The 144,179-nt window shown below is 45.1% G+C and overlaps 1 protein-coding gene across 1 annotated transcript; it reads left to right on the forward strand.

Annotated features, from left to right (window-relative positions):
• The first annotated feature begins 51,486 nt into the window (after positions 1-51,486).
• LOC109764261 (uncharacterized) lies at positions 51,487-92,975 on the forward strand. Its single transcript, XM_020323104.4, has 5 exons — positions 51,487-51,501; positions 91,811-91,844; positions 91,951-92,134; positions 92,486-92,664; positions 92,739-92,975. The coding sequence occupies exons 3-5, from the start codon at positions 91,961-91,963 to the stop codon at positions 92,914-92,916; spliced, it is 531 nt and encodes a 176-aa protein (XP_020178693.1). The 5' UTR covers positions 51,487-51,501; positions 91,811-91,844; positions 91,951-91,960; the 3' UTR covers positions 92,917-92,975.
• Positions 92,976-144,179: the final 51,204 nt, after the last annotated feature.

The following is a 144,179-nucleotide window of genomic DNA, read 5'->3' on the forward strand; positions in this document are numbered from 1 at the left end:
GGACCAGCGTTGTCATCCGCAAATTCCGCATTGGGCTCCAATGGCTGGAGAGAGCCGCACCACCTCCACCCGTCCCCATGCTCCACACAGCCGCGCTCGGCTCCATCATGGCTGGTGCCTGCCCACACTCGTACAACGCGGCAGCATTGTTGGCTTTGGAGACCACGGCACAGCGGCTGAGACGCGGGCATGCTTGGCGCTGGCTGGAAGAGGACCTGCACGGACGCCCAGCTCCTCCCGGCAGAGCTCCTTCACGGCACCGGCGGTACGACGGGTGCCTACTTGGCCGCTGGGTTGAAGGGGACGCACAGATGTTCTATTTCTCCCGGTGAATCTCACCCTGGACGCATGTGCTGCGACCCAGACCTGCTTGGCCACCGGCTGTATGTGCTGAATCGCAGTGTACATTCTTGATTGGACAGTTTGGCTACATGTTTCCCTGAAGAAAACGACTGTACCATTGGGTGAATTGAGTTGTTGGTTGTTACTGTAGATTAAAATTTATGTACTGTAACAAGATTCGTGGCTGGGGGTCATCCTCCTTAAAAAAAGAATTCGTGACCAAATATGTCTTTCTCATTGTAATAATTTTAGTCTGCTACTTCGTTCATAAATTTTTCTGGCATATATACTTACTTTTCATTTCAAAGCTAGCTCATACTGAGCTCTCTACAAGTTAGAATTGTCAAAAACAGTTTCTGTAACATTGTATATCATGTGTTTGCTCTTTATTCACAACAAAGAAAATAAATAAGTAAAGGACTAGCACATATGCCCGTGCGTTGCAACGGGAGAATTATTTTTTCAAGAAGCAACGAGATAAATAAATTATGTGTTCACCAAAAAGGTATCAACGGTATCCACAATGATGGGGCGACAGAGCGAGGAGCTGTGGTCTTTTCGCGAGTCATGTTTGTCCCGCGAGATATTGATAGTGGTGATATTAGTCGGCATGGCGGCGACCAGCCAACTTGTGTTTTTTTCCTTCAGGTTCACCTCCGTGTTAGGGCAGTGGCTGTCTCCTCATTTGGTAGCTGCGCAGCGACCCTCGGGGCACGGTAGCTTCGACCATTCTCTCCGAGGATAACGTAACCAGATGGATTACGCATAAATCCCGTTTTATTAGCATAATCCATGCATAACCAGCCAATGCCTTCTTTATCAGGGTTTATCCTCTTTTTCAACGCTCACGTGCCCACAGTTCTTCAAAATTAGAGCCAAACCTACATATTCTCTTTCATTGACACGTACCCACAATATATTTCAATTATAACAAACAAACATAATCTCTTTTATCGTCAAATAGCGTGAGGGACGCCCAACAGTTCATATCTGGGCCGGCCCATTGACAGGCACCAAAACGACCTATGTTTGTAAGGCATAATATAAATTTAAAAAATGACGTGTTGAAGGATCGAACTCGTGACCTCAAAAAGTCATCCACGGGCTGCTAACCCACCAATTAATATTTAACAATATGTTGCAGCGTCAGATTAAAAAATATTATGTTTTTTTTTCTGATTTTTCCGAAAATAAATTAATAATTACGAATGCCAAATATTTTTGAAAACATGAACAATTTTTGTAACCCCGAACAATTTTCAAAAATGCGAAGCATGTTTAAAAATGCCGTTCATTTTTGGAAAAATATGAACATTATTTGAAACAGGTAGATTTTTCTTTAAAATTCTTACACATTTTTTGACAACATGAACCTTTTGAAAAAACACGAACATTTGTTGAATGTGTGAACATGTTTTGAATATTTAGAACAAGTTTAGAAAATGTGTTTTTTTAACCATGAACGTTATTTTGAATTTGCAAATATTTCACGAAAACAATTTTAAAAATCTGTAATATTTGTAAATGGAACTTATTTTGAAAATCTTAATTTGTAATACACAAACATTTTATGAAAAAGTGAAAACATTTTTTAAATTTAGAACACATTTTGGAACTGGAATTGTTTTTAAAAATTTGAACATTTTTCAAGAGAGGAACAAAAGAATTAAATTCTGATTTTTTTCTTCTAAAATATGGAAGAAAATTGAAACTTTGAACGATTTTTTCAATATTTTAATTTACGAGAGAAGGGAAATTAACCTAAACTTGGTACGAAAAAAGAATCATGATAGAAAAAGAGAAAAGAACAGGAAATTTTCAAAAAAAGGAACACAGAGAAAAAGGAAATGGGCCGGCCCAGTGTTGGGCGTGCTGTGTGAACTTCCAACTATTTGGCGCTGCATGCGGAAAATAGGCCTTCTCTAAATTAAAAAAAAGGACGTGTTGAAAGGTCGAACTCGCGACCTCAAAAACTCGATCATCGACTGCTAGTCACTCGAACAAATGAGTCCTGCTAACTAATTAATATTTATGAATTTGTTGTAGCATCAGATTCAAGTTTTTTGTTTTTATGAATTTTTTCGAATTTAAATTAATATTTATGAATTTCCGAATATTTTTGGAAACACGAATAATTTTTGAAACCCCGAACAGTTTAAAAAAATACGAACCATTTTGTAAAATTTGATTCATTTTTGGAAAAAGGCGAACATCACTTGAAATAGGTAGAGTTTTTAAAAAATTCTTAAACATTTTTTGACAACATGATCCTTTTGAAAAAAGACGAACATTTGTTGAATGTGTGAAGATGTTTTGAACATTTAGGAAAAGTTCAGAACATATGTTTTTGAACCACAAACATTATTTTGAATTTGTGAATATTTCACTAAAATATGAATGTTTTATAAATCTGGAATACTTTTTAAAATGCAACTTATTTTGAAATTTTTTATTTTTTATTGTCATTCACAAGTTTTTCTAAAAAATGTGAACATTTTTAATTTCGAACACATTTTGGAATGGGAACAAATCTAATTAAAGTTTTGAACATTTTACAAGATAGGAACAAAAAAAATTATATTCCGACTTTTTGTCTAAATATGGCAAAATTGAAATTTTGGACGATTTTTTCAAGATTTTAATATCCGTGAAAAGGGAAAATAATGTAAAATTGGTAGGAAAAAAGAATCATGAAAGAAAAAGAGAAAGGAATAGGAAAAAATAGAAACAGAACACATAGAAAAAGAAAATGGGCTGGCCCAGTCTTTGGCGTCCTGTGGGAAGCTCCAACTATTTGACGCCGCGGGCGGTAAATAGGCTTTCGCACCTGTCTGGGCAGATAAATATTTGGGCTGGCTTCGCTGGGCCATTGCGCGTGCGGCCCATGTACGAAAATTATTTTATCTTTTCGAGCAGACGGATGCACAAAAATTTAGTACCACCTCGGATAAAAAAAACTTTACGTCGGCGAACGGATGAAAAAATCGAAGAAACACACCTTGCTTTATTAGTAGCTATAGATGGATTTCAGGTTTTACAGAGAAAAATAGAAAAAAATAGGGAAGTGGGAAATCGTCTCAATAAGAAGGAAAGAGAGAAAAATAGAGAGCCCGTGTGTAGTTTCCCCCCTGCCTGCGCGTCCTAGTCCATGAATGCAAGGAGATAGAGGATTAGTAAAAAACAAGGAGCTTAACACCTATGTGCATGCTCTCTAAATCACAATAAAAAATATTTATTTGTTGTTGGTCATGTACAATATTTTTCTGAGAATAAAAATGAAAAAGGGAGCCCCGTTTAAAAATGGGTGTTGTATTGCTGCTTTAAAACAACTGATTTCTAAAATGCGCACATTGGAACGGGGCTGTAGACTCGCATGCAACGATTGATTTATAACATGAGGGCAATACTTCTCTCTAATAATATATGTACATCAATTCTTTCTCCCGATGTAAACATGTTCTCCAAGTTTGACAAAAGTTTTCTTTATACTTGAAGCAAATTCTATATCTTCGTGTCATAGGAGCCGTAGTTTTCAGATCATCAACACACCTGACACAAGTAACATTACCTTGCAAAAAGCAAGAAAACCTAATAATTTTTGCAAGTTTGACAAAGTTTTCTTGCAGAAAAAAAACAAGAATCTAGACATTTGCATTCTTACTTTTAGTGAAACAACTTAATTTCACAATGTTACTCGGGATGAGAGACACCTTATTTGTGACCTCTGTCGGAATTGTATATAGGTGGCGCATAGTGGCATGAGCTGCAGGTTTTGTATATATTTTTTCGCATGTCACCAAAGTACAAAGAGTCGGCTCGGAGTCCCTCTTGTGTGTGACACAAACTCCATATTTTCTCTATTATATTAGTTAGGGATAAAGGAGTTTTGTACATAGCTCCTATTATCATTGGACACAAATAGTGCTACGCTACACAATCCCTAAACAAAGCTAACACAAGTTCATATGGAAATTTGTGTTGCCTCTGTAGTGAAAAAAATACATTGTACTAAAAAGGAATTAACATTGTGAAAGATGTGAAGATATACTCACAACTAGGAAGATATTTCTGTGAGTCACCCTCAGTACACTTAAAAAATATTTTCACGTTTATGTTTTCGCAACATATCTTTTCATGGCAGCGCGGATGATTTCGAAGAGTTTTGTTGATGTTATAATGTCTTGCAGTGGGTGGTGAGAGGAGGCGGGGGGGGGGGGGGGGGGGGGTCTTGAGCCATTGCATTAGGGAAGTTTGATTTTTTTGTCTCTCCCGTTGCAACGCACGGGCATTTGTGCTAGTTAATATAATGTTTCAACTATGAACATAGGAAATGTCTGACGATGAAAGGGAATTCGTTATGTGTGAATACTGCGAAGACGAGCGCGACCTGTGCGACATGCCTCACCTAGTTGGTGGTAGGCGCTTCAGCATCGTGCTGGATGAGACCTTCGAAGTGGATACAGTAAGTCACAACGACAAGTCTTTTTTCGTAATTAAGCATGACTTCTGCTTCTTTTGCTTCAACTTATAATTTTAATTTTTTACAATTCTACTAGCGTATCCCCTGCCATGCAAGAATGTATGTCTTGGATAAGACTAGTTTCAGTACTATGGAAAGTATGGAGGTAAAGAGAGTTCACTTGAGGACCGAGCATGGTTATACTTTTGCCGTAAAATTATACAATGCAGGCACCTACTCCTATTTTGAATGCAAAAATTGGAGAGCACTATGCAAGGCTTATGCATTTGAGCCTAATATGGTTATCACCTTTGATATTCATCCGGAAGATGAAATTGAAGGTAATATCGACATCTGGATCGATGTGCAGACGCCTCCAGTTCTACCATTATGTGAGTTTCTCAACCATATTTATTAAGTAATTTATATTGTTTATTTAAAAATAGTTGACAACTAATTTCTATTGACATCTTATTTCCATCCAAGCAAACGTGTCCAACGCTTGGTAGACAGGACCTACTACTGTCCCGGGGCTGAACTAAACTGGGAGGAGATATGTCATTATATTTCATGGCTTGAGGATCTTGATACTGTCAAGACAGGTTATTTTCCTTGACTTCGAGGTATTAGTACTCAAAACGTGCGATCACTAGTGTGCGTATTGAACTACGGTCACATCTATTTAGGAAATATGGTAAGTGAAAGATCGTGGATGTCGCCTAGAGGGGGGGGGGGGGTGAATAGGCGCTTTAAAATAATTACGGTTGAGGCTTGAACAAATGCGGAATAAACCTAGCGGTTAATTTGTCAAGCACAAAACCTACAACAACTAGGCTCACCTATGTGCACCAACAACTTATGCTAAGCAAGAAAAACTACTTAGGTGATAGCAAGATATATGACAAAAAACAATATGGCTATCACAAAGTAAAGTGCATAAGTAAAGGGCTCGGGTAAGAGATAACCGAGGCACGCGGAGACGACGATGTATCCCGAAGTTCACACCCTTGCGGATGCTAATCTCCGTTTGGAGCGGTGTGGAGGCACAATGCTCCCCAAGAAGCCACTAGGGCCACCGTAATCTCCTCACGCCCTCGCACAACAAGATGTCGTGATTCCACTAAGGGACCCTTGAGGGCGGTCACCGAACCCGTACAAATGGCAACCCTTGGGGGCGGTCACCGAACCCGTACACTTTGGCAACCCTTGGGGGCGGTCACCGGAACCCGTCAAATTGCTCGGAGCGATCTCCACAACCTAATTGGAGACCCCAACGCTTGCCCGGAGCTTTACACCACAATGATTGAGCTCCGAACACCACCAACCGTCTAGGGCGCCCAAGCACCCAAGAGGAACAAGCTCAAGGGTACCAAGCACCCAAGAGTAATAAGCTTCTCAACTTGTAACTTCCACGTATCACCGTGGAGAACTCAAACCGATGCACCAAATGCAATGGCAAGGGCACACGGAGTGCCCAAGTCCTTCTCTCTCAAATCCCACCGAAGCAACTAATGCTAGGGAGGAAAATGAGAGGAAGAACAAGAAGGAGAACACCAAGAACTCCAAGATCTAGATCCAAGGGGTTCCCCTCACATAGGGGAGAAAGTGATTGGTGGAAATGTGGATCTAGATCTCCTCTCTCTTTTCCCTCAAAAACTAGCAAGAATCCATGGAGGGATTGAGAGTTAGCAAGCTCGAAGAAGGTCAACAATGGGGGAAGAACACGAGCTCAAAGGATAAGGTTCAATGGGGAAGAAGACCCCCTTTTATAGGTGGGGAAAAATCCAACCGTTATGCTCACAGCCCGCACAGAGCGGTACTACCGCTCCAAGGAGCGGTACTACCGCTAGGGCGGTAGTACCCCTTTGAAAAACAACAGCGAGGAGGCAAAAGGCCAGTTGAACCGCCGGAGCGGTACTATCGCTCGTCCCCACGGTACTACCGCTCGACCTCACGGTACTACCGCTAGGGATAGCGGTACTACCGCAAGTGGTAGCGGTACTACTGCTTGCGAGCGGTACAAAAAAAAATACTTCCGTGCCTACTTCCGCTGAGCAAAACACGAGATTTTGGTCCAGAGCGGTACTACCGCTCAGGAGCTGCGGTAGTACCGCTCCCAAGAGCGGTATTAAAAAATTACATCCGCAGCAGCCCCTTTAAAGGACACCAAAAATGACACAACTTTTGCAAACGGACTCCGAATTCGACGAAACCAAGTTTATTGGAAAGCTAGCGACAAGGGCTAACACAATCTTGATAGAAATACCAATAAGAAGCAAATGAGAAAAGGCCCAAAAGAAAATGGTGAGAACCCTTCCTCGGATAAGACCGGTAAAACCTCCAACATCGAAAACATCATAGAAGACGCATGCAAACTCCGTTTTCGATGAACTCAAGCTTGTCATCAAGATGACCATAAGATCTAAGACTCACAAAGAGAACCAAACAAGAACCAAGAAACATGATGTAAGGATGCAATGGTTTGAGCTCTCGACGAACGATACGATCAAGCTACTCACTTGAGAGCCCCCCTTGATAGTACGGCTATCGATCCTATAACCCGGTCTCCCAACTACCACCATGAGACCGGTAAAATACAAAACCTATCAAGGGCAAACCTTTGCCTTGCACATGGTCCACTTGAGCTAGATGATGACGATCTTGACACCCTCAAGTTGGACCACCTTTCTTGATTGCGTTGGCTCGATGAAGACTAGATGATTACTCCCCCATAGTCCACTATGGGTGAGCCACTCTTCGGCACATCTTCACAAGTCCATTGTCACCACAATGGACGGCAAGCTTCAAGCACTTGATCTCTTCGTGCTGCTTCACTTGAACTTGCACACGGCAATCTTGATGACGATCACCACTTGATGTCATCCTCTCCATGGGTTGAGTGATTTCTTCCTCTTGACGCAAGCCCATGAACACGTACCTAACCCCACATAGAATTCTCACATAGACCATGTGTTAGTACACAAAGCACAATGGACAATGCTTACCATACCATGGGATCACTTGATCCCTCTCGGTACATCTTCTACGCTTTGTGAGTTGATCAACTTGATTCACTCTTGACTTAGTCTTGATCAACCTAGAATCTTTCCAACTCTCTTCATTTGGATGATGTCTTGAAGGTAAACATGACTGATCACACAATCTTCTTCTTCAAGACATGCTTGCAATAAGCTCAACTCTCACATGACCAATCTTTGGATAATTCCTTAATAGCACCTTGGTCAATACAAACTCTCCTTGAAACCAACACATGTACTCCAAGAAAAGCCTATGGACAAAACCTTCAAATATAACTCAAGGCAACCATTAGTCCATAGAGATTGTCGTCAATTACCAAAACCAAACATGGGGGCACCACATCTTCTTTCAATCTCCCCCATTTTGGTAATTGATGACAATCACTTTCAAGAGAGTTTATATAAGGAATTATGCATCACCATGCAATGCAACAACCAATGATGCATGAGTAAGAGATGCAAATGCTTAGGAACAAAACCAAAGCAAGAGGAGAGAATTCTCTAAACTTCTCCACAAAACTCTCTGAAACTTCTCCCCCATTGGCATCGATTACCAAAATGGGAGAAAAGCTTAGAAGGCCAATATAAATTGTGTTCCTCCATAATTTGTGTATTTCTCAACAAGAGAGTGGAATGCAATACACAAGTTTGACGGTAAATACTAGGAGGAAAACAAACTATATTTAGGCCCAAAGTTTACAAAAGAAAGATATGCCACAAAGACATAAGAAAGAGAGAAACAAGCAAACAAGCAATCAAAAGATACCAATTGAAGCAAGCAATCAACAGATATCAATTGAGCCAACTAGACCAATGATCCTACGTGCCACATGAATGAAATAAATTATGATATGAGCAAAGGAGTGTTCTAGAGAAACTAGAGAAGCTCCCCATGATTTGTGCACAATTTAGTTTTGTAACTGGATACAACGAGCACAAAATAGGATCGTTACTCCCCCAAGATCAATAGAACCTCACGACAAGTGCAAGCGAGCAACAGAGTGTTCTAAAGACACTAGTGAAGCTCTCCATGATTTGTGCACTTCTTACAATATTTGCATTAGGATACCGAGTGCACAAAATAGGATCATCACTCCCCGAAAATCAATAGAAACTCACAACAAGTGCAAGTGAGCATATAGGAAACAAAGCCTAGCACTTGCAACAAACAAAATGGTTGAGCAACATATAAAAGAGGCAACTTAAGAGTAGGCTCAACCAAAATGATGTGCGTGAGTCATGGCAAAGCACTTGAGAAGACTAATGTACGAATGAGCATTAAGCATCAACATAGTCTTGGATAGTGGAGATACAAGGTGCATGACATGTCCTCCACACACACACCAAGCAAAAAGGGTTCACAAGCACACTAAAAATGCAAAATGAATAACCAACACTTGTGACAACCCATGGTGAAGATAGAAGATGAAAGCCTCATCAAGACGAGGGATACCAATTAAGATGGCAAAAGCCTCGTAGAGATAAGCATGAGGAAAATAATCTTCACCACACAGGAGTGCATCAAGATGCAACGAGATAAGACATGCACTCAAGGCAAAAGCTTTCACAGAGCCACCAAAGAAATAACAAGAAAGACAAAGTGGACGTGAAAGAAAGGATATCATCTAGAGATGTAATTTCTCTCAAGTGTATAAGGCTCTAGGTAGACGAGATCATGATGATATATATCTACAAAGAAGGATGTACACCCGAAATAGTTACAACACGAAGGAACAAGATATCCAAAAGGAAGTCATAGATATACCAATAAGATATTTGCTTGGAAGCATAGCACATGGCTAGATATGGTCTTATTGTACATAAATGAATTCCTACCACACAACCATCAAAGACATCACAACTAGCAACAAGAGATCATTGTTGGGATGCTTTGAGAAAGGAAACAAGTATCACAAGAGAGAATGAATAACATGCCATGATACAACCTACACAAGGTTGATGCAAGAAATGTGTGCATGAAGTATATGAAGATACTTGTTATCGAGTTAACATTGGAAGGATGTAGTAGATACCAATTGAAGGTACAAAGTAGTTCATTGATCATCCTAGCTTGACTCCAAAAAGGACATGGTGACAACACCTTCCTTGTGAGTGAGCCGAGCATCCAATGCATCTCCAATTGTTCCTAGAACAACAACACAAACAAAATGGTACCCAAACTCATTGGGACCAAAGAGTTAGAAACATCAACAATACATAGGACAAACTCCACATAAATATGTGCATATAGATATGGAAATGAAATTCATGCACATCTCATCCAATTTGAGACTTGGTGGAGTTTCCCCTATATATTGGGTCAAAGAGAGAAAGCATGCCACGGAAACTACATGAAGTTAATATGCATGCTCAAGACTTTCAAGAACCGATACCAAAATACAAGGAAATGCCAAGTGAAAAGAATACCAAATGGAGAAATCATCACTTGGAAGATATCATTAAAAGATACATCAAGGAATGAGATCTCCATTGGAACCCACACAATGATATCAAACTCCCAAAAGAGAGGATGGTTCCAAACAAACCAAGCTCTCTACAAAGTTTCATGATGGCACAAGTACCAAAAAGAAACGGCTTGCCGTCCACCAACACACACTTGATAAGGATCGCAAGATGAGTGTTTTATAGAAAATAGGATAGCTCCCCCAAGACTAGTGCATTATAGAGAATTTGCATTTGAATACAAAATGCACAAGGTGGGATCACCACTTTCACTATATCTAGAAAACACTAGACAAGATCAAGAAAATAACAAGATCCACAAGTGGTATGGAAGACAAAGGGAGTTGATACATTCCTAGGCAAGAGAAAAAGCAAATAAGAGCAAAGGCCAATGTAAAGATGATCAATAATTTCTACCACACATAAGTGAGTACCAATTGTCAAAAGACAAGAAGTATTTGGAAATAATTCCCGGTGGTAGATAGCAAGGATATCCGACATCATCTTCACACCAAACAAAAAACAAATTGCAACTTGTAGAGCTAACATGCCACCTAGGAACAAGATAATTTACAATATCAATTCTAGGTGACAATATCTCAAATGTACACATTTTCTAGGCTAGTAATATACACATAGCATATTACTCCCCCATAATGTGATACCAATTAAAGATAAACAAGAGGCAAAATAACGATCCAACAAGAGATAATTAATGGACAATTTAGAATTTGAATTTCTCATGAGAAGACATACCACATAGTGACTAGATAATCTTGAAATATCAATACTAGATGGTATTACTCATGTACACACATATATAGGATTGTGAGGTGCACAAAGCACATCACTGTCCCATAATGGGATATTCCATTAATCTCTCACAAGAGCCAACTAAGAAATAAACAAGATGCAAAAAGGCTCAACGCATGACACACACGTACATGATGTGCAAACCAACACACACATACTTGATTGCTCAAGATAATCAAGTTGGAAGCACAACATATACAAACACATGCAAGGAACGAAACCAAACATGCAAAGGGGTGAGTAGCTATCAATGTAAACACTTTAAGCACGAGTTACTGCAAGGAGGAACATTGGATATAAGATAGAAACTTGATAGTCCGAATGACTTGGCTTGAGACAATTAGAATGATGAAGTCCCCTTAATTCTTCATAAAGTAGCCAAGTCTCCAATGCCCTCCAACAACACCTATTGATCAAGTTTGAGCTAGTTGGTCCCCAACCAAGTTGGGTCCTAAGAGGTTAGTCACAATAGGCTTGGCTACCCAAATGGTTCTTTGCTTCAAACCACTTTGAGTACCAATAAACTTGGCAACCACATTGCCAACCTTATCCTTCCCAAGAGAATAGACATCATCAATAATAATTGGGTTGGATAAGTTACCACTAGTGCATGAAGAAGCGAGGTGACCTTTCTCACGACATAGGTAGCAACGTCTACTCTTCACTTTCTTCTCACTTGATTTATCAACTTGAGAAGCATTAGCTTGAGTCTTCTTGGGAAGAGGCCTTTTTTCAACTTGAGGTTGAGTATGAGAATGCACTTGTAGCCGCTTCCCTTGTTGCTTGTCACTATTGGCCTTCTTCTTCAATGGGCAAGATCTAACATGGTGCCCTTCAATTTTGCACTTGAAGCAAATAATCTTGGCTGAACTCTTGACTTGTTTTTGGCCCTTCTTGTTGTTGCTCTTGGAATTCTTCTTGTTATTGGAGTTGAATCCAAGTCCACCTTTGTCATTGGGGGATTTTTGTACACTCAAGATATTGTTGAGTGTGGCATTCCCTTCATGACACTTTTCCAAATCTTTCTTCAAAGAAGTGACTTGGGCCTTGAGCTCTTTGATTTCCTCTACATGGTTAGTCTCAACACAAGCACTAGAGGAAGTATAAGCTTCATCTTTAGAGCAACAAGGCAAGGAAAGCAATTCATCACAATATGTACCAATGTTATGCATGGATGAATCGCAAGGACTAGCACAAGGCAATATAGCATTTTGAATAAAAGTAGTGCTAGTATCCACATGAGGCTCACTAGATGTTACCTTAGCAATCATGGCCTCATGAGCTAACTTTAGCACATTATGGGATACTAGAAGATCATCATAAGAGCTTGTGAGCTTTACATGATTTTCTTCCAACATCCCATAATTGCTAGATAGCAACTCAAGTTGAGCCCTTAGCTCAACATTATCCTTCAGTATGGATGCTTCACAAGAGATAGAGTTAGTAGCACAAGCATCATCATTAGCAACAAGAGGAGAAGACAACTTCGCAAGCTCTTTTGAATATGAAGCTTTAAGTTGAGCATGAGACTCGGTGAGTTTGATGAGCTCACTCTTAATGACCCTTGAGCCATTTTCGAGGTGCTCAAAGTCCTCAAGGAGTTTAGCATGCGCAACTTCAAGCCCCTCATTTTTAGTTTCAAAATCATTGGCCACCTCAAGAGCTCTATCACGAGATTCCCTCACTCTAGAAAATTCTAGAACAAAAGTCTCCTCAAGAGATTCCTTGGTGGTTTGTTCAAGTTCAAGAGCTTGAGAGAGGTCCGCAATCTCATTAGCATAATCACGCTCATGACCTTTCATTTTCTCAATGGTGACCTCATGCTCCTCGAGATGAGATTCCAACTCCTCAATATAATTCTTGCCCTCAATGGCAATGGACATAATTTCCATGAAGTTGGAACGAGCAATTTTATTTTTATGAAGAGCTTTAAAAACCATTTCCCCTTTCATTTTTAAGGAGGCAACATTATCATTCTCTTCATCATAATCAACATCATCATCATTCCTGCCATCATCAACATCATCACAAGATATATTGGGATTCAAAGTGGGAGATACCTTTGAAGACTTAGCCATAAGGCAAAGAGCAATCGATGATGATGTAGGATCCCTTGAAGCACCGTTCAAGACCACATCTTGTTCCATGGAGTGTTGGGTTTCCTCTACATTGTTAGCACAACAACTCGAGGAAATAGATACATTTTTATCATGGCAACAAGACATAGCAAGCATATCATCATGAGATTTGAGCAAGCAATTTCTACATGATATGCAAGGACTACCAACACGAGCATGTGAAACATGTAAGGTGCTCGAAGTGTTAAAGTCCAAAGAAGGACCATTGCAATAAGATAGAGATGAAGAATCACCAAGAACAAGCACACTATCATCATTGCAATGACCACCACCACTCACCCTAGCATTACCTTGTGGCAATCCACATGTAGGTGAAGTAGAAGAAGTTGAGAAGGCAACACGGCCGGAGGTGGAGGGAGAACAATCATCCCCACAAATCTTGGACACACAATATTTATCTTGAAGCTTTGTCCACAACTCATGAGCATCCCGGAACGGCATGAGTTGAAATATAACTACATTGCTCAAAGCATCGAAAAGCACATTAGAAGCTTGAGCATTGAGATAAGAGTTTTTCTCATCCTCTAAAGATAATCTTTGGGGATCCTTTGGAGGAGAAAAACCCATATCTACAATTCGCTCTAAATTTGGGTCCATGACCCTAAAGAGATTAAGCATGCGAATTACCCAAACATCAAAATTTGTGCCATCGAAACTAAGAGTGTCAGAGAATCCTAATCCCCTAGTCGACATCTTTACTCTCTAGGCGGTTAAACCTAACAAAGAGAGACGAGGCTCTGATACCAATTGAAAGATCGTGGATGTTGCCTAGAGGGGGGGGGGTGAATAGGCGCTTTAAAATAATTACGGTTGAGGCTTGAACAAATGCGGAATAAACCTAGCGGTTAATTTGTCAAGCACAAAACCTACAACAACTAGGCTTACCTATGTGCACCAACAACTTATGCTAAGCAAGAAAAACTACTTAGGTGATAGCAAGATATATGACAAGAAACAATATGTCTATCACAAAGTAAAGTGCATAAGTAAAGGGCTCGGGTAAGAGATAACCGAGGCACGCGGAGACGACGATGTATCCCGAAGTTCACACCCTTGCGGATGCTAATCTCCGTTTGGAGCGGTGTGGAGGCACAATGCTCCCCAAGAAGCCACTAGGGCCACCGTAATCTCCTCACGCCCTCGCACAATGCAAGATGCCGTGATTCCACTAAGGGACCCTTGAGGGCGGTCACCGAACCCGTACAAATGGCAACCCTTGGGGGCGGTCACCGAACCTGTACACTTTGGCAACCCTTGGGGGCGGTCACCGGAACCCGTCAAATTGCTCGGGGCGATCTCCACAACCTAATTGGAGACCCCGACGCTTGCCCGGAGCTTTACACCACAATGATTGAGCTCCGAACACCACCAACCGTCTAGGGCGCCCAAGCACCCAAGAGGAACAAGCTCAAGGGTACCAAGCACCCAAGAGTAATAAGCTTCTCAACTTGTAACTTCCACGTATCACCGTGGAGAACTCAAACCGATGCACCAAATGCAATGGCAAGGGCACACGGAGTGCCCAAGTCCTTCTCTCTCAAATCCCACCGAAGCAACTAATGCTAGGGAGGAAAATGAGAGGAAGAACAAGAAGGAGAACACCAAGAACTCCAAGATCTAGATCCAAGGGGTTCCCCTCACATAGAGGAGAAAGTGATTAGTGGAAATGTGGATCTAGATCTCCTCTCTCTTTTCCCTCAAAAACTAGCAAGAATCCATGGAGGGATTGAGAGTTATCAAGCTCGAAGAAGGTCAACAATAGGGGAAGAACACGAGCTCAAAGGATAAGGTTCAATGGGGAAGAAGACCCCCTTTTATAGGTGGGGAAAAAATCCAACCGTTATGCTCACAGCCCGCACAGAGCGGTACTACCGCTCCAAGGAGCGGTACTACCGCTAGGGCGGTAGTACCCCTTTGAAAAACAATAGCGAGGAGGCAAAAGGCCAGTAGAACCGCCGGAGCGGTACTACCGCTCGACCTCACGGTACTACCGCTAGGGATAGCGGTACTACGCAAGTGGTAGCGGTACTACTGCTTGCGAGCGGTACAAAAAAAAATACTTCCGTGCCTACTTCCGCTGAGCAAAACACGAGGTTTTGGTCCGGAGCGGTACTACCGCTCAGGAGCCGCGGTAGTACCACTCCAAGCGGTAGTACCGTTCCCAAGAGCGGTACTAAAAAATTACATCCGCAGCAGCCCCTTTAAAGGACACCAAAACTGACACAACTTTTGCAAACGGACTCCGAATTCGACGAAACCAAGTTTGTTGGAAAGCTAGCGACAAGGGCTAACACAATCTTGATAGAAATACCAATAAGAAGCAAATGAGAAAAGGCCCAAAAGAAAATGGTGAGAACCCTTCCTCGGATAAGACCGGTAAAACCTCCAACATCGAAAACATCATAGAAGACGCATGCAAACTCCGTTTTCGATGAACTCAAGCTTGTCATCAAGATGACCATATGATCTAAGACTCACAAAGAGAACCAAACAAGAACCAAGAAACATGATGCAAGGATGCAATGGTTTGAGCTCTCGACGAACGATATGATCAAGCTACTTACTTGAGAGCCCCCCTTGATAGTACGGCTATCGATCCTATAACCCGGTCTCCCAACTACCACCATGAGACCGGTAAAATAGAAAACCTATCAAGGGCAAACCTTTGCCTTGCACATGGTCCACTTGAGCTAGATGATGACGATCTTGACACCCTCAAGTTGGACCACCTTTCTTGATTGCGTTGGCTCGATGAAGACTAGATGATTACTCCCCCATAGTCCACTACGGGTGAGCCACTCTTCGGCACATCTTCACAAGTCCATTGTCACCACAATGGACGGCAAGTTTCAAGCACTTGATCTCTTCGTGATGCTTCACTTGAACTTGCACACGGCAATCTTGATGACGATCACCACTTGATGTCATCCTCTCCATGGGTTGAGTGATATCTTCCTCTTGACGCAAGCCCATGAACACGTACCTAACCCCACATAGAATTCTCACATAGACCATGTGTTAGTACACAAAGCACAATGGACAATGCTTACCATACCATGGGATCACTTGATCCCTCTCGGTACATCTTCTACGCTTTGTGAGTTGATCAACTTGATTCACTCTTGACTTAGTCTTGATCAACCTAGAATCTTTCCAACTCTCTTCATTTGGATGATGTCTTGAAGGTAAACATGACTGATCACACAATCTTCTTCTTCAAGACATGCTTGCAATAAGCTCAACTCTCACATGACCAATCTTTGGATAATTCCTTAATAGCACCTTGGTCAATACAAACTCTCCTTGAAACCAACACATGTACTCCAAGAAAAGCCTATGGACAAAACCTTCAAATATAACTCAAGGCAACCATTAGTCCATAGAGATTGTCGTCAATTACCAAAACCAAACATGGGGGCACCACATGTTCTTTCAATTTTTACTACTTGTCCTCATCAGTGCATCTTTTGCATATTTTTTTAAAGCTAAACTTCATTGCTAAGTATGTTACTACGATGTTCTTCAACAGGGACTCCCGATAAGTGTTGTGCCTCGTTGGATCAAACCTAAAGGTCGCATGACAATGGTTAGCTTACGACCAAGACATCCTACATTGCACATGAGTGCATTCAAGATTTCTCGAAGTGAGCAAGTCATAGTAGTCAAAGGCTGGAGCAAAATTGTGAAGGATCGCAACAGAGAAGTACTAGGGGGCAGCAATCAAAAGCGCGACCCACAATTAGGAGACAGGTTCATCTGCATTCTCTAATATGATTAAGCAGGAGTGCTACACATGTTCTATGCTATTTTACCTGAGAGAGAGAGCAGCAGGAGTGATTAGCTAGCTAGAATGAGTTTGAAGATGATGGTGTGTTACACTATGACTGTGATGATTAAATAGCTAGTGTTGGTGGTAATGCCTATGATGATTATTATTAGTTAGTGTTGGTGGTGATTAGCTATCTAAATTGAGTTTGAAGATGATGATGTGCTACACTATGACTATGATGATTAAATAGATAGTGTTGGTGGTAATGACTATGATGATGGTTAAATAGCTTGTTGGTGGATTAGATTCAAGTGGAGGCAACATGTGGTGCACCACATGTTGTCTCCACTTGAACCTAATCCACCTTCATTTCACACACTGTTGTATATACTAATTAATCATGGTCATAAAATCATATGATGAAAGTACTGTATATAAAACCTGTACAAATACAGCGAAAATAAGCTGCAATTTCAAAAATACAGGAAAATAAGTAGTAGCGCTTTTCAGAAAAAACACTACTGCTACTTACCACTATCAGCAGCGCTTTTCCAACATGGGCGCTACTGCTAACTAGGTGTAGCAGTAGCGTTGGGGAACCAGCGCTACTGCTACCAGTTAGTTGTAGCGCCTTACTGGTAGCGCTTGTACAAGCGCTACTAGTAGCTCTAAAACGAGCGCTACTACTAAGGTTTTCCCTAGTAGTGACATATTATAACTGACTTGTATAATTGGGCATTAACCATTACTAATCCAAGGAAGCTTAAGTAGCACTATCCAGTACTAACTCAACTGGGGGGGTGGGGGGGGGGGGGGGGGTGGGGGAAGCCAATTCGCTAAGCTTAAAACCATTTGCTATACATCTTATTAAAATAATGAATGAGTTAAGACAACTTGTAGTACTGAATCCACCATTACAGACGTTCTGCTTTTGTCAGTGGAGAAAACAAGGTGAAATTTCTTGGTTGGATAATGCCTGATCATCATGAACAATAGCAGCAACGAAAGACATGGATGTCAATTGTGCCAGTCACGGTTTTATGCATTCCTCCAGAGATTTCTCACTGTAGGCAACTGTTTTGCATTCAGAGCAAAACAACAATTTCCTTCCATGATCAGAAGCACATTGCTTGGAAGCAAACAATTCAGTTGGTGCAACAGCAAGGGAGTTCCTCGGCAGGTGTGATGCAAACTGGTTAGGACTGCTTTCATAAGCAACTCCGATGTTTCATTCGTCTTTGCAACTGCTAGTCTAGCTAGTTCTGGTTTGCATCAGACTACCACTAAACTCTCCTGACAGATACACCACCTATGGAATTATTTCAGGTTAGATCAACAGTAACTTCACGCCGTACACACTTTGCATGCAAGAAAACTGCTTGACCAACCTGAAACTGAAAAGCTACAATGTTTGCACGTATACAGATCGACAACTTCTTGGTTAGCTATTCCTTTTGTCTACCTTTCAGCAGGCATCACATTCCTTTCAGTAACACACTTACACATAGAAATACAAAGAGGATGGGCTCATGGAAAAAATCTACAAAAAATATATTAGATTGACCCAGCTCATGTATATAGAGTATAGACACGCAGATCACCCATATGCATCGCCCAGCATGAGAGGAAGTTATCTTCCACTATCTGTTGAATATTTCTGTTTCCACCTGTTTCTTATCCCAACAGTTGGTTTCCCTGCTAAAAACTAGTCCCCGTAGGAAATGACATCAAACATCATATGCTATAAGTTGTTGCTCAAACGGCAGCAAATAACCAAGAACTAAAGTCTGAAATTTGGATAAAACACATGCTTGTCAATTTCATTCGGGGGACAAACAAAAGTAGTGAAGATCGGCCGTCCTCTGTGTAAGAGCACGTAGCTCAAGCGCCGGCTGCATCCACAACCCCCATCACCACGCCTCCACAGCTCGTCCTCGGTCGCCCCGGCCATGACGTACGGCTCCTCCGTCCTCGACACTTGCATCTGGACTGCCTTCCACCCTGGATGGAGATTGGATGGGCACCGAGGGCGGCCTATAGGCAGCGGCAGCGTGACCCGGCAATCGATGTTGAGTGCCGAGAAGAGAGACGGATTGCCGAGAGCGTGTTGGTGAGGGGAGTTAGATGGCACGGTTTTTGCGCGGTAGTGATCGAGATGGCGTCGGTGGCACCAGGGAGGATGAGACTATGACGATGACGTTGGGCTCACGGTCGAGACGGAGATAGCGACAAACGTCCTGGCTCTCTGGCCCCCCTTCCGGCGAGCTCGGCGGACTCAAGAACCTGGACACGTTGGCCATCTAGCTACACTGCCCTGCTCTTCGGCCTGATCGCGCTGAAGGTCGGCGAGCCCTTGGGTTGCAGCAGGCCGTAGCTTCCCTAAACGACGACGCAGCCGCCTACTACCGGTTCCTCACGGCCACCATGCGCATGCCCTAACCGTTGTGGTGCCGCGAGCTCTGCCTGGCTTCACACCGCCGCAAGCGCACTAAGCTCCGCCGACGCCCACCACATACGGTTGACCAGTGAGCCATCCACACCGCCACAACGCGTTGCGTGAAGCCCTCCATGTCTTCGTCCTCGCCGCCGCAGAGTCGCGCGTGTGATGTGTCCCGCGCTGGCCGTCACCCTGGACGTGGAGTGCGAGCTCCACGGCGCGCTGTTGGGACCTCGCCGACCGCACCACCGCATTCCCCCTCACTTGCCGGAAGCCTCCCGAAGCCGCCGCCGTGCCTCTTGCCTCAGATCAACGCCTAGATGGAGAAGAGACACACACGTGAAAAGGAGTTAATTGCGTAGTACCACTATTCGATTTTTTTGCATGTCAATACCATGTCTGGGGCTAATTGTTGCAAAACGGTCTAAGCACAGTATAACACCGTATTAACGGTGTATTGACTGTTGGGGCCCAGTTGGCAGGAGCTGACGTGACATGTTCTTTTGCGAAAACCCCTTACTTTCTATTTAATCACGCATAAAAAGGGTCATGCAAGATATTTTTTTCAAAAAACATATATGCGCGATCTATTGCGCACGCGACCAGCCACTAGACCACGCGGTGTCCATTGTTCAAGTCAAATACTGGAGACTTATATTTGACAAGAAAACAGGCTGCAGGCCCTTATGTGTTTTTTTGACCTTGAAAACAGTAGGAGAGGCTCCTACTGTGCTGAATTAAAACATAACAGAGTTACATAATATGTACATGCTCTTGAGGGAGGACCCTCAAGGAAGAAAGAACAAAGTGAAAACTAGAAGAAACTAGATCAAATAAAGTGAGGGGCTGTAAAGACCAGTGGAGGGAACTCAATTACAAAGAGAGGGCAAATAAAGTTATGTAATCCCAATGAGCTTTGTCCACTCTAAATTTGAGCCAAAGAAGATCTGCTTTGGTTCTCTCTCTCCTTCCAGATATTCCAGGCCACAATACCCACAAATTCCAAGAAGAGATATATGTTAAACGACCTTTTGGCAGCTTGGATGGCTTCTATTCTGGAAAGGTTCAAGTTCCAAGCATTACCCACTTTCGTCCAGCAAGACGAGCTGAAAGGACATGCGGAAATTAAGTGATCAATAGTTTCTTCCACACCAGAATCACAAAGGACGCAGCTAAAGCCATCGTTGGTGTTAAAGTGTCGTCTCCTGAGCATATTCCTAGTATTCAGCCTGTCTGCCAGCAAAAACCACATAAAGACTTTAAGTTTCATGTGCAACTTTGACTTCCTTAGCCATGCAAACGGAGGCGGTGCAACAATATCTTTATGACAATGCTCATCATTTTTTTGGGGAAATATGCTTGCCCCAATCATAAGCCCAAGAATCAACTGCACCAGAGCGATTAAGCCCTTTCGGTTTAAATGAAAGCACTGATTGAAGTTCCTTGAACACTTCTGGTGAGAGAGGTATATGGAACATGTCTGACCAATCAGCGGCTGGATAGAATTCTGCCACCAAGCAATCCTCATTGATGGCAAAATAAAAGAGGCATGCAAAACGAGCTGAGAAAGGAGTCTCATGCCATTTGTCATGCCACATGGCAATATCCTGACCATTACCAACCAACGGAGAGGATATACCTCTGTATATCGGCATTAACTTACATATTTGCTTCCACCAAAAAGAGCCACATAAAGGAGACGCGTGTGGAATTGACTGCGAGTAATATGAGTCCCAAATGAGTCTTACCCATGGAAAATCGGGCCTATTGGAGAATTTATCAAGAAATGTGAGCAGAAGACCTTGGTTCTGAACTTTGATATTGATTACACCAAGACCGCCATTCGCCTTGGGACAACACACTCTTTGCCAAGCTACCAAAGAGTTACAGCACTCTCATTGTTCATTTTTTTAGTCCAAACAAATCTTCGCCTCACCTTGTCAAAGTATTGGATAAAGCTTGTATTTAACTGCAGCGTGCACATAGCAAAGTTGATCATAGAAGTAGCAACAGAGTTGACCAAAGTTATCCTGGAAGCATGTCAAAGGATAGAACACGTGTTGGACAACTTTCTCTCAACTTGATCCACAAGAGGCAGTAAATCAGTCATAGTGGACTTTGTGGTGCCAAGAGGGAGACCTAGGTAAGTAAATGACATTTTACCTACTTTACATCCAAACTCAGAAGCTAGATCAGAAGCAGCTGTTGGGTTTACATTAATAGGCACCAAAATAGACTTTTGGAAATTAATTTTCAAACCCGAAGAAAGAGCAAAATCTTGTAGGATTTGCTTGAGGTGTAGAAGCTGCTCTTTACAAGCTGGGAGGATAATGATCGTGTCGTTGACGTATTTAATAATGGGGAATTACCATGTCTCGGGATTGGAAGGCTCAGATTACCCTTAGCAAATTCATCATTAATCACATATTGCAGTAATTCCACCGCCAAGACAAACAATAGAGGAGACACAGGGTCACCTTGACAGACACCTTGTTTGCACTGAAATGATTTACCTTGTACGGTGTTTAGCAAAACCGAGGAATGGACTGATCCCAACAAAATCTTGATCCAGTGTATCCATCTGTTATCGAACCCCAACTTCTCCATCATAAAGAAAACGAGTTCACGCTCCACCAAATCAAATGCTTTTTCGAAGTCTAGTTTAAGGAGAACAATTTCTCTGCCCGAGTGCTCACATTGATGAATATACTCGAAAGCCCAAGCTAGACAATCCTGAATGGATTTACCTTTAATAAATCCGTACTGATTCTCATGAATGATTTTGAGGATAACTTTCTGTAAACAATCGGCTAGCAACTTTGTCAACAACTTTAGACAACAGTTGAGCAGCGAAATGGGACGAAAATCATTCACCATGGAGGGGTTTAACTTTTTAGGTATGAGGTTGATTAAGGACGAGTTGAGACAGTCCAAAGAGATTTTACACTACAAAAAAAAAGACACATCCGTGACATTTTGGGCCGAACGAATTTTTTTTTCTATCATGCTTATGACACTTCTATGACGATAATTGTGACAAAACCCGGTATCATCATAGATATGGTGGGCTCCTACTTCTATGACAAAAAATCATGACAGAAAATGGGCTTTTCGTCCTGGGCGGGCCGGAGACGCAGCTGCATGACATTCTTTGGGCCGTCCATGACGGGAAAAAACGATGGTAGAAGCGAGGGCGAAGAAAATATCGGGGAGTTCCCGATTACGGTGGGTGGTCGGGGCCGAGCAATGCACGTTCCCGTTCATGTTTCTCTGTAAATTGCTGCAGACAACGACTTTAAACTTGCAGAGATGTCTCTATGTTTACATTCTTAATTTCAGTTTTCAGCTACCCAATTGGTTTCCTTGCTACATTTGTCAGTAGTATAGTAGTTAACATTTGTGAGTTGGTCAGGTTGGAGTAGTTTGGTGTTATACATGATGGTGGTACTCTGAAAATGTCTGGTATGCAACAATTGGACTGAAAATGGCGGCGACATTATCAAGGTCGAGCTGTGGTGTGATCGCGCAAATTGGTAAGCTTAATTATCGACAACAATTTGAGAGGTCGAACTCATGTAGGGTCGTACAATTATTTGTAGATTATTCTTCAGCTTATCTGTGGGGTGGTGTATGCTCCTAGAAGTAGAACATTCGCCAACCAAAGATTGGACTTGGCGATAAACATTCTCTCATGGGCAGATAGCATGTGGCATATGTTATGCACGTCGGGTTTGGATTTTGGAGAGGGTAAATGCGTGTTAGAGAATTAATCCGAGTGATTTCAACATGATACTGCTCCAGTTAAGAGCCGACGTTGAACGGTTACCTGTTAGCAACAAACAGTAAACATTACTAGATTTCCATTCAAATTTGAATGGCAGAATGTATCTTCATGTACATGCTTTCCTGGTTTTTATTTTAACTACAAACAAGCATGTTCATCTCCTATTGTTTCATGAGGTTCTTAGGCACCCAAAGAAGCAAACACTAAACAAGCTGGATGGATAAACTTATGTCCACTCAAAAGCTGGATGATCTGGGAGCAATTCATCTTCTGTAGAAAAATGCCTACCAAACAGAATGTTCAACTTAGCAAGTTTTTCATAGTATATGGTTCTGTGTTTTTATGTGAACCATGAACTTGTTGTAGCTGACTGTATGATCTGGAAGCAATTCATCTTCTGTGTTGTCTTACTGTAGTTTGCTACTTTGCATACTCTGGGAGCAAGTACCGGTGAAGTTCGGTATTTTGTTATGGGAATTGTTAAACTGACAAAGATTGGATTTTTAACTGTACTGTTGCTATTTTGTATCATCACAGTTATTATAGCAAACCCTGTCAACCAAACAAGTTTTTATGGAAGGGGATTGAAGACTTGGGGGATGTGAGGGGAATTGAGAGGATTGGGTGAAAGAAAGGGATTCACCAAATCCCCTGAAGTCCCCTTCTTCCCAAACCTCCCCAATCCACTTCTACCAAACAAAGCCTAACGGTGCTAACTGTACCAACAACCCTTTCCACGTTTCACCAGTCCAAATCATACCTTTGTCGCGCCGCAGCGCACCCGCTCCCACCGGCAACGGCAAGCCTAGCTTGTAGCGCCGCCGCCGGCAAGCAGCTGGGCCGCGCCAACACCGCCGCCGCCCTTCTCTTGAGGCGCGCCAACGCCGCCCCGCGCCCGCCGCAAACTGCTGGGCTGCGCCATCACCGCCACCTGCTCCTGGCTGAGCCACCCGATGTCGTGGAGTTCCGGCTAGCCCAGCCCACCGCTGGCGCGCCAGGAGCGGTCGGACGCGGCGTGCCCCTCCTCGCCCGCGATCGAATCCTCGGCCCTGGGGCAGGACGGCGCTACAGCAGGTCGTCCGGCTCGTCATTCGCGTGACCATGCACGGCCAGATCCAACGGAGAGTGCAGCGAGAACATAGTCTCACTGTCCCGACGGTCCTCCTCAACGCCGCGGCGGCGAAGACGGTCTCGTCCCCGTTCCAAGTCCGGGACAAGCTCCTCCAAGTCTGTGACGAACTCTGCCGCCCTCTCGTCGTCCGGACCGTGCTCTACTTCGTGCGAGCAGCTCCTTACACACCCTCGTCGGCTACAGGAAGAACACGTGCAGGCGACAATGCGCGTACTCCCCGAAGGCGGGCGGCGCACCGAGTCGCGTGACCGCCGGTCCCAGTCCATCCTGTAGCGAGCCACCTCGACACCGGAGAGGAGGGGAGGGGAGGGGCGGCATCCTGCACACTATCGTCGGCGTGGATGCACGCGGCGTGCGCTCGAGCTGTCGGGGTGCACTGGACTCGCCACTCTGGTGCGCCTATGACGTGTTTGGCGAAATCCCCGTTTCTTCCGTCCGTCACTTTACGTGCTGACAATGGGACCCGTCGGTCAGATTTAGAGTCAAACGCTGCTTATCGAGCAAGCAGTGCTTTTCGCAAACAGTGACGGTTTTCTGAAAGAATGAAAAACACGAAAGGTGATGTTGTTTAGAAATAGGGTCCTCAATTATGATTTTTTTTGCAATTTACTCGTGAGCGGAACCAGTAGCAGCACAAGAAGCCTGTGAATTAAGGCCAACTCCAGTGCTTGGGAGAAACTTGATCCAACGTATAGCTGGCCAAATGGGCCGGGCCAACCAGGCTGGCCCGCGAGCACGCCGACATGGCCCGTCATGGGCCAGGCAAGACACTGACTAAACGGGCCGGGCCCGGCACGCCCTGGGCCGTGCTTGGGCTGCTAGGCGAAGCACGCGGGCCGGCACGGCACAACCAGATTTTTTTTACTTTTTATATATCTTTATATGGCCCAATAGGTAAAAATAGGATAAAAAATCGCCCAGTGCGCTAAATAGCAGGCAGACTAGTGGGCCTGGCGTGCCGGTGGGCGGCCCGATTAGAAGCTGGGCCGTGCCTGGGATGCACGCTGCAGCACGCGGGCCGACACGGCACGACCCGTATAATAATCGTGCCTCGACGGGCCCGGCCGTGCCAGGCACGATTAGGATGGGCCGGGTTGGCCCGTTTGGCCAGCTATGGTCCAACGAGAGTACCAAAACGAACAAGTTGTCCGCTAGTGTCTATTTTTGCCCGGTCCGACTCTAAACCTAGACCAAATTTGGGTCACAAATGCGTCTGGAATGAACAAAAACGGACGCTCTCATCGTCCACTTGTGTCCGCTCCTGACCCACATATCAGCGAATCCACTCCACACACGGAGTGCTTCGAGCTCCCGTGCCCGCCGCCCGTTGCGCCTGTCGACGCAACCGGAAATTGCCACGGCCGTGGTGGGCGGCGCTGCTGCTCCTTCTCGTCGCCACTTCATCGTGCGCGCGTTCGAGGCCAAGACTAGCGAGCAGGTCCAGCATGATGCGCTGCGTGTGCTCCTCAACCTCTCCATCGCGTCGGCGAATGCGTTGTCCCTCATCGCCGCCATCGAAGACATGTCGGCATGGGACTGCGCTCTCACCGCACTCTGCAACATCGTGTCCGCCTGTCCTGGCGGCCTCCATGCGGTGAGCCGCACCCCGGACGCGGTGCCGGTCCTCGTGGGCGTGCGCAACTGGTCCGACGACGCCGGGTGCCAGGAGAAGGCCGCGTACATGCTCATGGTCCTGGCACACTAGAGCTACGGCGACTGCGCAGCCATGGCTGAGGCTGGCGCCACAGCGACGTTCCTGGAGCTAACGCTCATGGGCACGGCGAAGCGCGGGTCGAGGATCATGGAGATCCTGCGCGCGGACAAGGGCAAGCAGGTGGCCGACGCGGCTCCCCCGGGGAGTCGCAGATATGGTGTACGAGGCCATCGCCATGGCATTCGGACACGCGAGCAACAACAACTACACCGCCTATAGGCTAGCTGCACACTTCTTCGCGCCCAGGACACTCGTACGTGTCGAGTGCGGATGCTCCCAACGACCGCCCGCCCCCCCGGACGGCCCGTCTCGCGACCCAAACGGACAAATGTCCGCGTCCATTTGGGATGTAGCATTGGAGTTGCCTAAATAAAGTGGCTCGGTAGTGACCTGGACAGAAGAGAGGTGGCAGGGCTGGCTCTAATGCGGCCCAGGCATCGCACACCCAATCTACTTTTCAAAACTGATGCTTTGTACATGCTTCCTGTGCTTGTTCTGTTCCTATTGCTGAAGAACTTTGGTTCCCACATTTATTTTCCAATGGAAAACACAAACGAGGGATAATAGCAGGCCAATCAACTCGAATTAGGTGGCAAGCTGGACTGTGAACTAGTAGTAAGCTCAGCTTATGCGTGCGAACGGCTGGCAATTGATTGCGCTCCATAGTTCGAATGAGTAAATCTGAAGCATCGACCACCAATATATAATAAAATCGTCGTTGTCATTGACAATAAATAGCAAGATTATATCAATGGCATGTAGCTAACGAACGGATACAATCATAAGCCAGAATGACAGATACAATCATAAGCCAGAATGCCCAAATGTCATAGCTCATAACACATAATGCGCACAAGTCATAAGCCAGAAGGATGTTTAAGAAACTGGCAGTTAAATGTCTCTGGCTAAATCCAACGACATATACCACACACCCAGGGATGGATGGCTGGGTCACTCGCCCTTGGGTCCAACTCCTGCTGGAGCTCCTGGCGCACCACGAGCAACAGTCACCGAGTTGGCACCACAAGCACCGGTTGTAGAGTCCGCTCCAGTCACGCCACCAGCACCAACCACTGCACTTGCAGAGTCAGCTGCTCCAGGTGCTGGAACACCAACAGCTACAACTACAGAGTCAACAGCTCCAGGTGCTGTAACACCAACAGCTCCACTTGCTGGGTCAACAGCTCCAGGTGCTGGAACACCAATAGCTCCACTTGCAGGTGCAGCAGCTCCAGGTCCAGCTCCTAAGTTCTTGGCTCCATTCCCCAACGCATTCTGCACGGAGTTCACCTTGACCGGGGTTGCTCCATCCCCCACCCCATTCTCGACCTTAGGAACCAGGCCACCGCACTTTCCTTCGTTCAAGGTGCCATTGGATCACCCCCACCCCATTCTGTTCCTATTGCTGAAGAACTTTGGTTCCCATATTTATTTTCCAATGGAAAACACAAACGAGGGAGAATAGAAGGCCAATCAACTCGAATTAGGCAGCAAGCTGGACTGTGAACTAGTAGTAAGCTCAGCTTCTACGTGGGAACTAATGGTAATTGATTGCGCTCCATAGTTCGAACGAGTAAATCTGAAGCATCGACCACCAATGTCTAATAAAATCGTCGTTGTCTTTGACAATCAATAGCAAGACTACATCGATGGCATGTAGCTAACGAACATATACAATCATAAGCCAGAAGGCAGATACAATCATAAGCCAGAATGCCCAAAAGTCATAGCTCATAACACATAATGCCCAAAAGTCATAAGCCAGAAGGATGTTTAAGAAACTGGCAGTTAAATGTCTCTGGCTAAATCCAAAGACATATACCACACACCCAGGGATGGATGGTTGGGTCACTCGCCCTTGGGTCCAACTCCTGCTGGAGCTCCTGGCGCACCACGAGCAACAGTCACCGAGTTGGCACCACAAGCACCGGTTGCAGAGTCCGCTCCAATCACGCCACCAGCACCAACCGCTGCACTTGCAGAGTCAGCTGCTCCAGGTGCTGGAACACCAACAGCTACAACTGCAGAGTCAACAGCTCCAGGTGCTGTAACACCAACAGCTCCACTTGCTGTGTCAACAGCTCCAGGCGCTGGAACACCAACAGCTCCACTTGCAGGTGCAACAGCTCCAGGTCCAGCTCCTAAGTTCTTGGCTCCATTCCCCAACGCATTCTGCACGGAGTTCACCTTGACCGGGGTTGCTCCATCCCCCACCCCATTCTCGACCTTAGGAACCAGGCCACCGCACTTTCCTTCGTTCAAGGTGCCATTGGATCACCCCCCCCCCCGCCGATAGAGACTTCTGAAGAACCCCCACCTCGTAGCCAAGTGAACTCCTTGATTTCTTCTTTAAAGAAGATCACCACACCAGTCCCCAAGGTACGAACGATCTTTTTCACTTTATGATAAGTATCCATAGTTTCAAGCTTCTTGTTCACGACTTGAGTATTCTCCTGTATTGTTTTCACCATCTGCTCTGCTTTAGTCGGGGCATTGATCACCATCTCAAAAAGCTGAAACAAGAATGCAAGCTCATTAAGAACTAAGTTGCAACAGCATAGCAATCCAAGAAAGCAATGGAGTGGTTGCAACAACATAGCAATTCAAGAAAGCAATGGAGTAAACTAAGTAATAGTCTTGCATGATTTGCTATCCCTGATGAGAACCTAACATGTCATGGTTACCAAACATGTATCTGATACGTCCATTTTGCATCATGCTTTTATATCGATATTTATTGCATTATGGGTTGTTATTACACGTTATGTCACAACACTTATGCCTATTCTCTCTTATTTTACAAGGTTTACATGAAGAGGGAGAATGCCGGCAGCTGGAATTCTGGGCTGGAAAAGGAGCAAATATTAGAGACCTATTCTGCACAGCTCCAAAAGTCCTGAAAACTTCACGGAAGTCATTTTTGGAATTAATAAAAAAATACTGAGTGAAGAAAGTACCAGAGGGGGCCCACACCCTGGCCACGAGGGTTGGGGACGCGCCCTACCCCCCTGGGCGCGCACCTGCCTCGTGGGCCCCCTGGCAGGCCTCCTATGCCCATCTTCTGCTATATGAAGTCTTTCGTCCGAGAAAAAAATCATAAGCCAGCTTTCGGGAAGAAACTCCGCCGCCATGAGGCGGAACCTTGGCGGAACCAATCTAGGGCTCCGGCAGAGCTGTTCTGCCGGGGAAACTTCCCTCTGGGAGGGGGAAATCATCACCATCGTCATCACCAACGATCCTCTCACCGGGAGGGGGTCGATCTCCATCGACATCTTCACCAGCACCATCTCCTCTCAAACCCTAGTTCATCTCTTGTATCCAATCTTTGTCCCCAAGCCTCAGATTGGTACCCGTGGGTTGCTAGTAGTGTTGATTACTCCTTGTAGTTGATGCTAGTTGGTTTATTTGGTGGAAAATCATATGTTCAGATCCATTATGCATATTAATACCCCTCTAATTATGAACATGAATATGATTTGTGAGTAGTTACGTTTGTTCCTGAGGACATGGGAGAAGTCTTGCTATAAGTAGTCATGTGAATTTGGTATTCGTTCGATATTTTGATAAGATGTATGTTGTCTTTCCTCTAGTGGTGTCATGTGAACATCGACTACATGACACTTCACCATTATTTGGGCCTAGAGGAAGGCATTGGGAAGTAATAAGTAGATGATGGGTTGCTAGAGTGACAGAAGCTTAAACCCTAGTTTATGAGTTGCTTCGTAAGGGGCTGATTTGGATCCATATGTTTCATGCTATGGTTAGGTTTACCTTAATACTTCTTTTGTAGTTGTGGATGCTTGCAATAGGAGTTAATCATAAGTGGGATGCTTGTCCAAGAAAGGGCAGCACCCAAGCACCGGTCCACCCACACACCAAATTAACAAAGTAACGAACGCGAATCATATGAACGTGATGAAAACTATCTTGACGATAATTCCCATGTGTCCTCGGGAGCGCTTTTCTCTATATAAGAGTTTGTCCAGGCTTGTCCTTTGCTACAAAAAGGATTGGGCTATCTTGCTGCACTTTATTTACATTTGTTACTTGTTACCCGTTGCAAATTACCTTATCACAAAACTATCTGTTACCGATAATTTCAGTGCTTGCAGAGAATACCTTGCTGAAAACTGCTTATCATTTCCTTCTGCTCCTCGTTGGGTTCGACACTCTTACTTATCGAAAGGACTACTATAGATCCCCTATACTTGTGGGTCATCAAGACTCTTTTCTGGCACCGTTGCCGGGGAATGAAGCGCCTTTGGTAGGTGGAATTTGGTAAGGAAAATTTTATATAGTGTGCTGAAATTTACTGTCACTTGTTACTATGGAACATAATCCTTTGAGGGGCTTGTTCGGGGTATCTTCACCCCGACCAGTAGAGCAAATAGTTGCTCCTCAACCTACTGAACCTACTGAAAATGTTTACTTTGAAATTCCTTCGGGTATGATAGAGAAACTGCTAGCTAATCCTTTTGCAGGAGATGGAACATTGCATCCCGATTTACACTTAATCTATGTCGATGAAGTTTGTGGATTATTTAAGCTTGCAGGTATGCCCGATGATGTTATCAAGAAGAAGGTCTTCCCTTTATCTTTGAAGGGAGAGGCATTGACATGGTATAGGCTATGTGATGATATGGGATCATGGAACTACAAACGATTGAAATTGGAATTTCATCAGAAGTTTTACCCTATGCACCTTGTTCACCGTGATCATAATTATATATATAATTTTTGGCCTCGCGAAGGAGAAAGCATCGCTCAAGCTTGGGGGAAGCTTAAGTCAATGTTATATTCATGCCCCAATCATGAGCTCTCAAGAGAAATTATTATTCAAAATTTTTATGCTCGGATTTCTCTCAATAATCGCTCCATGCTCGATACTTCTTGTACTGGCTCTTTTATGATGAAGACTATTGAATTCAAATGGGATTTATTGGAAAGAATTAAACGCAACTCTGAAGACTGGGACCTCAACGAATGTAAAGAGTCAGGTATAACACCTAAGTTTGATTGTGTTAAATCTTTTATGGATACCGATGCTTTCCGTGAATTTAGCACTAAATATGGACTTGACTTTGAGATAGTTGCTTCTTTCTGTGAATCCTTTGCTACTCATGTTGATCTCCCTAAGGAGAAGTGCTTTAAATATAATCCTCCCATTGAAGTAAAAGTAGTTGCACCTATTAAAATTGAAGAAAATACTATCACTTACAATGATCCTATTGTTCCCACTGCTTATGTTGAGAAACCACCTTTCCCTGTTAGAATAAAGGATCATGCTAAAGCTTCAACTGTAGTCAACAAAAGTAATATTAGGACACATAAACCCCCTGAGCAAGTTAAAGTTGAACCTAATATTGCTATGGTTAAAGATCTCTTGGCTGATAATATCGATGGGCATGTTATTTATTTCTGTGAGGAAACTGCTAGAATTGCTAAACCTGGTGCTAAAGATAAACATAGACCTGTGGTAGGCATGCCTGTTATTTCTGTTAAAATAGGAGATCATTGTTATCATGGCTTGTGTGATATGGGTGCTAGTGCTAGTGCAATACCTCATTCTTTATACAAAGAAATTATGCATGATATTGCACCTGCTGAGATAGAAGAAATTGATGTTACAATTAAGCTTGCCAATAGAGATACTATTTCACCTATTGGGATTATTAGAGATGTTGAAGTCTTGTGTGGGAAGGTTAAATATCCTACTGATTTTCTTGTTCTTGGTTCCCCACAAGATAGCTTTTGTCCCATTATATTTGGTAGACCCTTCTTGAACACGGTTAATGCTAGGATAGACTGTGAAAAGGATGTTGTTACTATTGGTTTGGGTGATATGTCTCATGAGTTTAATTTTGCTAAATTTAGTAGACAACCCCGTGATAAGGAATTGCCTAGTAAAGATGAAACTATTGGCCTTGCTTCTATTGCCGTGCCTCCTAATGATCCTTTAGAACAATATTTGCTCGACCATGAGAATGATATGTTTATGAATGAAAGATGGGAAATAGATGAAGTATTCTTTAAACAGGGACCTATTCTGAAACACAACTTGCTTGTTCAAATCCTAGGGGATCCGCCTTCACCCAAGGGTGATCCCGTGTTTGAGCTTAAACCATTACCTGATACTCTTAAATATGCTTATCTCGATGAAAAGAAGATATATCCTGTTATTATTAGTGCTAACCTTTCAGAGCATGAAGAAGAGAAATTATTGAAAACTCTGAAGAAGCACCGTGCTCCTATTGGATATACTCTTGATGATCTTAAGGGCATTAGTCCCACTCTATGTCAACACAAAATAAATTTGGAGAAAGACGCCAAACCAGTTATTGATCACCAACGACGGCTAAATCCTAAGATGAAAGAAGTGGTAAGAAAGGAAATATTAAAGCTCCTTGAAGCAGGTATAATTTATCCCGTTGCTGATAGTCAGTGGGTAAGTCCTGTCCATTGTGTCCCTAAGAAGGGAGGTATTACTGTCGTTCCTAATGATAAAGATGAATTGATTCCGCAAAGAATTATTACAGTTTATAGGATGGTAATTGATTTCCGCAAATTAAATAAAGCTACTAAAAAAGATCATTACCCTTTGCCTTTCATTGATCAAATGCTAGAAAGATTATCCAAACATACACATTTTTGCTTTCTAGATGGTTACTCTGGTTTCTCTCAAATACCTGTGTCAGCTGATGATCAAGAAAGGACCACTTTTACTTGTCCTTTCGACACCTTTGCTTATAGACGTATGCCTTTTGGTTTATGTAATGCACCTGCTACCTTTCAAAGATGCATGATGGCTATATTCACTGACTTTTGTGAAAAGATTTGTGAGGTTTTCATGGATGTTTTCTCTGTTTATGGATCCTCTTTCGATGATTGCTTGAGCAACCTTGATCGAGTTTTGTAGAGATGTGAAGAAACTAATCTTGTCTTGAATTGGGAAAAGTGCCACTTTATGGTTAATGAAGGTATTGTCTTGGGGCATAAAATTTCTGAAAGAGGTATTGAAGTTGACAAAGCTAAAGTTGATGCTATTGAAAAGATGCCGTGTCCCAAGGACATTAAAGGTATATGAAGTTTCCTTGGTCATGCTGGTTTTTATAGGAGGTTCATTAAGGACTTCTCAAAAATTTCTCGGCCTCTGACTTATTTATTACAAAAAGATATACCTTTTGTCTTTGATGATGATTGTGTAGAAGCATTCGAAATACTTAAGAAAGCATTGATTTCTGCACCTATTGTTCAGCCACCTGATTGGAATTTACCCTTTGAAATTATGTGTGATGCTAGCGATTATGCTGCAGGTGCTATTCTAGGACAAAGAGTTGATAAGAAATTAAATGTTATTCAATATGCTAGTAAAACTCTAGACAGTGCCTAGAGAAATTATGCTACTACTGAAAAAGAATTCTTAGCAGTTGTATTTGCTTGTGATAAGTTTAGACCTTATATTGTTGATTCTAAAGTAACTATTCACACTGATCATGTTGCTATTAAATATCTTATGGAAAAGAAAGATGCTAAACCTGGACTTATTAGATGGGTTCTCCTACTACAAGAATTTGATTTGCATATTATTGATAGAAAGGGAGCTGAGAACCCCGTTGCAGACAACTTGTCTAGGTTAGAGAATGGTCTTGATGACCCACTACCTATTGATGATAGCTTTCCTGATGAACAATTAGCTGTCATAAATGCCTCTCGTACTGCTCCATGGTATGCTGATTATGCTAATTACATTGTTGCTAAATTTATACCACCTAGTTTCACATACCAGCAAAAGAAAAAGTTTTTCTATGATTTGAGACATTACTTCTGGGATGACCCACATCTTTATAAAGAAGGAGTAGATGGTGTTATTAGGCGTTGTATACCTGAGCATGAACAGGAACAGATCCTACGCAAGTGTCACTCCGAAGCTTATGGAGGACACCACGCTGGAGATAGAACTGCACATAAGGTATTGCAATCCGGTTTTTATTGGCCTACTCTCTTCAAGGATGCCCGTAAGTTTGTCTTATCTTGTGATGAATGTCAAAGAATTGGTAATATCAGTAGATGTCAAGAAATGCCTATGAACTATTCGCTTGTTATTGAACCATTTGATGTTTGGGGCTTCGATTATATGGGACCGTTTCCTTCCTCTAATGGGTATACACATATTTTTGTTGCTGTTGATTACGTTACTAAGTGGGTAGAAGCTATTCCAACTAGTAGTGCTGATCATAACACCTCTATTAAGATGCTTAAAGAAGTTATTTTTCCGAGGTTTGGAGTCCCTAGATATTTAATGACTGATGGTGGTTCACATTTTATTCATGGTGCTTTCCGTAAAATGCTTGCTAAGTATGATGTTAATCATAGGATTACATCTCCATATCACCCACAGTCTAGTGGTTAAGTAGAATTGAGCAATAGAGAGCTTAAATTAATTTTGCAAAAGACTGTTAATAGATCTAGAAAGAATTGGTCCAAGAAACTTGATGATGCATTATGGGCCTATAGAACTGCATATAAAAATCCTATGGGAATGTCTCCGTAAAAAATGGTTTATGGAAAAGCATGTCACTTACCTCTCGAACTAGAACATAAAGCATATTGGGCCATTAAAGAGCTCAATTATGATTTCAAGCTTGCTGGTGAGAAGAGGCTTTTTGACATTAGCTCACTTGATGAATGGAGAACCTAGGCCTATGAGAATGCCAAACTATTTAAAGAAAAATTTAAAAGATGGCATGACAAAAGGATACAAAAGCGTGAGTTTAATGTAGGTGATTATGTGTTGCTATTAAACTCTCATTTAAGATTTTTTTGCAGGAAAAATTCTCTCTAAATGGGAAGGTCCTTACGTTATCAAGGAGGTCTATCGTTCCGGTGCCATAAAAATCAACAACTTCGAAGGCACAAATCCGAAGGTGGTGAACGGTCAGAGAATCAAACATTGTATCTCAGGTAATCCCATAAATGTTGAAACTAATACTATTGAAACCGTAACCCCGGAGGAATACATAAGAGACACTTTCCAGAACGGTTCAGACTCCGAAAAGGAATAGGTATGCGGTACGGTAAGTAAACCGACTCCAAAACAGTTCTAATGGCAATTTTTCTCCGTTTTGGAATATTTAAAAAAATAGGAAAATAAGAAGTAGTCCGGGAAGGACACGAGGCTTCCACGAGGGTGGAGGCCGCGCCCTACCCCCCTGGGCGCGCCCCCTGCCTCGTGGGCACCTCGTGCGCTCTCCGGACTCCGTTTTCTTTCACGATACTTCTTTTGGTCGGTAGAAATTCATTATATAATCTCCCGAAGGTTTTGACTCTTGTATCACGCAAATATCCTCTGTTTTTGTTTCGAGCTGTTCTCTGTTAGGGTTGTCAAGGCCAGGCATCATGTCATCCCCTTCCTCCAACAATGGTGACAACGATGCTTGGCTAATGAGGATAGAGTTGAAGAGGGAAGAACCCATGGAGATCAACAAGGATGATGGGATCAAGAAGGCCACGGAGGACCAAGTTCCGGCAGCAGAAGACATCCTTCAACTTGATCACAATCTTCTTACCCCAACTGAGATCGTAGCTTTCAAGATGATTGAGTTAGATCGTATACAAAACAAGTATCTCACACGTGAAAATATTTTGTTGAAGGAGCATATCATCGCACTCAAGGGCATTATACGAAAATTGGAGGATCTCCTACGCTCGATGTGCGACTATCCATCATCACCACCATCTTCTTCACCAGCAAAAGAGAGATAATCACATGGGTATGGGCACTCCCCTTGGCAACTGCGAAGCTTGGGGGAGGTGCCCCGGTATCGTATCACCATCACACTCCTATCTTTATCGTTTTTCTTAGTTCGATCCTTTTGGTAATATCTTGATCTAGTAGAATAAAATTTTAGTATGATTTAGTTTTGAGTTTTGCCTTATGATCCCTCTATGTAATCGAGTCCGTGAACTATATATAATAAAGATTAGTGTTGAGTCAAGATCTTGATTATCTTGCTATGATCGTAAGGGAATTAAAGAAAAAGAAAGAATAAAAAGAATAAAAGAGATCATATTGATCTTATGGAGAGTATTGACTTCACATATAAAGAGTATGATGATTAAAAGTTGTTGAGAGTTGACAAACATAGTTTTGGTCATCGTTGCAATTAATAGGAAGTAATAAAGAAAGAGAGGTTTTCACATATAAATATGCTATCTTGGACATCTTTTATGATTGTGAGCACTCATTAAAGTATGACATGCTAAAGAGTTGATGTTGGACAAGGAAGACAACGTAATGGGTTATGTTTTCTTATATCCGAAATAAAGTATATTGTCATGGATCATCCAACATGTTGAGCTTGCCTTTCCCTCTCATGCTAGCCAAATTCTTTGCACCAAGTAGAGATACTACTTGTGCTTCCGAATATCCTTAAAACCAGTTTTGCCATGAGAGTCCACCATATCTACCTATGGATTGAGTAAGATCCTTCAAGTAAGTTGTCATCGTTGCATGCAATAAAAATTGCTCTCTAAATATGTATGACATATTAGTGTGGAGAAAATAAGCTTTATACGATCTTGTGATGTGGAAGAAATAAAAGTGACGGACTGCATAATAAAGGTCCACATCACAAGTGGCAATATAAAGTGACATTCTTTTGCATTAAGATTTCGTGCATCCAACCATAAAAGCACATGACAACCGCTGTTTCCCTCTGCGAAGGGCCTATCTTTTACTTTTACCTTATGCAAGAGTCATGGTGATCTTCACCTTTCCTTTTTACATTTTATCCTTTGGCAAGCACATTGTGTTGGAAAGATCCTGATATATATATCCAATTGGATGTAAGTTGGCATGAACTATTATTGTTGACGTTACCCTCAAGGTAAAAGGTTGGGAGGCGAAACTATAAGCCCCTATCTTTCTCTGTGTTCGATTAGAACTCCATAACCACAAGTATTGCGTGAATGTTGGCAATTATAAAAGACTAAATGATAGTTGAGTATGTGGACTTGCTGAAAAGCTCTTATATTGACTCTTTCTGATGTTATGATAAATTGCAATTGCCTCAATGACTGAGAGTATAGTTTGTTAGTTCTCAATGAAGTTTCTGATTCATACTTGACATTGTGAAAAGATTATTACTTGATAATAAGAAATCATATGACAATATCCATATATGTTGTTGTTATAAGAATGATCATGATGCCCTCATGTCCGTATTTTATTTTATCGACACCTCTATCTCTAAACATGTGGACATATTTATCATTATTGGCTTCCGCTTGAGGACAAGCGAGGTCTAAGCTTGGGGGAGTTGATACGTCCATTTTGCATCATGCTTTTATATCGATATTTATTGCATTATGGGCTGTTATTACATGTTATGTCACAATACTTATGCCTATTCTCTCTTATTTTACAAGGTTTAGATGAAGAGGGAGAATGCCGGCAGCTGGAATTCTGGGCTGGAAAAGGAGCAAATATTAGAGACCTATTCTGCACAGCTCCAAAAATCCTGAAACTTCACGGAAGTCATTTTTGGAATTAATAAAAAATATTGAGCGAAGAAAGTACCAGAGGGGGCCCACACCCTGGCCACGAGGGTGGGGGCACGCCCTACCCCCCGGGCGCGCCCCTGCCTCGTGGGCCCCCTGGCAGGCCTCCGGTGCCCATCTTCTGCTATATGAAGTCTTTCGTCCGAGAAAAAATCATAAGCCAGCTTTCGGGAAGAAACTCCGCCGCCACGAGGCGGAACCTTGGCGGAACCAATCTAGGGATCCGGCAGAGCTATTTTGCCGGGGAAACTTCCCTCCGGGAGGGGGAAATCATCGCCATTGTCATCACCAACGATCCTCTCATCAGGTGGGGGTCAATCTCCATCAACATCTTCACCAGCACCATCTCCTCTCAAGCCCTAGTTCATCTCTTGTATCCAATCTTTGTCCCCAAGCCTCAGATTGGTACCTGTGGGTTGCTAGTAGTGTTGATTACTCCTTGTAGTTGATGCTAGTTGGTTTATTTGGTGGAAGATCATATGTTCAGATCCATTATGCATATTAATACCCCTCTGATTATGAACATGAATATGATTTGTGAGTAGTTACATTTGTTCCAGAGGACATGTGAGAAGTCTTGCTATAAGTAGTCATGTGAATTTGGTATTCGTTTGATATTTTGATAAGATGTATGTTGTCTTTCCTCTAGTGGTGTCATGTAAACGTCGACTACATGACACTTCACCATTATTTGGGCCTAGAGGAAGGCATTGGGAAGTAATAAGTAGATGATGGGTTGCTAGAGTGACAGAAGCTGAAACCCTAGTTTATGAGTTGCTTCGTAAGGGGCTGATTTGGATCCATATGTTTCATGCTATGGTTAGGTTTACCTTAATACTTCTTTTGTAGTTGCGGATGCTTGCAATAGGAGTTAATCATAAGTGGGATGCTTGTCCAAGAAAGGGCAGCACCCAAGCACCGGTCCACCCACACACCAAATTATCAAAGTAACGAAGGCGAATCATATGAACGTGATGAAAACTATCTTGACGATAATTCCCATGTGTCCTCGGGAGCGCTTTTCTCTATATAAGAGTTTGTCCAGGCTTGTCCTTTGCTACAAAAAGGATTGGGCCATCTTGCTGCACTTTATTTACATTTGTTACATGTTACCCGTTGCAAATTACCTTATCACAAAACTATCTGTTACCGATAATTTCAGTGCTTGCAGAGAATACCTTGCTGAAAACCGCTTATCATTTCCTTCTGCTCGTCGTTGGGTTCGACACTCTTACTTATCGAAAGGACTACGATAGATCCCCTATACTTGTGGGTCATCAGTATCTATATAACTATGTACTGCCATTTAAAGAACCAAACTGTGCTGATGCAACCTAATAAAGACAAGTTCAAAAGGCCACGATATACAAAAATGGTGGGAGTATAAAACACTTACAGTGATGTGCTTTTCAGCTGTATCTATTTTGTTTGCAATCAAAGCTGGCATCGTTTGCTTCTTTTCTGCTTCCATGACAACTGGTATCTGGGGAAACTGCTTTTTGTACTGCTCAAACAACAACTTCTCTTACTCAAATTTCTTCTTCTCCTTCTCTAATTTCAGTCGTTCGTCTTCCAGCTTCTTTTTCTCTGCACGGTCTTCAAGCCTGTCGAGTAGCGCAATAAGTTTCTCCTCCCCCATTACTCAGGCCCTCCTCATGTAGTTTTGAAATAGGCCGACGATTCGACGCTCGCGAGGAGATTAAAGCACAACAGGGAATCGCAAAGTCCTGAGTATGAAACAGTAACACATCAGGGCAAAATAAAAGCAAAAATTTCAAACATACGAATGTAACTACATCATCACAAAATCAGTGGCCACTGCAACCAACTACAATCTGAGTCGAATAAAAAGTTGACTATGAGGAAAGATGAACTAAACTGCAAGTAATTTATGAAAATCAGAACAAATTGAAACAAATATCAATCAAAACAATTTGTTATCAATCATAAAAGTAATTGGATGACAATAAGAACAAATTGAAACAAATATCAATCAAATAAATTTGTTATCAATCATAAATAGGAAGGTCAGCAAGGCAACTAGGTAGGAGCCAATTACAAACAACCAAGAACACACATCATAACTGACCTAACTTCATAGTGAGTGATGGAGACCCAATGTTAACAAGAACCCAAGCACCAAAATTTGAGTGTTATAAGAGTGTTGAGATCATTATAAAGTAATGATCTAAACCGTCTTAATTTTTTACGGAGGGAGCGGGTCATAAAACAGTTAACAAAAGAATGTTTCAGGAATATAAGCTGTCAAGCATATAGATGCAATCTGAAAGCTAGACCTAAGACAACATGAGGAGCACTGACTCTTTATCAAAATATAAAAACATTTTTCGATCTACGTTGAGTAATCTAGACCAAAAGTCATATTATATGGAGTAGAAATTATATGTCAGTTGGATCATAGTACAACAGGATAAAGCCAAGTAGGTAGATACCAATTACAAAGAAACAGAAAACATATCAATCCTTGACCAGTAAATAATAGTAACATGACATCAACACCATTACAGAATAACCACATTAGTTAGTGATACATAACTTCACAGTGAGCAATGGTAACCCACTGTTAACCCGAGGAGCACTAAACATACATATTTTATCCTAATTACTGATTATGTTCACACATATTACTGATTATGTGAACACTGGACAAGGTAAAGAACTATCACAGTTTATCCTAATAACTGATTATGTTCACACATATTCATGATGTTTAAGCAATTCTATGGATCCAATGGATTTCATCACATATCGAAGAAAATTAATATTAGCTTTGTCTTTGTATGTATATTAAACATTGGATATTTTCATATATATAAAAGTTTGGAGTGTTCACACCTATTTATGTTGAACATTTTTACTTTGGGATGACTAATATTGTCATTAAAATAGGCTATTTTATTTACATACATCATCCAATATACTATTGTGAATAATAAGTTTAGGTATGATATGCACAATGAACAATGTAAACAACATCATGTATATTAGTTGTATATTTATTATATTGTTCCACTATTTACATTTACAAATTATTTTATTGAGCACAAAGATGAAATTTAACTTTGTCATAGCATATTTGTTTCATCCAGTTCGTGATGTTTAAGCAATTATATGGATCTAATGGATTATATCACATACAAAAGTTTTGAGTGTTCTACATTATATGCATCGTGGAAATAAACTGCTAGGGCCTTCTAGAATACAAGACTATCAATCTTAGGTGTATATAAAAAGATACTTCTAGGTTCCAAGAAATGTAATTCCATTTTCCACTCTAGCCTTGCTAGACACTAGTTGCTAATTAATCTGGCCCACGTGAATTTTGAACATTCCTATCTCAAGTAGTGTCCCTTGATACTTTTGAACATTCCTTTCTCAAGATGTGTCACAAAGGGTTTGATACCCCTTGAAAATTTTGAACATTCACGTCTCAAGCAGTGTCTTCAACATGGAATTGTCATTAATATTTTCTGTGGTTTCCTCGGATGAGGGGTTAGTTACCATGCTTGCATTTGAAGAATTTGAGATAGAAGATGAGAAACATTTGATGATTTTGAGGTGATCAATTAGCACTATAATGTTCCAAGTATTTTACGCAAGGAGGAACAAACTCTTCTTGACTAGCACTAATTAGTTGTGCGAGTAAGGAGTCACTCTCGGTGATTAAATAATCATGAGCCACTTTCTGTTTCTCAAGATTTTGCTTCCTTTTGAGTAATTCAAAAGTAAGCTTCTCATGATGAGATGAAAGAGCCTAATGACGAGAAGTGAGTTCCTCAAACTTTGATTGAAGAAACTTATGTTCATTAGTCAAAGTCTGGTTTGTCTCCATTTCTTCGATCAGTAATTCTTCTTGCTTATCAAGAGTCTTTTATTGATTAAGATCATCATCACTAGAGTCATATGAAGGACTCCGTTGAGTGGATTTTGTGCCATTTTTAGAGCTTATTTGTTGCATATTTTCATGTCAAACCCTCATAGCATATCCATCTTGCCATTTTCATGCCCATTTTGCATTGTTTCTATTTCCATGAACTTTATTAAGGTCATTGCTTAATCTTTAGTTTTTATTAGTTTCTTTGATTTTGTTGTCTTTTTAGGCGTATTAGAGATCCCATGGACTTAGCATGCTAAAAGGACCAAGTTGGGGCAAAACCGAAAGAATCGCAAGCATCAAATTCAGGCCCTTTGGAGAGTTTCCTCAAATGATGTTTTCTGAAATAGCCAAAATTGAAGATCCAACACCTGCAGGTTCTTGCACTACTAGGGAAAAGCCTAGCAGCAGCGCGTGTTTTTGGCCTACCAGTAGCGCGGGTGACAGTTACGACGCTACAGCTAAAGGTTAGCAGTAGCGTGGGTTTACCCGCGCTACTGCTATATCCACTTAGTAGCAGCGCTTCCTGGAAAGGGCGCTACTGGTAATTACTAGTAGCGCTTCTCGCAGCCCGCACTACTACTATTATTCCGTATTCTTTTTCTTTTTTATTTCATGTTGTATTCATACACCTTTATACAAGTTTTCATACATTAGCAATTTAGAGATTGTTTTTCATCATAATGAGTTATTACATCATTGGGTGAAAGAAACGTGGACTAGTTTCAAGTGGATGGACATATGGACATCCACTTGAAACTAATCCGCAGTTCTTTCACCCAATGATATAATAAATATCATCATCATCATCTATATCATTAACAACTTATCATCATAATACATCATTGTCATATAACACCTCCTCGTGATCATCATTTTCATCAATGAGACATCAGATAGCAAGTTGGTCACTAGTCATAATCACAACTCCTCCTCATCATCATCAACTCTAACACATTGTACCACATAATAACACATTGTACCTAGGACCTACTTCTCTCTCATAGGACCTACTACCTTCTCTTAGGTAAAATAGCAAAAAACAAGATAGGCCCTGACTCCAATTCTTGCCCTTCGCACAATGTTGCTTCCAATTAGCTCCCTATGATTAACCATACATTTTTCCAATCTTTGATTGTCATGTCTTCATCGGTTTTAGAAATCCGATACGAACAAGAGTGATTCATAGGATGACCTGACCGTATGTTCAAAACATCAAGGCGATCTTTCTAAAACATCAGATTAGGCACACAATCCTTCGGGATTTTTTGTTGAAAAACATAGTAATAACTTCGTAGTTAGCAATGTAGTTTAGTTTTAGAAGAATTTATGCAAAAGATGCACGGATGTCGTAATAGCAAAAAATCTTACCATGACATCTCCATGGATGTTACCATAGTTCAACACGTGCACTAGTGGCACGTATCGACCATAATGTGGAGGAGTTTGATAATAGATATTGTAATTCTCAAGATCAGTAATAAATGAGATCAGATGATTTTTCTCCTGATAAGTTAATTCTGAGCCATCGGTGTAGTAGGTTCTGTCTACCATCTTCAGCACATTCTTTGAAGAATGAAAATAAGCTATCAATGGAAATGCGTTGTCAAATATTTTGAAATAAACAATATAAATTACTTAATAACTTTGTTTGAGAAACTCACATAGCGGTAGAATTGGAAGCGTATCAACAAGGACCCAAATGTCCATATTGTCTTGGTCGATGTCAGGATCACCAAGATCCATGGTGACAAGCATACCCTCATGAAAATCATACATCTTGCAAAGTGCTTCCCAGTTCGTGCAACCAAAATGGGTTACGCTCTTAGAATTGTATAGATTTACATCAAAATCCATACCATGATGGGTCCTTAGGTGAATTTCTTTGTTTCCATACTTTAATGATCTTCAAAATCCATCCTGTCCAACACATGGCGTCTTGCATGGCATGGGATAAGCTAGTCGAATTGTAAAAGACGAAAATTACACGTTGAAATAGTAGAAGTCGTGCTTAATTACAAAAAAAACACTTGTCGTCGTTGCGTATAGTTTCTGTTGGGGATCGTTGCAGAAATTAAAAAATTTCTATGCATCACCAAGATCAATCTATGGAGTTTACTAGCAACGAGAGGGGAGTGCATATTCATACCTTTGAAGATCGCGATGCGGAAGCGTTGCAAGAACGCGATTGGAGGAGTCGTACACGTACCGATTCAGATCGCGGCAGAATCCGATCCAAGCACCGAACAACGGTGCCTCCGTGTTCAACACACGTGCAGCCCGGTGACGTCTCCCGCGCCTTGATCCAGCAAGGAGGAGGGAGAGGTTGAGGAAGAAGGCTCCAACAGCAGCACGACGGCGTGGTGGTGGTGGAGTGTCAGTTCTCCGGCAGGGCTTCGCCAAGCTCACGCGGAGGAGGAGAGGTGTTGGGGAGGGGACGGGTTGCGCCTTGGATGTGGTGCTGCAGCCCTCCCTCCACCCCTCTATTTATAGGGAGAAGGGGGAAGGGGGCCGGCCCTTCTAGATGAGATCTAGAGGGGGGGCGGCGGCCAAGGGGGAGGGGGCTTGCCCCCCAAGCAAGGGGGCGCCCCTTTAGGGTTCCCCCAACCCTAGGCGCATGCGCCCTAGGGGAGATGGCGCCCAGCCCACTTAGGGGCTGGTTCCCTTCCACCTACAGCCCATAAGGACCTTCGGGGCAGGTGGACCCTCCCGGTGGACCCCCGGAACCCCTCCGGTGGTCCCGGTACAATACCAGTATACCCCCGAATATTTCCGGTGACCATATGATGACTTCCCGTATATAAATCTTCACCTCCGGACCAATCCGGAAATCCTCGTGACGTCCGGGATCTCATCCGAGACTCCGAACAACATCCGGTAATCACATACAAACCTTCCTTATAACCCTAGCGTCATCGAACCTTAAGTGTGTAGACCCTACGGGTTCGGGAATCATCCAGACATGACCGAGACACCTCTCTAGCCAATAACCAACAGCGGGATCTGGATACCCATGTTGGCTCCCACACGTTCCACGATGATCTCATCGGATGAACCACGATGTCGAGGATTCAAGCAATCCCGTATACAATTCCCTTTGTCAATCGGTACGTTACTTGCCCGAGATTCGATCGTCGGTATCCCAATACCTCGTTCAATCTCGTTACCGGCAAGTTACTTTACTCGTTCCGTAATGCATGATCCCGTGACCAACTACTTGGTCACATCGAGCTCATTATGATGATGCATTACCGAGTGGGCCCAGAGATACCTCTCCGTCATACGGAGTGACAAATCCCAGTCTCGATCCGTGCCAACCCAAAGACACTTTCGGAGATACCTGTAGTGCACCTTTATAGTCACCCAGTTACGTTGTGACGTTTGGTACACCCAAAGCATTCCTACGGCATCCGGGAGTTGCACGATCTCATGGTCTAAGGAAATGATACTTGACATTAGAAAAGCTTTAGCAAACGAACTACATGATCTAGTGCTATGCTTAGGATTGGGTCTTGTCCATCGCATCATTCTCCTAATGATGTGATCCCGTTATCAATGACATCCAATGTCCATGGTCAGGAAACCGTAACCATCTATTGATCAACGAGCTAGTCAACTAGAGGCTCACTAGGGACATGTTGTGGTCTATGTATTCACACATGTATTACGATTTCCGGATAACACAATTATAGCATGAACAATAGACAATTATCATGAACAAGGAAATATAATAATAACCATTTTATTATTGCCTCTAGGGCATATTTCCAACAGTTTCAACATCGAAGGTCTCCTGGAGCTTAATGCTGAAGCGCCGACCTCCGTCCAGGTGAGGCATGTCGCACAGACCCCGGTCGTCGTGCACCAGTCGCACTCCCCCGGGAGACTTTCGTCGTCCGATGAAGACATTTCCTATGTTCATAATTCAAAGATTAAACTTGTAGAATTAAATATATGTACTACAAAAACTAAATTAGATCATTATTATTCATCAGGGGTTGACTATCGGTCTGCCGAGTCATTTCTTGAAAACTCTCAGCTCACGTGGTGTATACATTCGACCGTTGGTGATGATCGCTCCTCCTTTCGGCACCGAGAGCATTACACCAAATGTCTAGCACACGGGAACGAAGGAGAAGCGACCCCCACGACAACAATAGGGATTTTTCGTCCTCTCGTATATGGTGGAGACTCTCCCTCACCGATTCCTCTCTGACATTTGCGACCGTCGATGATGGTCGTTACTCCTCCTTCCCCTAGTGCATAACAAAGGTCTAGCACAAGGAGAAGAAGGAGAAACGACCCCCACGACAACAGTCGGGATTCTTCGTCCTCTCTCATATATGGTGGATACACTCCCTCACTGATTTTTCGACCGTCGGTGATGGTCGTTATTCGTCCTTCCCCTAGTTCATAACAAAGGTCTAGCACAAGGAGAAGAAGGAAAAACGACCCCCACGACAATAGTCGGGATTCTTATTCTCTTATATATGGTGCAGACTTTCTCCCTCACTCATTTGTTGACTGTCATGTATGGAGCCTCGACAGACTTAAAGTCAACCCGAAATGTCGTTTAATTATATTTCTAGAAAATTCAGGCCACTCGATATTTCCTACATATTCTAAGTCATGCCAAAATTCGCGGAAAAATCCGGCATGACCTTTGCTAAAAAAGGATATATCGAGCGCCTGAAATTTGCCGGAACGGAAATTAGTCAACACTCCGGCAGAACATCGGCCACTCGGAGGTGTTACCTGCAAACATGGCCGGCCACTTGGGCAAGCACATATCCTATTTGAGCAACACAAGATATACATGTTTATATCTACATCATATGAGCATTCATACTTGAAGGTCATTGCATTTCAATGGTTGAAAATATGAACAAAAACATTTCAAAATATCTTATAGGACTCATATTGACATGAAGATTTGGCTGGTCTCACCTCAAGGTCGGAGGGGGTCGGTGACGGGGACGACGGCGGGGATGATGGAAGGGCTCCTTGATTTCTGCAAAAACAAATACCCTATAAGCTATCAACTAATCAAATGCATACGCCTTGCATAGTGCTCTCCAATTTGAGCATTCAAAATAGGAGTAGTTCTCCAATTTGAGCATTCAATAAGCAAAATCAAATCGTAAAATAAATTAGTATTCAAATTAGCATGCATTCAATAAGCAAAACTAAGTCATCCCTTGCGTCTATACATCGTCGAATATTATCACTAATACATCTCGAATAGTATCATACATATAACATCACTAATACACCTAAAACTCTAGCGAATGACGGGTATCGGCGCGGGCGGTGGACACCCAAAGAGAAGGAACCATCACATGATCATAGCTCCAGTGAGATCCCTGAAGAACCTGCCAAGTATTGGAGGACCTGCCCTCCAACGCAACCATGTAGCGACGGACGTGCTCGTCCTTCTCGCTGACACGGTGACGTACCACCTCCGCGGGGTCCTCAAGCCTCCGCACCGTCACTGGCCCACGCGACCGGCACGAAAGAAGGTTCGGGTCAACGACGGGTTGGCTCCTCACAAAGTTGCACCCCCGGAAGGTAGCACCTCCCAGTACCAGCCCGGTGGAGCCCAGTCCCGGACATGGCCCCTCTGATCAAGCAGGCCTCCTCCGCCAAGTCGACGACGAGGATGCGGGATTGGCATCATCGACATCGATGCGGGAATTGCTTTAACTAAAAAAATACAACAAATGTGACATGTTCAAAATATGACATGTCCACTTCAAAACGAATCAACCTAGAATTCTGTTAAATATACCTGAAAATAGACTAGTTCTATTAATTTTCTTACTAAAATAAACTAGTTCTATAGTACAATTTTAATTAGATCATCAAATCTCATATACCTAAATTTTCTTACTAAAATAAACTAGTTCTATTAATTCAACTTGTTCAACTAAGCACTTACTGTACATAAAAACAAACTAATTCTTACTAAAAATAAACTAGTTCAACTAGTTCTATTAATTTTCTTACTAATTCTATTAAATGCTTACTAAAAACTAGTAAAAAATTACATTATACAAAAACAGTAAAAAAGAGTTTAGGGTTTAGGAGAGATGGAGGAAGGAGGGGGCGGCCGGAGGAGGAGGTAGGAGGGGGCGGCCGGTGGAGGAGTGAGGAGGGGGCGGCCGGAGGAGGAGGGAGGAGGGGAGGAGGAAGGAAGAAGGACTACCTCAGTGGAGGAGGAACGACGACGGCGGGCGACGACGGTCGTCGGGGAACGGCGGCGGCGGCGGACGACGGGGGTGCGACGGATAGAGTGAGTGAGAGGGAGAGTGAGGGGGTTCGTCGGCCGCGCGGGGCGATAAGGTAGGGTTAGTAGCAGCGCGTGTCGATGAAAAGTGCTACTACTACGGAGCATAGCAGTAGCGCGGGATCGGGATACGTGCTGCTGCTAAGTGGGGCTAGCCATATGCACCCAGTTCAAACTTAGCAGCAGAGCGTTTCGCTAAAACGCGCTACTGCTAAAAGGATAGCAGTAGCGAGTTTTACTGACACGCGCTACTACTAAGTAGCAGCAGCGCCTCATTTTACCCAGCGCTGCTGCTAAGATTCTGTGTATAAAGTTTTCCCTAGTAGTGTTGCCTTGTTCATACGATCTAACGAGCCCAAAAATGCCGAAATCAGAGTCCCTATAAGGAAATGGCGACCAAAAAAAAAAGAAACACCCCGTGCAGATTCTAGAAGAGAAGGTGGGGTGTGGTGCAAGCGTAGATGCTCATATCGCTTCTCATACCACCAGATAGTGGCCACATATTTGGTTGTAACTTCTGTGATTCTTGACTGATTCATCCTACTTTGTTCCAACACGTTCCTTGAAGATAAAATAAGATACTGTGAGAGGTTTGGTCTCCTCTAGAGCCCTTGAATGACCAACGGAGAATACCCGTGGAGGCCAACCATATATACAACACCAACCCAAGCTGCCGCTCTCTTCAACCACGTGCCGTCACACTTCAATCTTGAGCCGCCACACCTCCATATCAGGCATATCTATATAAAGACCTTCTCCACCATAGAGGAACGACCAAGACAAGGAAGAGAGAAGAACAATGTTGGGTTGTAACTTGTCTCTATTCTCTATGTTCGTCTTGTACATGTTTGAGTAATTGCACTAGTTCTCCGGTCTATGGATGAACTATAGTATTTTTTATGAATTGAATGCCAATGAAATTTGATCTTCGAAGTAAGTTTGTGTTAACTTTTCTTTCTGATGTTGTGGGATACGGACCTCACAAAATTTGCTTTAACGGATGTGAAGGATGTTACTATCATTGGGTAGCTAGGATAAAGAGGTATTGCAGTGGCATAAGATAGCTCCCTCCTTCACGGACCTTTGGTAAGGGGAATACCAGAGACCCAAAGCCTTAAACTGCATCCATGGGATTGTTGGGAAACATAGTAGAAAACAAAAACAAAATCGGCCTACAAACACCCAGGAACAATATGAAGGTGCATTAAAGGATTGGATCATGATTATTACACTGAAATTGCATGATATGTTTCAACTACTTTTTCTTCTATGTTTAAAGTAAATTTTGACATGTTATAAAAAAGGGGAACTAAGAAACTAAGGCCCTGTTTGTTTGGCCTTTTGCTTCTACTTTTGCAGCTTTTCGATTTTGGCCAAAAAGCCATAAAACCTCCTAAATAGGTTTTGATGAATCAATATAACGATATTTAGCTCCAAAAGCCATAAAATCTCTAAAAGCACCTATTTAGGAGCTTTTATGGTTTTTTGGCCAAAGTCGAAAAGCTGCAAAAGCAGAAGCAAAAGCCCAAACAAACATGGCCTAAACTTGCCATGGTGAATTACTAAAATTTGCCATTATCCGACAAATAATTTTGAAATGGTTCATAATTAAAAAGAGATTCATTGTCAATTACTTGAAAAGTACATGGTCAATGACTCAAATTTGCCATGAACCATAAACTAAAATTGTCATGGTGAATTACTTAAATTTGCCATGATACATGCACTAAAAATTGCCATGGTAATAATTTCCATGATCAAAGAACAAGAATTGCGATGATCTGTAAACTAAAATTGTCATGATCTATAAACTAAATTTGCCAAGATGAATTCCTAAAAATTGCAATGATCCATGAATAAAATTTACCGTGATTAATTACTAAAAATTGCCATGGTCAATTAATAAAATTGCCATGAAAAGTAGTTGGAATACAATGGTATATTTAAATCTAGAAGAAAAAATAGGTGAAATATATCATGGCAACTTTAGTGTAAACACTAGGGCAACTTCAGTGTAATATCATGGCAACTTCTGGCCCAAAAAAGAGGTTGTCGAAACATATCAATATGAGATCTTTTGAAGATCTCGTCGAGATGAATTTAATGATGAGAATATATTTTTTAATTGGATTTTTTATTTAAGAGATAAATCATTTTGAAGTCTGAAAAAACAAAAAGATTCTGCTGATGTCATTTATTTGATGTGGCAAAATAGATGATAATAGGGACGTTTGGACCATATTGATTTGTGTCACATGTGTGACACTTACCATTTGGGTAAAAAAACATATGCATACGACATGCATATGGTACAGGCTCCGCGAGCTAGGGCTGCACCATCTCTGACCGACAAACAAGAAACCGCATCACGTCAAGACTGTACCAACAATGCATCTAGATCGACCATCTAGATCCTGCATCATACCAATACCTACATAGATCTCATTTGAAAACTGGCATATCATAACTTGGGAAAATATGTTTACCTGTTTTTGTGAAATTTGAAAAAGTTCATGAATTAAAGAAAGAACAGCATTTTGGCTCCCCATCACGGACGGATCGGAGTTGGCGAGCGACGGAGGAACCCTAGCCTCCTATATCAGATCAGAGAAGAAGAACAGGTGCGCGCCCCAAATTCCGTGCTATTTCGCAGGCGACTACCGATGGCGGCGCTTCGAGTCACGGCGAGAGGCTCGTCGGCGGTGGCCAGACGCCGGCGGTGGCTGTGGACAAGGCGCAACGCGGGCTCTTCCCAAGGCTCTCCCAGGTCGACCGGGCTAGGTCTACCACATCCTCCGCTGCTGCTGCCGCAGACACCAATGTGACGGCGGCCAAGGTACTTTACCCCCGTCGGCTCACCAATTTCATATCTTTTGAGTAGAATATTTTCTTCTTCAAGTGCTTGGATTGTCATTTTTTAAATACATTTTTCTGTATACATGTGAAACATTTTATGTATATGCATTTAACATTTTTCAAATGCTTGGTTAACAATTTTTTTCCAAAAAATTACGTAAAGGGTTTTTTGTAATATATTTATTTACAATTTTTGGAAGTATAAATAAAAGTGTTTTTTTGTAAAAGGCATGTGCATAGTGTTCAAAAAGGCATATGCATACAGCATGCACATAATGCAGGCTCGCTCCGCGAGCCAAGGCCGCACCATCTCTGATCGACAAACAAGAAACCGCAACACGTCAAGGCTGCACCGATAATGAATCTAGATCGACCATCTGGATCCTGCATCGTACCGATACCTACATAGATCTCATTTGAAAACTGGCATATCATAACTTGGGAAAATATGTTTACCTGTTTTTGAGAAATTTGAAAAAGTTCATGAATTAAAAAATATTGTGGGATATTTTTATTTTAAAAATATGTTCAAAATTATTAAAAACATGGAATAATTTTTTTCACAAATTTTATAAAATGTTTACAGACTTTAACCACGAAATTAAGAAAAAAAGAAAAGGAGAGAAAAACCAACTTGGCTTAAGGGGAGAGGCGTTCTGCCTGTGGGCTGGGCCTTCCTAGTGGGGCGGCGGGCCACATTCGTTCGTTCGATGGATAAAAGAAGGACAGAGAAGAAACCAGAAGAAGAAAGAAAGAACGGCATTTTGGCTCCCCATCGGACGGATCGGAGTTGGCGAGCGACGGAGGAACCCTAGCCTATATCAGATAAGAAGAGCAGGTGCGTGCCCCAAATTCCGTGCTATTTCGTAGGCGACTACCGATGGCGGCGCTTCCAGTCGCGGCGAGGAGGCTCGTTGGCGGTGGCCAGACGCCGGCGGTGGCTGTGGAGAAGGCGCAACGCCGGCTCTTCCCGAGGCTGTCCCAGGTCGACCGGGCTAGGTCCACCACATCCTCCACTGCTGCGGCGGCCAAGGTACTTTACCCCCGTGGGCTCACCAATTTCATATCTTTTTTGTGCGATTGTTTCTGCAACCTGGACTATTTTGTGCGATTGTTTCTGCAACCTGGACTAGCATATGCTGTGCTAATAGCTCGTTCGATAATCCAACTCCATGTTTCGCCAAACAGCCAGGGCATCTAAAAATTGAATCCAGTTCTTGTGTTTCCTCTAAAAAAGAAAAGAAATAACAATTGTTTTCGACCTGACAAGATGCATAATCCAAGGACCGAATATCAAAACCCTGTAGGGCATGTACAACGGTTGATAAGATAGTCTTATTTTAAGTCTTGCATATAATTTAGAGATGATAGAAAAAATTATTTATAATGAGTTATCTCTTAGCCTTATCTCCAATAATTAGCTATTCCTAAAAACATGGTGAGACATATTGTGCTAAGAGATCATCTCAGAGAAATAAGAGAAGACAAGCCTTTTTTTATAAGTTCTCTCTCCTCCACCTCATCATTTATCCTACGTGGCACTCCTAAGATAGCATCATTGTACATGCCCTAAATGCTTTGATCCATGGACCAGCCAGTACTACTATTTTTACATTGCATGATCATTTATATATGTAGGAACTCATCTTATGCTCTACTGCAATCTGCAAAGCAGGGCTGTGATTGTGAAAATCGGGAGAAACTCCTGAGAGAGATCCATAACATGAGAGAGGAGCTGTACGATAAGGTTTCGCACGCGGAAAGGACCTACAATATCCCTGGCAGGGCAGGCAAACATATCAGTCGGCTGCGTGAGGAGCTCGCCAGGCAAACATAGACCCGGGGACAGCACATGGTATGTATAATCATCTTCTATTTACAAGATTTTTGTGGGGTTAACAAGTTATCTCATCTGAACCCAACCTGTAGGCGCGAGATGCGAGTGCTAAATACACTTGTTCGTTGCGTGCGATTTGCGACTTTGACCTTCAGCTTGTATGTGCTCATGGGCATGGCCGCTGGTAAGATCGTTGAATTGGATCCAGATGAAAAGCAATGGATCCAGAAGAAAAGAGGGGAGGCGCGCAAGCAAAGTGAAACAAAATGATTGAGGGCCATGTTTATGAACGGCACAGGTCCAATAAATGGTTGTTACTGTGTTCTTACATGGACGATCATCGATCGCTTTGTAGGACCGATCTAGCTGGTTGGTACCAAGTTGTCTAGATGTTATGATATATCTATGTTAGTGTCTCCCGTTTATCATCTTGTTGAAGATATTGAAATAAGGAGTTCACAGCTCCTGCTGATGTTGCTGCTTAAAGGCTGACATGTAAAAAAAGTTAAGCTGTAGTAGAAGCATCTTCTGGGGAGCATGATGAAGTGCAGCTCACACAACATTGGGATGGAGAACTGGTACTCCCTACGATCCAAAATAAGTGTCGCAGTTTTGAACTAAGCAACCTTATTTCAAAACTGCTGACACTTATACCATGGATACGAGGGAGTAGTAATTTTTGTGCCACCATAAAGAAATTAATAAAGTTGCTCTAGGCCAGCCTCACGTGCTAAACAGCAGCATCTTGTGTCTTAATCTGATTCTGTTTTAGTGTAGCGATTTCACAATTCACACTCTATGAGACAAGTTCTCTTCTTGACCACTCAACCTGAAGGTCAAATATGCCAGGCACCAAACAAGTTGTGGTACCCGCAGTGGGTGAGCCGCTAACATCAAAATAGATAGTAACATGCGATTATTATTTTTCCGTAATTCTGAGTATGCACAAGTGACTGGTCTGCCGGCCATCCAGGCTGCATTTGAACGCCGCCTGCAATGACGTTGTAATTGTCGCCGGCCGTCTTGGTTGCTTCCGGATTGGGGAGGGGGGGGGGGGGGCACTGAGGTCGCTGTGATACGGATGGCCACAAAACGGCTGGAGAATTTGATGGATCCACTCGAATTACTCAAGAACAGGGGAATTTCATAGTTATTGAAGATAAATCGCAAGGACGGAGACCCCGTCTTGCAGTACGATATCTAGGGTTCTATCTAGCTAATGGAATATTCGATATTACAACGTGCCTGACTCACGCCCCCGCGGTTGCTTTAAGCTACAGTCCAGCTCACTGCGGTAATACGATAAACAGTGTTTAACGGTTACAAAACAGTAACTGGGGTTTTAAACCTAGGTGAAGCGGTGAGGAGTCCATCTGAGCCGTTGAACATGTCTTGGGCGTTTTCTTCTCATTTGCACCGTTGGATAAGTGAACCTCTGGGATGTCTGCACCATCTTCAGTAAGCTCTTGGTTCAGGTCCTGACAATGCCGTCGCCATGACGACCGCCTTGTCCTCGAGGCGAAAAAGATTATGACCAGGGAATGTCTTGTTTAGGAAGGCGAAAAAGGATAAAAGAAATAAATGTATTTTCAATTCATTTCATGAACCTGCTTCACCCAATTGTCTCAAGTATTGACTAAACATGTTCCCATGTGGTTTTTTGCCCTCTCCACTGAACTTGACACAATCTAGAATTTTATATCGGGGTTGAGCTGAATTGCGTCAAAATACTCTGAATAAGGCTAACTCACTTCCATAATTTTACCGAAACATCTTACCCATCTCCTCCCTAAGATTAGCTACAACATTGTCCAAAGTGGATGATGTCGCTTGCATTGATGTCATAGGAGGAATATGATTACTAGTTGCAAATCATGCCTGCACTGTTAGGTAGTGTTTGGTTTGGCATTGACATCGAACTTGGCACACTCATGATAGGACTAATAGGTGTAGCCACATTTTGGTTTGTTTGGCTAGGATAAAATTCAATAATGCGGGAAGTGTAGATGAAGTCATATTAGGGTTTTCTACGCTAGCAGGCGCACCAACATTACCACTATATGATTGAGGTGTATTTTTTTAGCATCGATATTTCCCATGTAAGATTCATACTTAAGATCATAATTCTGAGTAATGGGACTAATAATTTCAACTACTTGCCTGGGACAGAAGGCACTACTCACAAAGGGTGTAACCTACTCTTCGTGGAGACATATCTCCAATTGGAGTGATGTTGCCTTGATGGACCTTTTTGAATTTTGTGTGAGACTCCTGCTTCTCTTCATGCGCCTTCTTGTATGCCTCATAAGCTTGGCGATGATCCTCCAATAATTCCTCAAGACTAAGTATGATGATGTTATTGGCATTGACTTCTGTGGAGCTTGGAAGCTCGTCATAGGACATGATGGATGATGCTGATTCTTGACCATTAGTCCCAGGGAGTCACCCAAAAATATTTTTCACACATGAACACATCACATTGTATCCCCGACGTCGAGCATGATAGGCAAGACAACGTCACTAGAGGAGTCTTGCCGGGAGCGTGATTCACAAGACATGCCGGCGAGAACTTTTTGAAACCCCACACCCCCGAGAGGGACCCCGACGTCTATGGACTGCCCTAGGTTGGTCCAACTGCCTCTAGAGCCTCGGAATTCGCTGCTCTCCAACACGAAGAATGAGGGAGAGACATAACGTAGATGATAAAATGAGTAGATGTGTTTGCGATTCTGAGATGTTATTCAATTGGTCATCGCCTCTATATGAGGCGGCTGGACTTTCCACTCAAGAAAAGTACTCCAATATGGGTCCAAATCTCTAAACCTACCGGATAAACCAATTAGCATCAACTACAAGGAGTAATCAACACTACTAGCAACCCACAGGTACCAATCTGAGATTTTGGGACCAAGATCGAATACAAGAGATGAACTAGAGTTTGAGAGGAGTTGGTGCTGGTGAAGATGTTGATGGAGATTGACCCCCTCTCGATGAGAGAATCGATGGTGATGACGATGATGATGATTTCCCCCTCCCGGAGGGATGTTTCCCCGGCAGAACAGCTCCGCCGGAGCCCTGGATTCGTTCTGCCCAGGTTCCGCCTCGAGACGGCGGCGCTTCATCCTGAAAGCTTCCTTCTGGTTTTTTCCAGATCAAAACACACCATATAGCCAAAGATGGGCACCGGAGGCCTGCTAGGGGGCCCATTGTTGGGGAACATAGTAATTTCAAAAAAATTTCCTACGCACACGCAGGATCATGGTGATGCATAGCAACGAGAGGGGAGAGTGTGTCCACGTACCCTCGTAGACCGAAAGCGGAAGCGTTAGCACAACGCGGTTGATGTAGTCGTACATCTTCACGATCCGACCGATCCAAGTACCGAACGTACGACACCTCCGAGTTCAGCACACGTTCAGCTCGATGACGTCCCGCGAACTCCGATCCAGCAGAGCTTTGAGGGAGAGTTCCGTCAGCACGACGGCGTGGTGACGGTGATGATGATGCTACCGACGTAGGGCTTCGCCTAAGCACCGCTACGATATGACCGAGGTGGATTATGGTGGAGGGGGGCACCGCACACGGCTTGGAACAATCAACTTGTGTGTTCTAGGGTGCCCCCTGCTGAGGGAGTCATGGACTAAGGGGTACTCGGGCGTTCGGCCTGCTATCCATGGGCCGGACTGATGGGCTGTGAAGACATGGAGACCGAAGACCATACTCGTGTCCGGATTGGACTTTCCTTGGCGTGGAAGGCAAGCTAGGCGACCAGCTATGAAGATTCCTTCTTATGTAACCGACTCCATGTAACCCTAGATCTCTCCGGTGTCTATATAAACCGGAGAGCATAGTCCGGATAGAGACATTCATTACCATATATTCATATGCTAGACTTCTAGGGTTTAGCCATTACGATCTCGTGGTAGATCAACTCTTGTAATACTCATATTCATCAAGATCAATCAAGCAGGAAGTAAGGTATTACCTCCATAGAGAGGACCCGAACCTGGGTAAACATCGTGTCCCCCGTCTCCTGTTACCATCGATCCTAGACGCACAGTTCGGGACCCCCTAACCGAGATCCGCCGGTTTTGACACCGACATTGGTGCTTTCATTGAGAGTTCCACTGTGTCGTCGCCAAGAGGGTTGATGGCTCGCCTTGTTTTCAAGGATAATATCATCTCCGGAGGAGCTCTGGCCCCAGGCCAAACCCTCCGGCTGGGCGGCTTCGTCATGACCGCCGGGTCGGCCTTTAAGCCGACGATGACCTCTCAAGTCATCGAAAATCGCATCCGCGTTGATCCGGAATACTCCGCTCGCATGGATCCAACGGAGTTATTGTCGTTGAACGAACTCCTGGATCGCATGGCCGCCTTGGGGGTCGCTACAGACTACGATCGGGTTGGGCTTAAACCTGGCCAGAGAGAAATTAAAACTCCACCGATCACCCATCAGATAGCGGTAGTCGAGGAGTGGAGCAACTCTTCTACTATATTGAGGACAAACTATGTTCGGATCTCCGATCTTGAAGGACCGGATATTCTCTGGCAGAAAGGCATGTCCCGTCCCCCGAACACGGAGTCGGACGATGAGCCTAAAAAATCAGTTGATATCCTGGAGCCCGAACTGCCAGGCCCGGAAGATCTTCAAACTCCGGATCCGAAATTGGGCCAGGGTTCGGATTTCGTTCCACCCACCCACCCGGACATAGACGCTCTCATGAGCATCAAACAAAAGTCTCAGGAAATGGTCCACCACTTCTGGGCCAGATTCCTCCTTGTTAAAAATAAGGTAAAAGATTGCCGCGACGAAGACGTGATAGCGGCATTCTGCAACAACTGCGCAGACGAAGTACAGCGCGATGGAAAGCGCCTAGAAAACTCAGGCAGCTCGTTGGGAACCGTCGGTCCCAACCCAACTCATCCTGCAGGCGAAGAGGATGCACCCTCGCAGCGCGCCCAACCAAACAGCTAAAAAACATAAACCCATTACGATGCACGGCACCGTTCTGGAGGGATGGCTCAATGGCCCATGCAAAATACACACGACGCCGGATACCGTGGCAACCCACAGCCTTATAGCATGTTGGATACTTCGGCAGGTCGCCAAGAGCGGCGAGGACATTCTTATCAAGGACACCCCAGAACAACACCCCCCCCCCCCCGCAAAAGACGATGATAGAGTATTGTCAGTCTTTGAGACATTCGCTTCAAACAATAAGCGTAAAAGGGCCCTGCGCGATCTCGCCGAAGTTTTCCAGGTCGCCGCAGTTGACCCCTGGAATGACACGGCCATAACCTTTAACGCCTGTGATGAACCTAAATACAGAGCAGTCCGAGCGCCAGCTGCATTAATCCTCAGTCCCATCGTGGACGGCTTTCGACTTACAAAAGTCCTCATGGACGGCGGCAGCGGACTAAACCTCATTTACGAGGACACGCTCCACAAGATGGAAATAGACAAGAGCCGCATCGAGAAAAGCAGCACAACCTTTTGAGGTATCATCCCTAGTCGGGAAGCGTGGTGTGCGGGAAAAATTACACTTGATGTGGTATTCAGCACGCCAGAGAATTATCGGTCCGAAGAAATAACTTTCCAGGTGGCCCCCTTCAACAGTGGATACCACGCCCTGTTAGGGCGAGAGGCCTTCATGCGCTTTGAAGCCATACCTCATTATGGGTATATGAAGCTAAAAATGCTCGGGCCTAATGGAATAATCACCCTCGTCAGCGACCCGGACATAGCACTCCGCGCCGAGAACAAAACTGCATCCTTGGCCCTCGAGGCATTGTCTGAGGCCCTTGCGGCTGAAGAACTAACCGCACTGCGATCCACTATGGATAGAGACGATGTTATCTTGGAAAAACGACCCAAATCCACTTCCATCAAGCCAACAGAAGAAACGGTCAAATTTCAGGTCCATCCAACAGATCCAAAGAAGACAGCCTCCATCGGAGCGCAGCTCAGCCCCACAGTAGACGCCGCACTACGAGACTTCTTGCGCGAAAACTTGGGTATATTCGCTTGGCACCCCTCAGATATGCCAGGAATCCCGCGCGAGTTGGCCGAACACAGCCTCAATATACTAAAGGGATATAGGCCGGTCAAGCAAACACTGCGGCGCTTTTCCGAGCCCAAACGACAAGCTATGGGGGAAGAGCTAGCCAAACTCATCAAGGCCGGATTCATCAAAGATATTAAACATCCGGACTGGCTGGCAAACTTGGTAATGGTACCAAAGAAGGATAAATCCTGGCGCCTATGCGTCGACTTCAAAGACCTTAACAAGGCTTGCCCTAAGGATCCCTTCCCTCTTCCCCGTATTGATCAAATCATTGATGCTACCGCAGGACACGACTCGCTGTGCTTCCTTGATGCATACTCCGGATACCATCAAATCAAAATGAAGGAGTACGATCAAGCCGCAACAACATTCATTACGCCATACGGGCCATTTTGCTTCAACACCATGCCTTTCGGGCTCAAGAACGCCGGCGCCACCTACCAGCGCATGATTCAAACATGCCTCGAGAAACAGATCGGCTAAACAGTGGAGGCCTACGTGGACGACGTCGTCATCAAAACCAGACACGTCGAAACACTAATAGACGACTTGCGTCTCACATTCGACAACCTCCGCACATACGACATTAATCTCAACCCGGAAAAGTGCGTCTTCGGCGTCCCCGCCGGAAAACTACTGGGCTTCATCATTTCCAATAGAGGAATTGAAGCAAATCCAGCCAAAATCCAAGCTCTGTCACAATTGGCTACGCCAACCGAACTCAAACAGGTCCAAAAACTCGCTGGGTGCGTGGCAGCTTTAAGCCGCTTCATCTCCAGGTTGGGAGAAAAGGCGCTGCCGCTCTATCGCCTTCTACGGCGCACCGATAACTTCGAGTGGACAAACGCGGTGACGGCCGGACTGGAAGAAATAAAAGCCCTTCTGGCAAGCAACCCAATCCTGGCCGCGCCAAACGTCGACGAACCAATGCTCTTATACATATCGGCAACACACCAGGTGGTGAGCGTCGTACTCGTCGTCGAGCGAGAACAGGACGGACACAAATTTCCGCTCCAAAAGCCGGTATACTACGTATCCACCGTCCTCACACCATGCAAATCCCGGTACCCTCACTATCAAAAGATAGCATACGCAGTCTTCATGGCGTCTCGAAAATTGTGACACTACTTTCAGGAGTGTTCGATCACGGTGGCTTCCGAAGTGCCCCTCAATGATATAATCAACAACCGGGATGCAACGGGCCGGATTGCCAAATGGGCCATTGAGCTCCTGCCATTCGACATCACGCACAAACCACGTCGAGCCATCAAATCCCAGGTATTGGCTGACTTCGTCGCCGAATGGACAGAGGCCGAACTCCCTAAAGAGTACATCGCGTATTCCAACTGGGTTATGCATTTTGACGGCTCCAAAATGTTGGCAGGGCTAGGGGCGGGCGTCGTATTAACGTCCCCCACAGGAGATATCGTCCAGTACGTACTCCAAATATTGTACACAGACTCCAACAACGTAGCCGAATACGAGGCCTTGCTACATGGCCTTCAGATGGCCGTATCAATGGGCATACAATACCTGGAGGTGCACGGGGACTCAAACCTCACAATATCCCAAATTAATGGAGACTTTGATGCCAAAGATCCAAAGATGGCAGCTTATCACAATGACGTCCTGAAGATGTCGGCTCGGTTCGAGGGGCTCGAATTTCATCACGTCACCCGCGAAAGTAATCAGGCATCGGACGTCCTTGCTCGCATCGGTGCTAAGCGCGACCCCGTCCCACCCAACATCTTCCTCGAAAGGCTCTTTAAGCCATCCGTGGTGTGGCAAGGGGGAGACAACAACGACAGTCCCATTCCGAACACAAACACAGATAGCGAACACGGCGATATCATCGGAGGCTCAGCCACCGAAATAACACCATCGGCCCACCTCATCATGGTAGTAATAGCCCCGTGGACCGAACCATTCTTGGCCTACTTTAATAGGAAGGAGCTCCCAGAAGACCAGAACGAGGCTCGCCGCATTGTCCGGCATTCGAAGGTCTATAAAGTTCACGAAGGAGAGCTCTACAAGAAAAGCACTACCGGAGTCCTTCAAAGGTGTATCTCCGAGGAGGAGGGGCGGCAACTCTTGGCAGAAATTCACGCCGGTCTCGGTGGGCACCACGCCGCAGCCCGGGCACTTGTCAGCAAGGCCTTCCGGACAGGATTTTATTGGCCTACGGCCCGGGCAGACGCACAGGACCTCGTCCAGCGCTGCGTTGGATGCCAACTCTTCGCCAACCAAAGCCATATGCCCCCAACCGCCCTACAAACAATCCCCATTACATGGCCCTTTGCGGTCTGGGGCTTGGACATGGTTGGACCCCTTAAAGGGGGAAGCCATAAGAAAAAACATCTGCTGGTCATGGTAGACAAATTCACCAAGTGGATAGAGGCTAGACCAGTTAAAATGGCCGAGTCCGGACCGGTGATTGCATTTATATCCGATGTGGTACACCGTTATGGTGTACCGCACAGCATCATCGCTGACAACGGTTCCAATTTCACAGCCGATGAGGTGAAAACCTGGTGCGCTAATATGGGCATTAAGCTCGATTACGCCTCTGTCTACCACCCATAAACAAACGGTCAAGTCGAGCGAGCTAATGTTCTTATTATGAGCGGCATCAAACCCATGCAGCGCGGTCTTTAAAAGAATCGGACAAACACTGGGTCGAGGAGCTGGACTCCGTACTCTGGGGGCTGCGGACCACGCCCAACCGTGCTACCGGATACACACCTTTCTTCATGGTGTACGGCGCAGAGGCTGTATTACCCTGCGATATTATACATGACTCGCCTCGAGTGTGTATGTACGAAGAGAAAGAGGCCGAGTTGGATCGGCAGGACAGCCTAGACACCCTGGAGGAGGAGCGCGACGTCGCTAAAGCCCGTTCAGCATTTTATCAACAGCAGGCTCGAAGATATCAAAGCAGAGAAGTACGGGCCAAGACTTACAATGTTGGCGAACTCGTTCTGCGCTTGCCGGAGAAGAAAAAGGACAAACTCAAGCCCAAATGGAAGGGTCCCTTCATAATTGCCAAAGTTCTTACCGGTGAAGCGTACCGTCTTCGTGACGCATCAAACAATCGCCTAGAGCCGAACCCCTGGAACGCGGCCAGACTCCGAAGGTTCTATGCCTAGCACCAAACTCTTTGTTAGTCTCCTTCTCCCCTATAGTTCCTATTAGTTTTTCTCCCTTTTACACAATTCTTTTCGCTTTAAAGCTCTCATTCGGCTTGACCGAACACTGCTGACGTACACATTTTTACATATGTACGCTCATTATACCTGGGGGCTTCTTTAACATAAGCTTGTTAATACTATTTTCAAAGCATCACGCTCATCACACATGCGCGTTTTTCCCGTGTGTCTTTTCTTCACCATTATATGCATCGATATGACTTAAGTTTTGGCCAAGCTGGGTTGCCTGGCTCCTGTGCTTACCCCTACGTTCCCGATTGTTCGGCTAGGTGGTAAAGGGAGCACCTCTGCGATTGTTACTGCCGGGTCATCCGGATGTGTACCTCAGACTGGGTGAAGCCGAAAGCTAGTGTTCTTAAGGGAATATTCGGTCGGTGGATGAAAAGTATTTTTCGCACTCACTCTATTGTGAACCCCCAGAAGCTATACACACTGTGATTTTCAACATCACAATTTGGACATGTCTACTAATGCATGCACACCCAGGGAAAGGAACCCTTAACGGAACTATTCTCCCTGGAAGATGTTTCTTACAATCTCAACGTAATATAACATAACTAGCCGGATACAACTTGTCTGTTCAAGCAACTATGACCCCTACGCTTAGATTTCCATGCATACCCCGGCCTATTCAGCCGCGATGGTATTCGGAAACACTCCGCACCTTTGGGTCCGGAGGTTGAAGCGAAAAGGTCTGCCATGACAAATGATATACAATTCAGCTAGAATTCCACATGGTGAGGAAAGTACATAGTCACTTGGACTCAAACACTTCTACCTCTATACCATCTAACAGGCAGTCTAACTTACAATCCTATTGGGAATATTTGGCGGCCACCTCTACTTGGTCATATACTAAACTAACGGGAATTTCTTCCCCATTCGACCCTAGCGGTCCGACCCGAGCCATGTGATTGGGATCAAGCTTGGTATACCGAGTTTTCACCATGGCCCACGCTTCTCGCGCACCCTCTCGGCAGGCCGATATCTTCCATAATCGGATACGCCGTCGCGCTCCCTTGAACAGCTCTACAAGCTCCTCCATACTTTCTGGAGGGGAGGCGGATGGCCACAAGGCCTTGGCAATGCTCCGCATGGCCAGCCGAGCATGCTCGTGCACTTGCGACAGTCTTTGCAGCAGATCACTCGCTGATCCGGACACTTCCTCTTCTGGACGGCCCGTCAATATACCTGCAAACATAACTATATCAGTTCCACCTATCTCCGAACTACTTTAAAAATAGTTCAGATTCATACTGAATATGCCACCCCGCAGCTTCTTGTTCTCCTTCATGGAATCGGCTAGCTGGGCTCGCACATCTTTCAGCTCCTCGCCTAGCTGGGTCTTGCAGTCCTGGAGCTGGTTTCACTCAATAATGGCCTGCTTCAGCACATGATCGCCTATAGCTTGTAGCCTTTTGGCTTCCTGCTCATTCGCTTGCGTGACTTCCAACGCTTCCTTGAGTCCCTCTGACGAATTGTGTCATGGTATAGGCAGGACTGTTAGCTTTCAAGGCATATAATTATATTTTCTCGATAGAGAGGAATATTACCAGGTGACGCCTTCTTGGACTTCTTCAGTTCGGCGGTAGCAGCATTTAGTTGCGCCCAACATTGTTCCAGCTCTTGGGATAGCAGGTTGTTCTTCTCTGTAAGAACCTGGTCATACAACGGTCCTTAAATCAGTTGTACCAATTGCTTTCAGCCCGGAGGCTACTAGTATATGGCTATCCTATTCGGACAAAGAAAACTTACCCGCACATCTATTAAATACTGCTTCGTGGCTCTACTAAGGCCGTTTCGAGCAGTTCGGATGTACACATCAGCTGAACTGAAGGCATTGAATGCCTCTTCCGAGAACTCAGGGTCTCGTAAAACAGCCCTGCAACGCCGATGATTCATGGCGCTCTCCACTTCCGAGTTGGTAACGGACATATTATCCGAACCCTCGGCCGAAGGACAGTTCGGCACTGTTCCTACGTCAGCTCCCGCCTCTCCAACAGGGTCTAAATTCCTGGCGCTGGGAGTATGGCTGGCCGGACCATCGGACTTAGTCCGGTGAACCTTTTTCCTGGTATCAAACAAACGTACAAGTTACAGTTGGATGTGACTACTAAAGTATGCCTTCAAATCCTTACCTCTTTGACGAGTGACCGGTCGTGCCTTCACCAACCTTCCTTTTAGAAGCCTTGCTCCGCGCCGGAGCCACCCCCGGAGTAGCATGGCGCGCTGAACGCCTCCCCTGTGGAGCACGAGACAGTGCGATGGGTGAGGCAGTGCGAGGAAGCCCTTTCGAGTGAGTTTTTTCTTGACAACTTACGTGGGAAGCAGGAAGAAGACCAGGGTAATCGGCGATAATGGCCACTTCCGTGCCATCGTAGCTCGCCTGGTAGAACACCCCTTCCGCGAGTACCACGAATATATCCGGATCTTCTTCGAACCCAGGATCCAGCTCCCGGTTGTGGTTCTCAGGCTGTGGGGCGGGGCTGTGAAACCCCTCGGTGATTTTTCGCCAATGCTGTTATAAGCGGATTTTTATCAAAGGTAATCCGGGAAACGGAATGTGTAAAGCAGAAGGATTGGGGCCTACCCAACTGGGATGATTATACATAGAATATCCATCTTTGTGATGGATGCGAAGAAATTCCTCTTCCTCCCCTTTGAACAGCTCGGCCAGTATCTTGGCCAGAGCGGCGGGGGTGCCTGGAACTTTCCGACCGCAGCGTGAGGCGTCGTCCTCCCCGTTGTAGTGCCACATTGGGAGCCCTCTATATTGAAGCGGTTGAACTCCTCGCACTATGAAAGTCGCCATTACCTCAGCCATTGTTAATCCAGACTGGGCGAGCGTCTTTATCTCGCCCATGAGTTGACAAACCTCCGCACTATCATCCTCCTCACGGCTCCGGGGGCGCCAACTATGGCGTTTCTTTAGCGGAACGCTTGCAAATTCAGGGAGACCCTTTCGAACTGGGTTGGGAAGCGCAACATCCTCGATGTAGAACCATTCGGAAGGCCATTCTTTAGATGCCTTCCTTGGTGTGCTGGACAGGTATCCAGTATGGGCGACGCGCCACACTTTGGCCCCGCCCACTTAAAATATTGACCCCTCATGGTTACGCGGGACAAGACAGAACAATTTTCTCCACGGTTCAAAATGGGCTTCAACACCCAGAAATAGCTCGCATAAAGCAACATAACCTGCGATGTGCAGAATAGAGGCGGGAGTGAAGTTGTGCAGCTGGAGGCTGATACGTCTCCAACGTATCTATAATTTTTGATTGCTCCATGCTATATTATCTACTGTTTTGGACATTATTGGGCTTTATTATTCACTTTTATATTATTTTTGGGACTAACCTATTAACCGGAGGCCCAGCCCAGAATTGCTGTTTTTTGCCTATTTCAGAGTTTCGCAGAAAAAGAATATCAAACGGAGTCCAAACGGAATGAAACCTTCGGGAGCATGATTTTTGGAACGAACATGATCTAGGAGACTTGGACCCTACGTAAGAGAAGCTTCGAGGAAGCCACGAGGTAGGGGGCGCGCCTACCCCCCCCCCCCCCCCCAGGCGCGCCCTCCACCCTCGTGGGCCCCACGTTGCTCCACCGACGTACTCCTTCCTCCTATATATACCTACGTACCCCCAAACGATCAGGAAAGAGCCAAAAACCTAATTCCACCGCCGCAACCTTCTGTACCCACGAGATCCTATCTTGGGGCCTGTTCCGGAGCTCCGCCGGAGGGGGCATCGATCACGGAGGGCTTCTACATCAACACCATAGCCCCTCCGATGAAGTGTGAGTAGTTTACCACAGACCTTCGGGTCCATAGTTATTAGCTAGATGGCTTCTTTTCTCTTTTTGGATCTCAATACAATGATCTCCCCCTCTCTTGTGGAGATCTATTCGATGTAATCTTCTTTTGCGGTGTGTTTGTTGAGACCGATGAATTGTGGGTTTATGATCAAGTTTATCTATGAACAATATTTGAATCTTCTCTGAATTCTTTTATGTATGATTGGTTATCTTTGCAAGTCTCTTCGAATTAACAGTTTGGTTTGGCCTACTAGATTGGTTTTTCTTGCAATGGGAGAAGTGCTTAGCTTTGGGTTCAATCTTGCGGTGTCCTTTCCCAGTGACAGCAAGGGCAGCAAGGCACGTATTGTATTGTTGCCATCGAGGATAACAAGATGGTTTTTTTATCATATTGCATGAATTTATCCCTCTACATCATGTCATCTTGCTTAAGGCGTTACTCTGTTCTTATGAACTTAATACTCTAGATGCATGCTGGATAGCGGTCGATGTGTGGAGTAATAGTAGTAGATGCAGGCAGGTGTCGGTCTACTTGTCTTGGACGTGATGCCTATATACATGATCATACCTAGATATTCTCATAACTATGCTCAATTCTGTCAATTGCTCAACAGTAATTCGTTAACCCACAGTAAAATACTTATGCTCTTGAGAGAAGCCACTAGTGAAACCTATGGCCCCCGGGTCTATCTTTATCATATTAATCTTTCAACACTTAGTTATTTTCATTGCTTTCTATTTTACTTGCATATCTATCAGATCTCACTCTCGTAAGTGACCGTGTAGGGATTGACAACCCCTTATCGGGTTGGTTGCGAGGATTTATTTGTTTTGTGTAGGTACGAGGGACTAGCGCGTAGCCTCCTACTGGATTGATACCTTGGTTCTCAAAAACTGAGGGAAATACTTACGCTACTTTGCTGCATCACCCTTTCCTCTTCAAGGGAAAACCAACGCAGTGCTCAAGAGGTAGCAGAGGCCATAATATTCTAGAAGCCCTCGGAGGAACGGATGGACTGGAAATCCGACGCCTCTTATCAGATAAGGGATGGGGCACACTCGCTCCTCCCCGGATGGATTGGGGGAGTCCTCCTCTTGGGTCACGCCGTTGAAAGAAGCCAGCCCTGCTCGAACAGGGACCAGATCCACGGGAGGAAGAAATCCCTGCGTTTGCAACTTTGCTAACTGACTGTGAGACACAGAGCACTTCTCCCACTCACTTTTCATTGGGCTGGAACGAGAGGAGGAGCTGGGAATGCTAGCCATGTTGGAATGGTTTCTCCTAGCAGTCTCCGGGGATCTTCTCGGTGTGGTGTCGCATGGATCTAAGATCCAGTATCTTTAATAGGCGCGCTCCCTCGCATGGACGGGGTGTTATTTGCAAAAATACCCTGTCTCTCCGCATTCGCTCGACATGTGGAAGATGAAGTTATTAGCGCGCAGAAGCCGAGGGGAACGATATTGAGTCAGCGGCCGAATACATTACTTGGAGAAGGGAACCCGCCTTGCAATGCCGAAGACAATCCGAATGCCGAATACCTCGTCATTGAAGCCTGGTTCGGGGGCTAATGAGGGAGTCCTGGACTAAGGGGTCCTCGGGCGTCCGGCCTGCTATCCATGGGCCGGACTGATGGGCTGTGAAGACATGGAGACCGAAGACCATACTCGTGTCCGGATTGGATTTTCCTTGGCGTGGAAGGCAAGCTAGGCGACCAGCTATGAAGGTTCCTTCTTATGTAACTGACTCCATGTAACCCTAGATCTCTCCGGTGTCTATATAAACCGGAGAGCATAGTCCGGATAGAGACATTCATTACCATATATTCATAGGCTAGACTTCTAAGGTTTAGCCATTACGATCTTGTGGTAGATCAACTCTTGTAATACTCATATTCATCAAGATCAATCAAGCAGGAAGTAGGGTATTACCTCCATAGAGAGAGCCCGAACCTGGGTAAACATCGTGTCCCCCGTCTCCTGATACCATCGATCCTAGACGCATAGTTCGGGACCCCCTACCCGAGATCCGCCGGTTTTGACACCGATACCTGCCCCCGTATATAAAGGAGCAAGGAGGGAGGCCGGCCGGCCCCTGTAGGGCGTGCCAGGAGGAGGAGTCCTCCTCCTTGTAGGAGTAGGACTCCCCTTTCCTACTCCTACTAGGAGGAGGAAAGGAAGGAGGAGAAGGAGAGGAAGGAGAGGGAGGAAAAGGAGGAAAGGGGGGCCGGCCTCCTAGTCCAATTCGGTTTGGGCTAGGGGGGCTGCGCGCCCTGTCTCCTCTCTTCCACCACTTGGCCCATGAGGCCCATTACTTCTTCCTCGTATTCCCGTAACTCCCCGGTATCCCCGAAAATACCCGAATCACTCGGAACCTTTCCGATGTCCGAATATAGTCGTCCAATATATCGATCTTTACGTCTTGACCATTTCAAGACTCCTCGTCATGTCGCCGATCTCATCCGGGACTCCGAACTACCTTCAGTACATCAAATCACATAAACTCATAATACCGATCGTCACAGAACTTTAAGCGTGCGGACCTTATGGGTTCGAGAACTATGTAGACATGACCGAGACACGTCTCCGGTCAATAACCAATAGCGGAACCTAGATGCTCATATTGGCTCCCACATATTCTACGAAGATCTTTATAGGTCAAACCGCATAACAACATACGTTGTTCCCTTTGTCATCGGTATGTTACTTGCCCGAGATTCGATCGTCAGTATCTCAATACCTAGTTAAATCTCGTTACCGGCAAATCTCTTTACTCGTTCCGTAATACATCATCCTGCAACTAACTCATTAATTACAATGCTTGCAAGGCTTATAGTGATGTGTATTACCGAGTGGGCCCTGAGATACCTCTCTGACAATCGGAGTGACAAATCCTAATCTCGAAATACGCCAACCCAACAAGTACCTTTGGAGACACCTGTAGGCACCTTTATAATCACCCAGTTACGTTGTGAGGTTTGGTAGCACACAAAGTGTTCCTCCGGTAAACGGGAGTTGCATAATCTCATAGTCATAGGAACATGTAGAGGTCATGAAGAAAGCAATATCAACATACTAAATGATCAAGTGCTAAGCTAACGGAATGGGTCATGTCAATCACATCATTCTCCTAATGATGTGATCCCGTTAATCAAATGACAACTCATGTCTATGGCTAGGAAACTTAACCATCTTTGATTCAACGAGCTAGTCAAGTAGAGGCATACTAGTGACACTATGTTTGTCTATATATTCACACATGTATCAAGTTTCCGGTTAATACAATTCTAGCATGAATAATAAACATTTATCATGAAATAAGGAAATAAATAATAACTTTATTATTGCCTCTAGGGCATATTTCCTTCAGTCTCCCACTTGCACTAGAGTCAATAATCTAGTTTACATCGCCATGTGATTTAACATCAATAGTTCACATTATGTGGTTAACACCCATAGTTCACATCGCCATGTGACCAACACCCAAAGGGTTTTACTAGATTCAGTAATCTAGTTCACATCGCTATGTGATTAACACCTAAAGAGTACTAAGGTGTGATCATGTTTTGCTTGTGAGAGAAACTTAGTCAACGGGCCTGTCACATTCAGATCCGTATGTATTTTGCAAATTTCTATGTCTACAATGCTCTACACGGAGCTACTTTAGCTAATTGCTCCCACTTTCAATATGTATCCAGATTGAGACTTAGAGTCATCTGGATCAGTGTCAAAGCTTGCATCGATGTAACCCTTTACGACGAACCTTTTGTCACCTCCATAATCGAGAAACATATCCTTATTCTACTAAGGATAATTTTGACCGATGTCCAGTGATCTACTCCTAGATCACTAGTGTACTCCCTTGCCAAACTCAGTGTAGGGTATACAATAGATCTGGTACACAGCATGGCATACTTTATAGAACCTATAGCTGAGGCATAGGGAATGACTTTCATTCTCTCTCTATCTTCTGCCGTGGTCGGGCTTTGAGTCTTACTCAATTTCACACCTTGTAACACAGGCAAGAACTCTATCTTTGACTGTTCCATTTTGAACTACTTCAAAATCTTGTCAAGGTATGTACTCATTGAAAAAACTTATCAAGCGTCTTGATCTATCTCTATAGATCTTGATGCTCAATATGTAAGGAGATTTCACCAAGGTCTTTCTTTGAAAAACTCCTTTCAAATATCCCTTTATGCTTTCCAGAAAATTCTACATTATTTCTGATCAACAATATATCATTCACATATACTTATCAGAAATGTTGTAGTGCTCCCACTCACTTTCTTGTAAATACGGGCTTCACCACAAGTCTGTATCAACCTATATGATTTGATCAACTCATCAAAGCGTATATTCCAACTCCGAGATGCTTGCACCAGTCCATAGATGGATCACTGGAGCTTGTACTTTTTGTTAGCACCTTTAGGATCGATAAAACCTTCTGGTTGCATCATATACAACCTTCTTTAAGAAATCCATTAAGGAATGTAGTTTTGACATCCATTTGCCAGATTTCATAAAATGTGGCAATTTGCTAACATGATTCGGACAGACTTAAGCATCGCTACGAGTGAGAAAATCTCATCGTAGTCAACACCTTGAACTTTGTCAAAAATCTTTTTTTCGACAAGTCTAGCTTTGTAGATAGTAACACTACTATCAGCGTTCATCTTCCTCTTGAAGATCCATTTATTTTCAATAGCTTGCCGATCATCCGGCAAGTCAACCAAAGTCCACACTTTGTTCTCATACATGGATCCCATCTCAGATTTCATGGCCTTAAACCATTTTGCGGAATCTGGGCTCATCATCGCTTCATCATAGTTCATAGGTTTGTCATGGTCAAGTAACATGACCTCCAGAACAGGATTACCGTACCACTCTGGTGCGGATCTCACTTTGGTTGACCTACGAGGTTCGCTAGTAACTTGATCCGAAGCTTCATGATCATCATCATTAACTTCCTCACTAATTGGTGTAAGCATCACTGGAACTGGTTTCAGGGATGAACTACTTTCCAATTCGGGAGAAGGTACAATTACCTTATCAAGTTCTACTTTCCTCCTACTCACTTCTTTCGAGAGAAACTCCTTCTCTAGAAAGGATCCATTCTTAGCAATGAATAGCTTGCCTTTGGATCTGTGATAGAAGGTGTACCCAATAGAAACTTTTGGGTATCCTATGAAGACGCACTTCTCCGATTTGGGTTTGAGCTTATCAGGATGAAACTTTTTCTCATAAGCATCGCAACCCCAAACTTTAAGAAACGACAACTTTGGTTTCTTGCCAAACCACAGTTCATAAGGCGTCGTCTCAACGGATTTCGATGGTGCCCTATTTAACGTGAATGTAGCTGTCTCTAATGCATAACCCCAAAACGATAGTGGTAAATCGGTAAGATACATCATAGATTGCACTATATCCAATAAAGTATGGTTATGACGTTCGGACACACCATTACGATGTGATGTTCCAGGTGGCATGAGTTTGTGAAACTATTCCACATTGTTTTAATTGAAGACCAAACTCGTACTCAAATATTCGCCTCTGCGATCAGATCGAGAAACTTTATTTTCTTGTTACGATGATTTTCCACTTCACTCTGAAATTCTGTAAACTTTTCAAATGTTTCAGACTTATGTTTCTTCAAGTAGATATACCCATATCTGCTCAAATCATCTGTGAAGGTCAGAAAATAACGATACCCGCCGCGAGCCTCAACACTCATCGAATTGCATACATCAGTATGTATTATTTCCAATAAGTTAGTTGCTCGCTCCATTGATCCGGAGAACGGAGTTTTAGTCATCTTGCCCATGAGGCATGGTTCGCAAGCATTAAGTGATTCATAATCAAGTGATTCCAAAAGTCCATTAGCATGGAGTTTCTTCATGCGCTTTACACCAATATGACCTAAACGGCAGTGCCACAAATAAGTTGCACTATCATTATTAACTTTGCATCTTTTGGCTTCAATATTATGAATATGTGTATCACTACGATCGAGATCCAACAAACTATTTTCATTGGGTGTATGATCATCGAAGTTTTTATTCATGTAAATAGAACAACAATTATTCTTTGACTTTAATGAATAAATGTATTGCAGTAAACATGATCAAATCATATTCATGCTCAACGCAAACTCCAAACAACATTTATTTAGGTTTAACGCTAATCCCGAAAGTATAGGGAGTGTGCGATGATGATCATATCAATCTTGGAACCACTTCCAACACACATCGCGTAACGCCCCGAGACCGACGCTCCAGACGGCTTCCATGTTTTTCGTTGTCGCCGTGTGATTTATTTATTTATTGCATTCATCATTGCATCATCCGCATTTATTTTCATAAAACTTTCATCCGCTCGTAGTTGCCGCGTCCCCCCTTGCGTTCATTGACCGTTCTGAGTCTAACCGGATTTTGATTCTCTCTTGTCTGACCGTTTGACCATCTCTGCACAACCACCGACCCCCCTCTGGCGTGCGTCCGAAAACTTCCCCGAACCCGACCCGGACTGTTGTGACCGTTGGGTCCGGATCATCCCCTAACATCTACAAAACATCTCCGGTTTCTCTTTTGGTCTCTCTAACCTATTTATTCTCGGACCGTCCGATTATAATCAGAGGGCCCGAATAGCCCCTAAACTAATCTACCTGCTATATAACCAGACAAACCCTAAAATCTAGGGAGATGTCCCATCCATCCCCGCCGCCACACTCCACCTTTGTCGTCTCCCACCTCATTTCACTTCATTTCGGCCACCACCTGGTTCACCCCATACTCCAGATCCATCCATCCGAACCGTTGGATCGAAATCCAACGTCCAAGAGGTGCCCCTGTAGCTCCCGCAGCCACAGCTTCCTCGATCCAATCTGGATCAGGAGAGGAGCACCCGTCCCGCTCCTCGTCGCATCGTCGCCCGTCGCCGCCTCCCTCTGCAGCACCAGGCCGCCAAATCCCGTCGCCCAAGTGCCGAGGAGAGGAGCTCCTCCAGCAGCCGTCTTCGCCCGCAGCCGGCGTCCTCCGTGCCCAGCAGTTGCAGCCCCGCCGCCGGCTGACCGAACCAGCACCCCGCGCCAAGTTCGTCTTCTTGCTGCGCCGCCGCCCGGAGTTTTCTTCGCCGGAGGCCTTCGCCTCGTCCGCGGCGCCCGAGCACCGCCTGGAGCCCGACCTCGTGCGCCATCCTCCTGCCAGCGCCCGCCTGGGATGAACGCAGCGTCGCCCCGCTCGCCTTCGTCGTGTGCCTGCGCCCGAGCCTCCCGTCGAGCTCCACTGCCTCCGTGCCCGCAAGTCGCCGCCGTCCCGGCTGCCTCGTCAGCCCCGTCGTTCAAAACGGGCACCACCAGGAGCTCTTGAAGCCTAGCTCCGTCGCCGTCTTACGAGCATGCCAGTGCCCTCCATCTCGACCCGTCCCGCTCACTGGTAACGCGCCGGCGCTCTGCATCGAGCGTTGACCCTGCACGCGCGCACCACTTCTTCTCCGCATCACCGTGAACCTCCTCACTCGCGCCCGCCTCGTCTGTCATCTGCAGGAGCCAGGGTCGCCGCCTCCATCAGTTCGTCAAGCCGCCCGTCAGGGTCGCGCCCCGGCCCTGATCTGGACCGGATCTCCTCTGCTCCGTCGACGCTCCTCCTTGCCCTGTTCTCCGTTGCTTCTCTGCCTCGTCCTCGCCGGAGTCCAAACCGCGCCTGCTGCCTCCCCTGCTTCGCGTCGAACCGCTCTAGCCCACTCGCGTTGACCAAGCCAAGCGAGCGCCTCGGCCTAGCCTCCCGCGCAAGTCGGCCCAGCCCCAGCTCCAGCCGCGGCCTGCCAGCTCCTTCACCAAGCCGGCCCATCTTCTCCTCTGGGCCCAATGTGAGCAGCGCACCAGTTCCAGCCCGATCTATTTTTTTTCTGCACTGGACGATTTATCTAATTTCAGAGAAACTGCATGTTTACAGCAAAACCCTCCATGTTCATGCTTTAATAACTCCACAACCATGCATTGGATTAAAATGTTTCAAACATGTAAAATACTTAGAATTTTGTGTAGATTAATAATATGCCACTTTCATCCCATGATAAAATGTTTAACATGCTGTTTGTGTTTATTTTGCATAATGCCATACTAAAATGCTTTAATTCATAACTAAATAAACGTAGCTCGGATTTAAATAAACTTTATATGTAAATGGGGTAGAAAAATGCCTAGTTTAACATGGTTCACTTTATTTTGCTGGTTAACAACATTAAAATTGTGTTTTTGGCAGAACAGTACCAATTCCAAGATATGAATTGTTGTTCCGGCTTCATTTAAATTGCCTAGATAGTTAGTTTATTTATGCTTCACCTCTTGCCATGTTAATCAACATTTAATATTGTTGGGTACATAATGAGAGAGAACTAAATAATTGATGTGGTGTTTCGTCAATATGCAACTCGTTGCATATTGAGCTCCACTTAATTTGTAGTGTTGTTTGTTGCACTTTGCCATGCCATGCCTCATTAAACCGGACATGCGTCATACTTGATTGTGCATCATGCCATGTTTCTGTGATGGTTGTTTACTATGTTGTTTGTTTCTTTCCGGGTCGCTTCTCTCGTTAGCTTCGGTTTCGTTCCGGGGTTGTGAGGATTCGTTCGACTACACCCGTTTGTCTTCTTCATGGACTCGTTCTTCTTCCTAGCGGGATCTCAGGCAAGATGACCACCCCTCGAAATCACTTCTATCTTTGCTTTGCTAGTTGCTCGTTCTATTGCCATGCTGCGCTACCTACCACTTGCTATATCATGCCTCCCATACTGCCATGTCAGCCTCTAACCTTTTCACCCGTCCTAGCAAACCGTTGTTTGGCTATGTTACCGCTTTTGCTCAGCCCTCTTATAGCGTTGCTAGTTGCAGGAGAAGATGAAGATTGCTCCATGTTGGATTATGTTTATGTTGGGATATCACAATATCTCTTATTTAATTAATGCATCTATATACTTGGTAAAGGGTGGAAGGCTCGGCCTTATGCCTGGTGTTTTGTTCCACTCTTGCCGCCCTAGTTTTACGTCATACCGGTGTTATGTTCCTTGATTTTGCGTTCCTTACGCGGTTGGGTGATTTATGGGACCCCCTTGAAAGTTCGCCTTGAATAAAACTCCTCCAGCAAGGCCCAACCTTGGTTTTACCATTTGCCTACCTAAGCCTTTTTCCCTTGGGTTCTGCGGACTCAAGGGTCATCTTTATTTTAAACCCCCAGGCCAGTGTTCCTCTGAGTGCTGGTCCAAACTAGAGCCACTTGCAGCGCCACCTCGGGGAAACTCGAGGTCTGGTTTTAGTTGTACGTAGTGTTCATCCGGTGTGCCCTGAGAACGAGATATGTGCAGCTCCTATCAGGATTTGTCGGCACATTCGGGCGGCTTTGCTGGTCTTGTTTTACCATCGTCGAAATGTCTTGTAAACCGGGATTCCGAGACTGATCGGGTCTTCCTGGGAGAAGGTTTATCCTTCGTTGACCGTGAGAGCTTATAATGGGCTAAGTTGGGACACCCCTGCAGGGTATTATCTTTCGGAAGCCGTGCCCGCGGTTATGTGGCAGATGGGAATTTGTTTATATCCGGTTGTAGAGAACTTGACACTTGACCTTAATTAAAACGCATCAACCGTGTGTGTAGCCGTGATGGTCTCTTCTCGGCGGAGTCCGGGAGGTGAACACGGTTTCTGGGTTATGTTTGACGTAAGTAGGAGTTCAGGATCACTTCTTGATCATTGCTAGTTCACGACCGTTCCGTTGCTTCTCTTCTCACTGTTATTTGCGTATGTTAGCCACCATATATGCTTAGTGCCTGCTGCAGCTCCACCTTATTACACCATCCTTTCCGATAAGCTTAAATAGTCTTGATCTCGCGGGTGTGAGATTGCTGAGTCCTCGTGACTCACAGATACTTCCAAAACAGTTGCAGGTGCCAGGATACCAGTGCAGGTGACGCAACCGAGCTCAAGTGGGAGCTCGATGAAGATCTTGTTCGTTGTGTTGTTTCTTTTCATTTTGATCAGTAGTGGTGCCCAGTTGGGACGATCAGGGATCTAACAGTTGGGTTGTCTTCTTTTCTTATGGTTCCGTAGTCGGACCTATGTGTGTACTCTGATTGATGTATGATTTATTCATGTATTGTGTGAAGTGGCGATTGTAAGCCAACTCTTTATCCCATTCTTGTTCATTACATGGGATTGTGTGAAGATGACCCTTCTTCCGACAAAACCACAATGCGGTTATGCCTCTAAGTCGTGCCTCGACACGTGAGAGATATAGCCGCATCGTGGGCGTGACAAGTTGGTAATCAGAGCCATCCCCGACTTAGGAGCCCCCTGCTTGATCGAATCGCTGGCGTTGTTGAGTCTAGAACAAAAATGTTTTGAGTCTTAGGATTATATATATCGGAGAGTAGGATTCTTTTTACTCCTCAGTCCCTTCGTCGCTCTGGTGAGGTCTCCTGACGTACAAGTTTTGACTCCTCTCTCCTCAAATTTCACTAAAAAAAAATTTTAGGATCACGCGGGTATCTTGGAATCGTTCCGATGGTTTTGTGACGAGAACATTGTTCTTGGTGCCTCCTGACATTTAGGGGTTGTGGCAGTGTCCCGGGGAGTTGAGCTCCGAGGTGTTGTCGTCACAATTTTATCGTTGCAGTTCTGGAATACCTGAGTTTCGCCGACATCGAAATCTCTTTTATGCAGTTGTTGGTGAGATCACCTCGACGCCACCCAGTACTGGGGCGGGAGTTCGGGAGTATTGCCATAACTCGTATAACGGATGCTTTTCGAAGGTTGAGGTAAATGATTTCCGGAGTTTTCTTGGTTATGTGTTGACGGATGGATACAGCTGGATCTAGGGATTGTTAGTTTGGGTGATATATATTTTGTGTCCCCTGTATCCCCAACACCTGATTGCATAACCAGAAAGTTTCGGGAGTTTATAAGTGGGAATTCAAGTAGCTCTTAGGATATCTTTCCGACAGATGCATGATATGAGATTGGGGTTCGACGTCTAGTGGTCCGCCTTTCCACGGTTGGTTTTATAGTGGTCTCGTAGTGTCTTAAAGAGTCCTTGGCTATGCCGACTCGGGGACGCTTCATATGTCATGTGCACTGCCTTGTACATGATGGTGCTGTAGGATCGAGCCCGTGTGGGCCCCACCACGAAAACTTCGGACGAAATCTCTATCATATGTTTGTTCCGGCTTATTCTGCAAGCCAAATCCTTTGTTTTGTTTTAAGTTGTGGTATTCGAGTTGCTTCGAAGTCAAATGTTGAATCCATACCTTTCCTAAACGGTGTTCTCATATTTCTATATGGATACTAATCCTTTTTGATCTCGAGGTCGCCATGTTAAATTCTTTTCCAACCGGCGTGCTTCTCTTCAAGTGGATCCGATCATTTCAACATTCGCGAGATCAATTATCAGTCCTTTGCAACGGTGTTTATTCCATCTGCCCCAAGTTGCCTTTTGTTTTCCCGCCCTCCCACCCTTTTTCTTCAAGGACTCAGATTTCTTAATCAAGTATCCATTTTATTCACGTGAAGCCCCTTCATTCTTTTCAATCAATGTGCTTACCCGGTGGTTCTCATGAAGTTGTTCTTCAAGTTTATTATTCTTCATTCTTTTTCTTCTCCGGTGAATTCAATTCAAGCTTTCGGTGTTGATCATATTCCCTTCCTCGTTTCAAGTGTTTTCGTATGTTGGTTCATCTCTTAATCATTCCTCGTTTGCTATTCAATTGTTCCGGAGTGCTGAAGTTATCCCAGAAGATTCAAGTTTCTATTCGAAATCCTTTCAAGCTATTTCGAGGTCTTACCTTATTTAAGCCATTTAATTCAACCGGTGCGATCTCCTTTTCAAGTAATCATTTCAACGGTGTTTCTTTTGAGTGGGCCCTAACCCACAGGTCTTTTCCAGGATCTTACCTGACTCTTCTAATTCATTTCGGAGTTATTCTCAAATTCATTGCAAAGTTTGACGTAAGAATGAATTATCATCAGTCAAATGTCTTTCTTCAAGATCTTTCAAATTCTTTTCGTCATTGGTTCAACCTTCCCAATTTTTCATTCCGGAGTGCCTCAATAATTCTTGATGGTGTTTCTCATCGTCATTCTCAACATTTGAAGAACGGAGAAGAATTTCTCGTGAATCTTGGTCCGTTCTCTTGAAGATTCATGGTTCTTACTTGTTGCCATCCTCTTAATTGTTTCCAATCGCGTAATTCTTTTCTTACCCATCCGAAGCATTTCAGAGTTGTTTTCGTTTCTTGTTCATCCAAAGGCCATCATCTCTGAAGATTTCTTCGTTTTAAGTTTTCAGATTCGTTCTCCAATTATTCTAAATTGATGTCTCTTCGTTCATCTCCATATTTCTCCCGATGCATCGTTCAAGTATCCTCTAGTCAGCTCGTGATCTATTCGTTCTTATGTATCTAATTTCCCTCGAGTATTTTCGCGCGTTCTTTAATTCTTACGGTGTTTCGTCCTCTTTTCTTCAATTGTTTTCAATTCTCGCGGTGGTTCGTTCAAGATTTTCTCTCCCTTCGTTATCATATCATTTATTCGTTGTTTCAATCCTACCGGTGGTTCGATGAAGACCTTCACAAGTTTGCACAATATCTATCTTAATCCTTTCTACGAGAATAAGTAGTATGCCAAATCCGTTGATTGTCATCAATTTATATAGGTGAAGGATACGCATAACATAATTCTTATTATTGTTTCATCCAAGTGATCTAATTTCTTCTTTCCGGAGTTGTTCATCATATCAAATTCTCGGTTCCAAGTTGTTCATCTTTTCTTTCCGGAGCTCCAAGTTATTTCAATTATATCATTTCAAAGCTCCATCTAAACCATTGCAAGGCTTCTCCCAGAGTTCTTTTCAACTTTCCATTTCGTTTGATAATTCTTTTATTACCGGAGTTCTTCATGGAGGCTCTACATGGTGATTCGTCAAGGATTCCTTTCATTCTTCAATTGTTCTTCAAGATTTCTCTCAGAGTTAAGATCCGTCAAGCTATACTCTAAAATAAACATGGTGTTCAACACATGTTTGTTTTAAGGAGTTCAAGCATTCTTCATCTTGCATTCCGAAGTGCAATTCTTTCTCTCTTATCTTTTGAGGTGGTGTTATGTCATTCTTGACAATTTGAGTTCGCGTTTCATGATTCACATGCTGTCAAGAATGAGATATTTTAAATCCACCAATCTCTTCGTTGGATCTATCTTGTGTCATGTTTCACCTAAAGCCTTCCCTAAGGAATGTTGCTATTATGGTGCTTATCAATGATCCAAGTTTTCTCCTATCCTCTCGGCGAGAGAAGATTTCATCTCTTCGTTGATCTCAAGCAAGCAATTGTTTTCGTTAGTGGCAAAATTTTCACCTCATGTTTTGAGATGTCTCCATAAGCCCACGAGGATCATATCCTTTTGTTGTTGGTTTTTTTCCAACAACTCCGTTCTAACCTTCTTGCAAGGATACGTTCCAAATTCATTTGTGGAAGGTGTTGTCATTTTCTTCTCCATTCTGTTATTCCAATGATCTAGCTTCTATTCTTTCTTCCGGAGGTTTTGTGATGTTGCTCTCTTCGACCAATCATCTTGTTTTGTCAAGATCATATAATTTTTTCCTTTCTTATCCGTTTAGCCGGAGTGTCGTGTTTTCATTCGAGTTCTCTCTTCTTATCAAGTTTTGTCTCCTCCCTCAACCGGAGTGCTGTCTGAAATCTTTCTTACCCCTTGTGCCATTCATTCATCAGTACCGGAGGCAATGTGTTGTTAATTTCATCGAGTATCCTCTCATCTTGTCAAGATCATGTTCAATTCCTTCCATTTACAGTCGGAGTGCTGCCCAAATTATATCACTCTTATTCCTTCTCTATCTTGTTTTAACCGGAGTGTTGTCGTAATTGATCTTTATCGTTCCTTATACATCTCGTTTCAACCGGAGTGCTTGCATGTACTTCTTGTCCATCGTAACCATTTTTGTTTGTCTTTCAACCTACAAGGTTCTTGTATTGTTCCTTGTTCCTCTCTCCTAACGGATTGTTTTCAACTTTGTTCCTCTTCGTTGTATTATTTTCTCGAAATTGTTCAACTTCCAAGGTTCTTTGGTTTCACTCGTTTGTCAAGAAGCAATTTGTTTTACCTCTTCCTCTTCCGCTTTTCTCCGGTGCCATCCTAGATCTCGGGACGAGATCCTCTTGTAGTGGTGGAGTGTTGTAACGCCCCGAGACCGACGCTCCAGACGGCTTCCATGTTTTTCGTTGTCGCCGTGTGATTTATTTATTTATTGCATTCATCATTACATCATCCGCATTTATTTTCATAAAACTTGCATCCGCTCGTAGTTGCCGCGTCCCCCCTTGCGTTTGTTGACCGTTCTGAGTCTAACCGGATTTTGATTCTCTCTTGTCTGACCGTTTGACCATCTCTGCACAACCACCGACCCCCCTCTGGCGTGCGTCCGAAAACTTCCCCGAACCCGACCCGGACTGTTGTGACCGTTGGGTCCGGATCATCCCCTAACATCTACAAAACATCTCCGGTTTCTCTTTTGGTCTCTCTAACCTATTTATTCTCGGACCGTCCGATTATAATCGGAGGGCCCGAATAGCCCCTAAACTAATCTACCTGCTATATAACCAGACAAACCATAAAATCGAGGGAGATGTCCCATCCATCCCCGCCGCCACACTCCACCTTTGTCGTCTCCTACCTCATTTCACCTCATTTCAGCCACCACCCGGTTCACCCCAGACTCCGGATCCATCCATCCGAACCGTTGGATCGAAATCCAACGTCCAAGAGGTGCCCCTGTAGCTCCCGCAGCCACAGCTTCCTCGATCCAATCTGGATCAGGAGAGGAGCACCCGTCCCGCTCCTCGTCGCATCATCGCCCGTCGCCGCCTCCCTCTGCAGCACCAGGCTGCCAAATCCCCGTCGCCCAAGTGCCGAGGAGAGGAGCTCCTCCAGCAGCCGTCTTCGCCCGCAGCTGGCGTCCTCCGTGCCCAGCAATTGCAGCCCCGCCGCCGGCTGACCGAACCAGCACCCCGCGCCAAGTTCGTCTTCTTGCTGCGCCGCCGCCCGGAGTTTTCTTCGCCGGAGGCCTTCGCCTCGTCCGCGGCGCCCGAGCACCGCCTGGAGCCCGACCTCGTGCGCCATCCTCCTGCCAGCGCCCGCCTGGGATGAACGCAGCGTCGCCCCGCTCGCCTTCATTGTGTGCCTGCGCCCGAGCCTCCCGTCGAGCTCCACTGCCTCCGTGCCCGCAAGTCGCCGCCGTCCCGGCTGCCTCGTCAGCCCCGTCGTTCAAAACGGGCACCACCAGGAGCTCTTGAAGCCTCGCTCCGTCGCCGTCTTACGAGCATGCCAGTGCCCTCCATCTCGACCCGTCCCGCTCACTGGTAACGCGCCGGCGCTCTACATCGAGACCCTGCACGCGCGCACCACTTCTTCTCCGCATCGCCGTGAACCTCCTCACTCGCGCCCACCGCGTCTGTCATCTGCAGGAGCCAGGGTCGCTGCCTCCATCAGTTCGTCAAGCCGCCCGTTAGGGTCGCGCCCCGGCCCTGATCTGGACCGGATCTCCTCTGCTCCGTCGGTGCTCCTCCTTGCCCTGTTCTCCGTTGCTTCTCTGCCTCGTCCTCGCCAGAGTCCAAGCCGCGCCTGCTGCCTCCCCTGCTTCGTGTCGAACCGCTCCAGCCCGCTCGCGTTGACCAAGCCAAGCGAGCAGCTCGGCCTAGCCTCCCGCGCAAGTCGGCCCAGCCCCAGCTCCAGCGGCGGCCTGCCAGCTCCTTCACCAAGCCGGCCCATCTTCTCCTCTGGGCCCAATGTGAGCAGCGCACCAGTTCCAGCCCAATCTATTTTTTTTTCTGCACTGGACGATTTATCTAATTTCCAGAGAAACTGCATGTTTACAGCAAAACCCTCCATGTTCATGCTTTAATAACTCCACAACCATGCATCGGATTAAAATGTTTCAAACATGTAAAATACTTAGAATTTTGTGTAGATTAATAATATGCCACTTTCATCCCATGATAAAATGTTTAACATGTTGTTTGTGTTTATTTTGCATAATGCCATACTAAAATGCTTTAATTCATAACTAAATAACTGTAGCGCGGGTTTAAATAAACTTTATATGTAAATGGGGTAGAAAAATGCCTAGTTTAACATGGTTCACTTTATTTTGCTGGTTAACAACATTAAAATTGTGTTTTTGGCAGAACAGTACCAATTCCAAGATATGAACATGAGGTTTTTCCGGAATTGTTGTTTGTTGTTCCGGCTTCATTTAAATTGCCTAGATAGTTAGTTTATTTATGCTTCACCTCTTGCCATGTTAATCAACATTTAATATTGTTGGGTACATAATGAGAGAGAACTAAATAATTGATGTGGTGTTTCGTCAAGATGCAACTCGTTGCATATTGAGCTCCACTTAATTTGTAGTGTTGTTTGTTGCACTTTGCCATGCCATGCCTCATTAAACCGGACATGCATCATACTTGATTGTGCATCATGCCATGTTTCTGTGATGGTTGTTTACTATGTTGTTTGTTTCTTTCCGGGTCGCTTCTCTCGTTAGCTTCGGTTTCGTTCCAGGGTTGTGAGGATTCGTTCGACTACACCCGTTTGTCTTCTTCATGGACTCGTTCTTCTTCCTAGCGGGATCTCAGGCAAGATGACCACCCCTCGAAATCACTTCTATCTTTGCTTTGATAGTTGCTCGTTCTATTGCCATGCTGCGCTACCTACCACTTGCTATATCATGCCTCCCATACTGCCATGTCAGCCTCTAACCTTTTCACCCGTCCTAGCAAACCGTTGTTTGGCTATGTTACCGCTTTTGCTCAGCCCTCTTATAGCGTTGCTAGTTGCAGGAGAAGATGAAGATTGCTCCATGTTGGATTATTTTTATGTTGGGATATCACAATATCTCTTATTTAATTAATGCGTCTATATACTTGGTAAAGGGTGGAAGGCTCGGCCTTATGCCTGGTGTTTTGTTCCACTCTTGCCGCCCTAGTTTTACGTCATACCGGTGTTATGTTCCTTGATTTTGCGTTCCTTACGCGGTTGGGTGATTTATGGGACCCCCTTGACAGTTCACCTTGAATAAAACTCCTCCAGCAAGGCCCAACCTTGGTTTTACCATTTGCCTACCTAAGCCTTTTTCCCTTGGGTTCTGCAGACTCAAGGGTCATCTTTATTTTAAACCTCCGGGCCAGTGTTCCTCTGAGTGCTGGTCCAAACTAGAGCCACTTGCAGCGCCACCTCGGGGAAACTCGAGGTCTGGTTTTAGTTGTACGTAGTGTTCATCCGGTGTGCCCTGAGAACGAGATATGTGCAGCTCCTATCAGGATTTGTCGGCACATTCGGGCGGCTTTGCTGGTCTTGTTTTACCATCGTCGAAATGTCTTGTAAACCAGGATTCCGAGACTGATCGGGTCTTCCTAGGAGAAGGTTTATCCTTCGTTGACCGTGAGAGCTTATAATGGGCTAAGTTGGGACACCCCTGCAGGGTATTATCTTTCGGAAGCCGTGCCCGCGGTTATGTGGCAGATGGGAATTTGTTTATATCCGGTTGTAGAGAACTTGACACTTGACCTTAATTAAAACGCATCAACCGTGTGTGTAGCCGTGATGGTCTCTTCTCGGCGGAGTCCGGGAGGTGAACACGGTTTCTGGGTTATGTTTGACGTAAGTAGGAGTTCAGGATCACTTCCTAATCATTGCTAGTTCACGACCGTTCCGTTGCTTCTCTTCTCGCTCTTATTTGCGTATGTTAGCCACCATATATGCTTAGTGCCTGCTGCAGCTCCACCTTATTACACCATCCTTTCCGATAAGCTTAAATAGTCTTGATCTCGCGGGTGTGAGATTGCTGAGTCCTCGTGACTCACAGATACTTCCAAAACAGTTGCAGGTGCCAGGATACCAGTGCAGGTGACGCAACCGAGCTCAAGTGGGAGCTCGATGAAGATCTTGTTCGTTGTGTTGTTTCTTTTCATTTTGATCAGTAGTGGTGCCCAGTTGGGACGATCAGGGATCTAACAGTTGGGTTGTCTTCTTTTCTTATGGTTCCGTAGTCGGACCTATGTGTGTACTCTGATTGATGTATGATTTATTCATGTATTGTGTGAAGTGGCGATTGTAAGCCAACTCTTTATCCCATTCTTGTTCATTACATGGGATTGTGTGAAGATGACCCTTCTTCCGACAAAACCACAATGCGGTTATGCCTCTAAGTCGTGCCTCGACACGTGAGAGATATAGCCGCATCGTGGGCGTGACACATCGTCCCTTCACCCTCAACTAGTCTCTGTTTATTCTGTAACTCCTGTTTCGAGTTACTAATTTTTAGCAACCGAACAAGTATTAAATACCCAGGGGCTACTATAAACACTAGTAAGGTACACATTAATAACCTGTATATCAAATATACCCTTGTTCACTTTGCCATCCTTCTTATCCACCAAATATTCAGGGCATTTCCGCTTCCAGTGACCATTTCCTTTGCAGTAGAAGCACTCAGTTTCAGGCTTTAGTCTAGCTTTGGGCTTCTTCACGGAAGTGATAACTTGCTTGCCATTCTACATGAAATTCATTTTCTTTCCCTTTGCCCTTTTCTTGAAACTAGTGGTCTTGTTAATCATCAACACTTGATGCTCTTTCTTGATTTCTACCTTCATCAATTTCATCACCATGAAAAGCTCAGGAATCGTTTTCATCATCCCTTGCATACTATAGTTCATCACGAAGTTCTACTAACTTGGTGATGGTGACTAGAGAAATCTGTCAATCACTATTTTATCTGGAAGATTATCTCCCACTTGATTCAAGCGATTGTAGTACCCAGACAATCTGAGCACATGCTCACTACTTGAGCTATTCTCCTCCATCTTTTAGCTATAGAACTTGTTGGAGACTTCATATCTCTCAACTCGGGTATTTGCTTGAAATATTAACTTCAACTCCTGGAACATCTCATATGGTCCATGACGTTCAAAACGTTTTTGAAGTCCTGATTCTAAGCCGTTAAGCATGGTGCATTAAACTATCAAGTAGTCATCATATTGAGCTAGCCAAACGTTCATAACGTCTGCATCTGCTCCTGCAATAGGTCTGTCACCTAGCGGTGCATCAAGGACATAATTCTTCTGTGCAGCAATGAGGATAAACCTCGGATCACGGACCCAGTCTGCATCATTGCTACTATCATCTTTCAACTTAGTTTTCTCTAGGAACACATACAAAACATAGGGAAGCAACAATGCGAGCTATTGATCTACAACATTATTTGCAAAATACTATCAGGACTAAGTTCATGATAAATTAAATTTCAATTAATCATATTACTTAAGAACTCCCACTTAGATAGACATCCCTCTAATCATCTAAGTGATCACGTGATCCAAATCAACTAAACCATGTCCGATCATCACGTGAGATGGAGTAGTTTTCAATGGTGAACATCACTATGTTGATCATATCTACTATATGATTCACGCTCGACCTTTCGGTCTCTAGTGTTCCGAGGCCATATCTGCATATGCTAGGCTCGTCAAGTTTAACCTGAGTATTCCGCGTGTGCAAAACTGTCTTGCACCCGTTGTATTTGAACGTAGAGCTTATCACACCCGATCATCACGTGTTGTCTCAGCACGAAGAACTTTCGCAACGGTGCATACTCAGGGAGAACACTTATACCTTGAAATTTTAGTAAGGGATCATCTTATAAAGCTACCGCCGAACTAAGCAAAATAAGATGTATAAAAGATAAACATCATATGCAATCAAAATATGTGACATGATATGGCCATGATCATCTTGCACCTTTGATCTCCATCTCCAAAGTACCGTCATGATTTCTATCGTCACCGGCATGACACCATGATCTCCATCATCTTGATCTATATCAATGTGTCGTCACATGGTCGTCTCCCCAACTATTGCTCTTGCAACTGTTGCTATCGCATAGCGATAAAGTAAAGCAATTATTTGGCACTTGCATCTTATGTAATAAAGAGACAACCGTAAGGCTTCTGCCAGTTGCCGATAACTTCAACAAAACATGACCATCTCATACAACAACTTATATCTCATCACGTCTTGACCATATCACATCACAACATGCCCTGCAAAAACAAGTTAGACGTCCTCTACTTTGTTGTTGCAAGTTTTACATGGCTGATACGGGCTGAGCAAGAACCGATCTTACCTACGCATCAAAACCACAACGATAGTTCGTCAAGTTAGTGCTGTTTTAACCTTCTCAAGGACCGGGCGTAGCCACACTCGGTTCAAGTAAAGTTGGAGAAACTGACACCCACTAGCCACCTGTGTGCAAAGCACGTTGGTAGAATCAGTCTCGCGTAAGCGTACGCGTAATGTCGGTCCGGGCCGCTTCATCCAACAATACCACCGAACCAAAGTATGACATGCTGGTAAGCAGTATGACTTGTATCGCCCACAACTCACTTGTGTTCTACTCGTGCATATAACATCTACGCATAAAACCTGGCTCGGATGCCACTGTTGGGGAACGTAGTAATTTCAAAAAAATTCCTACGCACATGCAGGATCATGGTGATGCATAGCAACGAGAGGGGAGAGTGTGTCCACGTACCCTCGTAGACCGAAAGCGGAAGCGTTAGCACAACGCGGTTGATGTAGTCGTACGTCTTCACGATCTGACCGATCCAAGTACCGAACGTACGGCACCTCCGAGTTCAGCACACGTTTAGCTCGATGACGCCCCGCGAACTCTGATCCAGCAGAGCTTCGAGGGAGAGTTCCATCAGCATGACGGCGTGGTGACGGTGATGATGATGCTACCGACGCAGGGCTTGCCTAAGCACCGCTACGATATGACCGAGGTGGATTATGGTGGAGGGGGGCACCGCACACGGCTTGGAACAATCAACTTGTGTGTTCTAGGGTGCCCCTGCCCCCGTATATAAAGGAGCAAGGGGGAAGGCCGGCCGGCCCCTGTAGGGCGCGCCAGGAGGAGGAGTCCTCCTCCTAGTAGGAGGAGTCCTCCTCCTAGTAGGAGTAGGACTCCCCTTTCCTACTCCTACTAGGAGGAGGAAAGGAAGGAGGAGAAGAAGAAGGAAGGAGAGGGAGGAAAAGGAGGAAAGGGGGGCCGGCCTCCTAGTCCAATTCGGTTTGGGCTAGGGGGGCCGCGCGCCCTGTCTCCTCTCTTCCACCACTTGGCCCATGAGGCCCATTACTTCTTCCTCGTATTCCCGTGACTCCCCAGTACCTCCGAAAATACCCGAATCACTCGGAACCTTTCCGATGTCCGAATATAGTCATCCAATATATCGATCTTTACGTCTCAACCATTTCGAGACTCCTCGTCATGTCCCCGACCTCATCCGGGACTCTGAACTACCTTTGGTACATCAAATCACATAACTCATAATATCGATCGTCACAGAACTTTAAGCGTGCGGACCCTACGGGTTCAAGAACTATGTAGACATGACCGAGACACGTCTCCGGTCAATAACCAATAGCGGAACCTGGATGCTCATATTGGCTCCCACATATTCTACAAAGATCTTTATCGGTCAAACCGCATAACAACATACGTTGTTCCCTTTGTCATCGGTATGTTACTTGCCCGAGATTTGATCGTCGGTATCTCAATACCTAGTTCAATCTCGTTACGGGCAAGTCTCTTTACTCGTTCTGTAATACATCATCCCGCAACTAACTCATTAGTTACAATGCTTGCAAGGCTTATAGTGATGTGTATTACTGAGTGGGCCCAGAGATACCTCTCTGACAATCGGAGTGACAAATCCTAATCTCGAAATACGCCAACCCAACAAGTACCTTTGGAGACACCTGTAGAGCACCTTTATAATCACCCAGTTACGTTGTGAGGTTTGGTAGCACACAAAGTGTTCCTCCGGTAAACGGGAGTTGCATAATCTCATAGTCATAGGAACATGTAGAGGTCATGAAGAAAGCAATAGCAACATACTAAACGATCAAGTGCTAACCTAACGGAATGGGTCAAGTCAATCGCATCATTCTCCTAATGATGTGATCCCGCTAATCAAATGACAACTCATGTCTATGGCTAGGAAACTTAACCATCTTTGATTCAACGAGCTAGTCAAGTAGAGGCATACTAGTGACACTATGTTTGTCTATATATTCACACATGTATCAAGTTTCCGGTTAATACAATTCTAGCATGAATAATAAACATTTATCATGAAATAAGGGAATAAATAATAACTTTATTATTACCTCTAGGGCATATTTCCTTCACCCACAAGGTCGAGGGGCGCACCCAGGGGGGTAGGGCGCGCCCTCCACCCTTGTGCCTGGCTGGTGGCCCCCCTCTCGTACTTTCTTCGTCCAATATTTTTTATATATTCCAAAACCATGCTCCGTGAAGTTTCAGGACTTTTGAAGTTATGCAGAATAGGTCTCTAATATTTGCTCAATTTCCAGTCCAGAATTCCAGCTGCCGACATTCTCCCTCTTCATGTAAACCTTGTAAAATAAGAGAGAATAGGCATAAGTATTGTGATATAATGTGTAATAACAGCTCATAATGCATTAAATATCAATATAAAAGCATGATGCAAAATAGACATATTAGCTGACATGTAAAAAAGTTGAGCTGTAGTAGAAGCATCTCCTCCGGAGCGTGATGAAGTGCAGCTCACACAACATTGGGATGGAGAACTGGTACTCCTAAGATCCAAAATAAGTGTCGCGGTTTTGAATTAAGTAACCTTATTTCAAAACTGCGACACTTATACCATGGATTGGAGGGAGTAGTAGTTTTTGCGCCACCATAAAGAAATTAATAAAGTTGCTCTAGGCCAGCCTCACGTGCTAAAGAGCAGCATCTTGTGTCTTAATCTGATTCTGCTTTAGTGTAGCGATTTCACAATTCACACTCTATGAGACAAGTTCTCTTCTTCTTGACCACTCAACCTGAAGGTCAAATATGTCAGGCACCAAACAAGTTGTGGTACCCGCAGTGGGTGAGCCGCTAACATCAAAATAGATAGTAACATGCGATTATTATTTTTCCGTAATTCTGAGTATGCACAAGTGACTGGTTTGCCGGCCATCCAGGCTGCATTTGAACGCCGCCTGCGATGACGCTGTAATTGTCGCCTGCCGTCTAGGTTGCTTCCGGATTGGGGAGGGGGCGCACTGAGGTGGCTGTGATACGGATGGCCACAAAACGGCTGGAGAATTTGATGGATCCGCTCGAATTACTCAAGAACAGGGGAATTTCATAGTTATTGAAGATAAAATCTGGTAGATCGCTAGGACGGAGACCCCGTCTTGCAGTACGATATCTATGGTTCTATCTAGCTAATGGAATATTCGATATTACAACTTGCCCGACTCATGCCTCCGCGGCTGCTTTAAGCTACAGTCCAGCTCACCGCGGTAAGATGATAAATAGTGTTTAACGGTTACAAAACAGTAACTGCGGTTTTAAACCCAGGTGAAGCGGTGAGGAGTCCATCTAAGCTGTTGAACATGTCTTGGGCGTTTTCTTATCATTTGCACCGTTGGATAAGTGAACCTCTGGGATGTCTGCACTATCTTCAGTAAGCTCTTGGTTCAGGTCCTGACAATGCCGTCGCCATGACGACCGCCTTGTCCTTGAGGCGAAAAAGTTTATGACCAGGGAATGTCTTCTTTAGGAAGGCGAAAAAGGATAAAATAAATAAATGTATTGTCAATTCATTTCATGAACCTGCTTCACCCAATTGTCTCAAGTATTGACTAACATGTTTCCATGTGGATTTTGCCCTCTCCACTGAACTTGACACAATCTAGAATTTTATATCGGGGGGCGGGGGTGGGGAGCTGAATTGCGTCAAAATACTCCAAATAAGGCTTTTGATAAAATCGGTTCCTCGGTAACTCAGTTCCATAATTTTACCGAAACATCTTATCCATCTCCTCCCTAAGATTAGCTACAACATTGTCCAAAGTGGATGATGTCGCTTGCATTGATGTCATAGGAGGAATATGATTACTAGTTGCAGATGTAACATGTGGTGTGTATGTCGAACCATAATCCGACAACAACCAAATCATGACTATACTGTTAGGTAGTGTTTGGTTTGGCATTGACATCGAACTTGGCACACTCATGATAGGACTAATAGGTGTAGCCACGTTTTGGTTTGTTTGGCTAGAATAAAATTCAATAACGTGGGAGGTGTAGATGAAGTCATATTAGGGTTTTCTACGCTAGCAGGCGCACCAACATTACCACTATATGATTGAGGTGTATTTTTTTAGCATCGATATTTTCCATGTAAGGTTCATACTTAAGATCACTATTCTGAGTAATGGGACTAATAATTTCAACTACTTTCTTGGGACAGAAGGCACTACTCACAAAGGGTGTAACCTGCTCTTCATGTAGAATTGGAGTGATGTTGCTTTGATGGACCTTTTTGAATTTTGTGAGAGACTCCTGCAATTCCTTATCTTCATGTGCCTTCTTGTATGCCTCATAAGCTTGGTGATGATCCTCCAATAATTCCTCAAGACTAAGTATGATGATGTTATTGGCATTGACTTCTGTGGAGCTTGGAAGCTCGTCATAGGACATGATGGATGATGATGACTCTTGACCATTAGTTCCAGGGAGTCGCCCAAAAATATTGTTCACACATGAACGCATCACATTGTATCCCCGACGTCGAGCATGATAGGCAAGACAACGTCACTAGAGGAGTCTTGCCGGGAGCGCGATTGACAAGACATACCGGCGAGAACTTTTTGAAACCCCAAACCCCACACACCCGGGAGGGACCCGACGTCTATGGACTGCCCTAGGTTGGTCAAACTGCCTCTAGAGCCTCGGAATTCGCTGCTCTCCAACACGAAGAATGAGGGAGAGACAAAACATAGATGACAAAATGAGTAGATGCGTTTGCGATTGTGAGCTGTTATTCAATTGGTCATCGCCTCTATATGAGGCGGCTGGACTTTTTGCTCAAGAAAAGTACTCCAGTATGGGTCCAAATCTCTAAACCTACCTTAATTCGAACAAGTGGGTGTAAAATTTTGCGTAGGTAAAAAAAATCTGCCACTTTGTATTGGATGTGGAGATTACGCTTGAGCTCATATTGAGATTATTCAAAAACAAAGTCGGTCTCCTTGACGAGGCGAAGAACTTTCATGTTGAACACTTTCTTGTTTGAAGCTGTCTTCAAACCGATATATGCCTCGCTATACAAACATATGCCTCCAGGATGTATATGTATTTCCTTGTTGATCGAGTTTGCAGTTTACCTCAGATCATCCCGGAGTCGGATCGAGATGACCGCGAAAGCAAATCTCGTTGTTTCGACGAGGCAAACAATTTTCATGTTAGCGAGCTTTTGATTTGAGGCCCTCTTGAGGGCCAAATCGCTCATGGCTCGCCAAGACAAGTATCATTATATGTCTGGGGTTGGGCGCCCAAATTTTGAATTTGTTCATTTCGATGAGATGAAGAGCATTTATGCTGAGTAGTTCCTTTTTTTTGCCATGTCAAACTCGGATAGCAAAGCATCACACACACCAGAAGGCATATGCATAGTGTTAAAAAAATATATATGCATATGGCATGCACATGGTACGGGCTCCACGAGCTAGGGCTGCATCATCTCTGACCGACAAACAAGAAACCTCGTCACGTCAAAGACTGCACCGACAATGAATCTAGATCGACCATCTGGATCTTGCATCGTACCGACACCTACATAGATCTCATTTGAAAACTAGCATATCATAACTTGGGAAAACACGTTTACCTGTTTTTGAGAATTTCAAAAAAGTTCATGAATTCAAAAAATGTTGTGGGATTTTAAATTTATTTACGGATTTTAAAAATACTTCCACCATAATTAAAAAAATCATGGAATAAAAAATCGCAATTTTATAAAATCTCTACAGACTTTAATCACGAAAATTAAGAAAAAGGAAAGGGAGAGAAAACCAACCTTTTTCTTTTTGAGTTGAGAGAGAAAAAAACCAACTGGGCTTAAAGGGAGTGGCGTTCTGCCTGTGGGCTGGGCCTGGCCTGCTAGTGGGGAGGCGGGCCACGTTCGTTCGTTGGATGACGGTGGATAAAAGAAAGAAATAAAGGAAAGCATTTTGGTTCCCCATCGGACGGATCGGAGTTGGCGAGCGGCGGAGGAACCCTAGCCTACATCAGAGAAGAACAGGTGCGCGCCCCAAATTCCTCTCGCCGATCCCGCGATTCGGAAGCCAGGCGTGGGGGAGGGTCGTGATTCGGCGACGGGCTGCCCCCTGATCCGTGCTATTTCGCAGGCGACTACCGATGGCGGCGCTTCGAGTCGCGGCGAGGAGGCTCGTCGGCGGCGGCCTGACGCCCGCGCTGCCTGTGGACAAGGCGCAGCCCCGGCTCTTCCCGAGGCTCTCCCAGGTCGGCCGGGCTAGGTCCACCACATCCTCCGCTGCTGCTGCCGCAGACACCAATCTGGCGGCGGCCAAGGTACTTTACCCCCGTCGGCTCACCAATTTCATATCTTTTTCAGTGCTGTGCGGTTGTTTCTGCAACCTGGACTAGCACGTGCTGTGCTAATAGCTCGTTCGATAATCCAACATAATGTTTCGCCAAACAGCCAGGGCATCTCAAAATTGAATCCAGTTCCTGTGTTTCCTCAAGAAAAAGAAAAAAAAAACAATTGTTTTCGACCTGGCAAGATGCATAATCCGAGGACCGAATAGCAAAATCCTGTTTCTAAATGCTTTGATCCATGGACCAGCTAGTACTACTATTTTTCCGTTGAATGACCATTTAGTTAGTAACTCATCTTACACTCTACTGCAATCTGCAAAGCAGGGCTGTGAAGATCCGGAGAAACTCCTGACAGAGATCCATAACATGAGAGAGGAGCTGTACGATAAGGTTTCACATGTGGAAAGGACCTACGATATCCCTGGCAGGGCAGGCAAAAATATCAGCCGGCTGCGCGACGAGCTCGCCACGCAAGTGGATCCTAGACCCGGGGACACCACATGGTATGTATGATCACCTTCTGTTTACAAGATTTTTGTGGGGTTAACAAGTTATCTCATCTGAACCCAACTTGTAGGCGTGAGTTGCGAGTGCTAACTGTATTTGGGCGTTACTGCGGATATGCGGCTGGTATGTTTACCTCGTATGTGCTCGCGCGCATGGCCACTGGTTGGATCGTTGAATTGGAGCCAGATGAAAAGCAGTGGATCAAGAAGAAAAGAGAAGAGGCACGCAAGCGGAGTGAAGCAAAGTGATTGAGAGCCATGTTTATGAATGGTAGAAGTTGAAATAAGGAGTTCTTATATGGGTACAACTTGTCTAGATCTTATGGTTAGGGATGGCACCCGCAGGGTATGGGTACGGGTGGAGCTGCCCCATACCCTTACCCGTCCGCCCTGAGTTTACCCATCACCCATGCCCATACCCGTCAAGGGTACAATTTTTTCCCATACCCGTCACCCGCCAGGGTATATGGATACCCGTGGGTACAAATAACCGCGTTTACAACACATCAATTGAGTAGAAAATAGTTGTAAAAAGCAACATATAATCATAAATTATTAATAGCAACACATTTTAAACAGCAATGTATAACAACATATTCTCATAAACAAAAATACTTGCCTATAAAGTGACATATAAAATGTTAAACAACAACACATCATCATAAATAACAACACATATGCATACACTTTCAGTTCACGAAATCATGATAAATTATAGAGATAATTTGAATACACATTAGAGTTTTTACCTAGCGTGATTAAGAGGGGAAATGAATACATTGGAATATTAACAGAAACCCACCTGTCAACATTTTAGATGGGTACATGGGTACGCGGGCATGGGTTATACAATCCCATACCTGTACCCTCTCTACCCGATGGGTATGATATTTTCCCATTTAAGTATCCATGGGTAATTTTTTGTCCCATACCCTTACCCTAATAGGGTTTTTACCCACAGGGTACGCGGATAATGGGTACCCATTGCCATCCCTACTTATGGTATGCCTATTTTGGTGTCTCCCTGTTTTATGTTTGGTAAGAATTTGAAATAAGCAGTTCACAGCTGCTGCTGCTGCTGCTTAAGGCTGACATGTAAAAAAGGTTACGCTGTAGAAGAAAAAATCTTGTGGGGAGCATGACGCAGTGCAGCTTGCACAACATTGGGATGGAAAACTAGTATAGTAAGTACTCATGTGTCGCTCAAATGGACGTATCTAGAGTCCATTTGAGCGACAAGTAATTTGTAATTCTGGATGAAGGGAGTAGTATTTTTGCATCACCATAAGCACCCCCAAAAGAAATTACAATAGTGGGGCTAAACATTAGCTTGGGCATATGGTGAGGTAGTAACAAGCGATTGTTTAAGGCAAATTGTTCTTCTCTCCCCTTCCTGTCGTTTCTGACATGGTGCAAAGGGAGGAAATATGTTTCCCTTCATCCAGCGCCGGCGGCGAGGCCTTGGGCTTTCTCTCCCTCTGTCTGCCACTCAGTGGCGGGAGGGTTGGGGAGCCCCGGTGTTTCGGCGGCGGCTTGTAGATAGGTTAGCACCCGGTTTTCATGGCGTAGCGGCTTTGATGGCGGTAATGGCGTCACACCGGTGAATAAAGGTGTCACGACTTTCCCCATCTTGATGGCGCTGTCTGTGGTGGTGTCTAAGAGTCGGTGGCATGTGCTCCTCATTGGCCGCTCGGATCAATGAGGCTAGTTCTCTTTGGCGGTTACCGTCTTCTTTGATGGTTGCTGCAATTGGTTAAGTGGGAGAACAGATGGCTCGGTGGTGGGTTAGCGCTTAATGGTTGGCGGCCCTAGTTTTTTTCTCTGATTTTGTTAGATGAAGACGGCGGTGTTGACATCCAGCGGGAGGTGCGGGGAACTTCCCCGGTCAACATTGGAGATGGTTTTGTCGCTCGCGGCGGACAATCATCGGCTCACAAAGCGGATTCTGTCGCGATGGTGCTCCTCTGGACCATGGTGTGAAGGTTCTTCATATCCTTCCAATCCGGTGGCGCTTAAGCAACGGCAGTGGTTGGTGACGATTGATGAATGTTCGTTGCAAAAGTGACCCCCTAGGGCTTGTTTGCATTTTAAATTTTAGCGGGGTATTTCTTGCAGTTATACCGAGGCTAGGAAACATGCCCGTTGCATCGGTAGAAAAAAAAACCTAAACGCCTAGCTCAATAAGAACAACTCATGACCCCTCCAAAGGACCATGTCCTCTAGTTCAAATTATACTCCTTTCCATACTCACCATGAACGGCCACGGTGTCTACCTGACTACAATGCATTCAAACGTGATCAATCCCAATAAGATGATCTTGGCTACCGCGCGACACACCTGCAATTGAGCCATACCCGAATTGTCTGAACTTTTAAAACTAATCCCGTTGAGCACAAGGGAATGTTTAAACTTATAAAACTAATCACGCCAAGCTGGATGAGAGGGTCGCCCTCCGTAAGCTACAAGGTACACCTACTCCATATACTATCTGTTATATACTCCCACTAAAACACAGGCGATCTCGCCAGCACCTGTCGGCAGGGTGTTCCTCCTCTGTCGTCCTTCGGCGGCTCCCCTCAACTAACGATCCCGGTCGTCGGTGGTGAGGGGGGTCGCCAGATCCACGCATGTGGATTGTTTTAGGCCAAAGTAGATTAGTTTTTTTGGTTGTTCACCATCCTGGATTTGACTGCGGCACTGAATACAGATTCTTCAGATCCTTTCTTGATGAGGCGGTTGGTCGTATGGTTGGGGGTGAATTTGATAATCAGTCTGTTCAAGTAAGGATGGCGTTGCGGTAGCTGCATCCTCATGGTGGAGTTGTGTCATTGGGCTATGCTGTTGCAACGATGTTTGCTCCATGCCCATAACTGCGAGCTAAGAGAACTTAACTAACAACTCCTTAGATGACTACTGGAAATTAAAAGGCTAATCTAAAATTAAATTAGCTTTGGCGTATACCTCAGATTCGGTAGTAGATCAATGTGATTATATCACAACTCAAAATACATAGATAGTTTCAAATTGCATGGGCGTTCCGGACACTCAACAAATCAACAATAAGTCTATCACCAAATAAATATAACATGAGCAATAACTACATGCCACAATCTGTCTCTACCTGTCATCTACACAGCTACGAACAGCATAGAATAAAAAAGAAGAAAAATCCCATCTCATATCTCACTCTCTAGTTTATCTCATCTCTTAGCAAACAGCGTCAAATCGCAGAAGCACGAAAAATCTCATCTCCTCTCTCTCTCTCTCTCCCCCTCCCTCTCTCTCTCTTCATCTCACGGCAGTGTAGCAGCTGCAGCAGCACGAAAAATAACAGCAGTGCATGCAGCCGCATAAAACTTCCCTTCTCTTTGCCCGTTTTCATCTCGCCGGGCTGCCCCCACTATAAAAAAAATACATTTCCGTGATGATACATGTTTGTCACAGTAGGTCGCATTTTTTGTCATGCATGTATATCCATGACAAATTTATGACAGAATCAAGATAGTCAAAGCTGTGTTGTCGTAGAAGTGTTCCATGACATTACCAAAATTATCATCATGGAAGTGTCCACTTCCATGACGATAAATCGCGCGTCACAGAAGTGCTTTCGTCAAGGGTGACCGACACGTGGCATCCACCGTAACGGAACGCCGTTAAGCTATCGGGTCGGGTTTTGGATCCGATAACCCGTTAACAGCCCCGACCAATGGGGATTTTCCACGTGTAAAATCATCATTGGCTGGAGGAGACACGTGTCAGGTCCGCGTTGGCACGTGTCACTCATCCAATGGGCGAGACGCGCCTATGATATGTTGACACGTGGACTGGAAAAATCAAGTTTAAATGGGCCGGCCCAACTGAAGGCCCACAAGATTTTGCGGACCATAATGGGCCGGCCCAGCTAAAGGCCCACGAGATTTTGCGGACCATAATGGGCTGGCCCAGCTAAAGGCCCACAAAATTTTGCGGGCCATAATGGGCCGGCCCAGGTAAAGGCCCACAAGATTTTTGTGTGCCATAATGGGCCGGCCTAGGTAAAGGCCCACAAGATTCTTGCGGATCATAATGGGCCGGCCCAGCTAAAGGCCCACGAGATTTCGCCGCCATTAATGGGCCGGCCCAGCTGTAGGCCCACAAGATTTTGAGGACCCTAGTAGGCCGGCCCATTAACTGGCTGCCATGTTTTGGGCCAAATGCCGGCCCATATTTGATCCGGTCCATTAATGGCCTGCCACGCTCCGGGCCTAATAGTGGCCCATATGAGATCTGGCCCGTTAAAAGCCTACCACGTTCTGGGCCAAATTACGGCCCAGATCAGGTCCGGCCCTTTAAGAGGTTTTGGGCTCAATTATGGCCCATATCAGATTCGGCTCGTCAACTGGACACTATGCTTTTGGGCCCACTTGCTAAAGGCCCACTTAGTAATTTGGCCTGATATTAGTTTTGGCCTGTTAAGGGCCCGTTTAACATTTCGACCCTATATTAATTTCGGCCTGTTAAAAGCCCGTCATATAGTTGGGCGTAACTACGACCCGGTTTGCATCCGGCCTGCTCGCAGCCGATATCTGATTGGGCCAAACAAGGACCGAGACAATTTTGGCCTGTTAAAAGCTCGTGATTTGATTCGCACAATCATGGGCCGGGGTTCATTTCGGGCTGCTGCCGGCCCGTGAGCTGTTCGGCACGTTTCAGGCCCAACCTACATCGTGATTGCATGACGGCCCGATTATGTACCGTAATTTTACGGTTTGGCCGGTTTACTGCGAAGACATGATATATATCGTAAAATAACTGCAGCATCGTGAATAAGAAAAAACCTAGACTATACAATAAAGAAATTACGGCATATTACATCCACTGGGCATCAAAGTTCGCTACTATGATAATAAAGCACAAGCAGACAGCAGATTACATACACGGGGCATCAAAGATCGCCACCAGTGCAAATAAACACACCGACAAAATAATATACAAAACCGACAGCACTTCAATAGAGTTCAAGAAAGGTTAGCCCTGCTGGGGAGCTGCAGCGCAAGCAGCTGAGCAAGATGATGAGACTGCGCTTGTTCAACACTTATATCTTCCTCACTCTGAAAGATAAACAAGCAGACAGATGACAGGTTTTGCACATAAAAGTATCAGTGCTGACAATTCATCACATTTCTTACTTACGAATAAAGTGACACAGTTTAAAATTGCATTAACACAATATGGTATTGTTCAGGTCAAGACATGGCAGGAAATGACATTGTGAAGGAGTTGGCAGCTTCACGACACCACTGGATTACAGATCAAGAACTCATAAGTATCAATGGTTAGTGTGCTGTCAATTTATACCATTTCAGATTGACAAATAAAGAGACGGTTTAAATAATAGTAGAATGATATGACATTGTTCATAGTTAAGACATTGCAGAATATGACACTGTGCTGTAGTGGGTAGGTTCACCACACCACTGGATTACGGATGAAGAACAGAAGCATACATGCAGTGCAAAAGAAGATCACTTGCTCTGTATAGTTTAATTTACATGGTATGAAGAAGGAACTTGGTTGTACAACTGAAAACATAAATTGAGAAAGGACAAACTTTTGTTTATGAACTATATAATAAACTTTAAACAAGCAATTTGATGCAAACACAAAAAATAAACAGCTGTTGCAGTCATGCCTAACCAAATATATACAACAAAGTTTGAAGGCTTGAGATGGACAAACTTACATTATTGGTGAAGACAGGCTCTATAAAGGCCTTGTCCATGCTGATGGGGGGGGGGGCAATTCAAGAAGTTTACCACAGAATCTTTTTCAAAAGCATTGCCTTTATTCTACATTTTATTAAGAGTAAATATAGATGTGATAATATACGAAAAAATGGAGAATATTTAAGATAAGATGAACAGTGATGCTACATAACCAAGTAGCTATAAATGTAAGTGCAGTGATACAGGCAAAAGGTACAACCAAGAGCAATGCACAGCTAAACTTCTTCAGTACCAACCTTATGGTAAGAGTAAATATAGATCTGATGTGTAGAAAATGGAGGGCAAAGGAAAATAATCTGCAGAGTGATGGTACATGAGCAACTACCTGTCATTATAAGTACACTGATAAAGGACGGCATGTACTTACAAGAACAATGCAGATCTAAAAAAACATTGGCATTGGATATATTCTACACTAATGTAACCATTCATACAGATCAGATAATTTGGAGCGAACAATTGATAAGCAAGCTATCATGCATACTGCTGTCACATAATGAACCAGGTATGTATGCAAGTATAGTGATACAGGACAATAGGTACTAACAAGAGCAAAGCAGCGGGCAGCATATTTGCGATATCCTGTCGTTCTTGTCAAATCGGAATTCTTCTTCGAGCAGATTTCCTGCAAAAAAGATCCGTAAGGCACATGCGGAAAAGTAGAAGTTCAAATTGTCATGTGATTTCATAGAAAGTACCTCATCCTGGGAACGAGACCAGTGCATAACAAGGTTTTTCCATTCAATGTCTTCTAAATTTAGCACAGGGGACTTCACCGGAAATTCGTTTATAGACTTGCCATCAAAGTGTGATTTCCTCAGGTAACACCGATACTGCTGCAATGCTTCCTTCAAAAGCACAAGCAAGCTTTGCTCGTCATGACTATCCAGATTGACCCTCGCCTAGTTACAACAATGTAATGTGAATCATTGATGTGTTCAATCAGCAGAAAACAAGAAAATAATAACCATGGATAATAGCACTTACACGTAAGTTGGACAGGAAGATGTGAAAATGGTGTTTGTCTTCACAATAATCTTCCCATGATGGGAATATATGCACGTGGTCCCTAACAACATTGAAAGCATTGTCTTTTAAACTAGGAATAAATGGAATGGGGTTCCAATCTGCAGGAATTGGTCGTCTCTGCAGTTGGGATAGGTCTTCGGCCGGTGGACTTGCTGTACTTTTTGCTGGAGTGGGATATTTCTGTGGTACAGCTGGTGCTATGGCAAATGAAATCGGTATACCTTTTGCTGGAGTGCAGGTCCTGTGTGGTGGGGCTAGTGGTGTGGCCAGTGAAGTATGGGTACAGTCTGCTGGAGTCGGTCCTACGTTTTGTGTCACTGGTTGTACAGCCAATATAACTGGGGTGTTGTCTGATTTCTCCGGCACCACCACGTTTTTCAAGGACTTTGCTGGTGCTCCTTCAGGTTCGGCAATCACCCTCTTCCTTTTTGATGTCTGATGCACAAGGACAACATTTGAGTGGAAAAACATGGTATGATGACAGATGGAATATGTATTGATAATGGATGGGCATGGCATCTCGACATATATGATGAGTAAACTAAGCAGATGGCGGTGCAACAAAGTAGAAAAAATGCAAGACAACATATGCAAGATACCCGCAATCAATAAAACATTGCCAAATTAGAACAGGCACCTTGATGGGTGAACAGGACAGGCCATCTGCCTTTGACTCCTCGAAGTTAGAATAGTCATTAGGATCATATTCTGAATAAGAATCAACAGGTGGGGAGCGTATGAGTTTCGTTGCATCCAGAATGGCACTCAATGCCTTGGTGCCAATTTTGTAAGTCATTGCAGTGTTTAGCTTCAAGAGTGGACTGCTGCTAGTGCGACACAAAGCAGCTACACAGATCATAGTGTAGATATAACGGGAAAACCTTAAGCATCAGAGTAAAATCAGCAAAGTGGAACTTGCTGGAATATATGTGCTAGTATTGCCGGTACGGCTAGAAAGGCTTCGGATACCAGCTCTCTTCAAGTGAAGGTGCGGTACTGTTAATATCAGTGTAACTCTCAAAGGCGACACAGCTCCCCGCATTTCCTTGCTATTCTTATAGGATTCAAGTGGGCAGGCCACTACAAATCCTATTCCTATGTTTACAAGATCCTACGAATCAAAGAGGCTCAAAGTGTCCATCACAACCGACCGTATAGACCTCTACACTGCAAATGTCCCTGCTCATCTTCAGTACAAGGAACATACTGTACTACTATCATACTCCCTCCGTTCCAAAATATAAGTCTTGGTAGAGATTTCCACTATGGATCACATACAGATGTATCCAGATACATTTTAGGGTGTAGATTCACTCATTTTGCTCCATATGTAGTCCATGGTGAAATCTATACAAAGACTTGTATTTAGGAACGGAGAGAGTACATATTAAAGAAGAACGGAAGAGGAACATGGTAAAGAAGAGCAAGCGGATTTTGGATAATAAAATGTTGGTTGCGCAGTGCCCACACATGATGAACCAGAGCGCATTAAGAATGCAACTCCCAGCTGTCTCTCGACCATTTCAGGCGGTTGTATGAAGATCCTACGTCTCCTAACCCTTCTTCTTCCTCGTCTCTGATTCTTCCCATACAGAACACCGCACGAGCCGCCGGCCGGACCACCGGCCCCCACCGGCTGTGTTCCTCCGCCACCCCCGCCCCAACCCCCACCCGCATCGAGTTTTCTTCGTTCGGCGAGGCCCCACAACCACCCGAGCCCCTTCGATCGCACCGGCGAACTCCGGCGAGCTCTGAAAAATCGACTGACCAAATTTTGAAATTTAGTCTACTGTGATTTAACTAGTGTGGAATATAAAAGGGGAAAACAATAAGCATTGGTAGTATAGTGTTGAGCGTGCCATGGCGGATCTGAAGGTGCAAACCGGACAAAGGCAACTTCGCAACCAAGACAAGAAATCAGAGTAAAGCAGTGGCGATCTATTTTCTTGCTGCGATAAATAAGTTGAGCAGATACGAAAGAGTACCGCCTCTGGTGCGGCGCCGTGTACGCATCTGCTGAGAATTTGACGGTGCTGCGGTAGTGATGGCTGTCGGCAGCGTGGAAGCAGATCTAGGAGGGTAGACGGTGGCGGCGGGGCGCAGTGAACGAGGCGGTCGTAGGAGCGGCGCCGGCAAGGTGGACGACGGCGGGGATGAAGCGAGAGGACGGGATGCAAGGATCCCGGTCCGAAGCCGTGGATGAGAGAGGTCGATCTCTTGTAATGGACGGCGGTGGATGGGGTGGCGGACGGCGGCAGACGGAGGAGGGTGGGGTGGAGAGGGTGTTTTGGCGCCCACGGAGTACGAATGGGAAAAAGGAAGGTAGAGAGGAAGGGGGGAACCATGTATTCAGGGCGCGCTTGTCTCAAATGCGAGGAAATTTACAAACTTAGCCCCCGTTTCAAATTTCTACTACATCACATCAACATTAGTCGGTTAGGGATAGGACGGTAATCTCGCATACACCGAATATTTGCCGACGAGAGTTTGTTTTTGGCGCCCACCGTGTATGAATATGAATCGGGGAGGGAGTCGATTTCGGACGAGGACACACTGTGTTTTGGCGCCACCGTGTATGAATCCGGGTGAGAGGCGGTTACGTCACGTTTGGGTGAAATTACAAACCTACCCCTATCGAAACCTATAGAAATCCAGCAGATAGGCTTTGCGTGGCAGGGATAGGCAGTAGTGATTTCCATCTCGCAGATTTTGGTTTCGGGCGGTTACTGCGACTTTCCCCGCTTCGTTCAAATTTTGCAGAGTGCACGTTTACCGTGCCAACTCAATTCGAATTCCGTTTGTATTCTATTTTTTTGGGATAATTAGATTTATGCCCCTAGTTGTGTCCCACTCGTCTGTTTTACCCCTAATTCCCAAAAGTCACTGGTTCTGTCCAAGTCACTTTGCTCCTATTATGCTTTTGCCCTTTGACCGTTTGACCATCAGTTTAAAAACTTCATAACTAACTCATACTAAATCAGAAAAATGCAAATAAGATACCAAAATGTTCAGAAAAACATCACCTATATGTCAGTGTCATTTGCATTTATGAAAAAAGTGTTGGAAAGTGCCCATCCGAGTTTTAGCTCTTATGCTACCACCATGAATAGTAAAATCTAAAAAAGTTTAAAAAAATAAAAAAAATTGGTGGCAAAGAATGATAAATGTTTTAATTGCCTGCCAAGTTTCATCAGGGAATAACATTCGTGGGTGCCGCGGCAAAAAAAACAATCAGCACTCCAAAATAGATTATTTTTTTGCCACGACTTCCACGAATGTCGTTCCCTAATAAAACTTGGCAAGCACTTAGAACATTTGTTGTTCTTCGCCACCATATTTGTTTTGAATTTTTTTGAATTTTTTAGAGTTCACTATTCATGGTGGTATCAAAAGAGCTAAAACTCGGATGTGCACTTTCCAACACTTTTTTCATGAATGCAAATGACACTGACATATAGGTGATGTTTTTGTGAACATTTTGGTATCTTATTTGCATTTTTCTGATTTAGTATGAATTAGTTATGAAGTTTTCAAACTGACGGTCAAATGGTCAAAGGGCAAAAGCATAAGAGTAGCAAAGTGACTTGGACAGAACTGGTGACTTTTGGGAATTAGGGGTAAAACAGACGAGTGGGACACAACTAGGGGCATAAATCTAATTATCCCTTTTTTTCGGGCGGGATCCATTTTCAATTGTAATTACATTCTATATACATCATTTTTATATATATACTTTCAAAAGCACAACAAAGAATTCTGCTCCTTTATATGTATAATATGATTTACAAATACAACGATCTCGAAATCTTAAGGTTGAATTTGAAAAAATTTAACCAAATTATGTTCTATTAAAATGTATGGATCAGTAATATCTACATATTAAATAACATAGATGTGCGTGAATTCATATGAGTATGCATGTTTGATAGATCAATTTTGGTTCGAGTATGGATTACATGTATCATCATCTCGAATTCAAATATTTTAATCCCTTTTTTGTTCACTCCTTTCACGCCCATCTCTCTCGCATGCATGCTCCTTCAGGTAGCTATCACTCTCTTTTCGCCAGCTCACCCGCACGCTCACTTCATGTTTCTCCTATCCTCGCAAACATGGTCTCTCGACGTCTCCCTTGAGAAGTGTCACACTCTCCCTATCATTATACATTACACGGTTTTCATTATCTCTCACGTCTCTACTGTTCTCTGGTATCACTCGGTACCTAAGCTTTCTTTTTCACCGCCACACACACAGTCTCCACTCGTCTTTCACTTTGTCTTTCTCTCTATGGGATTCTCTCACACACCCTATATGTCTCTACATATGACTTATACCACTAAAATTACTCTCTCTCTCTCTCTCTTGTAGACACAACATTTGTTGCGGTCTCCTTTTCGTCTCCATCCCAAACTGACATTATTCATTTGTTTACCGATCAGACAACCCCGACTACCGTCTGCTCTCTCTCTCTCACAGACACACACACACACAACTCCTGCTTCCACTCCCCTTCCCGACTACCGTCTCTCTCTCTCACACACAAAACTCTCGCTTTCGCACCCCGACTCGTATTTCTCTCACAAACATTTATCGACTAGCTAGCCTCTAGATAGGTTTATACACCCGCACACTCGTGCTTCCACCATCGCATACATGTCTCTCTCCCGCTCCTTGTATCTATGTAGTTTTTTCTTCCCTTCTTGAGACACGCCTCTCGATCGTGCACACACACACTATCGCCTCATTTTAAGCTGATACCTATCGCACACACACTCCTTGTGTCTTTGTCACACATGCACTCCGTCCTCCTCCACTCTCCCTCTCTCTCACACACACATGGGCTTTTTGCAACAACTAGCAAGATGCCCATGCGTTCCACGGAGCATCAAGATGCATTTGTATGAGTAGTTTATCTTGTGGGGGAAAAGGATGAATGAGGGAAGGCCTTATTTGCAAATGTGGAGAGGGGTGTGGGTATCTTTTTGCAAAATTGCCATAGTTTCCTTCCTATCCGTCAGATATAGATCGGACGGCCTATATTGCAGGATGGCAGGCACAGATCATCACCGACAATGCTTTTTATAAGAGTAGGGATAAAAAAATAGAGTTGGTGATGATGGTGGGCCTGCCATCCTGCAATGTAGGTCGTCCGATTTATATCTGACGGATAGGAAGGAAAATATGGCAATTTACCCGCACTCTTCACCACATTTGCAGATAAGGCCTTCCCTCGTTCATCCTTTTCTCCCACAAGATCTTGATGTTCCGTGCAACGCACGGGCATCTTGCTAGTATGAGTAGAAATTAGACATATACCACTTCTCGAATCTTGAAACCAACAACATTCCTCCCTTATCTCATCAAAACCGCCAAAGGAATATATTTTGAGTGAAACATAACATATTTTTAGTGATATACGTATTTCAAAACTAGACTTTTTTTCTATCAAATCGGTGAATATGTATTAATCTACTTTGATCGTGTGGCAACGCATTGGCACATTGCTAGTAGTTATTATAATTTTTTGGACACCAGACAAACGGTGGAGTACATATACGAAGAGAAGAGGCGCACGCACGCAGTTGGCCTCTCGCTGTCTCGCACACATGAGTGTTACGTACAGGCGACGTTAACAAATAAACCCTAAAACCCTAGGTGCACGATTGCTGCATTCGCGGGTACCGGGTACGTGGTGGAGCACCTTCGTAGGAATAGTCAGCTCGCGTGATAATTTGATCCGTCGGAGTTGATGGTCGGGACTCGGGACCACAGGTGAACGACTTGGAGCGCGGTGGCTCGCCAGTTGCCACAGATCGAGTAGCCACGTTTAAAATATCGTTTTTTTAGCGGGGTTAAGAGTTTCGATTTTCAATGGCGTGTTATAAGTAGTAAGTAGTTTTTAGAACGATTGGTATGGAGCGAAAATGGATTCATAGTACTACGTACCTCCTTGGCGTATGGTTGTATGGTTTTTTTTGCGCTGGAGGTTGTATGGGTTGATGTTGCGAGATGTTGAACCTGGTAGTTCTAGGGCAAATACTATGATTTAGATTTAGATGCTGGTTTTCAGTAATGAAAATCGGAAGGGGAAACCCTTCTTTGATTAAAAAAACTACTACCTCCATTCTGGTTTACTAGTCCCCATCGTACTTTGGGTCAAAGTTTGTCCACGAATTTTACTTGTAAAATGTGAATGGAAAACGAGATTTTGTTATACCCAAACAAAAAAGGACTGGAGGGAGTGATTGCTCTGACACGGACGCGACCTCTCATAGCGCAGGCATTGAACCGGCGCGCCGGCCAAGAGGGCCGCACTTGCTGCAGGCCCGGCTGAGCACGCCTCCTCGCCGCGTGCAACCAGCTTAAGACTACCCCGCCTGCCTTCATTGAATCCGCGCGTGCGCCGGCAACACGTCCTTCCGCGAGCCGACAGGCATTTTAGAACACACAAAATGACTAAAATATTAATTGAGTTTCTGGACTTTTAATGTGCATAATCTAAATATGAATTGCATGCACATGCTCCGGTGCACCAAAGTGGGTTGAAAAATCACATGTGTGTCCTTGGTTGAATTTCTAGGTCCCATGGAAGAAATGAGAATGAAATTCAAACATCTGGGCGTCATGACTCGGCCGAGAACATCGAGAAACTTTGATTTTAAATTCATGTAAATCCAAAACTCGCCTGGAAATCATGAAACTTGGCATGGTGTCATGTCATGGCACTAACATGTTGTGGTAAAAAATTGGGCCGATTTGGAAGCTCGTGGTTCTAAGAGGGAACGTGCCACCTTTGAGTGTGAAACGATATACGCCCCCCCCTTGAGTTTCTTAACAAAGGCAACATAGAACTACATTAGTGCCCTGTTAAATTTTGGAATTATTCCGGGTTCGTTTGTCGTTTTTATACATTAATTGAGTTTCTGGTCATTTAATGTGCATAAGTCAAATTTGAACTACAAGCACATGCTCTCGTGCACCAAAGTTGGTTGAAAAATCACATTTGTGTCCTCGGGTGAATTTCTAGGTCCCATGCAAGAAATGAGAATAAAATTAAAACATCTGGGCATCGTGGCTCGGCCGAGAACATTGAGAAACTTGGTTTTAAAATTCTTGTAAATCCAAAACACGTCTGAAAATCATGAAACTTGGCATGGATGTCATGTCATGGTACTACCATGTTGTGGTAAAAAAATTGGCCGAATAGGAACAGATTTTGGTATAAGCTTCTTGCAAACCGAAGCTTCTCTCAAGAAGGCTCGTGGTTCTGAGAGAGAACGTGCCACCTTTGAGTGCGAAACGATATACGTTGTCCCCCTTGAGTTTATTTACAAAGGCAACATAGAACTACATGAGTGCCCTGTTAAATTTTGGAATTATTCCGGCTTCGTTTGGCCTTATTTACATATTAATTGAGTTTTTGGTCATTTAATGTGCAAAATTCAAATTTGAACTACAAGCACATGCTCCCATGCACCAAAGTCGGTTGAAAAATCACATTTGTGTCCTCGGGTGAATTTCTACTCCCTCCTTCCATCTATATAGGTCCTAATGCGTTTTTCGAGGCTAACTTTGACCAAACGTTAGAGCAATAATATATGACATGCAACTTACACAAAGCATACCTTCAAATTTGTATGTCAAAGGAGCTTCCAATAATATAATTTTCATAGTATACATCTCATGTGCTATTAGTCTTGTCAATAGTCAAAGGCTGTCTTGAAAAACACATTAGGCCCTATATAGATGGAAGGAGGGAGTAGATCCCATGCAAAAAATGAGAATAAAATTCAAACATCTGGGCATCGTGGCTCGGTCGAGAACATTGAGAAACTTGGTTTTAAATTCATGAAACTTGGCATGGTGTCATGTCATGGTAGTACCATGCTGTGGTAAAAAAAATTGGCCGAATAGGAACAAATTTTGGTATAAGCTTCTTGCAAATCAGAGCTTCTCTCAAGAAGGCTCGTGGTTCTGGGAGGGAACGTGTCACCTTTGTGTGCATAATTCAAATTTGAAATACAAGCACATGTTCCAGTGCACCAAAGTTGGTTGAAAAATCACATGTGTGTCCTCGGGTAAATTTCTAGGTTCCATGCAAGAAATGGGAATGAAATTCAAAATTCTGGGCGTCGTGGCTGGGTTGGAAACATTGAGAAACTTAGTTTTTTAATTCCTGTAAATCCAAAACACGCATGAAAATAATGAAACTTGGCTTGGTACCATGACATGGCACCAACATGCTGTGGTAAATTTGCAGTCCGATTTGCGAAGGCGCACACATTAACAATCAACAAAGCCATTTTGGAACAAGTGCTGTCACGTTACAATCCACAAGTATTATTGAAACCGTGGGCGTTCTACTTACTAGTACCATTTACGTGCCGCCACGCGTCCCCATTTTTTATTAGCTAGGAGGCGCCGTGCAGGGTAGCTATTTGAGTACGAGAGGCGTGCGATCAGACCCCTGCGCGTGCTTATCGGGAGGAGAGCCCTTTGATCTCCATCTGCCGTCCACCTCTCTCCCAAGGTCTCCATTAATGGCGCTCGAGCCTCTGTTTAATGGCGTGCCTATGTTTCACTCGACTGAGATTTAAGAGAGAAAAAAGAAAATTTGAAAGCACGGATCTTGATGTAAGATCCGACGGACCTATATAGCATCTACTGCGACTTATAGCAAGACTGATGAATATATAAGGACGATTAATTTTTTTTGATCAAAGAAGGGCTTGCCCCTTCCGATTTTCATTACTGAAAACCACCACAATTCAAAAGAAGTTCAGAACAACTCGGTGAGAAACCACAATTCAAGGGGCGGAGGCACAAGGGGCAGTGGAGCACGGTGAGGTCCATCGAGACCTTAGAGAGCTCCATCGTCGGGTCCTATTCGGTCTGCATGATCTCGCCCTCCTCGTGCACAACCATCTCTCGACTTGGGCCGGGGTATTACAAAGCTTTACCGTCACATATTTTATACTACTTCAAGGTGCATTAAATCAACACATGCAAGTATAAAAAGGAGAGTCACGGCATGCATGCATGCATTGTAATTAATGCATCGGTAAACGCAAATTATTGAAATATATCGAGTGCAGTGCTTTGATGTGTCGCATCAACTCGTAAATCAGCGAGAAGTTTGATTATCCTCTCCCTCGCGAACTTAACTGCACCTGCCTTTGGCTGTATGACAGGTTGGCCGCACACCTGTCGGGCCCACCTGTCATACACGCAAAGGCAGGAGCGTCCCTCCCTCGCCCATGAGCGTGGTGGCTGGCAAGACTAGGAGAAGCTTTCGCTACACGCTCTCCCTCCCGCACGCGATGGACATGCAGCAGTTCAATCGGTGTCAGATGGCCAGAAGCGTACTGTAGTACTCCTCCAGTGCAGTAGTACTCCATCATTGTTCGACTTCCCGAAGAGGCGAAGAGCCAAGCGCAGCCCGGACGCTCGTGTGGCAGTTTCATGTGTAGAGTAGTCTAGGATAGCGTGTATCGTGCCTTGTAAGCTTAAAATCGTTGGGGTCGGCTCCATGCTATGTGGCCGTCTCGAAGTTTTTTAAAAAATATTAAAATAGTCTTCTGGCCCTACCTGACACCCTGGTGATTGTAGTTTGCACGCTCATCTGGTCAAGATAGGAATATATATTTTAATTTGTTTTTTTTTGAAAAGGGGGGACTCCCCGGCCTCTGCATCAGAACGATGCATACGGCCGCATATATTTTAATTTGTGGTGGGTAAATGTTAGAGGTTGCAGCAAATATATTGTACACTGCGGGACTTTCAGCCAAGTTTAGAGGCAAGCATGTGGGGCCAGTGCTATGATGTGTCGCGTCAACTCGTACAACGAGGAGAAGCTTGATTTTACTACACGCCTTCTCCCTCACCCATGCGCGCGGTTGCTCGCAAACGAGGACAAGCTTTTGCTTAGTAGTACTTCTACAACAAGCTATCCGTCCCGCTCGCGGTGGACGGACATGCAGTAGTGGATTCGACACTGTAGAAGCAGTAGTAGTAACATCATTGTTCGTCTTCTCGAAGAGGCGAAGAGCCAAGCGCAAACCGAACGTTGCAGTTGCGAACATTGGAGCACGCATATAGCCAGGCTCTTGCATGAGACAAAATTGCTATGTGAGCCCACTATTGTACTAGTACGTACAACTACTTGCTAGTATAGCCCTGTCAACCAGAAAGGAGTATTTGCCCTTCTAGAGATTTCAACAAGTGACTAGACTACACCGAGACAGCGTACATATGGAGCAAAATGAGTGAATCTGCACCGTAAATAAATACGTACTAGTTCTATCGTTTTCCTCTCCGAGGTGCACAATATTGAGTATACTGACTAGTCTCTTTTTGACACGCATTTACGTTTTTTTTACACAGTACAGACGCAAGCGCTCATATACACGCGCATACACTCACCCCTATGAACGCACACACGCACGGCACTATCATCTTGAAATTTACGAAGTCACCATAGGCACCTCGTCGTCGACAATGTAGGAAAATTATGAGGGGGGTCTCTCCAACAGTGTTCCTTGGCTCGCACCTAGCATCACGGTGGTCGAACTTGGAGTCATTCATCTGGTACACGTGGCATCTCAGATCTGGACACAAGGTGACGCGACCTCTCACTTCCTCCGCCATTTGAAGCGACGCCGGTGGAGGGCTAGCATACTCCAATATTAGGTTGGCTCTATGTGATGTGGCAACTTCATATACTAACCAGATGCTGGCTATACTCCCTCTGTAAATAAATACACGGTGTGTTGTTTTATTCCTATCGGCGAGGTAACTTAATGTCTTTTTGCTACTTAATAGGATTACATGCAATGAACTAACCACCGCATGTGATGTTTGGTAGTCTCAAGTCATTGAAAGCCTGCACGGGCACGGAGGGGGACGCAGCTTCATTGACTTACTGCACCTGCCTTTGGGTGTATGACACGTGGGTCCAACTAGGGGTGGGCATAAAAGACCGAGGACCGAGAACCGTACCGAATAAACCAGGACCGAAACCGAATTCACCGAAACCGATTATTCTAGCCAGAACTTCGGTGGGCAGTCATGGAAAACCGAAGCTAGTTCGGTGAATTCGGTTGTAGGTGTCGAATACCCGAAGTACCGAATACACCGAAGTACTAATCTGCTGCCTTTGACACAACGAAGTACTACTATGCTGTTAAGAATACTATAGGAGAAATAGGCCCAGCTGCGGTTAAAACATCACAACCCAGATTGCTACGTTGTTTTAATCCAGAGCGGCGGTCCATCAGTTATCTCTTCCCGATTCACTAAAGAACCTTATCTCTTCCCGTAACCCTCGCCACCTCTTCTCGCTGGCTTGCACCCGCAGGCCCGCAACCCCATCTCATTGGCTCGCCGCGGCCTCGATTGTCGCCCATGGCAGGAGAGACAGAGCGGGTCATAGGAAGGAAGTCAAGGAGCCGCCGAAGTGTGGCGCGGAGAGGCTGCAGGCGTGCTGGACGACAAGGTGACGGGCATGCTCCCTCCATTCTTGTGACATCTCCTCTCTCCTTCCAAACAAGGGTTTTGACGATTGGCGAGGGTGAGGGCAAGCAGCGACTTCATGGAGGGCAGCAATCATCGAATCCAATCGTTGATTTCTCATAGATCGGTTCTGCTCGGTCTTAACCGAGGACCGAACCGATGTTCTGGTGGGCTGAAATCTCGGTTATTGCTTTTGAAGGAAATCGATCGGTCAAAAGTTTTAGTAAACCAATTTTTTTAATTACCCGAAGCACCAAACCGATCGGTTCGGGGGAACCGAATGCCCAGCCCTAGGTCCAACGGGTGGCTGGCCAACCTGTCATACAGCCAAAGGCAGGTGCAGTAGAGGGGCGAGGAGTAGATGGCCAACACGCACGTGAATTCAACGCAGTCTGCACTTCTCATATAAAGGCTCCCGCCAGTCCAATCTACGAAATCCTACGCACCTAAGGGCAAGAGTGATCACTCCAATCGCAAGATCAGTTGACTAGAAGCTAGACCCATGGAGGCGATGAGCGCGAGCATCAGCCGGCTGTGCCAGATGGTCCATGACGCCGGCCTGCATCCTGGCACCAAGGAATGTCTCCAGGTAGTGCTTGAGGCCGCCAGGGCGAGGGGCCGCTTGGACGACAGCTTCGTCTCCTTGTTCGACGAGGTCCTCGTCGGTTTCCTCGACAAGTTCACCGTCGTCAAGAAGCTCGCAGACGACCTTGACGTACACCTCCATCCCACGCGCCCAGGCTCTGCGATGCCTGCCACCCTCAACAGCCTCTATGGTGACAACCTCTTCGACGCACTGGTGGCCCTGCGACTGCCCGCCGTCGCGGCGGAGAATGTCCACCTCGAGGTCGCGCTCGCCGCGCAGCGCCTGGCGCAGCAAGACACCATCGACATAATCACCCACGTCTACGCGCAAATCGTCCACAAGGACTACTACATGCAAGAGGAGGACGATAGGACGCTGGCCTTCTTGGACCGCAGGGCAACCTTGGACGGCATTTTTTAGAAGCACGTTGAGCTTGCCGCCAACGCCGCTGCTCCTCACACGTCGGTTGGTGACCCGGTGCACTAGGGCGTGAGGATGTCATTGATGGATCCGTATGTATCTTTATCTTTCCGTCAAATCCATGTAGTAGTATATGGTACTACTAGTAATTATCTTACCTTTCGCATCAACTTCATAATTTTCCTACGTACTCCATGCATGAACCGTGCCAGAACCAAACTTCTCATTACTCTAGGGAAAATCGTTATTTCTATCTATCGGTCGCCCCATGGAGCAGAACCAAATTTTACAAGTTACAAGTTCAAAAGGAAAAGCCTGCCGTGTTCGCGTCGCACCCCCACACGGTTTGTTTGGCACGCCGCTCAAGGGGGAATGCGTGCTGTGTTGCATTTTCACTTACAAGTGGGACCGCAGTTGAGCAAACCGAGTATCGGCAAACCCCCACCCCGCCCACCGCGCGATGGCTGAGAAAACAGGAGGGAGAAGAGATGGCTGTAGCTAGCACGGACTCCAAGAAAATTAGTGTCGGATGGGACTCGTGTGGGTGGCGTGTGCCGTACTGCTAGACATGAATGCTAGTTATGGCCCATGCCACCCCACTATATCGAGGTGCTGGTTACTCCACTATATCGAGTATGTAGAACAAATTTCCTGGAGTCCGTGCTCGGCCCTCCTCTATCTCTCTTCTCAGCCAGCCAGCAGACGCGCGGAGCCCATCGTCTGTTTGCTCATATGCGGTCCCACATGTCAGTGAAAACGCATCGAGAAGGCACTAATCCAACTTACAGGAGCAGTTATGGAAGTTGGATATCTTCTAAAATGTATTCTTGTGTTTCTTGTTTTCTTTGGTCTTGCTTTTCTAGTAAAAAATTTGGTGATGTATTTCCATGTACCAAAAAATCAATGATGAAAAAAAGATATGTGTTTGCAAAGAAAAATGTACGCGGCTGGGATGCGGTCGCGCGTTCGGCGCACGGCCACCGCATCCGAGAAATGGCCTGGACACGACCCCATTGCCCTACCCAAACGGACAAAATCCGGGCAAAACAGAGGTCCGTTTGGGGTCGTGCGTTGGAGTTGGCCTTACAAGTGGGACCACAGTTGAGGAAACCGACTATCGGCAAACCCCCACCTCGCCCGCCACGCGATGGCTGAGTTAGAGAAACGACTAGGTTGAAGAGATTGATGTAGCACGGACTCCAAGAAATATGGTGTCAGATGGAAGTCGTGCTGGTGGTGTGTGCCGTACTCCTGGACGTGAATGCTTGTTCTGGCCCATGCCACCCTACTACTCCTAGTACTACTTATAGTAGTAGTATCGAGGATTCGAGGTGCTGGTTACGTACAGCGAACACATTAACATATGGCCCACCTCACACTGTGGCCAAATTTCCTGGAGTCTGTGCTAGGTTAAAAAGTGTTCTTTGTGAGGATGGGTGGCTGGTCTCAATTTTAAAAATTGTTGTATTACGTACGTAGACGTAGAGATAGTGCAGCATGTGAAGCTAGTACAAATAGTGTACTATTGTTGATTGGTCTCATCCGATAACCTGTTGCAATGCACGTACAATTATGTATTCGGAAAATATATTTTTGCCTCGTCGCAGCACCCACTCAGAGAAGCGACTCGATAGCCATTCATAAATTTAGTAAGTTTATCACAGGCATATCATTTTATTACATAGAACAGGTCATCAACCCACAACAACAACGCGGATAGATTGTAAATACTAAAGTTTTCATCACACAACAAATAACAAGCAATGAAATGAACTTCAACTCAACCAATCCTCGGCGTTGGAAACGCTTGCTTTGAACCACAAGTGATTCTCTGGGAAGGGCCAGCTATTGTAAATCTCGAGGCCAACGCAGGACTGGTCATCTAGGCTGAAGCGGCCTACTATATCACGACCAGGGTAGGTAACCACCGAAATGTCCGACGTATAGATACAATTGCTTCTCATAAATGGTAGTAACGTTGTGTCAACAGCAGCTGGATCGGCTTTCACCATCATTGGATAGTTTTGTCCAAGGAAGAGCGAGTTTACTCCAAGAGCGAGTTTACTCCAAGAGTACTAATAAATAACTTTGATGTGTCCCGTCAACTCGCAGAACGACGAGAAGCTTGCTTACTACGCCTTCTCCCTCGCCAACGCGTGCGCGGTGGCTCGCAGCACGAGGAGAAACTTTTGCTTACAAGCGGTGGACGTGCAGCAGTTCATTTGGTGTCAGATTGCCAGAAGTACTACTGTAGTACCGTCATTATTGTTCGACTTCCGGAAGAGGAGAAGAGCCAAGCGCAAGGTCACCTACTAACCTAGTACAGTACTACTATAACCAAAGCTGGTCTACCTTTTTAGAGCATGGTTAATAAATATAGGCGGCTCTTGCAGCGGCACATCATTTAGAGCAAGTACTCTCTTCGTAGGAACAAAGGAAGTGAAACAAAAGTTGGAGTGGATGCTAGATTGCCAATTAAAAGATGATTACATAGGAAAAAAATCCTATAGCATTCTATCCTATGAATCAAACGACCAATGTAGGAAAATTATGAGGGGGGGGTCTCTCCAACAGTGTTCCTGGGCTCGCACCTAACATCACGGTGGTCGAATTTGGAGTCATTCATCTGGTACACGTGGCATCTCAGATCTGGACACAAGGTGACGCGACCTCTCACTTCCTCCGCCATTTGAAGCGGCGCGCCGGTGGAGGGCTAGCATACTCCAATATTAGGTTGGCTCTATGTGATGTGGCAACTTCATATACTAACCGAATGCTGCCTATACTACTACGGTACTCACACTCCAAGAAGTGACTCGAAAACCATTCATAAATTGAGTCTATGACATGCATTCGCAACTGAAATGTACCATTCATTAAATACAACAAGTCATCAACACACAACGACAACGAGGATACATGTTGGATTATAGATTATTTCCAACAAAACATTCTAGCAAATACTAAAGTTTTCATCACACAACAAATAACAAGCAATGAAATGAACTTCAACTCAACCAATCCTCGGCGTTGGAAACACTTGCTTTGAACCATAGGTTCTCTGGGAAGGGCCAGCTATTGTCAATATCGAGAGCAACGCAGGACTGATCATCCAGGCTGAAGCAGCATATATCAGGACCAGGGTAGGGAACCACTGAAATGTCCGAGGTATAGATACAGTTGCTTCTCATAAATGGTAGTAACGTTGTGTCAACAGCAGCTGGATCGCCTTTCACCATCATTGGATAGTTTGGTCCAAGGAAGAGCGAGTTTGTTCCAAGACTATCAATACTGAACCAGGGAGAAGGTGGTTGCGCTAGCACACTAGTATCTGTCCTGAATACCATGCAACGGGTGTTGGAATAGGTCAGGAGAGGGCGACCATGGGAGACAACACCTGCTTCCTCAGTAGTAACAGTCTGAGTGCACTGTATACAGACAAGAAGAGGTGATCCATCGGAATTAGTTGCCAGGCGCCACTAAGTATATAAGTTCTGCTCCTCCTCATGCTCGTGATCAGCACCATCGTCATCTCCCCCTTGCTTATAAAAATTTTCAAGTATAGGTGGTGGAATGTTCACAGGACCTTGGAAACACAAGAAGAAGGTTAATTAGTAAAGGGAAACTTGCTAACCCGCATGCATGTGGATGAAACAATTATAATTACGGTGGAAGACAAACGTACTGAAACTACGAGGATCCCATGCAAAAACAGTGCCACGAGTGGTGGCAGCAAACACAAGATCCTCGTATTCAATTGCATCACAGTACACATCCGTGTATAGAAACTGATTTTTGAGCAATATCCATCCAGTCGAACCACGAAGGACGGCAACAAGCTTGTCGAAGATAGCAACAACTTGATAGTTCTTGTAATTCCAAGAGCGGTTGGGAATTCGACAAATTGCTATCTTCAGTAGACGACAGTCACCATGATCGTATTTGAATGTACGTAGATCATATGTGTGCTCAACCTCAGGGCACTCGGAGATTTTTGGAAGTGGAATCCGCTGACGAGTGTACACATTCACAAGTTCCCACTCGCAATTGTACCCAATATAAACAACCCAATCTCCATTTGTGCCAACCCAGGACTTACCCTTAAGCAATGGCATCTTGACATCACACGTATCATTATCAAGCGGCATCAACTTGCACAAGGCGAGGCCTCCGTCGTCCGCGCCCATGCGAACAGGCTTATAGCGAAGAAGATAAGGCAGATCAAACCGCTCCTGGACCCTTGGGTTCCTTGTAATGATGTTATTAGTTGAGTCGAGAATGGGCTTGAACGAACCTGCCATGCTAGCCGAGGTGATGATGTCGCACCGATCAATGAGTTCCCCCACCACGTCATCTTTCAGATCGGGGCAAGAATAACGAGGTCGTTTCTGGCTTGTTCCCTCCATGGAGAAGACGATCGAACAATGGCAGAAGGAAAGGTGAAGGCAAATGGAGGAGGGAGGAAGAGCGTGCGACAGCAGTTCCAAATCGAGAGGGAAAGGCGAAGAGTTGGTGGACGGTTGCCAGTTTGCCACGGTACGCGAAGAGGCGCCCCGGCCTACACGTCCTTTCGGAAATTGTACAAAAGGACTCGCCGTCGTCTCACTGACATGTTGGAACGGGACCACATGTCAACCAAACATCGTGTATAATTTCTCGTGCAAAATGCGATCTGGCCGCGTTGGCCCGAGGTGCCGCATTATTTCTTGACTTTATTTTTTTAATGGCGTGCCGTTCAGTTTTGAAGCACGACTAACTGGTACTGTTTGCAGAGAAAATATAAACTACTCTACCACTACTCCACCTCTAGTACTAGTAGTATAAAAAAGATATATAGGCTGGAGCTTCAGAGCTTTCTTGCTAAGGGCTGCCCACTTTCTTCTCACACTATCACCCTCTCTCCAGATCTAAAAAAGACGGCCTCTCTCTCCCTCCTCACCGGTGGTCACAGATCCGCCGGGGAAGAAAAGGACGTGCAGTGTTGACGCACTCGTCGTCGGCAAGCGAGGTCACGCACTAACGACAAGGCCGTCCTCTCAGACCTAGCGCCCGCGCGGGATGGCCTCCGTCCCCAAGCTCGCTGTCGTAGTGCGTGTGGAGGACGATGACCACGAGCGAAGCCACTTCCCGTCGACCCTCAGGCATGCTACCTCTTTTCAAACCATACCCTTGTTCTATTGCCCCATCTGCCATGTCGCTGCATGTGGATCTTTTTCCACTCTACCATCTTCCCAATTTGCTATCCTCTGCTCTGCTGGTCATGCAGATGAAAACCTTAATTTGCACTATTAAAGGAAACCCTACTTCATGCAGACTAATCCATGTCTGGGTTGAATAAGGAAAGGAAGGGGGACTGTACTGTCCAAGAGAGTAGGCATCGAACCCGCATCTAGGTTGAGAAGTGGAAAATCAGTAGCTAAGGAACGAGTCTCGTGTCTCTTGGTTGAACAAGGGTAGAAAGGCATGCCAACGCAATAGAGAATGACCAGGTCGATCGGTTTGTTGTCCTCACATAGGAAAAAGGTGGCTAAACATAACAAAAATGGGACGTAATCCACATATGCTGCCTGGATATTTGTTGCTCTGGGCAACCATACCTCCCTCACCACTCTATGCGTCCATGGAGGTACATCGTACTGGTGCGCCCACTGTCCGAATGGGCCTCGCATGCTCTTAGTCTAACTTTTTTGCTGTTAGTATAACGCCAGCAGTCAAGTCAAGCAATGCTACTGCTAAAGTGATGCCACATTTAACTAATGCCGCACTCAGTCTAATGCCACCGATAAATTTAAGCAATGTCATTTAATGTCACTGGATTATTTCAGGGTTAGCTGTTGATTGTGGATGTATTAAAGATTTTTCAACTAAGGCATTCTGATGATGTTGCACAACCAGTATACCAACGATGAAACTTGTTACTACCTTCAGATTTTTGCACTGTTAATGCTTATAGATTACATACCTCACTTTCATGAGATAAGTTATTTTTTTGTACAGTGTCACCAAAATGCCAAGGCGCTGATGTCATTTTATTTTGGTTAAACTGCACAAAAAATTATGAAGACAAGAGGAAAGGTTAAGAGTGGGCACCTCCTCCTCCGGCTGTTCTCTTGATTCGTTCGATCAAGTTTTTATGTTTGATCGATTATCAAGATTGGGATAGCAATTTTTAAGGTCCCCCCGAGTTCGAAATGATATTTACCTTGGAGGTACATGGTTTGCAATTCTTTTATACTGTCATTAGTTAATAATGCTAGTTACCTTCAGACTTTTGTATTTGGTTTAATGCTCATGCACAGCTAGTATACCAATGCTGAAACGTGTTACCTTTACATTTTGTATTGTTAATTCTTATAGAAATCTTCCAGTGCCAGAGTTTATTGAAATCTGTTCAGTAAAACCATTGTACTGTACCCTGTAATAAAATAAATACTCTACTGTTGCACTAGCCACTGGATTAGTGTATATTTGTAGTATTCGAAATTTTGAATGGTGTTGCATTAGCGTATGGACATAAATAAAGGGTGGCAAGCTTTCCCAGATATGTGTTCAAGAAAACTACTACCTGTTTTTCTAAATACTAGTAGACGTTTGGGTACTTTAAACTGAACCGCAAAAACCTCTTATATTAAGGAACAGAGGGTGTAGAGTTCACTCAAATTATCCCGGTAAAGCTAGTCACACCTTTGTTAAAATTAATGTTCATTATGTTATCGGAGGTGGTCTGTAAGTTTGTCTCTAATGCCTGTCGACTACATACCTGACATCATGATGTAATGTTAAGTCATTTCCTTTTGTACAGTGTCACTGAATTCTCAAGGCGGTGATGGCATTTTATTTTAGTTGAACTGCACAAAATATGCTTAAAAGAAGAGGAAAGGTCAGGAATCGATCATTCTTTCAGAAAGAACTATATATGCCTTTCTGACATCAGCCTCTGTTGCCTTATTTATTCCTTCAAAACGGTGGTTAGAAACAGTCTTGCTACCTTTTCCCATTAAGAAATTGGAATGCTTATATTTGTGAGTCTATGCTTCAACTAGTGCCACTTTTATAGTAATCACACTTTCAATATCTATGCAAACAGGGATGCTCGAGTTTAGTGGAACTGCACAAAAAGTCCAACTGGTTCAACATTAGGAGCATGTTTTCTCCCAAACCTTTATATCCAATTGGTGGCACTATGAGCTGTTCATTAAGAAGGTACATGGTTTGCTACTATCTTGCTACTCTTTTTGTACTGTCATTAGATAGTAATACTAGTGGTTTGCATGTGAATTTATTGGCAGGGTGGACCTACATTGGAGGTGCAGGACATGATTCAATGACTGGATGCTCAATTTCGGTTGTATCGATTTCACCTCTTCCATCACCGCGAACATGGATATCCTTGGTCTGATGAAGAATAGGCGCTATATTTCTGCTCTGAACAAGCAAATCAATTCAGTATGAAATGGTCCAGGGCAAAACATGACTGTATCAAATTGTCCAGTGCAAAACATGACAGATCTAAGCGGAAGAGACATGTTTAAACAAAAAATACAAGGTGGGGTATATGTTTACTAGCTGCTTGATATTTCTGCAGAGAGAGATGTCTGCCCGTTGCTATTTAGCAAACACACAAAGTGACCCCAATTTTGGTTGAACTGCACAAGAGAATAGTATAGTCACTGCATGCAGTGCCATTTGAAAATAGACACAAAAAGATTGGATAGTCACTTCATGGACTGCAGAAAAATAGTACTGTACTATTTATTGGCCAACACTAGGTGCTTCATTGCTTTGGTCCGATTATACAATGGGCATCATTTTGCCTAAGTTAAAGTTTGTATTCCGAAAATAGTCTCGCCGTGTGATCAAGAGAAGACCAAATCATATTGCAGTGGATGTTCCTCCATCATGTGTGGTTCATTCCCATGGTTCCAGCTGTTGGTGAAACCACTTATGTTTGCAAGAGGAATTGTAGACCAAATTTGTCATTCAGTCTGTACTGAATGTTGGCCAAGAGAAGCATCCATGTTAGTATGAAGAACATATGTTTTTTCTAGATCTTTGCTTTTGGAGCTACATATTTGTATATGATCTGTGAATCATTGAGATGCATTAACATGTTGATCTTATGTATGGGAATCGTACTAGTTGGTTTTAGTTGTGGCTGATCTTTGCTTTTGGAGCTACATATTTGTATATGATCTGTGAATGATTGAGATGCATTAACAGTTCCTTATATCTGTTCGCTCAGTGTTTACAAGTTACCGATCGATCACTAGCTAGCCTACTAATGCGCTCCTGGATGTTTTAGTTGCGACGCAAGATCCGAAGTGGCAGTTTTTTGAATAGAAATGCCTACCTCTGAAGAAACTGACAAGCTGCTCTGAAGAAAATGCCATGCGAATCTGAAGAAACTGCTAGCAAAAACGTTCGCAAATGCCTTATCTCCCAGCTAAAGTTCATCAATTAATGCCCTTGGCTGCGACTCGTTGCATGCTGCTCCGCGTACTGGCTGCGAGCGATTTTGAGTGCCCGCATGCAGCCGGCCGTAATTAAGGCAGCTAACTGATGCGAAAAAAGATGCGCTTTAATTGTTGCGGGCCTTTTAAATCTGTGGAATCATTATTGACAAGGAGGGAGATGATTCGAGTGAACTCGTTTGACCGTAAGGCCGGCGTGCGACCCAGCACGGACGGGACGGGACGACACAGTCAGAATTTCAGTTTCTCTAGTTTTCCACGGCATGCTGGCGTGCTAAGCCATGCCTGCTTCATGATGCATTAAATTCCGATGACCGTCGCGCTACCTTCCGCTTATAAGTACTGTTTCTCGGCCTTCTATGGTGGCACCGTGACCCAACTCGCACTATCCTCATAAGCCCCCACCGGCCCGACGTTGCTCGCCACTTATCCTCGCTCTCGCCACGTCTGCCATGCCCCTGCCCGTCCGCGATAGGCGTGGCCGGAGGCGGTCACCGCCGGAACTAGTGTTCGGTTTTTTACCGGAAGGCAGACGAAGGGAGGAGGCATTCTATTGGTCTTTAGATGGCAATGCGGAGATCGAGGACTTGTTGGAGCGTGACTGCCTGGCGGAGGAGCAGGAGTTGTTGGAGCGCGACCGCTTGGCGGATGAGCAACGTATCGCCGATTTGCGCCGCCAGCGGGACATGGAGCAGCAGCGCACCGACGCTCTGAGTTGCGAGCAGAGCGCCCGCACGTGGGCCGACTACGTGGAGGCCGGCGCCCGGCAAATAGCCCTGGAGGCTGTCGGGCACGCACGCGTTCGCGACGCCGATTTTTACTACCAGCTCGTCAAGTGGGTTTCCCGCTTAGAAGCCGAAGCTTCGGTGGACCACGCCGGCATTGAAAGGGCCAACGCGCGCGAGCAACGCGCCCTATCGCACCTCTGGCAAGTCCAAGGCGAGGCGGAGGACGCCGGTGCCGGCGTTTAGCATGTACCGCAGATGGCGGCCGGCATCGTCCAGTTAGCTAAGAGTAAGTTAGTACTTGTACGCTACTAGAGTATTAGTGGAAGTAGATAGTTAACTTGGCTATGATGGTTGTCAACGTGGAAGTTCAGTACTCTATATGTGGATCAGACCTGTTACTTTGCTCTGAATGTTGAACTTTCCGTTTGAACATATGGAATGGGCTGTTATTTTTTTTAATGGGTTGTATTTGTCCTCCACGGGTTTAGAGGCTGACTTGTGGGCCTACTAAGTTGACGCGTACACAACCAGGAGATGATTGTACGTGGAGAGGATGACAGCAGGGACCCGCCAAGGTCATGGCAGTACGCAAGCAAAGTGCCTCCTTATTTCAATCCAATAAAAAATGGTTCCTCGTAATGGATTTCTGACATCTGGATCCCATGCCATTGTCAACGTAGTCAATAAACGAGAGAGTTGCACAATGAGCGGCTGACATCAGGGACCCAGCAGCTCGCCCAGTTATATTTGTTTTGGGTTAATTTGATAAATGCCACTCCAAATCTGGTGTTTCTAAGAAATGCCATTGCAATTTCCAAACTTTGAAAAATGCCATTTCATGCCATCCCCAGTGGCATTTTTCGAAGTCTGGAGTGGCGTTTTTCAAAGTTTGCAAATTGCACTGGCGTTTTCCAAAGTTTGCAAAAATTGCAGTGGCATTTTTCAAAGTTTGGAAATTGCAGTGGCATTTTTATGAATCGCCATATTTGTTGTGGCATTTATCTAATTTGTTTTTGAGATGGAAGCAGGGTGTCAACTGGGCTGTGCGGGGCACTCTGGCATGTCTAGATAGCCTTCTTTTTTATGTTTACCACAGACCAGCCCAGTAGTTTTTTTTCTTTCCGAAAATGGCTAGCCCAGTTTTTTTGTGATTTGCCAAGTAAGTCGCTTTGTCAGGCCTATTGGGCTGCAAATCTTTCAAGACGAGGAGAGCTTCATTCGGCTGGACAAGAAAATGGCCTATCAATAATGAGAAATGGGTTGTACATTTCTAAAACACATCAAACCGGCAATTACTTTCAAATTTCTTTTTTTCATTTCAAGATTTTAAATTGCATTAATTTTTATGCGTGGACAATTTGTTGGATTTTATATTGATATACATTTATTTTTAAAACTAGTTTGAATGTGACTCGAAATTTCAGGATTAAAAACAGTTCGGACCCCACCGAAATATGCAACATTTCGTATAATTTTTTAACCGTGGCCACAATATGGGCTGTAATGCTAACAAAAAGAATATGGGCTCCAAAAAACCTTCAGAATTAGCAAATGGGCTGTAAATTATTAGAAATAATGGCAGATGGGTTGTATGCTGTTTTCCACAGATTTGAGGCTTTCCTAAAAAAAGGTTAACGCACAAGCAGTGACTGTTGGATGTCCATCCAACGGCCGTCGTGCTTCTTCAATCTCTGCTCTTCCTGCTCCATCCGCTCAAACAAGCGACGGCGGGACTGCATGCTCCCTCCTCCCCGCGGCCGGTTGTGCTGCCGCGCAGGCTTCACCGCCCCACCATACTCCCATCGCTGGCCTAGCCATCCCTCTACTCACCCACACCTGTTGTTATTCTCCGGCGACGGCAGACGAACCAGTAAACCCTCGTATAGTCGTACTCCCCTCCGCGTGGGAAACAACTGCCGAGTCTTCCCTGCCTCCGTGTCGTTCCCTTCCTAGGCCTTTCCGTCGTCCACCGCCCTGGTGCTCCCGGCGCGGCCTGGTCAACGTGGTCAACGACCGACATGCATCTGAAGTGGACTATACGTGGAGAGGCTGACAGCTGGGTCCACGGCCGCACGCAAGGAAATGCCTCCTTATTACGCGCAAAATAATGATTCCTCCACCTGCATCTGGGACCCACCGAAAGGGCCTCTGTATTTCGCAAAAAAAAATGTTACCGCCGCCGATAGCTTGAACCCACCAGCTATATCTTCGCACGCAAGGAAGTGCGTCCTTATTACGCACAAAAAAAATGAATACTCCCCCTGCTAGCTGGGACCCAGTATAGTGGCAGGCTGACTTGTGGGCCTACTAAGTTGACGGGGACGGAGGGCTTTGTCAACTTAGTCAATATGCACGATTCTCGCTCCAGTGACCGTATGATGTCCATCCAATGGCCGTAGTGCTTCTTCAACCTCTGGTCTTGTTGCTCCAGCCGCCCAAAGCAGCACCGCTCGTGCCGCATGCTCCTGCCTCCCGTGGCCGGCTATGCTGCCGCGGAGAACTCACTGCCCCCTACTATTCCCACCGCTAGCTAGGCCCTGCGGCGACGGCAGCCTCACACCGCAGCCGAACCAGTGAACCCTGGTACTCCTCTCCGCGCGGGCTTCCACTGCGGCGTCTTCCCCGGCTCCGCGTCATCCCCTTCCTAGGCCTCGCCGTCGTCCACCGCCTTGGTGCTCTCGGCACGGCGTGGTCAAGGAACGGCTTCCATCGGACGTGGACTGTACATGGAGAGGCTGACAGCTGGGTCCACAGCCGCAGCAAGGAAGTGCCTCCTTATTACGCGGAAAATAATTATTCCTCCACCTGACAGCGGGGACCCACTGGACGGGCCACCGTATTTCGCAAAAAAACGTTTCCCCCTGACTGCGGGGACCCACCAGCTACATCTTCGCACGCAAGGAAGTGCGTCCGGGCAAAAAAAACGATTCACCCCCTGACTGCTGGGACCCACCAGCTACATCTTCGCAGGCAAGGAAGTGCCTGACAGTCGGGACCCACATGGTTGAAGCGTACATAGCATTGTCATTCTGGTCGCGAACGTGTACGTACATACTGGTCGATGTAGAGGCGCGCACGTGTCGTAGTAGAGGCGCGCACGTAGCATGTACACGTACGTACAGCGGCCAGTGTGCAAAAAAGAAAATACGGCCATGTACGTACATACGGGCAGGGTCTCGAACGCCTACTCGCGCATACGTACGGCCAGGGCTCGTGTACATGGCTGGGTCGGAACGGAGAAACAGCGTCGTTGTCGTGTTCATGGGGAGCCAACCGGCTGGGTCAGAACGGAATGCGTCGTCGTGTTCATCGGGAAGGCTTGGACGGAACAGCCGATGGAAACGAGGCCTGGCGTACCGCAGAACGGAGGAAACGGCCTTGTGTTCGACCGGCCACGTTTGAAACGGGATCCTGTTCATCGGGAGGGGTCTGGCGTACCGCAAAACAGAGGAAACGGACCTCCCACGGTCGAAACAGGGGTCCTGTTGATCGGGAGGGGTGTGGCGTACCGCAAAACGGAGGAAACAGACGTGTGTTGGACCGCTACGGTCGAAACAGGGGTCCTGTTCATCGGGAGGGGTGTGGCGTACCACAAAACGGGACTCCGCAGGACACTGTTCATCTCCGCCGTCGACCCCCTCCAGTTCCACGGGCTACTGTTCATCCACCGTCGACCTCCTCCAGCCTCCACCTGCGACTGTTCATCCACGGGCTCCTGTTCATCCAGCCTCCACCACGCGCTACTCCACCGGCTATTGTTCAACCAGCCCTCTCCAGGGGCTCCTGTTCAACCACCCCTCCACGGGCTACTGTTCATCCAGCCCTCCACCGTCTACTGTTCATTCTGCCCTCCACGGGGTGGTCCTGTTCATCCTGCCCTCCACGGGGTCCTGTTCATCCAGCCCCAACCGGCTCGATCGATCGGGGTCCTGTTCATCCAGAGGCAACGGTGGTCCTGTTCATCCACCCCCACCAGGAACTGGTCATCCAAACCCCCCCAGCAACGCTCACTGTTCATCCAGAGGCAGCATCGATCGGCTTCAGTTAGCAGTAGTAGCGAAGGAATCGCTCGATCGGGTTCATTTAACAGCCATCGATCGATCGCTCGGGTTCAGTAAGGCGTAGCCTGCAGTGCAATCACTCGGGTTCAGTTAGAGCCCAACGCCTCACTCGGGTTCAGTTAGAGCCAACGCCTCGCACACACGCGGGTACGTGTACTAGAGAAACGCGCATCGCTCGGCCTCCGACCTCCCACCGTAACCCGGAACTCCCCGAAATTTTCCTCGCCCTCGCTTCTACCACAGTTTTTTCCGTCATGGACGGCCCAAAGAATGTCATGCAGCTGCGTCTCCGGCCCGCCCAGGACGAAAAGCCCATTTTCTGTCATGATTTTTTTGTCATAGAAGTAGGAGCCCACCACATCTATGATGATACCGGGTTTTGTCACAATTATCGTCATAGAAGTGGCATATGTATGACAGAAAAAAAATTCGTTCGGCCCAAAATGTCACAGATGTGTCTTTTTTTGTAGTGCCCTGCCCTGCCCCCGCTGCAGCGTCGCCACTGACGCCCGTCTCTCCTGCCATTCCCTGGTCGGGTGTCCCCCTTATCCCCATCTGTTGGGGATATAACTATTGAGTATAAACTGCCCAGGAGGGGCCGGGTTATGCTCATAGTTATTTACTAGTATTAAAGCCCATGAAGACATAGAAGATGGCGATTTACAAATGAGACTTAAGAAGAAGGCCCAAAGCCCAAAGGCGGATTAGGGCCCATAGATATAAACCGCCATAGGCGTATGACTTGTATTGTAAGATATGAAAGAGTGGATACCGAGCCGGACACGTTTATGAGCCGGCCGGGACTCTGTGAACCGCCGGGTGTCAACCTGTGTATATAAAGGGACGACCCGGCGGCGGTTTAGGGACAGGAAACAACAACTCGAGAGCCAGGCAAAGCGTATTCCTTCCTGGTCATCGAAACCCTAGCAATACCACCTCAACTGGATTAGGCCTTTACCTTCACCGCAAGGGCCGAACTAGTATAAACTCCTTATGTCCTTTGTCCCGCTTTAACCCCTTTAAGTTAACTACGTTGCGATAACTCCACGACTAAGTCCTCACACTAGCACATCTGCCGTGACAAAACCACGACAGTTGGCGCCCACCGTGGGGACAGCGCATGGTGGTTTCAGTTCTTAAAGGGCAGCTTTGAAGGGATCAAGGGATATGCTTTGGGCTGGATGACCAAGAGTCGTCGCGGCAAGCTCTACATCAACGATGCAGGCTAGGGCCCCGAGGCCGGCTCAATTGAGTATGGGTACCGGGTCCCCTTCAGTGGAATCCACGTCTTCATCGGCAAGACCGGCGAACCGGGCCCTGAGCCGGACTTCTGCACCGACATCATCGAGACGGCTCAGCGTGCGAGATCCGCCCGAGTTCAGCCTGCCATGAAGCGTGCCTTCGTGGGAGTTATCCATGGAGCGGAATCTGAGGATAGATCGGTATCTGGTGGTGAGACAGTCGTTTATTCTAATGGCGAGTCATCCACTGGCGAAACCGAGTCGTTATATCAACTGCAGGACGGCCGGCTTGGGGGCTATTCCGATGGTGACAGTATTCCGGATCCCTACGAGCCGCCGAACCAGGTCGCAATCTTCATGGCCGGTACACAGCCAGGGCAGAATTCCTCGACTGCAGCGGCGTTGATTTTCGGGTCAGCAGCAGCGACAGCGGCCGGGGCAGGAAGCCCTGCGCGCCCGCCGGCTCAAGTCTTGTCCGGTTTACTTGATGCTTTAGCAACGCCGATGACGGCAGAGGTTAGCCCGGCAAACCGGGATCAGTATAATGCGGAAATTGCAAAGGTGTGAGATCAGATAGCTCAAGGCAAGGAAGACCTAGCAGCTGAGGACGTGAGGATGGCCGTGATACGGGCCGAGTTGGATGCTCAGGCGCAGCGGATTCAGTCAGAGTCTTTCCGGCTTATGCTAGATCAGAACGCTTCAAATGACGTCATGAGGAGAAGGCATCAGACCCGCCTGCCTCCGGTTTACGAGGCGAGAAACCTCTTTAACACGCCCGGAGCAGGGACCAGTAACTAGCCAGTGGTAAACCGGATTGAAACACCGGGAACGGGGGCGCCGGTTCAACCGCGCACAATGGACCCACCTCGTCAAGACAATAACCCACCGCAGCACGTGCCGACGCCGCTGGGTCATTATTCCAACCCTTGGATAACATGGTCGCTGCCGCTTCGCGATTGGCGGCTCTCCCAGTTGAAGGCGAGTCCCCAATAGCGGTTGAGACGCGGAGGGCTAGAGAGCTCCTTCAGATAGCCTTGGCTCAACAGCAGGCTTATTCTTACAGCCGTGAAAGGATTCATTCTACCCCCCGCCCAAGCCGGAGTTACAGTAGGCATATTGATGAGCCGGCCGTGTCAAGTAGTGCGCGGAATTGTAACCCGCCTCGCGGCCATAACCAGGCGGGCGGTGGTGCTGATGCTCAGAATGTGGTGGATCAAGGTAGAGCACGCCGAGAGACCGAGCTGGCGGCGCAATACGCAGCCCGTCAGCCTTCTCCGGTTCGTCCGACAACTTTGGTGGAGACAGGTGTGACTTTCAGGACTTTGGGTGTACAGTGTTTGGCCCCGGCTCTACGTAACGTACGGCTGCCCAATGATTTCAAAGGTCCCCGTAAGGTGCCCAACTACACTGCCGACATACCCCCTGAAACGTGGATCGAGAGTTATGAGATGGCGATGAAGATGCTGGATGTTGATGATGTTGCATGTGATAAGTACTTGGTTGAAAAGTTTGCCAGCTAACTCCATTGGATCATGGGCCGAGTTAAAAGCCCAGTTTATCCAGAATTTCAAAGACACATGCAAGTAGCCCATGTCAATTGTGGATTTAGCTGCCTGTGTCCAAGAAGAAGGTGAATCGACAACCCATTGGGTGCGCCGTGTTTCGACAATCCTACACTCGTCGGACCGCATCAATGCCGGTTCCGCAGTCTTAACGTTGGAAGGCAATTGCCGGTTCACGCCCCTAAAGTAGAAGTTAGGGCGGCTCAAGCGTCCCTGCAATGACATGGGGACACTCATGGCGGCTCTGGTGAAGTACGCTGACTCTGATGGTACCAAGGACCCCGAGTCTGACGATGAAAAGCCGGGAAAGGGAAAGAAGAGCAGCAGCACCAGAGGACAGCAGCATAACCCGGCGAGTCAGGGAGGCAATGGTAAGCGCAAGGCTGATAATAGTTTGGACTTCGTGGCTAATACCAATGCACAGAATAATGGCCAGCGTTGTAAGGTTAAACCGCCCCCACAAACCAGCGGATCAGGCATCAATCTGGAGCAGCTGCTAAATCATCACTGCCCAAGGCATGGGACACGAGAAAGGCCGTCTGGCCACCTCTGGAAGGATTGTTTCGTCATGAAGGAGTTCAAAAATTCCAATTTTTTTCAAGACAGTCATGGGCCGGGCGGTGGCTCCGGATCCGGCTCCCATGGACCGGGTTACGGTGGTGGTGGCTCCAACTCTGGATTCCAGGGACATCAAGGCAGTCATGGCAATCAGGGTGGTTACAATCAGCAGAGTAATCAGGGGAGTCAACAGCAGCAACAGTGTGGTTATCAGAGCAACCCGAAGCAGTTGAATAGTCGACAGTATCATGTCTTCACTACTAGTTTACGTAAGCGCGATCAGAAGCTTCATAGGAGGGCTGTCAATGCTGTTGAACCGGTGGTTCCCCGTTACTTGTGTTGGTCTGAGCAACCCATTGTGTGGAGTCGGGAAGATCACCCGCCCCGGGTTGATAATCCGGGTCACCTAGCGTTGGTGGTCGCACCTCAGGTTGGAGGGTATAAATTCACCAAGGTACTCATAGACGGAGGGAGCAGCATCAATATCCTTTATTATGAAACTTTTCGTCGCATGGGGTTGACAGATAAAAATCTTAAACCGTCGAACAATGCTTTCCACGGCGTGGTGCCTGGTAAATCGGCATACCCAGTTGGTAAGATAGCTCTGGAAGTTGCCTTTGGAGATGATCATGACTCCAGGTCGGAGACATTGACCTTTGAAGTGGTGAAAATCAAGAGCCCTTATCATGCTCTGTTTGGACGGCCGGCTTATGCTAAGTTCATGGGGAGGCCTTGTTACGTTTATCTGCAGCTCAAGATGCCGGGTTACAAGGGGACCATCACAGTGCATGGGAGCCGGAAGATAGCTTTGGAGTGTGAAGAAGGGGATGCAGCTTATGCTGAGTCGGTTTGTGCAACGGAGGAGATAAAATTTTATAAGGACAATGTTGATCCGGCAGACATGACTTCTTTGAAAAAGCCAACAACAGAGCATGATCCGGCCTTGAAATTTAAATCGGCTGATGACACCAAGATGGTTGATTTCGTTCCCGGTGATTCATCCAAGCAGTTCATCATCAGTGCTAATCTGGATCCGAAATAGGAAAGCGCACTCATCGAGTTTGTCCGTGAGAACCAGGACATCTTTGCATGGAAACCTTTTGACATGCCAGGTGCACCGAGGGAACTCGCTGAGCACACCCTTGATGTTGATCCTAAGTTTAAACCGGTCAAGCAGTTTCTTCATGGTTTACGGAGCAGAGGCGGTTCTCCCTAGTGACATCCGTCATGTTCAAGCCGACAATGAAAAAGCACGTTAGGAAGCACTTGACCTGTTAGATGAGGAGCGTGACATCGCAGCGGCTCGTTCGGCGATTTACTAGCAAGATATGCGCCGTTACCACAGCCGCCGGGTTAAAACCAGAACTTTCCAAGAAGGCGTTCTGGTGCTCCGGCTTATCCAGGATCAGACCGATATGCACAAGCTATCCCCACCTTGGGAAGGACCCTTTGTGGTCAGCAAGAATTTGAACAACAGGTCATACTACCTTATCGATGTTCGAGAGCACAAAGACTCACGTAAGTCGGAGGAGGAGACCAACCGGCCGTGGAATATTGCTCATCTTTGGCCTTACTACACATGAGCCACATGCTCTTCTAATGTACATATTTTGACAATGTATATATTATGATTCATATAATAAAGCCGGCATCCATGTTAAAGCAGGGCCTTTGTCGTTTTCTCTTTAAATAACGAGTTTTTGGTCGTTTGGGGGCTTCCGGTTTATTGACTGAAGTTATGATTACCCTTTGATCAGGCTTAATAAGCCAAGAAAAAAAACTTGGGGGCTTGCTACCCAGGTTAAAGTGACCAAAGAGAGTCTGTTGCAAAAGCACAACTCAAACATAGGTGCCCATTGAGCATAGCTCAGAAATATTGCTTGGGGGGTCTTTTTGTTCTAAAGAACAGGAGTTGCTATAACCCTTGTGATAGGCTTAAAAGCCAGTCTTGGAAGCCAGGTGTATTCACCTAAAACCCCGGGTTATCCTGCCTTTTTAAGTAAGCCACTCCGCCCAGGTATTCCTGGAATGACCCGCCGAACGTTTGACAAGTCAATCTTCTGCAGACCCTGAACTTGTCAAAGTTAAAACGGCGATTGGTTATGTGAGGTCCATCTTATAAGGTTTGTAAAACGGTTTAACTCAGTGGTCTGGCAGCCCGTGAAAAGCCTCGATTTTTCGGCCTGGCAGCCCATGAAAAGCCTCGTTTTCATGTGTTTTTATTTGACAAATCTTTTGAGGTTTATTTGATGAGGCTTATAATGATTTCTGATTATAATTCACCAGTTTTATTGACCTGGCTTGGCTTTCGACTATAAGTCGTCTGTACATGACAAATTAATATCCGGTGTTTATTGACCCGGCCTGGCTTTTGACTATAAGTCGCCAGTATGAGATAAAATAATATCCGGTGTTTATTAACCCGGCCTGGCTTTATGCATAAGCCGGCAATATATGATAATTACTAGTGCTCAAGTTTTGGGTTATCACCCTTATTCTACTGGTTTGGGACACCAACGGTGTGATCAAGTATCACAGGTATGGTGTATTTTCAGTTATGTATGGTTATACTTAAAGACAGCCTTGGTTATCAGCTATTTTAGTTTCCCATGGCTTTATATTGGGCGTTATGACCCGTCCAGCGGTAAACCGCCAGGACACTTTTAATCTGTTGTATGCAGGAACAGATTCAACATTGTTAAAACATCATAAGCATACGTGGCATATCTTAACATGGCGACTCATCAGTGTCATGCAAAGCAAAGTATGCTTGATGGCATAGCAGATCAAGAGTTCCAAGTTAGCCTATTACAAGGCGTTTGGTGCCCAAAAGAATAATTGTTTTTAGCAAGTCTTGCAGAAAGCAGATGCTAAACCAGCTGTCGGTTTATGAATCTTGGCCTGGCTGACTTGAAGGTTACAGATCATCCTGTGCCGGTTCATCTTCCTCTTCTCTACCCAGTGGCTGGAAGTCAACGGTTGTCCAATCGATCCCAGTTAAGGCTTTGAATACAGCTTCATCACTTATAAGTGTGGAGGGGTCAATATCAGGGGCATAGGTATGCTTACGGATTGGAGGAATAAGAGTTGGAGCATCATAAGTTGGCGCGTTAACTCTCTTGTTGTTGGCATCATAAATCGACTGATAATGTGAAAGATCGGTCTCTTCACCCAATTTGCTAGCCAATGGGCGCATTTCCCTCGTCAAGGCTCGGAGGTCATCATTATTAAACTATGAACCGTCCTCCTTTATGCTTGGGTAGACGTTTTCCAAATCGGCCGGATCAAGATCAGATATCCATGCTTTAGCCCGGGTTAGTGCCGTTACAGCACCCGCTCTGGCAGCTGATTTCTTCAGTTCTTCAAACCGGGCAGGCATCATCGCCAGCCTTTCCAATGTCTCCTTGATCAAGGTTGGAGGCGGCTTGTTATGAGAAGCTGTGCAAATAACCCGTCGTATGCCGGTATATAATTGCTCTATAAGTGTATAAGCAGCTTTCAGTCTTTGCCGCATGTCTGAGCCGAGGTGAGCAACGCGGGTTCCTGCATCATCCACAACATCGGTAAACCGGCAGTTTTTTAGATAATACATATTTGAAGATTATGAAGAAGTTATTTACCAAACACGGCAGTGGTCATGGCATTTATTTGCTGTTTTAAACCGGTCAACTCCTCCACTACCGGATTAAGGGCCGCTTCAGCGTCCTCAGCCTTCTTCAGCAGAGCTGACTTTTCTGTATCCCAGCCTGCCCGCTCGCTTTTGAAGTTTTCCTTCAGCTTTTCCATTGCTGCTAAGGCGCTGGTCAGTTCATCCTTGGCCTTGGAAGTTTCTGCTTGTTGAGATTTAATGTTTCCTTGAAGGTCGGCGATTTGTGATTCCTTCCTGCTAAGCTCAGCCTGCAAGAGACAGGCAAGTTATGATATGACAGTGCATATTCAAAGTCCCAAGCACATAACAAGTAATATACTTGGCACTTGGGGGCTAATGTCTATCGCTTCTTATCAATAATTTTTACAAGTCCCAAGCTCAATACAAGTATTATTCTTGGCACTTGGGGGCTAATGCACATTTTCCCAGTGGTCAACCGGTTTACAAAGGTCCTAAACAAGAGTTTTGAGCACTACAGCATAGTTAGTCCCAACTTAACATATTTGTTAAGTCGGCCCTTGGGGGCTACGTAGGCAAAATTGAAGAGTGGTCATTCTAAAGTCTCGGTTCATCTTAAAAGTATAAACCGGCCCTTGGGGGATACACGTGCAAAGTTAAGTTGGTATTTTACAAAGTCCGGGTTCATCTAGACAGCATAAACCGGCCCTTGGGGGCTGCTGGAGTTGACCTCTATGGTTACTGGAAGTTTACAGAACATTCTATTCCTTTATGTCCAATAAACTTGGCGGCTAAGGGAAGAATATTTATGCAGAGTTAGCGGCATTTACCTCATATCGTTCCTTCATCATATTTAATAAACTGGCTTCATAGTCACGGCTTGTGTACAAACGGTTTACAAACCCAAAATGAATGTCTTGAGCGCTGAGGTGGGCATAACTTTCCAAGTCTGCTTTCCACTTCCCTTTGTTAACAACAGAAAATTCTTCTTTGGCGTTATGTTTTGACAGAGCAGTGGGGTTGCCTGGGGCTGTATAACTAACGCCAGTAACTATCACATCGTCAGTTTTGTCATCAGCGACTTTAACTGTGCTTGACGGTTTATCAGCATGAATCATCGGATCAACTTCCATATGTTCAGCTAAGGTTTCATGATCTGGCGGTGGCGGATCATCAAGAATAGCTTCAGCATTTGGATTAGACTGTTCCGGAGTTTGATCCGGATCAGTTGGAATGTTGTCGTCAACCGGCTTATTTAGCTTGGCCCTTTTACTGGCTCTGGCTTGAGCCTTGAGAATAATAAGTATAGATCAGGTCAGTATAAAGATCAAGTATAAGATATGAAGGATCAGTCAAATATGCTCGCCAGGAACCGTTTTGAGGGTTGGAAGTTGCGTCTCTGTTGACTCGCCAGAGGAAGAATGGGAAGTTCCCTGATAATTTGAATTAGAAGGATTAAGAGGTTGTCGGAAATAACCCGCCTTGGGATAACGTGTGTCAGAAGTGTAAGAGACCTCTGGGCGGCGTTTACGAACCGACGTGTTCGGTAAACCGAAAGAAGTTACCACATCGCCGCTATGCCGGGTTGTGCGGCAAGCTTCGTGCTGCTGTTTCTTCAAAAGAAAGTTTGGATCCAAGTGAGCTAGAGGGTGAGAAAATCTTACTTTCCGGTTTGCTTGACGGGTTTTCGGAGTTGGCAGAGGATCTGAGCCGGAGGAAAGAATAATTACCTCTGCTTCACCAGCCTGGCTAGCCTCTGCATCACCCTGCTAATAGTCATTGTCAATGAGATGTATGAAAAAGGAGCCAAGTGAATCAAGTTCTACCTCTGACTCATGATTATCATCATCATCGTCAATGTTTAAATCGGTGGAATCGGCGGTTTTCTTCTTGGCGGACTTCTTGTTGACCTTGGTCTTGACATGAGGTGCTTTCGCCGGTTTATCCTGCGATTTCTTCTTCCAGAATGGATCATCACCCTATTTAAAATTGAAAAGATTGTCAGGGAGTATTAAGGACATGGATTAAAACAGGAGTTGGGTAACTCTTACAGCTGGCGGTTTATTTGAAGCACAGAAAGGACTAAGCCCTGTTTTGCTGCACTCGGCCACCGGTTCATCCAACATCTTCTTGACAGATTCAGTAATTTCAGCATCAGACAGCTGAATATCGGTGTTGCGTTGAGGGTCTTTCGCGTCCCCTATGTATTCACACATTAAACCAGGGCGGCGGCTTAAAGCCAAAATACTCCAAGACACCCAGCAACGGACAAAGTCAACGCCTGTTAAACCGCTGGCCACAAAGGCTCTCAGCTTCGAAAGCTGTGGTGCATACTGGCCCGTTCCTTCGCACTGAGTCGTTGGGGGAATGGATGTGTACTGGTGAGCCGGTGAGCACGGTAACCCGGCAGAGGATTTTCGTCAGCTGGAGATGTATCTTAGCAATAGAACCAAGTTTGATTCCAATCTTTGGGGTGACTATGATGCTTGGCATGAGGGAAGCTGACATCTTTTCGTTTCCGAATTGAAACCCCGCCAAGTTCAGTATTGGGCCCGTCTGTAAATTCTGTACGGCGATTTAAATAGAAGAAATCTCTGAACAAATCGACTGTGGGCTCTTCTTGCAGATAAGTTTCACAAAACACTTGAAAATTGCAAATATTGGACACGGAGTTAGGTCCAATATCTTGAGGGTGAAGTTGGAAGCAATGAAGCACATCACGGAAATTTTTTGATCCGGGAGGGCTAAACCCTCGACTCAGATGATCAACAAAATGATCACTTCCCCATCCTTGGGCTCAGGAGGATTTTCTGGACCAGGGGCTCTCAAGTGGATGTTTTCCTTTTTCGCTAAAGCGCTAGTTGCAACACACCTGTTCAGTTGTTCCTCCGTAACCCGGGATGGAACCCAGTTACAGGAATAAAAGGACTTGGCCATTTATTCGATAACCTGAAAGAAGATTTATGTCGGTTTAAGGATCATAGCTAATCCGTCAAAGGTTAAGAGGCGGAAAGTGTTGGAGCATGCATAAGTGTTAAACCGGAGATTGACATTGTCAAGTTAATTACAAAGATGAGCGCTTGGCGGTTTAAGAAGGGACTAATGGTACCAGGCGGGTTATTATTTTATGAAGTTAAACCGCCTACACAGATATTGAAAAAATAGTTCTGAAGTTGGAAAAAAAGGCTAAGTGATGAAAAACAGGTTTCGCAGATTGATAGTCCAATTTTGGATCTAATGTGCGTCAGGAAATAAAAATATATTCAGACTTAAATGGGTACTTGAGCAGTTCATCAGATCCAGATGGGGTTTTCTATACAAAAGAGGATGTGCTGATGATGAAAAAGAAGGACTATGGCTACTACCGCACAGGAAAATATCAAGTTTGAATCCGCTATTTATGCTACGGTGAAGAACAGGTGAAGAACAGCACTGAACCTCCATGAGCTCGTGCGAACCCTAATCAGATCTATGGAGGGGAAGGAGGAAGAACTTACTAAGGTTGTTGAATGGCAGAGGCGCGCGAGTAGAATCTGGTCCGAACAGGCTCATGCAGCGGCCGTTGACGAAGCACAGGCGAGGGTCGACAGCGGCGGCGGAGCACGGGTGCTAAGGGTGTCGCGAGGAAGAGGACGAGACGAAGAGGCCAAGGGGGGAAAGTGAAAGACACCCGGCCCTATTTATAAATGCGAATGGATAAGTGCCAAGCGCGGGAATCGAGGAGATCAGAAAACGGATCTGTACCAATGCAGACGCCTCGATTTTTGGAGATTCATTAAAAATAAGAACATACATTAAAGATTTTGGCTCTGTATAAATTTAAATGACAGGTGACGTCACGGCGGGTTATCAGGATCTCGGAAGATGACGTCACGGCGAGTTACAAGTTGTCGCGAAGGTAATGAAGGAGGAATTTTTCTAAGTGCTGAAGATTGACATGAACAAGTTCAAATCAACCTGGGGCCTAATGTTGGGGATATAACTATTGAGTATAAACCGCCCTGGAGGGGCCGGGTTATGCTCATTGTTATTTACCAGTATTAAAGCCCATGAAGACATAGAAGATGGCGATTTACAAAGGAGACTTAAGAAGAAGGCCCAAAGCCCAAAGGCGAATTAGGGCCCATAGATGTAAACCACCATAGGCGTATGACTTGTATTGTAAGATAGGAAAGAGTGGATACCGAGCCGGACACGTTTATGAGCCGGCCGGGACTCCATGAACCGCCGGGTGTCAACCTGTGTATATAAAGAGACGACCCGCCGGCGGTTTATGGATAGGAAACAACAACTCGAGAGCCAGGCAAAGCGTATTCGCTCCCTGGTCATCGAAAGCCTAGCAATACCACCTCAACTGGATTAGGCCTTTACCTTCACCGCAAGGGGCCGAACCTGTATAAACTCCTTGTGTCCTTTGTCCCGCTTTAACCCCTTTAAGTTAACTACATTGTGATGACTCCACGACTAAGTCCTCACACTAGGACATCTGCCGTGATAAAACCACGACACCATCCAGTGGCTACATCGATGCCGCAGCGCACACACACCAGTCTGGTCGCCTGCCTTGGCTGCATCGTCGATGACCTCTCCTCTTCCCTGGACGAAACCTGCTCTCTGGAACGATGTTGCAAAATATATTAAGGGCGTGTTTGGTTACATTGCCGATCCAGCCTGGCCCGGCAAGCCTGGCTCTATTGAACCGGTTTGAGGAGATGCAGGCCAAAAATACCCAGATGCACATAGTTTGGTTGCCTGCATGCCCCTAGTTGCATGAGACAACCATTTTCGACCCAGCGTTTGGTTGCCCGCATTGCATTAGACGCACATATGACATGGTGTTTGGTTGCAACCTGCATAAGGTGTTGTCACCACTTCTAACTAGTGGTGAGCTTACCACACAGAATCTGAACATGTAGCTATTAAGAGCCATTGACTAAATAAATGACAGTTCATCCTAACTACTATCAAATGACAGTTCAAATTATTAAGAGCCATTGGCTAAATAGGGGATAGTTCATCGGGGCTACCAGATCTTCCTCTTCCTCTCCTCTTCTTCTGCTTCTGCTTCTTCTGCTGCTTCTTGTTCTTCTTCCATATTTTTTAAATCCTGCACTGACCTCTGTTAAGCCACATAGCCTCTGCCCACTCCAACCTTTTGTTCTTCCAAACATCATTGTCAAATGCCTCCACACCATGGCCGGAACTAACAACATCGTCAGGCTCGACATCTTCCTCCTCAGGCACGTGTTCAACAAAGCCCCACTGGAGGATCCAGTTATGCAGAATGCAACAAGCAAGAACTAGCTTAACCTGAGTGGAGTATGGGTGGAATGGCTTCTGATCCAGGATCTTAAACCTATTCTTCAGAGCTCCAAATGCCCTCTCAACAGTTACTCTAAGGCTGGAGTGTCTGAGATTAAACAGCTCCTGTGCAGTCCTAGGATAGTTCCTACCAGAGAACTCATTGAGATTGTACCTTGTTTTCCTGAAGGGTGGAAGAATACTCGGCCGACATGCATAGCCAGCATCTCCAAGGTAGAACTTGCCGTCGGGGATGTTGATCCCATCAGGTCGACTCATGCTGTCAGTGAGAATGTTAGCATCATGCGCTGACCCCTCCCAGCCAGCCAGCACATATGTGAACTTCAGATCAAAGTCAACAACAGCAATCACATTCTGGCTTGTGTAGTGCTTCCTCCCCCTGTATGCTGCAGACTGTGACCTAGGAACTCTGGCAGTGACATGAGTACCATCTATTGCCCCAATGCAATCCTGAAAATGGCATCACAAGCCTGTGTTAGTGCTCAACTTGAACAATACAAGCATATCAAGCCATGAAAAGTGTATATTGTCAATGCTCACCTTGAAGTATGGATACCATCTTGGGCTTCCGCGAATCTTGGGTGGAGTCTGACCAGATGGTCTCCTGATCATCTCTCCTCTAAGCTCCCCAATAGCATAAAGCACTTGCTTGAAGTACCTAGCAGGCGACGTGTGCTTAGATGCCATTCTCCCTGCAAGGGATGGCAGCTTTTTTTAGGGGAGGATGGCGGCTTGTAGTGTGGGACGATGAGCAGATCTCGGATCAGGAGGAAATTGTGGCCTCGTCGGAGGTCCGTCCAGGAGGCTCAAGCACGGACGCAGGGCCTCATCTCTGGCACGCATGACCAGGATGTCCACCGGTGTTCTAGCATGGCCACCAGCGTTCGGGAGTCGGCGAGAACTTAGGAGCTGGCGGCTGTGGATCTTTTTCTCCGTGGCATCTTGCCCCCGGTCGCTGGTTGATCTACACCACGACAACCTCACAAACCACTATAATCTCTCTGAGTTCGAATCAAAGGGAGAGAGAGGAGGAAGATGGGAGGGTATGTGGAGATCAGGAGTCTCGGCTGTGACGGCGTATATGGGTGACGGACCGTTGGCGCAAGCTGAGGAGGCCCACGTGGAAAGACACACGCAAAGGATGGATGCAACGACTATTCACCAGTACCATCACGGCCAACGTTAATGCCTCCCTCTCCCGAAAATGCCGAACGGTGGACGAGCACTATGAGGACTTTATCCTGTCCGTCCACTGGCGCCACTATCAGTGGTGGTGCTACTGCTACGGTCTCTGGAGCCAAGGGGGAATGATTGAGCCTAATTCTCATTCTGTATACTTTGTGTCTCTGCTGCTTAGACTTGTAGTTTATTTTGCTGTGTTGTAAGTGGGTGAACTGATGTTTGTGGCGCCCTGCCCCTTGCTCTTTTTTTCCCTCTCTTCGTTGCTGATCCCTGGGCGGTTGCTGGTGTTGTCTGTGCTGTCTCTGCGGTTACTATCTGTGCTGTCTCATGGGAAGATTGTTTTAGCTTTATTTTTAGCAGTAGTTTGTTTAGGTGAACCTTGTTTCTTCAATGAAGATTCTCTAGTATTGTGACACAATGTTACTTTGTTTGGTTTTTTCCTTAACCTGAATCCAAGGAATTGTTGCCCAAGTGCGCTGTCTAATCGTTGTTTTGTTTCAACGTTAACTCACCAGTTTCTTAACATAAAACCTGCCAGTTTCTTACACGCAAATTTTCCTTGCGTGGTGAGCGAACCAGAAACATGTTCGACGCGTCGTTGTCGACTCGAATTCTCTAAATCATTGGACACGTAGAATGTTTAGGATTGGGCTGCATGTGCTTACAAAGTTGTATAATTGTCGCGATATTGGATAGGGGAGGCATGTAATATGCCGTGTTTTTGAATTGTTTTGTCAAGAGCATCTATAGAACGCAATCCTCTTGAATTTTTATCCTCCAAACCTCGGCCCATTTTCGCCATATCTACGAGATTCGCCCTCACGACACCGGAAAGACGGAAACACCCGCAGCCGCCGGGTGCCCCATATCATGCGCCGTCGCCGCTACATCTGCTCGTGCCTCCCTCAACCGCTCATGCCGTTGCCGTCTCAACACCTTTTGCTGCTGCCATCAAGAGGAAGTGGCAGGGGAAACACCTCCTCCATGGGGGCGTAGTCGGCGGGCCACCACCCTCTTTCGGTCCCTCTCTGATTCCTCCCGTCAAGGCCGTCGGCGGGAGGAAGAAGACCGCCTCCATCAGCCCTGCCGGTGCGCGGGCGAAGCCCTCGAGGAAGAAGGCGACCACGACAAGAGGCCGGGCTCCTCCTCCGCCTCCGCCTGACCAAGTTCTCCCCAATCATGGCCACCCCACCCGTCACGCCTACCATGTGTTCGATGAAACGTTCGAGGTACAATTATTTTCTCTTGCTTCATTTGCTCCGGTGATCTTTGCTTCGACTTTGAAGCACTTGTTTGGGCTTTGCCCGTTGAATTTCATGGCCAAAGCATGCACTCAACATATACCGAAACGTTGGCCGAGAGTGCAGTTGATTTGAGTGCCCCTTGTCGATTTCGACACGCCTCACGTGGAGGTCGTGTTGGGAAACATAGTAGAAAACAAAAAAATTCACACTTATGAACACCCAAGATAAATATGAATATGCATAATGGGTTGGGATCACTATCGTTACCGTCACCGAGTTACAGCGGAAGAAGAACATGCTGTGTAGATCGTACTTCGAGTCCCTCGTACCGTCGATGAACGATCCCTCTATCCGCCCACAAATAGTCCCTCGAACCGAAGACCGAAAGCACGACCTCTCTATTTGGTTGTAAGTGTACAACCTTCACGATCCGGCAGCGCTTCGCCGTCCAGAGCTAAGCATCGGTAGGGAATTAGAGGGAGGAGATTAGAGCCACACTGGACTTCTAATTATGAGGATTAGAGAAACTAGAGCAATCTAATTAGTCAACTAGGACCAACTATAACTAGGGGTAGATGAACTAGAGGAGGCTCCAAAACATGTGTTCTAGGGGCTAGCCCTGCCCCTCTATTTATATGTTGAGCCCTGAGGTCCCAACTTGGGGAGGGGGCCTCCCCAAAGTTGATTCGGAACACAAGGAAGAGTCCTCCTCGGATTCTAGCATGAAACGCCAAGGTTCCAGGTGTTTCCAGAAACGCCACGGACCTTGGCGTCTAGCCCAGTACGAGAAGCCAAGGACCCTGGCGTCGGGACCAGGACCAAACGCCAAGGACCTTGGTGTCTGCCCCTGTCCTTCGCAAAACTCCTTTTTGCACTGACCTCAAGCCTCGTGGGACTTATCCCTTGGCCTGGCCAAAGTGTCCTCGCAATAGAACTTCTCTGGAAACATCCGAAACTCTTTCTGTGACCCCGAAATGCTTCCGGTTCCTCCCGGAATTATTCCGAATATTAATGAAACAATTCCACAAATATATTCTCATCACTCCCGTCCTACTAACACTCAGCAGATCGTGATCCCATAGGTTCGGTAACTCATAGACATAAACGAAACCCCTTCATTCAATGACAGATAGCGGAACAGTGGATGGCCATATCGATCCCTATGAGCACACGAATGATATTCGAGTGAACCTTTGGTTATCATGTGATGTTCCCGTTGCTTTGCTATACTTCACTAAACCGGGGATGCATCGGTATACTCCTGAGTCATCACATGCTCACTATACCGTTATCCCTGTTACCGTTTTGTTCTTCTTTCTTGTTGTCGTCTTCCAGCATCGTCGTGACGTTGTCACCTGTGTATGGCTAGACGATGATGGATGTCGTCACATTGAGAGGGCCCTAAGAATATCTCTCCATCGTTGGAGGAGCAAGTCCAACTCCCGAGCTATCTAGTCCCTTGTCAAACTTTCCAATGAGCTTGTAACTTGTCTTTATGATCACCGTGTTACAGGTGACGTTTGAGCAACCCCAAAGTCCACTGTACGGTAAGAAGTGACAATGGTATTCTCATGGTCTAAGGAGAAAAATCACATGTTAACACTCCGTGTTATTACAATTGATTACAGACGATATAAACTCAATTCATCACAGACAAGTTTGGGTCGACTAAATATGATCGTTCTTCCAACCTCATAATCTAAATGTTGTTTTAGGAATATCGTTTACACTTAACGATATCCTAAGATCCGGAAAACATGATCACTAACAACACTTAAGCCAGTCTTAGAGGCAAGATCGGGAACCTATATTTTACCATTTATCATTTCACACGTGCATACAAGTTTTCCACTGAATCGCGTATTCCATGATCATAACAATTATATCATGAAATATAAACTCTTAATTATGAACATGGAAATATAATAATACAATATTATTGCCTATAGGACATATTTGCAACTGTCCCCCACTAGCACTAGAGTCAATAATCTAGTTAGCACATTTTCTTTTACACCAATGGCAATCCAGTGTTTGTTCATGCTTTGCTTGTGGTAGAGCCTTCGTCCTATTAGATCTTGACAACTTCAGATCCATGTGTATCATTTGCATATCTATCCATCTATCATGCTTTCACAACAATTCAACTTAGTATATATTGAATCACTGGCAGGACCTTTGAGTCCTTAGATTGAGCTATAGAACCACTATTGTGAACAATGTTCAATTTGCACAATCATCTACAAACCATACCAAGTTCATAAATGAACCTTTGATTCATCACCTCTATTGTTGCTTTAGAATATACTCAGCCTTCTGTTATACAATTCACCGCAGTAATTTTCTTGGACCAATTCCAATTTACTGTGCCACCACAAATCATTTAATTAAAACCGAAAATGCTTGGAGCATTGCTGAAGGTTTTATCGATGTACTTCTTAAAACATACCTACATTGATGCAACTCCTTACAATAACATCTTCATCTTCTCTGTATGCGAGAGACACGTCATTAGTATTCAATGACATTTTCACTGTTGTCCTAGGATCAACAATTTGGTCATTCTGGTAACTTTACTCACAACTTACTTGGAGTAATAGACATATCTGGTTATCACATACCATGGAATTAACACAAGTGTGATTGATATTATGTATTTCACTCATCAGTATTTCAAGATACCAATTCTTGCTAAGAACTCGTTCCATGTGACTTTGACAAAAAACTCTTCTAGGCGTTTCTCATACTAAACTGCTTTAGTGCTTTGTCAATATGTATTTCGGCTAAGCCCTAATTAGACACTACTATATTCATGGATTATAATGCCTAATACAAGGACTATATTCCCTAAGTACTTTACTGAAAAATTGGTTTCAATAAATTTTAATACGTGTCAAGAAATTTATATAATTTCCAACCAACAATGTGTCATGCACACACAATGTTTAGAAATATTATCATGCTCCCACTTATTTTTCTTGTAAATACAAGCATCTTTGCTTCTATCGATGAAATCATATTATTTGATCAATTAATCAAAACAAAGATTCCAACTCCACTATGCTGGCTTTAGATCATTATAGGATATCTTGGAGTTTGGACACTTACTAGCATCCTATGGATCGACAAAATTACCTTGGACATTATCAAATATACAATCATGGTTCTATTTCCATCTCATGGGAATTATTTTCACATCCATCTCATAATTTAGTAATTGCTAGTTTAACTCGAACTGACTTGAAGTATTGCTATTATGAGACAATCTCGGGACAGTCAACTTATTGATCTTGTCATAAATTATTTGTAACAAGTGAAGCATTATAAAACCTTTCATCTTTGTCAGTTTATAGATCCATTACTATTCTTTGGACTCTAAGTATTTCAAAGGGTCCATCAAGTTCTAAAATTGAATTATGTGTATGGATACTATTGCGAAACATAGTAGAAAAAAATCACACCTACGCACACCCAAGATCAATATGAAGATGCATAACGGGTTGGGATCACGATCGTTACCGTCATCGAGTTGCAGCGGAAGAAGAACGTGTCGGTGTAGATCGTACTTGGACTCCCTCGAACCATGGATGAACGATCCCGCGAACCGCCCACGAATAGTCCCTCGAACCGTAGACCGAAAGCATGACCTATCTACTTGGTGCATGCGTGCAATCTTCACGATCCGGCAGCGCTTCATCATCTAGAGCTAATCGTCATCGGGGAATTAGAGGGACGAGATTAGAACAAAAATGGCTTCTAATTATGAGGATTAGCGGAACTAGACCATGCTCTAATTAGTCAACTAGGACCAACTAGAACTAGGGCTATATGAACTAGAGGAGTCTCCAAAACTTGTATATTCAAAGGGTGGAAATCCTCTAGTATATGGTGAAGGGGAAGAGGAGGGGCGTTACAAGGGGAGGGAAAGTCCCTCCCCTTTGGCTGGCCAAAGGAGGAGGAGTTGGACTCCTCCCCTACTCCAATTCGCCCCCCACAAGGAAAGGGGCGCACCAACTCCACTTGGGCCTTAGTGGCCCAAGTTGTCTTCCACCACTAGGAATTTTAAGGCCTGCTCATATTTAATTATTTATAAAAGCCTTCTAACAATTACTAGGGCCTTTTACATATAATTTAACATCACTGAAAACATTTTCCACCTATACATTTATTATCGGTAATACCTAGTATTGCCTGATAAGCTCCGAAACCTTTCCGGTGACCCCG

The sequence above is a fragment of the Aegilops tauschii genome, chromosome 1 (genome assembly GCF_002575655.3).
Source record: "Aegilops tauschii subsp. strangulata cultivar AL8/78 chromosome 1, Aet v6.0, whole genome shotgun sequence".
Taxonomy (NCBI): domain Eukaryota; kingdom Viridiplantae; phylum Streptophyta; class Magnoliopsida; order Poales; family Poaceae; genus Aegilops; species Aegilops tauschii.

Coding starts and splice junctions, on each gene's coding strand:
- LOC109764261 (XM_020323104.4), top strand. CDS start 91,961: ATGGCGGCGCTTCGAGTCGCGGCGAGGAGGCTCGTCGGCGGCGGCCTG. Junction 92,135..92,485: donor CCAATCTGGCGGCGGCCAAG/GTACTTTACCCC, acceptor TCTGCAAAGCAG/GGCTGTGAAGATCCGGAGAA. Junction 92,665..92,738: donor AGACCCGGGGACACCACATG/GTATGTATGATC, acceptor CCCAACTTGTAG/GCGTGAGTTGCGAGTGCTAA.